The 108,743-nt window shown below is 37.7% G+C and overlaps 3 protein-coding genes across 4 annotated transcripts; 1 reads left to right on the forward strand and 2 right to left on the reverse strand.

Moving 5' to 3' along the window:
* Nucleotides 1-6,185: 6,185 nt before the first annotated feature.
* arl15b (ADP-ribosylation factor-like 15b) lies at nucleotides 6,186-57,710 on the reverse strand. 2 transcript variants are annotated; one of them, XM_067398197.1, is made up of 5 exons: nucleotides 57,329-57,710; nucleotides 36,340-36,484; nucleotides 36,011-36,070; nucleotides 26,046-26,254; nucleotides 6,186-7,811 (listed from the first exon to the last, which is right to left on the reverse strand). In XM_067398197.1, the coding sequence occupies exons 1-5, from the start codon at nucleotides 57,434-57,436 to the stop codon at nucleotides 7,659-7,661; spliced, it is 675 nt and encodes a 224-aa protein (XP_067254298.1). In that variant the 5' UTR covers nucleotides 57,437-57,710; the 3' UTR covers nucleotides 6,186-7,658. The 2 variants fall into 2 exon arrangements, with proteins under 2 accessions (XP_067254298.1, XP_067254299.1); XM_067398198.1 differs by lacking the exon at nucleotides 36,011-36,070.
* A 1,246-nt stretch (nucleotides 57,711-58,956) lies between these two features.
* On the forward strand, nucleotides 58,957-63,534 carry snx18b (sorting nexin 18b). Its single transcript, XM_067398196.1, has 2 exons — nucleotides 58,957-60,625; nucleotides 62,817-63,534. Exons 1-2 carry the CDS (start codon nucleotides 59,182-59,184, stop codon nucleotides 63,062-63,064), a joined length of 1,692 nt encoding a protein of 563 aa, XP_067254297.1. The 5' UTR covers nucleotides 58,957-59,181; the 3' UTR covers nucleotides 63,065-63,534.
* A 4,694-nt stretch (nucleotides 63,535-68,228) lies between these two features.
* On the reverse strand, nucleotides 68,229-82,794 carry LOC137027492 (chondroitin sulfate proteoglycan 4-like). Its single transcript, XM_067395657.1, has 10 exons — nucleotides 82,710-82,794; nucleotides 81,136-81,299; nucleotides 77,060-80,578; nucleotides 76,506-76,979; nucleotides 76,170-76,346; nucleotides 75,470-75,668; nucleotides 75,237-75,368; nucleotides 74,792-74,967; nucleotides 70,784-70,961; nucleotides 68,229-70,685 (listed from the first exon to the last, which is right to left on the reverse strand). The coding sequence occupies exons 1-10, from the start codon at nucleotides 82,792-82,794 to the stop codon at nucleotides 68,608-68,610; spliced, it is 7,182 nt and encodes a 2,393-aa protein (XP_067251758.1). The 3' UTR covers nucleotides 68,229-68,607.
* Nucleotides 82,795-108,743: the final 25,949 nt, after the last annotated feature.

Raw genomic sequence — 108,743 nt, forward strand, 5'->3', positions numbered from 1 at the left:
AACTGAAATATCACATGGTCCTAAGTATTCAGACCCTTTGCTCAGTATTTAGTAGAAGCACCCTTTTGATCTAATACAGCCATGAGTCTTTTTGGGAAAGATGCAACAAGTTTTTCACACCTGGATTTGGGGATCCTCTGCCATTCCTCCTTGCAGATCCTCTCCAGTTCTGTCAGGTTGGATGGTAAACATTGGTGGACAGCCATTTTTAGGTCTCTCCAGAGATGCTCAGTTGGGTTTAAGTCAGGGCTCTGGCTGGGCCATTCAAGAACAGTCACGGAGTTGTTGTGAAGCCACTCTTCATTATTTTATCTGTGTGCTTAGGGTCTTTGTCTTGTTGGAAGGTAAATCTTCGGCCCAGTCTGAGGTCCTGAGCACTCTGGAGAAGGTTTTCGTCCAGGATATCCCTGTACTTTGCCGCATTCATCTTTCCCTCGATTGCAACCAGTCGTCCTGTCCCTGCAGCTGAAAAGAAAAAAAACACAGTATGATGCTGCCACCACCATGCTTCACTGTTGGGACTGTATTGGACAGGTGATGAGCAGTGCCTGGTTTTCTCCACACATACCGCTTAGAATTAAGGCCAAAAAGTTCTATCTTGGTCTCATCAGACCAGAGAATCTTATTTCTCACCATCTTGGAGTCCTTCAGGTGTTTTTTTACCAGACTCCATGCGGGCTTTCATGTGTCTTGCACTGAGGAGAGTCTTCTGTTGGGCCACTCTGCCATAAAGCCCCGACTGGTGGAGGGCTGCAGTGATGGTTGACTTTCTACAACTTTCTCCCATCTCCCAACTGCATCTCTGGAGCTCAGCCAGAGTGATCTTTGGGTTCTTCTTTACCTCTCTCACCAAGGCTCTTCTCCCCCGATAGCTCAGTTTGGCCGGATGGCCAGCTCTATAAGGGTTCTGGTCGTCCCAAACGTCTTCCATTTAAGGAGTATGGAGGTCACTGTGCTCTTAGGAACCTTAAGTGCAGCAGAAATTTTTTTGTAACCTTGGCCAGATCTGTGCCTTGCCACAATTCTGTCTCTGAGCACTTCAGGCAGTTCCTTTGACCTCATGATTCTCATTTGCTCTGACATGCACTGTGAGCTGTAAGGTCTTATATAGACAGGTGTGTGGCTTTCCTAATCAAGTCCAATCAGTATAATCAAACACATAATATGCAATATAACAAAGAGTGGAAAAGTTAAGGGGGTCTGAATACTTTCCGTATCCCTTTCAAAACCCTTGCAGATGAATGAAGGTGCAGGTGGGGTCCAGTGCAGTTGTTTTGAATCCCATTGACTTTCCTTGACATGAATGTGAGTAAATGGGCAAAAACAATTGAAATATTCCTCAGAATATCTTCTTTTGTGATCCGCAGAAGAAATTAAGTCTTACAGGTTTGAACTATTCTTTTAAGAGCTGCAAAACTCAAAATAACTTAAAACTCTGAAACTCTCCCATTGCACAGGTGTGATAGAGAGTGAGAGACATTTTAAGAAGATTACTGTAAGGATGTCAGACAGACTGACACTGGGGAAAAGGAAGAAAATATTGAAAGTTTGTCTTGCAGACAGCTTTGTGAAGTTCTTCAGACATGGTTAAAGTTTAAAGATTAATCCCAAGTGTTCATCTGTCTGCATACTAATATTCGTCTGGGATAACGTAAGCGAGCAACTTCAGGTTATGTTAGATAATGTCTCTTCTCCAGACACAATACCATTACCAAAAGATGAAAGTTCTTTCTTTAACAACTTCATTTACATTTCATTCTGTCAAAACAGGTTTTCGTCAAACAGATCTGAAAATTAGAGGAATAATTTTCTGTCTGCCCCCAAAGAGCAAAGTCACAGACAATTTTAATGTTGTATTTAGAGATTATTAACTGAGTTACTTTCAGAAGAACTGAGTGTCTGTGCTGCTTTGTACTGAATTTGTCCTCTGGTCAAGGGGAAATGAGACAAAGGTAAAACATTTTCTCTAAAAAAGGTTTTATTTCAGAGTGTGTGCTGTCAGCTGAAACTAGAAGAAAGTTTCTTTGACATGCAGTCATACACTAAAAATATCCTGTTAAATTTATGGCAAAAAAACAAAACAAAACAAAAACCTGGCAGCTGTGGTTGCCAGAAAAACACTGTAAAAAATACAGAGACAATGTTTCCTATTTAACAGGATGCCTGTATAACTTATAACCGTATATTTCATTAAGTGATATAATATTAATATATCTACCAAAAGTCAGACCCTTTTTTTTTTCACAGGGTCATACATGCAAAGACAAAACACCATCAGGTTAACACATGTGACACTAAAAAATTATTCATATTTCCTTAAACCAGACAATATTTTAATATATCTAGCAAAACAATTTTTAAAACTTTGTAACAATATTCATATAAATAATGGGTACATTAGCACTTTCTGCACTTGGAGGCAAAGTTGAGCCACAGCATACAATTCATTTTACTTAATATTTGGCATACATTTTAGAACAAAAAAACCCACTAATTTTCCTCATTTACATCTCTCAAATACAGTCAGGTGTACAGTGGGGATCGAAAGTTTGGGAACCCCTTTCAGAATCTGTGAAAATGTGAAAATTTTTAACAAAACAAGAGAGATCATACAAAATGAATGTTATTTTTTGTTTAATACTGTCCTGAGTAAGATATTTTACATACAATATGTTTACATATAGTCCACAAGACAAAACAATAGCTGAATTTATTAAAATAACCCCGTTCAAAAGTTTGGGAACCCTTGGATCTCAGTACTGTGTGGTTACCTGATGATCCATGACTGTTTTTATGTTTTGTGATGGTTGTTCATGAGTCTCTTGTTTGTCCTGAGCAGTTAAACTGAGCTCTGTTCTTCAGAAAAATCCTCCAGCTCCTGCAGATTCATCAGCTTTCAATCATTTTTGCATATTTGAACCCTTTCCAGCAGTGACTGAATGATTTTGAGATTCATCTTTTCACACTGAGGACAATTGAGGGACTCAAACTCAACTATTAAAAAAGGTTCAAACATTCACTGATGCTCCAGAAGGAAACACGATGCATTAAGAGCCGAGGGGTGAAAACTTTTTGAATTTGAAGATCAAGGTAAATTGTACTTAATTTTTCTTCTGGGAAACATGCAAGTATCTTCTGTTGTTTCCGATGGGCAGTACTAAATGGAAAAAAAAAAAAAGATATTTCAACAAAATAAGAAAATCTTCATCCTGTTCAAAAGTTTTCACCCCGCAGATCTTATTGCATCGTGTTTCCTTCTGGAGCATCAGTGAATGTTTGAACCTTTTTTAATAGTTGAAAAGTATGAAAAGATGAATCTCAAAATCATTCAGTCACTGCTGGAAAGGGTTCAAATATGCAAAAGGTGCTTGAAAGCTGATGAATCTGCAGGAGCTGGAGGAATTTTCTGAAGAACAGAGCTCAGTTTAACTGTTCAGGACAAACAAGAGACTCATGAACAACCATCACAAAACATAAAAACAGTCGTGGATCATCAGGTAACCACACAGTATTGAGAATCAATGGTTCACATACTTATGAATGGGGTTATTTTAATAAATTCAGCTATTGATTTGTCTTGTGAACTAAATGCAAACATCTTTTATGTAAAATATCTTACTCAGGACAGTACTAAACAAAAAATAACATGCATTTTGTATGATCTCTCTTGTTTTGTAAAAGATTTTCATATTTTCACAGATTCTGAAAGGGGTTCCCAAACTTTCGATCCCCACTGTACATGATGATACAATGTATGTATATTCTGTATAATATATATATATATATATATATTATATATATATATATGTATACATAATTTGATAGATGGAGGTTCCATCTTACCCCACTCTGAAAAAAACAAAAACAAAAAAACTTTCACTTAAATTGTAAGTTGGCCGATTTTGTATTGCTTCAATATCGGTAGTATACGTAAAGGAACATTTACTCTTTCTCCTTGTTACCTGGGCCGAGAAATTCAAATTTTTTCTCACAAAATTTTGCACAAAGGTTTTTGCGTCAGACTTTTGACCAAGCACCAGGGCTTTCAAGAAAACTACACTGTACTTCCGTGTTTTTCAATATCCCTGCACACAGACAGTTGGATCGACAGAGGGTTATTAATAACAGTATTGTAAGAGTAGGTTTATCACTGAAAATTGTATCATACTTTGTCTACTCTTTAAACAGCATTATTGTAAAAATACTATGGCAAAAGCTTTCTTACCTATACGTGATGACATTTTGCTTCGGGATTGGGTGGAACTGACAGAACAGTGGTTTACTTACAATAGTTTCCCCTCCTTTTGGGTTGAAAGACTGCATTTGTTGTCATCCCATTTGAAATGTTGACTACAAACAGAGTTTTTTCAGATTTTCAATCCCGGTGTTTTCTCAAAATTACAATTCTTTGCAGCCGTATACACTGGATCCTTTACTGGAAGCTGAAAATAACTCACTCCCACTAAATGTTTACTCTTTAGGCCAGGACACACCAAGCTGACAGCCAGCCTGGGCCGTTTTTAAGCATCAGTTGGCTCTATTCTGATGCCGTCAGGGTTTTTTGGGCCAATTCAGCATGTTGAATCAGTGTGGGTGATAGAGAGAGATCTCGGAGTGGCTGTTCAGCTAAGGCCTGCGACACTTGATTTTCAAATCTTAACTGATTTTAAAACTGTGGGAGACCACAGACATAAGGGCAGTTTCAAGTGCAAATCGAGAATAAAAGGGAAAGTGATCAAAGCGAGCAAAGTCGTCAAGATGGTACAGAAGGCTGTATTTTCATAATAATGTGAGCCAAATGGAATGAAGAAAGTTATCAGCATGATTGATATTCAAAATGGTAAGCAAGTGCTGCTTTGTTTACAGTTTGTATATCTGCAGTCCTAGTTTCGGTTTCACTTTTTTAATGATGAAAATGAAAATAGACTATTGACACCTGCTGATAAAGACTGATATTTAATTACATACATTCACAGAACACACATGCTAGTTGACAGTCACCTGTAGTCCTTTTGGTGTGTTCAAGCACAGCTTTTTTTGGCCAAAACATAACTGATGAGGTGACAAGACAGTCAGTTTTCATCACCGCTAGTTCTTTGACATCAACTTGGTGCGTCACAGGCTTTTGAATTCTTGTACCCAGGAACAATACAAGCCGACACCATTAGTGCTAAAAGTTTGCTAAGAAGTGTTTCCTACTCAAGCAAGGCAGTATTTGACTCTGGCCTTAGAAAGCTACATGCCCAGTGGGTGTTGAAGTTTTCCTACCTATTAGGCAAAAGGCAAGACATTTGTCCTTGTTCTCTATTTTCTCGAAGCACCAATTTCAAAAAGTTTTGCCTTTCTACCTCATAGGCAGCCAGGAATTATTGAAAGCACATTTTGCAACCGGTGAATTACCCATGTAAAGAAATTTTGTGATGTTTTTTTTTTTCCCCATCTCTGTTTTGTTTATACAACCCCATCATCTATAAAATGTGTCATCTGTAAATTAAGCTCTAGATCTTGTTTTGAGTCTGGTTTATGGAAATCCCAACAAGCCAATGAAATGAAACTGCCTAACAGTTTGTGGGTTATGAGGACAGCTGGAAATCACTGTAGATGACTAATCCATAGACAGGGAAACACTATGACTAATCACTTTTGTGCAGATGAGCCACAGAGATGCCGGCGTTCCTTGCGCCTTAGTCAGAAGAGAGCTCAAAGCCATCCAGATGACCAAAGCAAGAGAAAATATCAAAGAAGAACAGCTATACTTACTGTCAAATGGGTCAATGACATACAGTGACTTTAATTCACCTCTTATGATGAGCATGTTTTTAATTTCTGAATTAAAATTAATCATTTTTAGGGGCAAAAATATCAGGATGGCTCTTGATATCATGAAGCAAAAAGCCCCATTAAAAGATTGAAATTCTTGAAAACAAAACCTTATTAGTTTGCCACAATCTCTATTATTATTTCTTTGGAAAAAGGCAGTGAAGCGTTTTTGTTAAAATATTATAAATATTTTGCAAACTTTTGTTTGCCAAACACACACACCATAAGACAGGAAATTATATTATATAGTGAGAACCCCTGAAGACCCCAATTACAGTCTGTCAAGGTTAATAAGTCTAGATAATGTTCTCATCTCGTTATTCATGAGACAAAAAAGTGAGACACGGTTCCATCCTACAAGTAAATGACTAAAGACAACACATTTGTCCTTCTTCTGCCTTTATTTTCCATGTTACTCAGTGGAAATTATGCATAAATACACATAAACACAGTCAAACATGTGAATGACTTGATGCCACCTTGGTAAACTGCTAAAAGTCCACCTACTTTGGACTTTGTTTTCCTTCCAGTACAAAGACAGGCACATGTCCTCTCCAGAGACTAATCTGTAACAAATGTACAAATATTTGAATTACAAAAAGGCAGCTGAATTGGTTCTGAGGGTATAAAATTGTAGTAGATATAAATAAAACACAAGATGATGCCCGAGTTTGGTGATGAATATGCATTCAAGGTGTTTTTCAAAGTATAGTTGCTTTCGGAAGTGTGGCTGATGTGGCACGTGAACAGTTTGGTTGCTCTTGCATTCGATTCCTCCTTTGTTCGTGTGTCTGGAAACTCATCTAAATGGAAGGACTTTGAGACTAGAGGAGGTGTGCTTATGCAAAGAGAGTGTTTTACATTCAGGGCCAACAGAAATACAAAAAAATTCAAAAACAAATAACGTGATATCCAAACAAGCACATGGTCAATACATCATGCATACAAAATTGAAGGCTCTGTCATGGTTCACCTAGAGGGGCTTGTTGTAGTTTTAGTGTCTATGGTGAAAAGACAAAGTCAAACCTGTTGTTATATTTTTCAGTAGGGCTTGGTCAACCATTACCATCCAAGATAAAGAGAAAGATGAGCAAAATCCTGGATATGTTCAGCTTTGAAATAATACAAGACCAAGTTATAAAAACATCTTTGTGTCCTCAGTTAAATCAAAAATGTGCGTTTATAGGTCACTCTAAAGATCCAGTCGAATGCGGCTCCATGCTGTTTATATGACAAGAGAAGATTTTATTATTTTTTTACGACTCAGGAATCACTCATAATTCCACTTTTCACTTCACAGCCACAAATATTTAAGACAGCATATTTGAATTACATCGAAAGACTGTCATTTGTGAGAACACATTGAAACGTTAACACTCACATTAAGGCTTTTAAGTACAAACTAGGATCTCTCACTCTCTCTCAAACACGCATTCACGCAATCACTCAAGAAAAGAAACCACGGACTACATGACGTCCAGTTGCCCTACGTGACCAAGCATAAATCATCTATTTAGTAGCAATGTGCAACTAGTATTAAAAAGAACTGATATAACCATTTTACTGACAATGGTAATCGTGTGTTCTGGGTTAATACGTGTGGTTTGAGAGAAGGTATCAAACTTCAGGGCTGAAGTACCTTCTTTTTCTGCAGATATGCATCCTTACGTGAGGATTTACCAAAGTCCATTTTTCCATGGCTCAATAAGTTTCACCACAGTAACAGAGTTAAAGTAACAACGTAGTTTACACAACAGCCATGGCGACCTGGGATGTGCTGGCCTGTGGTGAGTTGGCGATCGGTAGTGTCTGAGGGATGCTGGGATGTCGTCCCTGGGTCATATCCTGCCTGTATCCTGATCCTTCTCCTCCAGCAGATGAATGAGCTGACCAAAGCTCTCCTTTACCACATCCATGTTGTCCACCGTGCTTCCCTCCAGAATCCAGCTCTTGCCTCGTGCCAGAGGTTCCAGTTCAAAGTATTTCTTTATCTGTGTGTGAAATAAAGAGATAGAGAAAGAACCGAGGCTCAATTAGTGTAAACTTCTTACACTATCCACCTTAGTTTTAATGTAAGAGCAGCATGGCCATATGTAACTTGAATGTGCGAGGCTTCCGGTGTCATTTGCTTCCAGTTATTTTAGCTGTACAGTCTGTTTTGCTTCTTGATGTTGGAAACTCGTACTTGCTATCATACTATTTTAATTAATTGTGGAATGTAGAGCAAATAGCTTCACTATTTATTGCACTGTGTTATTCTTTAAGTTATTTCCCTATAGCATGTAATGAATTGGAAATCTCACACATTCACAGGAAATAGCTTACTTCCGCATTGCAAAAACGGTCGATGAACTGGGAGTAAAAGTGTTTTTAATTCAGTTTAATAAAAAAAAAAAAAAAAAAAAAGGTGTTCTGATGTATGTGGATGGAAACACTTTCTTCAGCTCATAATCACTGGTCCCGTTCACTGCCATTATAAAGCTTGGATGCGTCAGGATATTTATTAACATTTCTCTGATTATGTTCATCAGAAAGAAGTCATATACACCTAGGATGGCTTGAGGGTGAGTAAAGCTTGGGGTAATTTTCATTTGAAAGAAAATCTTTTAACTGATGTGCAAAATTGAATGCGAATAAAGCAGTGTTTCACATTTACATTTTACATTTATGCATTTGGCAGACGCTTTTATCCAAAGCGACTTACATTGCATTATGCTATACATTTGTATCTGAGTATGTGCAATCCCTGGGATCGAACCCATGACCTTGGCATTGCTAGTGCCATGCTCTAACCACTGAGCTACAGGAAAGCTAGTGGTTTCCACTTCTTGGGTAATTGGTGCAAAATATCTGTAATAAAAATGCAAGTTGCTGCAATCGGGGAAGCCACTATATGGCTCTATTTTCCTCTCAGAGCACGCAGATGAAATGCATTAAACACTGTCATGTTATCTTGCATTCGAATACCTGGTGTTTGGTCGTTTGAGACAGTTCTAGGAGGCTCAGGCATTTCAGAATGATCGAATCAGCATTTTAGATGCTGTGCGATGAAATTGGATAACTGGTTATTCCAGTTATCCAACTGCAACGGTGTCAGAAAGTATCTGTTGAGGCAAAGTTTTTTTTTTTTTTTTTGCGCATCGGGATTTATTCGGTAAACATATTTTCATCTTAGTTTATGCGCATGACTTCTTATAGAATAAAAAAATAATGTGTGCCCTTAATTGAGCACATATGTTTTTTATACACATTTTTAGAATATGCACAATTTTGTTTCCATCCAACGTTTTTGTATGCAATAACCCAAAATTTGCATAAAAATAGGTGGATGGCCAGCTGCATAAACTTCAACAAGTTATCCAAGTCATCTAATTTAAGAGTGGCCATAACTTTTTTTTTTTTTTAGTTAAGTTACCTAAACAGGTAGATTGGTCTAATTTCAATCAGAAAAGTAAGACTGAACTGGGATAATTGTTATGTCTACGCAGTTCATGGTAATTGTTAATTGATTTTAAGGACATTTTTGTTTGTTTGTTGAATAAACCATTTTTGTGATGTCCAATATAACATCTTTTATCTTTAACCACTGCTGTAATTGACCTTATTTCATTTATGCCTCATTTGCATGTCTGCAAAGCATCATCGTACATGCTAACAAATGCTAGGTGGATTTTAGTTAGCATGACTAGTTAACGACATTGCTAGGATGAGTTTTACCTGGGTAATTAGTTTTACCTGGGTAACTGATATACTAGCACTGTACTACAAATCAATCGTGAGATCAGATTGTAGATCAAAACAAGATTTTTCAACAAACTGGCTGGGTTTATTATTTAGGAACAAGTTTCCCCTACTGACCAATAAGAACGCAGGATGAATTGTATCTGTAAATATTCATCTATAAATGAGTTCCAAAATAAAACAACAAGATCTTTATTCTACTGAAGTTAGAAAGTATGCAGTATCGGCCAAGAAATTCCAATGTATTAGCCAGGGGAATATGAGGACAAACTTGTAGTACTAGCGCCAGTCCTTTTCAACGGGGCAAAAATGGGAGTGGAGACAGGAATGTGATCAGTGTTCACTATGGTAGATAATGTGGAGGAAAACTTTAAGTAACAGGAGAGAAATATTATATTTTTTATCACCCTATATGATAAGCAAACATGATGAGCACTTGACTTCACAGTACTTGAGTGATCACAGCATATATGTGATAAAGCATGTTTCTTCTGATTATAAGCAGCTCTGTGTTTTCAGAATTTCCAAGGCAACAATAGAAAGCAACAAACAGAAAAATTAAACAAGAGCTATTTCCAAGCTTGAAGCCCTTCAGGAAAGATCATCTCATTGTAAATTAAAACAGCCAGGTGCCATGTACAGTGGTCTCAAAAGGTATTTTTATATACAAAACTATACTTAAAAAATTACAAACAAAGTAGCAAACATATTCTGCATTTCTATCAGAGTAACCAGAGGTGTTGTGCACTTTAACATGTGAATATCTAAGTACTCATAATACTGAAAAGCAATTTTGCTTTTCTAAATAAATACCACATTGTATATTTTTGTTATATCTTGCAAAGAAATTCATAAATGTGGCTTAAATTTGGGCTCACTGTATGCTTTACTATATATTCATCAGTAAGAACTTAAGGGATAACAACACTGGACGCCACTTATGGACATATCACTGAGACAAATTAGCAAAATTTCTTTTCATTTTGGTTCGACAGAAAAAAAGAATGTCAAAAAGGTTTCAAATGTCATGAGGTTGAATAAACGATGACAGAAAATTTCAATTTTAGGTTGAACCCTTTAAAGATCTGCAGGAAACCTTTGCTTGAACAACAACAGCACCTAAACATCCAAAAATGTCCCTGTCAAAGTGATTTTCTCCCCTCCAGCTCCAAATTTATGCTTCCACCCAAATCGTTGACCTCTGACCTTGGGGGACTTAAAGAAGCCCAGAATAAATACAGAGTAAGCCACTAGCACAGGTGTGAAAAGTGAAAGCCGAGAGATCTCATTTCAAATGCTGCACTCACATTATTCCTGACACAAAAGAATCACACTTTTTTTTTTACTCTTGTTTTGGCGGTGTTTCTGGAAGCCAGCCTGTCTCGTCACCTGATTGGCTCAGTCCCAAACCTCCATGCTGTGGAGAGAGACCACCCCACTGGGAGCACTTCTTCAAGCCTGGCCTCTGATTTCACATTTAAACTCACTCACAGCACTGAAATATATGGCATCAGTGTCACATCTAGGCAAACACTGAGCTTAACTGACAGCCAAAGGGAACGAGCCAAAAAAGCCGTTGGAATTTTTTACTTCCCTTTGAGAGTGCAATGAAAGGAAAAAAATAAATTAAATAATCAAACAAAACATCCTTTGAGCCAAAGCTTTCCTATTATGCCAAGAATGTTGATTAAGATTTCCCTGTCTGGGACTTCATTGCTACAAAATTACCCAATCCTGCTGCTTCGAAGAGCAAGAACAAACTTGGAACGCAAAGCCATATTTGTCTATTGTTTCACAGTGAAACATATCCACACTTAAAGCAAGTGTAACATTTGCAAAAAAACAGGAGGTTTTAGGGCGAACTGCCAGTGACGTTCATGAAAAGTACTTCAAAAAGATGATACAGACTGATACAGAGTGCTGGTATGTCTGATGGCAGCTGATGCAGCAGAATATGTATTATCTCTACCCTGAACAATTGCTAAAAAGACAACACAGAAGACATGGGTCAGAACGGTCAACTTTTTTCGCAGTGCTTTGTACTTTGTTAACATCTATATGGAAATTTCTGAAAAAGTATTTTTAATTTTAATCCTGTCCACAATAAACAGCATCCATGCAACAACACAAAAATACTTTAAATGCTGTTACACAACCATGCCAGGCCAGTAGTTGGCGATATTGTGCTATAAAGATTTTATGTAAAAAAAAACACTGAAGAATGTTTTAGGAATGTAATCAAAGCCATTCGAAGGCAAGCCTGCAACCGTAGCTGAAAAAAAGCATAACGCATGCTAATGCTGCTGAACGCAGGGAAAGAGACCAGAGGCCTTTTTTTTCTTTTTTTTTTAATTGAAGTCAATGGAGAGGCTTCACTACGCTTAATGAGCTGCTTTTGAGAGGAAATAGCTTATCATTGAATTTGAATTGACATCCCATCGGCTAATCTTTAACATGTTTGCTCTTAAACATTTCTTTTGGATTCATCTATTTTTAGAGTTCACACTGAAAACAATGTTTTATGAGAGAAGTCACAGACAATTGTGCGACAGGTAGAATTCAGTTTACAGCACTTCTCATTCATTTCACAGTGTATGGCTGTCGCACAACTCTAAACGAAATTCAATGACATCAAGGCTGTATGTGATGTGATTGGTTATCAAGGCACACATGATCCAAGTTAGCCATTATGCTTTTTCCAATGGTAGAGCCACGGACCCGCGTATCTCGCAATAATAAAACCATCCTTGGCGCAATAATTAACGGATGCATACTCCTCCATATAGTGGTATAATAATTTAACAATTGTAGACTGACTTGTAAACGTTATCTATAACAAATGACCACATAAATACAAACCAGTGTTCCACTATTGCTGTCAAAATTCCTTCCTGTCAAATTCCAGCACATTTTTATAAACAACTGTTGCCATGTGCAACTGGTGCTCATGATTTATTCCAAAATCTGTTTCAACTGTTCATGCACATTAAGGACAGCATTTTGAAAAGTGTTTTCAAAAACCTGTTTTCAGAGATTTTAAAGCATTGTTTACATGTAATGGTAGGCCAAAACGCAGTGAAATGTTTTAAAAATCGGACATTTGTTTAAAAGCAGCTGATGATCAGAGCCAATTATGTCCTGTCAATCAAAATTTGTTGACAAATACAAACTCATGTGGTGAAGAAAATATCCACAGTGGCTAAGGTGAAAATTAAATTGTGATTTGCAGGATGATCAAAAAACAAAATAGTCAAATTCTGAATAAATTATAGAGACAGCACATAGCAATAAAATCATTTCTTTTTGAAGTTGCCAATTAAATTATACTTGTTTTAAAAAATGTGTCAGTAAAAATAAAAAGCAGTATTGGTAGATGTTGTTCTAAGGAATCAGATATCGGTCTCAGCACACAAATATGATTACACAAATTTTAGCATGTATCCCTACTGAGAAACCTTGAGCAAGCCTAAGATGAATCTAACCTTAGGCCATGTGCAAGGCTCACATGGCGCCAACTAAATCTGCACGTTCTCCAAGCCCGATTGGCTTTTACACCTGGTTTACTGCAGATCTTTTTCTTTATGACATGTTTGGATATAAAGTCTTTCCGGTGTTAGTGGGATAAACCCTTACTGGAGACAAGCCGTGACTAAATCACTTTGTCAGAGACCTGACTACCGATGCCCCTGCACAAAGTCAGAAGCTCATAGGTTCCAGGTCAGGGGCCGTGAACAAGCCTCTTGGCCTATGCGCTTTCATAGTGTGTTTGCCTGGTCATAGAGCAGATTTACAGTAACTCAATTTGCGTAAAGCTTGACGGTTCACATCTGGACTTGCAACACGATAAAAAGAAGCTGGGATTGAGCTAATTAACTGCAGCATTGCAGGACCGCAAGGTCTCTCATTGGTGCAACTACCAACCGCCAATCAGTTGTCCTCTTGCCCTGTACGTTTGTGTGGACTGACTTTCACTTGAGGAACTCACCCACAAAGAAAGAACATACACCCACAGATGCACCCCCTCAGGCACTGACAGGTGACCTGCTGGCTAGCCCATATCAACAAAGCCACTCAAACTATGATCAACAAATCCATCTGATATCCATCAGACTCTGAACTTTGAACACTTAATCACACACATACAGACCCACCTGCAGATCTGCTCCCCAAAAAGGGAGAAATTCCCCAATGAAAGTGCTAATTTCTTCAGCATACTGCAAACATTACCATTGGGAAAGTCATTTCAAGGATCATATCAGAATGAGTTTCTAAAGATAGGAATGTGTAAGCATTGTGATATTCATCAGTTTCGAAGAGAAAAACATGAAAAGCTTTTCAGGCCAAAGATGGAGCTGAAGCAAACGATGGAGAGTACACCTCCTCCCCCAATAGTTGAGACTCTGTCCAGTTGTTTTGCAGAGCTCTAGTTTCTGTTATTCATGTGTTAAATCAGGCTCATTCCACAGCAAACCACAGCAGTTCCATGGGCCCCCTCTATTCACATGCTGGAGGCTGCACTCCCTTTCTAAAGAGATTTCCTCATATTAATAAATGGAACAGTATTTCATGCAGGGCAACGAAGGCCCTGTCGCTGGGGATTCCTCAGTGAAGAAACATTCCTGACAAAGTAGCTCAGAACAAGAGCTTCAGCCAAAATCGTGTTCAAGTTTCAAAACAAAAAGTGCTGGCCAAGCAATACGGGTATACATGTGCATGTATTAGAGGTGTATACATGTGCGTTATGTATTGCTCAATCTCTCTTGACAGAAACGTCTTTGCAAATCTAGAACATGAGCAAAGAGAAAAAGCTGCAATAGACAGATAGTTTACGCTGTCAAATGTGGTACAGAACAAAATGTATCGCGATCACTGGATCTCTCCATACACCTGAGATGAAAAAGACCATCTGCTCCGATGCCATGACCCCCCCAAACAAGCATAACTTCCCGTTGTCATGACTAGTGTTGGTCGGCTCTTATGTAAGCATGTGTTTGAGTTACGGTGATGACTGAAGTGAAGTTTGGCTCCAGAACATTGGGAACATATTAAAAGGAGCTGAACCTGCCCCACTGGATATCTTCAACAACACTTTACCTAAACTTAATTCCAACTGGGAGCCCCAGGCCATATCAGCAGTGATTCATAGACAAAAATCCAAACCTTGAGACTACCCCAGCTATTTCCTTTTCCTTTGCACTTGTTCACACCCATCTAGGGTAACACACTCAAAAGCAAATGTTAGGCAAGGCTTGCTGTTCAGACTCACAGGACTGCAAATCAAATTGGTTAAAAATACCTTATTGTAACAGTTGCTCATGGGAGAAGTAATTCAATTAGAATGGATGTTGCGGCCTATGGTCTGCAAAAGTAGAAATAAAGCAAAGATGATGAGCAATCTAGTGCCCCTTTTTACATAATGCTGGTTCCTGGACAGGTGCCTATTCTTGAATCACTGCAGATCAGAAAAAACTGGTTCTGCACTGGCCCTGGATCAAGAAGACTACTACATCAGGGAAATGGGTGCATGAAAATGTTTAGTCACCAGGTTAACCTTAAGTTCTCTGAACAACAACAGTTTGGCAAGAACAAGAACTTCAGTTCATGGAGCTCTCCTAACAAGCTGATGATATGAATCAGATGTGTTAAATAAGGTTGACATGCAAAATGTGCAAAGTGTTGAATCCCTAGTACCAGAATTGAAAACTCCACTCTGAGTTTAAAGAGAAATCAACGAATAAAAAAAGACTAATGAGGAGATATGCCAAAAAATGCTGAATGCAATTTCAAACAAATGATAAACCTTTAGTCAGACATCAGCTTTTTGTGCACAAATCACTGGAAATGCGGACGGCTTGCAATAAGACTCCCAGATCGCACCGAACAACAACCAGCACCATCATAGAGGAAGATCGGTATGCGTTGACCACAGGGCACTGGGTTCTGGTCTGTGGTGTGTAGTGCTACTGTTGCTAGAATTTAAAACGTGTCACACAAACCCTGGAGCTCTTTCGTCAATTCTTGGGTCTGACCTATTGCAGAAAATGTCTTGCTTGTACAGTCTGTTCTATACAGACGGTGGGCATCAACTGCCAGACTGTAAGTGACGCATCTGCTCAGAGTGCAGCGGAAACAACACTAATTACCATCATGAAACCATAAAAGATATTCTAGTACATGATGTTCCCCTTTAATATGCTTTGTACGCCATGCACAATAAATTATATATCATGATTACAATGAAAACATATTCTTTGGTTTGCGTGCTGTAATCTCGATACAGCACACTGTCAAAAACGCACAATTGGACTGCAAGAATTTGGATACGTCAACTGCATCGTCTATCCAGGATCCATGACCATATGGTCCGCAAGCAGACGGCTGCTGGTTGTTCAGACACTGGGCACTGCCACCAGACAGAAGTACTCCATGTGGCAGCACCAATGACCTCTCTCAACAGAATGCCCTGAGTCAGGCTGCTAGCCGAGCCACACAATAACGTCTGGCCAGCATGTTTCTTTCGAGGCCAGACAGAATACAGAGTCCATCAAGCCAGACAGATCTACCACAGTTCAGCCTCCTTCAGGCACACAAGATAGCCTTTGTCTTCATGTCTCAAACACATCTTTCAGGACGAGGAAAAATTCCTCCCCCCAAAAAAACATTCAATTGATGGCGCCTGATGTCAATGAGGACTTCTCTAAGATTTTCCTCGCCCCTTTTCTCCCATGTATTTTAGGGATTCACAACAAACTACTCAGGACCACTTACATAAAGTGCCATAAGGTATGCTGTACATCCTATTGCTCAATGTTGGTCAACATGTTGAGATTCAATTCTATTGTGTAGCTAAATGAATTTAGCGAGAAAGCAATGTCCAGGAATGAAAGTACCCTTCAGCAAGCATGGTCTGAATATCGAAAAAGTTTGAGAGGGTCAGTGAGGACATGAAGAGGGCTGATAAGCCAAAGACCAAATACATTTGCTTTCCAGCTCTCTCTGTATGGAAAGCAATGTAAAACGGTACCTGCATGCATTAGTGGAAAGGGTTCAAAGAAATCCGTCATCTGAAACGGGTCCAGTTCTGGAGCTTGGGGATCTGTGTATCTCCCACTCATGTTGGTTCTGTGTGCATCCATCTCTATCAGTCATAACTTTATTAGAGCCAGATGTTACGGGTGCCCTGTCTACTTCCAGAGCAGTGGTAATTTTATTATTACTCTAAATCACAACCCAGTGAGATCAGCCACAAGAGAAGGGGAGGGGGTGTGGGTCATGCAGGGGAAAACCGGGCAATTCTTTTAAAGGTAAGACATTGACCCCTTCCAATACCGCATGGGGGGAGCATGGGGGGAGCTGCTTCCAAAAGAGCAGATGGGGAGACGGGGGCAGTAAATTACACCGGTGACTGTGACTCTGCTGGGTAGAGTTTCAACTGCCAAGCCCTTAGATTTGAGGACCATAGAGCTCCAGGGGTACCATATCAAAGATACAAGAGTCTTTCTCGTAAGCATGAGGAAGGGATTTAAAAAGTACACACACACACCTGTAATGGTCAACACTAGAATGGTGGTTTGAAACAAAAATCAAATGCATAATCTAAGAATTGTAAGACTGGTTTAGAAAAGCATCTTCATTTTATCTAAGTCTGTTATTTTGGTGGTAGAAGACAATATGGACAGGTTATGCGTCATTCCCTGATTCTCCAAAACCATGAGAAAATCTATGCAAAGATCTGCATCGTGACCTTAACATTTTTGCTCATGAATATTAATTACATGGCATGCTGTCTGCCTTAGGCAAACAGTCGCTAGTCATATGAGGATTACTGTCTCTGCATTTAGTCAGTCCACAGCCAATGTAAAAAAAACTAAGGCTTACAGTCGTCATTTTACACTGTTGGCTACATATTGTTTTCCTTTGCACTGTGGCCAAGCAAAACAGAACTCTTTAAGTCTTTGATTATCTCCCAAAATGTGGAGTGAAGGGATTCTTTCCCTGCTCAAAGTATAAAGAAAAGCTTGTTGAGTTTTTCTTGGTAATATTAATAAACTATCATTAATAAATATAGGAACACAGTGAAGTGTTTGATTTTATATACATTTTTTGTTTACATTTGCACGATTTTGGTACTGTGCTGGATTGCCACTTCATGTCCAATATCAAACTGTGTCCTGAAGCGAAACCAGTGAAGAGCCTCTGGTCTAAATCATGGGGTTCATTAGGCACCAGCTTCTTTGCATGATCAAAATGAGAGAAAGAGAGAGAGAGAGAGAGAGAGAGAGAGAGAGAGAGAGAGAGAGAGAGAGAGAGAGAGAGAGAGTGAGAGAAGGAGCAAAAATGGACAGCACTGATCTTTCCCACAGCAAGTAACATGAGAGACTAAGGAAGGGGTGTAAAGCCAGACAGACACCCAGACAGTGGAGTGAGTGTGTGCGTGTGGTATGAGGGAGAATGGTGTTTCTCCTGCTGATCCGACACTGGCCTTGGCACCCAGCACTGAAAACCATGCCAATGTCGGCTGAGCAAATTCCGAGCCCCCGAGGAAAACAACAAACGGGTCTGTTGTTCGGACCCAGATTGCTGTGTGACCACGAAGGACACAGATTCCAGTTTTGTACTGACTGAACTGAGCCGGTCTCTCACATCACTTCTTGGATCTAGTCTTGTGTTAACGTACTAACTGAATGGTACTAAATGCCTAACTGGCTTTTCTCTTCTAGATCTTCATCAATTTTATGTTGTCACAACTTTTCCCTGTCCATTTGGCTCTGGACTGTCAACAGTCCAATGATGATATGATGACAGATTTCCATATCTGCAAGTAAAGAAATTCCCCATTCCATTTTAAATCTCAATCATCAAAATACGCTTTGAATGGCTACATTTGTCCCCTTAAGCAGCCTTAAAAAAAAGCCTCTGGTCAACTTGGCACAATTTTGCACACAAGAAGGAGAGAATTATACATTATTTTTCATGTGGTTGTTGAGATAGTTGTGCACTGGTTTATTTAATTTCAATACAATAGGTCCCCACTGCCACATTTTCAATCAGTTGTATTATTCTCACACATCTCAACAGGTCCTAAATTTACTTTTTTTTGTCCCATCTTCACAAAGCACAGTGGAAAACAGTCATAAATCTAGTAGTCAACACAAATGGGTTCTCTTGAAATTCTCATTTTTCAGACATACAAATCACAAACCTTTCCTCCTGCACCATATTTAGTATTGTAATAAATTTAGTACTAAATTTTTACTCTTGACCAATCCCAAACCAAACACAGTGGGCAAAACTGAGTCTCAAGCTAAGTGCTTGTAACCAGTAGAAGTAGGCTTTGCTGTTTCACCCTTTTCACTTGAAACAGGTGTCGCAGCAGAAGGGGCCTCTGCCTGAGAAAATAATGGGGGCTTGAAGCAAAAATGTCACCATAATTATTAAAAATGTCCCCAAAATCCAAGATATGGTGCAAAAAATGTCTCTGTATAAGTTCTTGTTTTTAATATTTATAATCAATACCACACAAGCAAGAGTGTTGTTTTCCTGAATATGAGCATGTTTGCAAATGTCATTTTGATTTTATACAGCAGTTCAACAAACAATAAGTTAATATTAGGTGACTTACATTTTAGACACAATATTGTAAATTTTTGCTCTATTTTGCCAAACAAAAATAGTTCCAAACAGTAGAACCATTGCGTACCTCTAAGCAACACTGTGTCAATTTTGTTACTGAATGAATTCACGTTTTGAACGAATCTGTCTAGAATGACACGTTGACTCACTCTTACTTGCTTTGTCCCTGAATGAATCAGCCATTTTGAGCAAATCGTTTGACTGAATGATTCAATTTACTCTCAATTCAACTCACTATAAGCTACATCCGAAATCGCATACTGTATGAGTAGGTACTACTTTTAAATTTGAATTTACTTTGCGAGTATTAAAAAAAGTAAGCTCTATATTATATATAATATATATATATATATATAGCATGAATATGGGTAATATGAATGAAATTCAGAAGTACATGTTACTGTATTGTGACTTACGCTTCACTTCCTGGCCTCATGGGACAGGAAAGTGCCCATCGAATGCGCACTTGAGAATCTCTGCGATAGTAGTAGGTCATCAGACATACTACTCTTTTGCTGTATGTTTTTTTTTTACATAATATATAGTAGGGAAGTATTTGATTTTGGACGCAGAGAATGATTTGCCGCAACCTACTAGGGGTTGAACGACCTCCAATTTTTAAAAAGTCAACTGTTATATGATTAAGTCGAGTGGACATCGACTAATCGCTGATGACGTCACAAGAGATGGGAATGATTTGCAACACAGAAAAAAAGCACACTGAAAATAACAGCTGTATGTGTGCGCATTACAATGATCAGCGCATTAGTTTAGAACAGTGGTCACCAACCTTTTTAAACCCAAGATCACTGACCTCGACCTTTATGAAAGACAAGATCTAACTATTGAAGAACTGATAAAAAAATACTCAATACAATCTGGGCTGTCTTTTTCTATGGCCAATTCAGATTCTGATTTCAGATTTTTACAAGCAAATTGGGAGATTCCGACACTGGTTGCAGATATTTTTATTTTTATTATAAACAAAAATATCTAGCTATTTTTAAATAGAGGTAGGCTAACCACTGCATTTTAATCTCGATCCAAACAAAGATGCTACACACGTTGTATGAGCAGTTGTTTTTGATTTGAATTAGATTTAATTTCAAGGTTTAAAGCAAAAAACAGAACGGTCTGACTTTATTTTTGTGAAATGCTACACACAAAAAAAAGCATGAAACAAAAACCGTCTGAATGTGACGCAAATTCACTCTCTGACAGCAGGTGGCGCTTATGGAAGAGTGGTGATAAAGCGTTTCCTTGGTTATTGCTGTAAACAAAGCAGCACTGCACTTATAAATAGCTACTTTATTCAGAGGTAAGAGGAAAATAAAAATGCCACTGCCATCAAAACTTTATAAAAATAAATATGCAGTACAGACACTGGAGAAATGGAATGTATTTTTGTACTCATATTTCTGTTATTTTCAGGAGCTACTGTAACAGTGAGAAAGATCGAACAGTCGATCGCGATCGACGGGTTGGCGACCACTGGTTTAGAATGTCCATTAAATAATCTGTACAATACGGTTTAAAATGTGCATACACCTGATCAATATTGAGTATCTAGATGGTATAAACAAACATAACTTGTGGAGCGCACTCGGAGTATGCATTTATATTGTAATTTTAACCGATGGAGAGTAAAAGTAGACTCAAAGATTTTGTATCCTGTGCCCCCCTCTATAGGACATCATTAGTATTACAGCCAATGTAAATCTATGGGAGTTTTTGGAGTTTTGATCGTAATTTATAAGAAAACCGGTTAGTCCAATCAGTTAGAAAAAATATAGAACATTAAGTCAGAACAGTATGAAGGTCTTCTGCAAGGTGGCCATGTTGTTTAGTGTCAAAATCACATGATCAGTGAGTCAGCGACTAATCGACGTCAAGCTTAAAACGTCATGGCAGAGCATTAAAGTGGACGAATAGTCTGTGCCACCCCTGCCACCTACTGGCAATTATCATTTCATAGCTGAGGGGCTGAGAGAGTTGCGAAGATTGAATTCTGTTTTTGTTTTCGTGATTGTGATTTTCGTGAAATATAAGATAGCATTGTTAAATGTAACAGAGGTAATAAAGTAATTGCAGGCGCATTGCCTACAATGTTTTGTCTGTCTTTTTTTTCTCATTGTCTGATTCTTTGAAACAGGCCTCTGAATTGCACAGGCGCAACAATATATGTTTGTTTTGTGATGTGTAAAAATATTTTCAAATTTAACTAGTCATTGGGTTGTCTAAATGATTGGTCAACTAGTTGGCCTTGTGCAATGTGGCTAAAATGACTAAAGCTAAACATTATTTAAATCAAGATAAACTGGTCAATATTCCGTATTCATGTTAGGAAGAAAGTGTAAATTGGCATTGTGTCAGTTGTAGGATGCAGTGTAAGGTTTTTGAACTGCAAGAGTTTTACACTTTCTTCGTACGTTGAATACTGAATGAAGCTAGATATTTTACTTCATAACTTGTTAAATATGGATTTTTTTTTTTTTCCACAAACGCATTGCTTCGCTTCAGAAGGCCTTTATTAACCCCCGGAGGCATGTGGAGTACATGTTTATGATGGATGGTTGTGGATTTAAGCACTTTCTTCAGCTCATACTCGTGAACCCTGTTCACTGCAATTATAAAGCTCGGATGCAACAGGATAAAATATCTCCGATTGTGTTCATCAGAAAGAAGAAAGTCGTATACACCTAGGATGGTTTGAGGGTGAGTAAATCTTGGGGTAATTTTCATTTGAAAGTGAACTAATCCTTTAACTAAATGGTTGTAGTATGATTAGTTAATCATTCTGCTCAATCCAAATCAATGAATAAAATAAAATAAAAAACAAGTCTGTGCTGCTTTTGTACTGATGATTCACTTATGAGTTCATATTTCTTCATGCTGAAGAACAGATGGTCACATCACTGCACATGTGCTGAACGTGTGTCCTTCTTTTTAACTTAATCTCATAACAATAACCTACTGTAAATCAAAGTATTTATGTGCAAGTGTCAACAGAAAGAATACAATACAAGCAAGCAAAAATCCTAATGAAGAACAAGACAAAGCTGTCTAATGTCCTGTCACCAGTCTCCTCATGCAAAGAAACATGATTGTGCTTGATATATAGGATTCAGAAGAAGACAATCAGATGATATAACCAGTCATGGGACAACCTACAAAAATTAGTCACACTAGATCTCCTCAATCTGTCCTTGCTTGACTGGTTTTGAAGCTGGGGTTCAGGGACTCCAAGGGGGTTGCAAGACAAATTTGAGATAAAACAAATGCAAAATGATTCTTACCAGCAAGAAATACAAAAACAAACATGCATATAGTTGCGAAATATATTTCTTCATACTTCTTTCCTTGCAACATTTTAACATTTTACTTGTTGTAAATGGAGATGTTATTGTATTTTTCTAGAACTGATAGTTTTGAAATTACATTAATCATTAAAAGAGCTGAACAAATATTATTAATTTAATCTAAAAAAAAAAACTTTCCATTTAAATAGTTTTCCAGATAACAATTTAATAATTTATTTAGGCTTTATTAAAAGAGAAAATAAAACAAATCATCATTTTTGCAAACAACGCGCTGTCTTTATAAATAGCATGACATTTTAAACAAAGTTTAAAATGAGTCTACATACATGAAAATATACAGCTGCCTGCATATTTTAGGAAGGGGGTCCCTCACAAGGGGATCCTAATATTTGGGGGTCCCTGGCAATAAAATATGTGAAAGCTCTTGACATAGGTGGATTACTTGGTTTACTGGAATAAAACGCATTATGAAATGGTCATCCAGGGCAAGACAGACGATCCATCACAGTTCACACCCTGAAATATAAAACAAAACAGGTTGATGCTGGCTCACAGGCCACTTCCATGCAAACCAGAATGCAAGGCAGACCACCATTTGAAACATTTAGCAATTTATATCTGGCAAAAATGAAAAACTATCTGAAATATCTCCACAGACTTGCGTGTGCAGATGATGTAGTATAGAGGGAGGATTGTATTTCAAGACATTTAACAGCAAGACTGCTTTGCAGTGCAGAGTAAATTTCTTTTAGTCTTATGGACTACATATCTGGCAAACATTGTCCCAAGTACACATACACTGCTCGTTTACGCAAATATCTAATCAGCCAATAACATGGTAGCAACTCAATGCATTTAGGCATGTAGGCACATTCAAAGACAATCTACTTAGCATCAAAATACTGAGACCAGCCTGTCTGACACCAACAAACATGCCACATTTGAAGTCACTTAAATCTTTAAGTGACTTCAAATGTGGCATGTTTGTTAGTTTCAGACGGGCTGGTCTGAGTATTTCAGAAACTGCTGATCTACTGGGATTTTCACACACAACCATCTCTAGAGTTTACAGAGAATAGTCCAAAAATGAGAAAATATCCAGTAAGCAAAAGTTCTGTGGGTGAAAATGCCTAGTTGATGCCAGAGGTCAGAGGAGAATGGCCAGACACTATTCGAACAATAAAAACAGTTTTGTGGTTCTTTAATGTGTCGTGACAGATCGCTGTAGCGCCTCAGCTCAAGCGGCTCATGAATCTCTTCCTACTAGTTAATTTATAGCATCAAATAAACATGAATGAACACGAGAAAGAATGTTGTTTCAAACTCGGAAAGACGTCAGTACACACCATTTTTCAAGTTCAAGTCCACCGAGGTTAATCTTCTAACTCCTGACTGCTTTGTCGCACAAAATGGCGGATCTGGCGTTATGATTGGTTAGATCGTTTGTCAATCAAACTCCCGGCGAAGGGTCAATTAACATTAAAAAAGGGATTGGAAAATCAGCTTGATATAATTTGCCACATATCATGTAATTTAATTTAACAGCTTTGGTTTTAAAAAGCTGGCAGGAACTTTATCCCTTATAATGACCAAAAAATATTTGACCAGCTCCTTTTCTGTTTTCTGCACTCTGGATCTTTTCTTCTTTCAGAAAATGCCCATAGGAGGTCCAAGAGATCTGATCCAGTTTGAAATCGATTGAGAGCAATTAAATGGAAAACAAGCTGGTCAGGTCCGATCTTGTGTAACCCAAGTTGCATCTCCAGCAAGGAGAGCGAGTGTCGCTGCCAACTGAAAAGCCCCGTTTTGACACACATCAGTGAACAGGGATGTGTTATTCTCCAAAGGCAGATATTTACTGCTCACTCAGGACCACTTCTCAGCCAGTTAATTAGCGCTCTGTGCATTGGGCGATACCCTGCAGCCCGCGGACCGATTTCTCCACTCGGAGCAGATGTGCGCACATGCACACTCACACACGAACACACAAACCAACACGCATGGTATCAGCCAAATAACACACAGACACCAAATCATTCAGGGAAAGACGCACAGGCTGAGTAACTCAATCCTCCAAACATAAAAGTGACAAGGGGACCATTAAAATAGAAATGTGACAGCAGAGACATGCCACACATTCCAACTGTTTGCTATTACTAACAGCGGTCAGCAATTCATCTTAATTTTGATGCCACTTGCTTTTGAAACAATGTTTGACAGAATCTCAAATAGAGCAATCGGTAAAATGAATACACTCTTATGAGATGGGACAACAGCTGTAGTGTTTCCCCACACCACCAGTATTTTGGGCTCCCAACAATACAAAGACTTATTGTCAGGAAAGCCTGAGAAAGTGGGTAAGCTGGGTGCTGCAGATCTGTGGGAGAATGTCTTGTGGCCTGTCAGTGTTTGCAAACAACAAGCGAATCCTGCGAGAATAAACTGCAGCAGAGCAATGACACCTCCCTAAATGGAGCAACGCCTAATGCGATTATCATTTAAAATGTACAATAAATATCTCCAAAGTCATATAAAGTTTTTGTATCTCATCAAATGTATAAAGTTGTATAAAGCTGTGTGATTGGGAGTTTTGCACGAGGGTGAAAAGTTCCTTGCGCAGATTTTGCAAATTGGCAATGTGAATTTGCTTGGTTTGAAAGTGACTTTCATTTGAGCTGCGCTTCAAACATCGCTACATAACTGACAATAAACAACGGATCTTTTTTGTCTGTGAAAATTTCTCTAATGTGCCCACACCTTACAGATTATTAAAAAGAATGGGAAGAATTGTAATACTCAATGTGCCGTCTATGTTTCTACCTTAACAGTTTTTATAGAGAAAAATCAGTTTTGTGTGATTTTGAGCTGAAAAACAAAACAAACAAACAAAAAAAAACACAGTTTATTATACTATTATTTAGGGAGTAACAATATATCGCAATACAAAAATGCAACAATATCGTATCATGTATAGTGACAATATGTGTTGTGCATAGTTCACCAAAAATGAAAATTACAGAGAAAAAATTCAAGTTTACAGAGTTTTAGTGTTAATACTTCCTATAATGTTGAATATAATGCATAATAATGCAATGGGGGAATATTTGTGGGTCCTGATAATGCCAAATATCTTATGTTACCATCTAAATGTGGCCTACTTTATTTTAAATATATCTAGTCAGTGACAGAGTGCAAACATATTCTTCTAAAATAAATCTCCTTTTACCTAATGTCCTGGAGTATAGCAATAATATTGTTCATTTTTAGGAGAACTATCCCTTTAAACTAACCCTCTTGTACGGAGTGTATGACCAGTTTATTAAGATAGAAGTTATAAAGCAAATATTAAGTTTGCTCTTATACACAGCGAACGGCAGGCTTGTCGTAGTGGCAATGGCCAGTATGATGATGGGAAGTATTAGGCGAGTATTAAGCGAGTGTAAAGTTACGGCTTGTACAGAGCGGACGGCAGGTTTGTTCTGGCGGTTAGCCAGGGTGAGGAAGGGAAGTGTTAAGCTGGTATCGGGTTACCTCTTGTACAGAGCGGGCAGCAGGTTTGTCCTGGTGGTTGGCCAGAATGAGGAAGGGAAGCGTGCAGAGCTGCGGATGCTGCAGGGCCGAGTGGAGCTCCGTACGCGCCACCTCCAGATCCTCCTCCGACGAAGCACTGTCCAAAACAAACACCACCCCCTGAGAGCCCTGGTAGTACCGGCTCCAGTACTTTTTAATTGAATCCGCTCCTGCAACACAAAACATAAATTCACACTGTCAGGATCGCAGAAAGGAAGTCATAACATTTAATACACACATTTACCCCTTCACAGAAAAAAGGTGGTTTTCCTGTCAGACATAAATCAGATGGTGCCCACGGTGCAAACAACGCAATGCTTTAAAAAAGAAGAGAGAAGTTCAGGAAAACTTTTTGGCAGCCGAGCGGGAAATGGACTACAGCGTGTTTCGACACAGTATCAGTTCGAACATTGCTGGAATGCATTTGGTGAGGACCCTAACCTCCTTTCAAAAATCATTGCGGATATTGCATTATGTATTTTTATGACTTCAAAAACGCATGCCAACTCGCACTCTCACTCGGGGAGGCCTGTGGGAAAAGCCGTGTCCAAATGAAGAGCGCTCAACGCAACAGTGTTTCTTTAAAGTCGACCCTGAGAGCATATTAAAATGGTTTCTTCTGATGGCCAGTCTACAGCACAGTTCAAATGGGCCCACTTTTACAGTGAACATATGGTTTCTCTTGTGCACAGCAATTTGGGGGTACAAAAATGTGGCCACCAAGACACACAAGCGCAGCATGGCTTTGGTTAAAGTGAGTCACTGCGGGGCCTGTACCCTAACCATGAAAAAACAGAGACCAGTTAGTCTATACCTCTTGTCCTTGTGAGTTTTCTGATTGGAATGCGCCAGTATTAATTACTAGCATGCCTCGTGTGCATCATCTCCAGCCCTGAAAAGTAGCTTTATTTCTCAGTTTTCATCTTAAAGTATGAAATAATAAACAGAATGCTATTTGAAAAGGTGGTGTCTTAAATCAATGCCAGACAGTAATCGACAGCTTTATTCAAAGCTCTTGAAGTTCGGCCAAGACGTATAAGCTGTTTGCTTGACACTAAGCAGCTGCGCAATCCTTTTCTTCCCCCCCTCGCTAAACACACTGGACGCGAGTTTAACGGTTCCACTTCCAAACTTCTGAGCCTTTGTCACACCACAAATTGAGCTCTTAGTCATGCCTCGCCAAATTATCAGCACTAAAACTGTTCTAGAGGTCTCGGTTCATGTTTGGAAACAGACTCCACCTATCAGATTGAGTTTCAGAGCTCGACTCCCCGATATCATCGCTGTGTATGATGTACAATGTAATACTTCCAGTTCTCATTAGGTATTATCCACTGTGGTATTCAGCAACAGCTTTCCAACCGCTGACATGCAAGCCTGACAGCAATAGCAAACACACTTTGCGATAGCTGTCCAAAGAAATAATAATGTTTTCTGCAGATGTTTAGATAATTTGTGACTCACAATAAATATTTGGGATCCTCACAGACAGGCCATGTCCGAGGCTGACTCATCTAATTAAGAAGCGTTTGATCTGCTGTTGCCATTTTAGCAAGCACTATTAAATATTAATGCACAATTACTTAACATATACAGCCTGATATTTCTTTCCTATATGGCCTGGTTTTTCCCAAACACAACATCCCATCAGTCACAACTGTGCATCAACATTGTCTTTGTGGTATAATTTTACTCAAAGTCTCCATCTACTGGCTGAGAAAATAAAATCAAAACACTGGGAGGTCTTGTGGAATCTTGGGCTTTGAAAAGCAGCGGTTTACTTTCATTTCAAATGCATAAACATGTGCATTAAGACGAGAACAATGTGACGGAACAAAACAGCATTTATCAGTTACGGCCCGGTGCATTACAATCTCATGTGATAATGCAACTAAAGCACATTTTCGCAGAAATCATTACATCATGGCTGGGGTCCAGAGAAACAAAGAGAGAGAGCCTGCTAAGTGCTTTCAGATGGCCGCTGCAAGATGGTAAATGTGAGCATGTGGGGCTCCCTTCTTTGGTGCGCCTGTCAGCCTGGCAGATCGCACAGGGTGTCATCGTGACACTGATGGGAAATGTGCACAGACAGAGCGGTACTTTGAACGTCTCCTGGCTTCCTGAGATCACTCATGCAGACCCAAAACACGGGCCAGACAGGCAGACCAACCAATAACATGAGAAAACGGTAAACCGTCTCGATGGCCACGGCGGAAACGACGGGAGAGCCGGCGTGTCAAGCAGGCACACAACCTCCATCAATAAAGTGTGACATGAGCCTTCCGCGTCAGGTTCAAGGTTAATGTCCCAGCCGTAACCCTACACTGCTGTTTTTGGGGAAAAAGAGGTCGCGCTCTGCAGGCCCCTGACACTGAGCTGAACCCGTTGGAGGTCTGGAAGAAAGGTTTCCAAAATGCTTAAAAAGAAAATAGGACATAGTTATACCGGTTTTCAAAGAGATTTCAGAGGTTCATCAATTTAAAGATGACTTTCCAAATGTGGTCTGTTTCTCACCAAAAAAATCTCCTATAATAATTCACTTTTAAAGGATTAGTTCACTCAAAAATCATTTACTTTCTTCACAAAAGGAAGAATGTGCCAGTCGCGCTCTTCCATGCAGTTAAAACAAATTGGGGACTGAAGCCTTCATGCTCCAATACAGATGCAATAGCACCAGAAAAAAAATCATGAATGTGGTTAACACGTGCACTCAAGTTTTTTGTAAGGAACAGACATTTAAAGCTGCAAAGAAATGAAAGCAGCGACGGATCTTTCCTTCCATATTGTGGTGTACATCTCAGAAAAAAATGTTGGATTGGGTTCATCCATTGAACTCAAAAATGAATGCGCACTAGCAGTCAACTGTGGAGGGGCGGGTTTAAGTGGACTAAATGATTGGAAAGTCCTGCATATGTCATAACAGAGAAGTCTTTCATTTTCACCGAAGATCGTGTCCTGACATTTTGATTAACCATTACGAGGTCAAAAAAAGAAAAAAAGAAACATGCATAGATTAATCATTCACAATAAGATCTACGACATACATTCACAAAGTAGATACAGTGAACTTACTTGTCATGTAGACTTTAATCTTGATATCCACCCTGGCTTTTTTTCAATTGCATTAAAAAAATACAACTATTACATTCCTCAAAAATCCTTTTGTGTTTTTGACGGAACTATGTACAAGTTCGGCATGAGTATGTGAATGAGTATGTGATGTCAGCATTTTCATTTTTGGGTGAACTGTTCCTTTTAAAAGGTGACATTTTCTTTTTTCTAACTCTACAGGCTTCAATACACATGGCTCAGGTGAAAACGCCTCCCTTTAAGAATCTCAGTTCCAGCATTTATGTATCCCGCTTTTTTCTCCTCACCTATCCATCCCTCCCTGTCCCCAGGGATCCGTGCATCCTCAACACCCTCTTATTCTTATCATCACTCATTTTAAAGACAGATTCAAAGCTGCAGCCCATCACTCATACGAAAAAGGAAACGCGGGCCAAGATGGCTCTGGGTTCAGTGAGCGAGTGACATCTGAAACATTTCCTTTGCGTGCTGCATCCAAGCACTGGTGCTTCCTGGGGTTCAATTTACCTTGAAGAGAAAACTATTAGTCATCAAAGAAATTAGTTTGTATCCTTTCTGGTTGGTTCCTCATGTAACATCTGTGTCAAATAACATTCATATTCCTCATACTGTGTCAGATGATGTTTTGCCAAAGATTACTTTTCAAAAGATCATATGTGAAATAATGATTTCAAATGTTGTTAAAGATGTTTCTGTAGATATTATTCACTATGGGTCAATGACATAATGCTCAATTTGTTTATCTGAATCTATTAATTTATTCATACTTACAATGACTTGAATGTACTTCTTACACTATCATTCAGATATTTAGGGCCAGTAAGACTTTTTCAGCAAGGACACATTAAGGTGACAAAGATATTTATAATGTTATAAAAGATTTCTGTTTTAAATAAAATTTCTGTACTTTTGAACATTTTATTAATCAAATAAGAAATTGAACCTGAATTCATTCAAAGAATCCTGAAAAAAAATGTATCAGGGTTTCCACAAAAAATTTAAGCAGCAATTGTTTTCAACATTGATAATAATAAGAAAGATGTTGGCCCCACTTTATATTAAATGGCCTTAACTACTATGTACTTCCATCAAAAAATAAGTACAATGTACTTATTGGGTTCATACTGAATTGCAAAACACATTTGCAGCTATTGAGGTGGGGTACGGGTGAGGTTAGGGAAATCTTTGGTGGTATAGGTTTAAGGGTAGAGGTAAGGGTTAAGGGATGGGTCAACAGTGTAATTACAAATGTAATTACAGAAATTAATTACAGATGTAATTACATGCAGGTGTTTTTAAAATATAAGTACAATGTAAAAACATGTACACAATAAATGCATTGTATCAAATGATTAATTTAAATGTAAGTACATAGTAGTTAAGGCCACTTAATATAAAGCGGGTCCGAAATGTTTCTTAAAGGTGCCATCGAATTGAAAATTGAATTTACCTCAGCATAGTTGAATAACAAGAGTTCAGTAAATGGAAATGGCATACAGTGAGTCTCAAGCTCCATTGTTTCCTCCTTCTTATATAAATCTCATTTGTTTAAAAGACCTCCGAAGAACAGGCGAATCTCAACATAACACCGACTGTTACGTAACAGTCGGAATCATTAATATGTATGACCCCAATATTTGCATATGCCAGCTCATGTTCAAGGCATTAGACAAGGGCAGCCAGTATTAACATCTGGATCAGTGCACAGCTGAATCATCAAACTAGGTAAGCAAGCAAGAACAATAGCTAAAAATGGCAGATGGAGCAATAATAACTGACATGATCCATGATTACATGATATTTTTAGTGATATTTGTAAATTGTCTTTCTAAATGTTTCGTTAGCATGTTGCTAATGTACTGTTAAATGTGGTTAAAGTTACCATAGTTTCTTACTGTATTCACGGAGACAAGAGCCATCGCTATTTTCATTTTTAAACACTTGGAGTCTGTATAATGTATAAACACAACTTCATTCTTTATAAATCTCTCCAACAGTGTTTAATGTTAGCTTTAGCCACGGAGCACAGCCTCAAACTCATTCAGAATCAAATGTAAACATCCAAATAAATACTATACTTACGCGATTAGACATGCTGCATGATGAACACTTTGTAAAGATCCATTTTGGAGAGCGCAAGCAATTAAAGGTGCCGCAGCATGAATCGGCACATTTCTAATTATGCCTCAAAATAGGCAGTTAAAAAAATTAATTACATTACATTACATTACATTACATACATTAAATAAAATCTATGGGGTATTTTGAGCTGCAACTTCACAGACACATTCAGGGGACACCTTAGACTTATATTACATCTTGTAAAAAAATGTTCGATGGCACCTTTAAATGCATCAAATTGGCATATTAGAATCATTTCAGGATCATGTGACACTGAAGACTGGAGTAATGATGCTGAAAATTCAGCTTTGTCATAACATGAATAAATAGCATTTTCAATCACAAACCGATCAGTTAAACTGCAGTAATTTTACTGTATTTTTCATCAAATAAATGCAGCCTTGGCGAGCATAACACGGTGTCTACATTGGAGCAGAGTGACGTGGCGCAACAAAAGACCATAGTACCTATTATAAACACTGATAACACGATGCAACACAACAAATCCCCATCATGTCCCATTCTATATCGGACATAATCCACACACCTGCACTATTTCTGGCATGAAGGGCAAACAGAATCGCAATGGTCGCTTTGACGCGTCCACAGCCACAAGCTGTTGCGGTGCAGTGCAATGCGTCTGGTGTATGCATGGTGTGAGAGATTTCTTAAAAATCCTACTGATACCAAACTTTTCAACAGTTAATGATGACTGCTTCACTGCTTATTTAACTTTTGTCCACCAACTTATTTCAAACATCTATGACAAAAACATAAAACAGGAAATTATATCATAGAGAGGAGCCCTGCAGACCCTCATGTCTGTGTGTCAAATCAACAAGTCTCTTAAGGCCCCGATACTCCTGGCAAAGTTCTTTTATATTTTTCGCTATAGGATAAAAAGAAGTTTGATATACATGAGCAGCGGTATACTGTTAGCAAACATCCGATGCTGTCCACACTGCTAAGAGCGACATTAAGAAGAATATGTAAATATATATGCTGCCTGCTTTCCTTTTAATAACAAAATAAACAACAAATTCATAATGACACAAAATGACAGTGGTGAATAATACGTTTGCATGAGCTCTGCAATTCGACACTCCACTCACGTGATGTTTATTTATATACCATATAAATGCTGTGCCGAAACGCTGCATGTTGCCTCAGGTCATGATTGTGATGAAGTTTGGTCTGAATACAATAAAGCATTGTGGAGATACAGCCTTGTGTCTATTTTCACAATGTGTTGCGTAAAATTTGTTTCTAACACCGAAAACGGTTTGAGAAATCGACTTGAATTCTATAACTTTTTGTCGGCATGGTCTGAAGATGATCTGGTTCAATTTTCGTGAAAATCGGAGCAACGGCCTAGGAGGGGTTCGAAAAAGTTGTTTTTTCAGAAAATTAAAAATGGCAGAAATATTTTCATGACAGAAAATATCATAATAGGGGCAATCGAATTGTCTCGAGCCAAGGAATCACAGGAAAAAAGACTTGTTTCTAGCCCTTACGAGGCTTCAAAAGTTATAGCATAAACATGAGTGAAATTTTGAACAGGTGGTGGTTTATTACTGCTGGGCGGTATACCGGTTCATACCGAATACCGGTATTTATTCTTGTTATTATATTAATTTTGATAATACCGCAATATGTTACCGGTATGTGACACTTAACCAACGTTCGGAACGCGACGCAGCGTCACTGTTTGAGAGGGTCTCGTTTCACTGTTGCACTGTAGTGAGAGCACAGGAGCACAGCCGAGATCGCATCACAGCCTATGTTAAGTCCGAAATCACCCCCTAAAGCCTCATTCACTTATATTGCTTAACGTTACTTGAAAGAGTGAATGAAAACGAATGAATGAAAACGAGTGAGTGAATTCGGACAGCCGTTGTGTGTACATCAATAACGTCCACTATGGTTTCGGACACCACTACAAATGGCTAGGGGCGATTTCGGATTCAGCCCTTGATTACAGCGGAAAATTCAAACTGCACGCGGCGCGCGAGATAGCAATAGGGTCTGGGGTTTTCTGCGCGGAGCGCACAACGTTCTCCACGTGGATCATATATTATAGACCGGAGCGAGCGTTTTTAATTTTTTTATGGACCTATTTCATATACTCTAGTGCTCTAAACATGAACCAGCAGCTTGTATGCGCACATATTTCATCACGTCTTCAAATAAAATGTAACGTTATGCAAAGGACACTGAACTGTACGTCTGATCACGAACGCGATGACACGATGGGTTATTCTGCTACACAGAAGACGATGTAAGTTAATAAATAGACTGACAATTCAAAGAAGAATGGGCAAAAATTTAACTGCTTTATTCTTTCTGTGTTAAACTTACGTGTGTCATTTGTTCAGAGACTGTAGTGCTCTTAAATGTAGATCCTTAGACAGTTTAAATGTTCTTCCGCGTTTCTCCCTCGTTTTGGCAGTTTGTTGTTATAGGGTTAGATTTTTAAAATGCATAAGGTGCATTTTCAACTCTTTTTTTTTTTTTTTCTATCTCCATGGTCATATTTTAATATTCATGTGTCTGTAATGAGTGTGTTGCAGGCCTGTGTTTTAATGGTTGTTGTCTCCCCACAGCATCATTTTGTGGGGCTTTGTAAACCTGTATTAACTATAGTGTGGATTTTTTCTACAACATTTACTCATGACAGTAAAACAAGGCAATCTAGTCAATCTACTGCAGTATTTCCTCTCTCAATCAGTAGAAAATGTGGTTAACGCCCGGTCATGCATAGGGTAAAAAAGTACCGTCATATACCGTGAAACATATATACATTTGAAAAATACAGTGATATCAATTTTTGGTCATACCGCCCAGCACTACTACAAATTTGCTATGGTGACAGATCAGACTGTCCTCTGTATGCCAGACTTCATAACTTAGCCGCAAGCGGTTCTATGGGCGACCATACACTTCCGGTGCGGAAACGGAAGAATAAGAATGCCAATGGTTACAATAGGTGCCTAGTGCATAAGCACCTTCGGTGCTTGGCCACTAATAACAACTTTTTCTACTATAAAGCAGCTCTCCAGTGCAGGGCTCCAGACTGCACCTAAAATGGCCGCATTTGTGACTAAAAATGCGAGTGATATTTTTGCTGAGGTCTCCATTGACGACCATACAAATTCACACGTTATGACTGTAAAATCTGCATGTTATCTGCGTGTTCTGTGACCAGTAGCCTATCATATAATTTGTTGTGTTGACATAATTAAATGAGATGCTGCGTTTGAAAGTTTCACTGAGTTAGAGCGCTAAAATATGAATGGGTAGGGAAAAATATCACACACCAAACAGACGCCAAAGAACTAGCGCTGATAAAAGCCGACTGTGTTGTCGCCTGCGTCGGTGCAAAACAGCTGCATTTGAACACACCGTTCTGCTCCTACGACAATTGCCTATTTCTTCATATAAATGCGTCTATATTCGTCATTTAAAAGGAGAAACCGGCTCTACAGACTGCAGATACACAGTTAATCTCGCAACAGAGCTTCAGAACAGCTCGCAATCAATGATTAGCGCACATTTGTCAACCGATTGCTTCTAAACTAATGCTGATCAATCATGACAAATTTTACTTTATATTATTTATATTATTATAAATGGCTGTAACAATGTCATTTTTTATCTTCCTCATCTAAACCTGAATGAGCAGCAAAAGTAAAGCACAGACATTTCAATAAAAGAGTTCCACTGTATTTCGGCCTGTTCATTAATCAACAAAGTCAAGTAGTATGTATATCAATTTCCCCTGTTTGTTATTTGGTAACACAAACCAAATTTAATATATTTTTAAATTTATTTGCATATATTTATATTTATTTACATTTGATTGAAAATAAACTGTTGTAGTTTCAGGAATGAAAGTCTAAGAACAATATTTGACATATTATTCAATATAAAGATTTTACTAGCATCAGGGTTATTATAGTTAACTAAAATCATTAAAAACATTTTTTTCATTGCTTGAAATAAATGTTAATACTGAAATAATTTATACAAAACTAAACAGACATGTTTAAAAACAACAAAAAATAAAATTAAAAACAAAAAAACGTAAAAAATGAAAGCAGAAAATATAAAATTCTAATCTAATTCAAAAAACTATAATAGTATTAAGTGAAAATAGTGACATTCATTTCCCAGAAAAATCAGAAGATGAAAATGCTGAAACTGTAAAGGGGAGATTTATAAACACAACAGGATGACTAAAAGTAAGTGATTTAAAAATGTAAGTTCATTGTTATTTGCCGCCTGTAGGAGCCAATGGCTGCTTAATGAATTTTTTATTTTTTTTTTGTCTGGAGCCCTGCAGTGTGTTCATGTTTTTACTCGCAGATGTCCAGCCTCGAGAGACTAAACAGAAGAAATGAACCAGAGAAGATTTCCATGTCAAAGAAGGTGGAGCCTTGGAGCCACACCTACCTATTACATAACAACCACGGACCAATGGCTGTTCAAAGGTGTTTACCAGCCACAGCAGAATATTACTGAAAGTTCAATATTCAAAACCATGTGGAACAGCATAAATAAAAAGATACATTTTCTAAAAACTTGGCATCTGTGATTTAAACAAGTTTTTTTCCTTCTCTATATCGTGGACACTCTTATTTGTCATTGGCCCATATATTAATAGTGATTTAAAAAAAATAAAAGTAGTATTCTCATGAACAACAGAGAGCATTTACCTCCGAGTTCCTTGACATTTAAAATGGCATTCTGGAACGGGACAGCTTTAATGCTAAAACCTGTAAATAAAAGTTGAACAAGATTAACAACCGAAGCAATGAGGATTTCACAAAAACACCTCCATTACTGATTACGCTACACTGATTACGCATTACTAATTATGCTACACTGACCGAGATTTAATCAAGTACTCTTTAAAAGACAATCACAAGGTAAAATCTGAATACAAGGGGGAGTGTTTTTAAAGTGTTTGGCAAAGAGGAAGTGAAAAGATCTGTGTTTGTGTTTGCAGGACGTGGCTGGTATTGCTCTATGATGGTGGGCTGACCTGTGGTGGGGACGATGTTGTCTGTTGCCTCACTGCAAAGTCTGGAAAGCAGGCTGGTCTTCCCAGAACCCGTCAGACCGATGCAAACCACGTCATATTCTGGTCTGGGAGGGGGAGGTCCTTTACAGCAGAACGTCCTGAAACACTGAATCCGGGACAAAGACAGCAAGAAAGGGGAAAGGGGGAGGAAGGAAAGTTAGAAAGGTTACAACAATTTAGATAAAACTTCCCACTCATGTTTGTGTTTATGCAATATTGGCAACTTGCGATACTCCAAGAGAAATGCTGTGGGTGTATGCGTGTGTCACTCTAGAAACAGAAACACATCTCAAAGCCATCTGACATCTGTTGACACCATCTGGTTGAGAAAAAGTTACTGCAAAAGAAAAAAACAAGTCTACCGCACAGTGCCTCCATTGAAATCATATGGGCCGAAAGGCACCACAGCATTCTGGGATAAGCAAGCACCCCAATATATTTCCGTCAAAAAAAAAAGTCCTGTTCTCTGTAAGCTGCTGTCAAAGCCCTTTGGTTGACGTCATGACAGTGAGTGATAAAGAAAATAAAAAATTGGCCAATAAATTTCAACAGAGCAGAGTAGAACTAACCGCCAAAACACACACATAAAGAAGAAAGCCCATAATACTGCTTAAAACCGATCACATAACTTCACAGATCAAACGCTTCCTACTATATAGTCTACGCAAGGAAGATCAAAGCATGTTTGACATGCACATTGCACAAGGAGGAGGCATTGTGTTGTGTTGCGATGGTATGGGTAATATGGCCCCTTTAGAGAAAAACAAAGCAATCTACAGTATACAATACAGTGTTTTGCATTTTTCTCTTCCTGTCTGCCTCTTTTTTGAGTTACAAAGTACATTTCACATCTGAAGGTTTTTATCTGGTTGGCAGCATGTAGCTGTATCTCTAAAAAGAGACTCAAAACCTCTGTTGCAAAACTCTTCTACTGCCTACACAGCATCCTGGCCCAGACGGACCCTCAAAAATGGACTGATTTGGAGCGCTCCACATAGGCCGCAACTCTGTGCGCCACACGGCAAGACTTGATTTCAAGGGAGTTTGACGTTAGCATGTTGCTAAGCTAACAAAGTGATAGTCTTATAAGCATCGAAATAGCATTTCTGGCAATGCTTTTTCATATTAAATATTTCAAACAACATTTCTCAGTTTTTTTTTTTCACTTAGCTTGTTGCAGTGCTTTCAGGGATTGCCTGAATGGAACAGCTTTTTCATCACAAGTGTGTTAATGCTGTCTTCACATGCTACAGGAAATTGGATTATTCCCACTTCTGAAGTCGTGATTACGAGCATATCGCATTCAAGTTTCGACATTTCGACAAGTTTCGTTCATGCGCAATTCTAGGAAACTGTATTTATGATAATTCACAGAGCACTTGAAGGCAGCATTAAAGGTGCAACATGCTATATTTTTGCAGTAAAATATCCAAAAACCACTAGGCCAGTGTTATATATTTTGTCCACTTGAGTACTTACAATACTCAAGTGTTCACTTGAGTACTTACTCAAATGTTTCCAACTATTTGTAAATCGTGAGAAAATTGTAATTTTAAGCAAGGCTCCGGGACGTGTGAGGAGTTGCCAGTCAATGGCGTCATACCTGCGTTAACCCTCGGGCTGCCTCGGTTTCCGGGTTTATTTTATAGAAACCATGGAAACACCAAAGACGCTTTAATATAATACACGTTTTAATAGACAAGGGGAACAACTGTTTTGATATATTTATAGACAGAAAACAAATTGTTGTTATATAGCTCAACACGTTTAGTCTTACTGTTTAAATCTAATTTTCTTGATTTTTTGTGGGTACCATGCTTTACCATGCCTCAGAGAAAAACATTGTCAATTAGCTAACATAGCATAATCAGATGCAGCTTTATTTTTAGTAACAGTAATACAGAATTTTCACCATCATACAGTATGTTTTAAAAATTAATTGCATGCCGATTATCAACACAAACCATCCAACATTTAATATGATATTCTAAAATCGATCCATCTTACTGCAGTGTGTCTCAAACAAGTGTCTCACAGCAGCTGCCGAGCGATAACATAATTTTCAACACACTCAAATGTATCTAATATGATAAACAGAACTGCGTTACCTCATACTCATGACCGGAAAAGCAGAAACGGCGCCGGCGATTGTGTCATTATAAAAGTTCCGCTGCTTGTGAGGCGTGTGTTGTGCAATCGCTCCAGTGGCCTTGTTCAGCTCCCACAACACTCGGTCCTGCTCGGCTTCATACTACAATAACATTAATAATCGCATCCATGAACATGATTTCTTCCCGAGTCATATCCCTATTCTTTTGCACCGCCCGTTGAGGTGGAGACCACATCCCAAGATTCCGCGCTCAAACTTGGCGTCATCAAACTACGCCTTTGTTTTGAATAAGCCTCTAGCGGACAGAATTCTTACATACTGCACCTTTAATGGCTGTCTAGGTAGGTACACAACTAGGTTTTTTAAAGGGTCCCTTTGACTATTAGTTTTTAGAAAATATTTTTCAAGCATCCAATACTCTAGGGGGCAATACTTATTTTGAAATGCTTTTATCAGAAAGCTGCTAAAGAGTTCAACAAGTGCCCACTTTTTAAGTCGATTTTGTTCCAGAATTATTTTTCCCATAAGGATTTGGTGAATCAACATTACAAACTTTGATTTGAAGCATAAAAATGTTTTTGAACGCTTTTTCAAAATGTGAGAAATAGCAAGAAACAAAACTGAAGAAAGCAAGAAACAATCCCATGAAGCACTGTGAAAGAAAATTGAACTAAAAATGGAGAAATATAAAACATAAAGACGGTTGTTTATATATATATATATATATATATATATATATATTTGTTTATTTATTATTATTTTTTTTTTGCATTATGAATTGCACTCTGACAGATTATAGGACACAATGTGAAATTAAGCCTGCAAGACATGTTTTAGATGCTACTGACATCAAAAGTTCTGGCTTAGAGGTAAATGAGCCTGAGAAATCTCTTAATGAGAGATTGAGAAGCGCCATTGGAACAGGGATTCCTTCATCACATAGGCTGGGAATATCTGTGCTAAATGCATTAAGTTGTCATGCAACACTCAGTCATGCTGAGCACAGATCACTTAAAAGAGGGTAGACTGTGACAAATACAGTGAGAAATCACAACAGCTTATGCATTAGTTCATTCATACATATAGCCTGAGCATGTGACTGTGAGGGGGTGTGGTAGGTTTTCACTCTAAACTGAATACAGACTGAATTTGGGTGTATTGTTAGTAAATACTGCCCTCTAGTGAACAGACTGGGCTTTACATCAATCGAGGAGGAGGCATTGTGGTGTATGCTGTGATGGTATGGGTAATATGGCCCCTTTAGAGAAAAACAAAGCTTTCTACAGTATATTGTATATACAATATAGTGTATTGCATTTTTCTCTTCCTGTCTGCCTCTTTTTTTGGGATACAAAGTACATCTGAAGGTAAAGATCTAAAGGTAAATTAATACATTTATCTGGTTGGCAGCATGTAATGTAGCTTTATCTCTAAAAAGAGACTCAAAACCTCTGCTGCAAAACCCTTCTACTGCCTACACAGCATCCTGGCCCAGACGGACCCTCAAAAGTGACTAATTTGGAGCGTTCAAAAGCCAATGACTATCCAAACGTAGTCAAGGCTTTGCTTTCTTCTAACATTATGTGGTGAAAAAGCATCTGTCTCCACTGATGGTAACTGAAAACAATTATGAATAAACGTTTTTGCAAGCAAATCCAAATATTATAAATGTACCAGGGTAGTGCACATTATTCTAAAGAACAAAAATGTTTTTCAGTACTATGAACGTACTGTACTGATGATGGCTGATGTCACCCAACTTGTTTTCACAACTTCTCCTCTAACCACCTGATGTATAGAGACCACTGTTCACAATTCATTCAATTCCCAGGTGGTAAAATCAAGTCTCGCCCTACATTGTTTTTTCCAATGAATATCCTGCTACATTCGGAAATACTTCTCTGTTGACAAAAACCAAGGCCAAGCATTAGGAAAAATAATATTACTAGATTTTTTGCATGTTCTGAAGGAAAGGTGAGTCTTATTGACCTATTCAAAACTCTTCACCATGATCCATAATGTTTTGCACATTGCTTTCTTTCAATGGCTAATAAATGACAATGTAAATTTAATATGGTAATTTAATGTGTTTAAAGAAAAACAAATTCTAGATATTCTTACTTTTTACTTCAAGTAATATTTCATTTAAATATGCTGCTCACTTCAAGCAAAATTAACTAGACAATGTCAAGTTCCAAAAAAGACACAAAAAAGCACAATAAATATAAATGTAGTGTAGTCCATGTCCTATGCTCTTTTATGAGTCTTCTGAAGCCATTGCTTTAGGTAAACTATATATTTAATATTACCCATTATTTGTCACCCGAGTACAACAACTACTGACCCACTTTCTCTCAGAGAGAGGCAAAACCAAAATATATCCTGCAGGGTTCCATGAAAACATATCCTCAAAACTGATATGCTTGTTGGAACAGGAAGCTCCTCAGTGAGTAAATGCTAGAAGCACTTCAACATCCACAAGATGGCAGCACAAACAATGTTCCTGGCTAGTTCAAATCTTCTAATGATGTATCAAAATATTAAAATGATTTAGTCAAGGGATTTAGAGCAAAAAGAACCTTTTTATGATTATACACATGTAGAAGTGCTCTATCACCAGACTTTCATCTTAGTAAGGAGAAAGAGTAATACACTTTTATGTAAAACAGGTTGGACCTGTAATTGATGATTTAAGTTTCTAAACAAAGCCAGTAGGTCATACATTGTTGTTTTGAAGTCTTTCATGTTCCATAACAGTGGAAAGCGTCTCCGATTCATGTACAAGCTTGTCAGCATGCATGAGGATGACAGCACGGGTGCTTTAATTATTATTTATGAACCAATTAATAGATCTGAAAAATGGCCAATGGCATGTGAGTATCAAGTGGACTATCAGAAGCATATAAACACAGCCACTTTACCCAGTTAATCATGCATAGAGCAAATTACACAACAACAGCAATGGCCTAATCTTTACACACAGGTGACTGTAGGCTTCAACAACAGTACGAAGTAGGGATGTCAATTTTCGATTGATTAATCGTTAAACTTATCCTCTTAAACCTGAAACAGGGGGCGCTTCTACGTTCAGGGATGCAAACAGGTAAGGGGAAAAAAAGGGAGAACATTGCGTGGGGTGGAGACATGCTTAAAGGAACACTCCACTTTTTTTGAAAATAGGCTCATTTTCCAACTCCCCTAGAGTTAAACAGTTGAGTTTTACCGTTTTCGAATCCATTCAGCCTCTCTCCGGTTCTGGCGGTACCACTTTTAGCATAGCTTAGCATAGTTCATTGAATCTGATTAGACCGTTAGCATTGCGCTTAAAAATGACCAAAGAGTTTTGATATTTTTCCTATTTAAAACTTGACTCTTCTGTAGTTAAATCGTGCACTAAGACCGGCGGAAAATGAAAAGTTGCGATTTTCTAGGCTGATATGGCTAGGAACTATATTCATTCCAGCGTAATAATCAAGGAACTTTGCTGCCGTATCATGGCTGCAGCAGTGCAATGATATTACGCAGCGTCTCTCACAAACGTCTCCATGGTTGCAAGGCACGTTCCCTGTGCAAGCAGAGGCTCACGGGCGCTGCGTAATATCATTGCAAAACTCAACTGTTTAACTCTAGGGGAGTTGGAAAATTAGCCTATTTTCAAAAAAAGTGGAGTGTTCCTTTAATTTTTTTAAAAGATATTTGCTTTACATGCTCATTTGTAGTTACTTTAAGGAATATTTTCATTTAATTTTTATTACCTTATATGTCCAAAACTGTAATTTTTCACGAAAAAAATTAACTCGTTGCAACATTTGACCAAAATCAACATTTGGTCAAATTCTCATGTTATAAAAGATGAATTGCTATGCAGGATATTTAAGACAATATTGGCTGATTAGACGGCAATACTGAGCTAAACTGCAAAACTGTTCACACATCTCTGACCTCAAATACATGAAATATTACCCTTTATAGACATAGTTTTTAAAGTAAAGAGTAAAGGAAACACTATACAGTGCTTATTGAATTGACCAGTTCTTACAGTGCTTATAGACCAAACTATATCAAGTATTTGTACAAAAAAGCGAAAATGACGCACATGTAAACAGTAAACACATTATGCAATAATGCTACGTTTGGTTTGTAACATCGCAAAACTTTAGTAAACCATAGTAGATCGCATATCTTTATTTAGAGCTGTTGGTCTCAAACTAGCCCAAAATACAACATAAAACAATAGAGTACATCAGGGATGACGCGTTTTTGTAGGCAAAACCCGGAAGCAAGTTAGCATTTTAGGACTTCCGGTTCCATCGCTCCGCAGTCAATGTCATATAGCCTACTGTTAGCTTTTTATATCTGATGACTTTATTTAGGCTTCAAAATCTATAAATGTTAACTTGTAAAGATTATCTTGATAGACAAAACGTGTAAGTGTTTTTTGCGATTTTCCAAAAGTCTACGGGAAGGCTTTCAATCGAGGGAACCTGTGCACTGCTAACTTCTGGGTTGGCCTACAAAAACACGTCATCCCTGAGGTACTCTATACGTAGATCACGGAGTTACATGATATGCTGCTTGGCTAAAGCTATCGGTCTTCTGTGATCTGATCACTTTGCAATCATGACGCAGTGTTTTCCAACGTCGTTTGAAAGTTCAACCAATGGAAACTGGATCTCGGGTATGGTGGGTGGGTATAGTGGGTAGGGACGATGTGTACTAGAAAACAATCGGACACTGTTTTACAGCTGGAACGCGCATACCACGTGCCACAGAATAGGAGCGCAGCTGAAACAGAGCTGGAAGATAATCACTCATCCACCAGGATCTTATTATTTGTTTATGTATTTTTATTGTGTCATATACACAAGTAGTTCTTATGTTCAGAAAAATCACTTGTTTGGAGGGTTTTTTGGATAATTATGTTTCGAAATTAACAGCTTGCATAGCTAATCCACTTAGAATACATAAGGCGTGCTCGCTTAATTTTTCTTTGCATGTCTGCTGCACGTGTTTTGCCCATGAGCTGCAAACACCTCCAAACTATGCGCTCGAATGGCGACCTTGCTTAAACGAACATCGACAAGTTTTATGTCGATAAACTATTATCTTCAATTAATCGATCGTCGATTAATCGTTAGCATCTCTAGTACATAGGCCTAAATCCGGAAGCCAAAATGCAGACTAATTCTGGAGGCCCTGCCACAATGGGCTGAGGGTGGTTTCCACAAGGCCCCAGAGGATTTTCATCTATAGGGAAATGGCCACCAATGCCACATATGCCTATCATACTACACACTGCTGTTATGATGGTGCTTCCAGGTAAATACAGGCTGGGCACACTGCCAGTTGGAAAGGGCCAACAACAGGAAACAGGAAGGGACCAAACTGTGATTGATGCCACAATCGGACGACTGGGGGGGAAGAGGTAGTCCCATGCCTGAAATGCACCAGAGACATGCTGGCGCACAATAAAAACAAATGGCACCTGTTTGTTCTAGGATAAAGGTAAAGGAAATTGGAAAAATCATATCACAGATGTAAGGTCTTAAAGACACAAAGCAACTTTTTACAGTTACATTTAATAATTTAGCAGACGCTTTTATCCAAAGCGTTTTATCAAAATATTTTCAGCTATTATAGATTTAAAATCTACATGAAACAGAAGTTGCAATAGTCTTTCCTTCCCTATTGTCACATATAACTGAGTGAAATGGATTCTGGAACAGTGAAAAAAAATGTAGGCCAGAACTTGACTTTGATCATGAGGAACTGACTGGATGATTGGATGGTTTATGTTTGCTGTGATCTCATGTGAGTGACAGGTTGTACCAAGTTTGTTTATTATTATTATTATTATTATTAATTGAAGTAAGAAATAAAAGCTGTTGCTCAACAGTAAACTGAGAACTTTCAGAACTATCTCTAACATCACTGTAGTGGAGTGCTGAGTCAACAGAGCACATGGGGATTTGCACAGTATTCTGTAGCAGGGTCACTGAATGTCAAATCAACCAAATTTTGGAAATTTCCCCAGCTCAAATTTTTGATTTTTATATTTTTTTCTGAAGAAAGACAAACATAAATGGTGATGAAAGCTAAATTATTACATGTCATGGATGTATATTTACTGAGTAATCCACTATTATGTAGAGGGGGATCAAAATGACCATTTTCACTTGAGATTTGGAGCTAATTTACAGAGGGTAAAAATGATTTCAGAAGGATGGCAGCATCATTATTTTATTTTTACGCAGAGATTGGGAGGTCTATTAGTTAAATCTGTTGATTTTAGCAATCTTTGTTGCCAACAGTGAAAGTTCAAAAATGGGAAAAACAAACATTTTTAACAAACATTTATTTTGGTATCTTCATTTTAAAGGCCCTATATGGTTCAAACCCAGAGATAAGGAGATCTTAATGCACACATTTTCAGTGGCCAAAAGCAAATGTTGGTCACTTTGCATACAACTGATACTTTTTTTCTTTTAAAAGAGGAATATCTGAACAAATTATCTCACTTTTTTCTATCAACACAATTGGTATAGAATATACTTGAGTGCCATAAATATGTTTTTTCTAAAGTTTGTGGGTCTGTCACTCAAAAAGTATTAAAGATATCGGTAATACTTTATTTTAAGGTTACACGCAACTACATGTACACTACAGTTCAAAAGTTTGGGGTCAATAAGATTTTTTAATGTTTTAAAAGAAGTATCTTCTGCTCACCAAGCCTGCATTTATTTGATTAAAAATACAAACAAAAACAGTAATATTGTGAAATATTATTCCAATTTAAAACAGCTGTTTTCTATGTCAATATACAGTAAAGTGTAATTTATTCCTGTGATCAAAGCTGAATTTTCAGCATCATTACTCCTGTCTTCAGTGTCACATGATCCTTCAGAAATCAATCAATGATGATTTGATGCTCAAGAAACATTTATGATTATCGATAGTAAATAACAAGAGTTCAGTACATGGAAATGACATAGTGAGTCCCAAACTCCATTGTTTCCTCCTTATATAAATCTCATTTGTTTAAAAGACCTCCGAAGAACAGGCGAATCTCAACATAACACTGACTGTTACTTAACAGTCGGGGTGTACGCCCCCAATAATTGCATATGCCAGCCCATGTTCCCAACATTATGAAAGGCATTAGACAAGGGCAGAACGTGTCTGTGCAGAGCTGAATCATCAGACTAGGTAAGCAAGCAAGAACAATAGCAAAAAATGGCAGATGTAGCAATAATAACTGACATGATCCATGATTACATGATATATTTAGTGATATTTGTAAATTGTCTTTCTAAATGTTTCGTTAGCATGTTGCTAATGTACTGTTAAATGAGGTTAAAGTTACCATCATTTCTTACTGTATTCACGGAGACAAGAGTCATCGCTATTTTCATTTTTAAACACTTTCAGTCTGTATAATGCATAAACACAACTTCATTCTTTATAAATCTCTCCAACAGTGTAGCATTAGCTGTTAGCCACGGAGCACAGCCTCAAACTCATTCAGAATCAAATGTAAACAATATAACAGTTTGCAATACTCACATAATCCGACGCATGCATGACGAACACTTTGTAAAGATCCATCTGAGGGTTATATTAGCTGTGTAAACTTTGTTTATGCACTGTTCAAGGCAAGCGCGAGCTCTGTGGGCGAAAGGGGAATTAAAGGGGCCGCACAGCATAAATCGGCTCATATATAATGATGCCCCAAAATAGGCAGTTAAAAAAATTAACTGAAAAAAAAATCTATGGGGTATTTTGAGCTGAAACTTCACAGACATATTCAGGGGACACCTTAGACTTATATTACATCTAGTAAAAAAACATTCAATGGCACCTTTAAACTGATCAAAAGTTACAGTAAAGACAATTATAATGTTAGAAAATATTCTATTTTAAATAAATGCTGTTCTTTTGAACTTTCTATTCATCAAAGAATTTTGAAAAAAAATTGTACACTGTTTTCAACATTGATAATAATGATGAATGTTCTTGAGCATCAAATCAGCATATTAGAATGATTTCTGAAGGATCATGTGACACTGAAGACTGAAGTAATGATGCTGAAAATTCAGCTTTGATCACAGGAATAAATTACACTTTGCTGTATACTGACATAGAAAACAGCTGTTTTAAATTGGAATAATATTTCACAATATTACTGTTTTTGTTTGTATTTTTAATCAAATAAATGCAGGCTTGGTGAGCAGAAGATACTTCTTTTAAAACATTAAAAAATCTTACTGACCCCAAACTTTTGAACGGTAGTGTACTTATAGTAATAACAGTAAATAATGCATAATTACAAGTAAAAGTACAAAAGTAAAAGTACCAAACCCTAACCATATCTCTAATAAGTACATGTAGGTAATTAATATTACTCAGTACTTATTTGAGTAAGTACATTGTAACTACAACACCTTAAAATAAAGTGTAACCAAGATATCTCAATATGATTTTATATGCTTGTGATTAACAAACTTTTCTTTTGAAATCTTCATTTTCAATGCTCTATATGATTCAATCCAATAGATTCCAAAAGAAAAGTTTCACAGGAACAAGAATCTACAATTATATTAAGATATCTTTAACACTGAGTTACAGACATGTAAACTTAAGAAAAAAAATTTTGGCACATAGAGAGGGAATTGTTGTATGAAATTGTTTTCATAGAGGGAAACAAGATACATTTCTAGTTTCACTATTATTTGTTCTTTAGGGTTTTGACCATTGAAAATTTGAACATGGAGTCATACTGGGATGCCCATATGCAATTGAAACACATATGGCCTAAAAATGAAGATTACAATACAAAAGTTTAAGAATGAGAATCTTGAAGGATATAAGACATCTTAAATACTTTTAGAGTTAGGCATGCAAACTTTGGGAAAATAATATTTATGGCACTCAGACAGGTATCTTTTATGCAATCTGTGTTGATAGAAAAAAAACCTAGAAACATTTCTTGTTTCAACATTATTTGTTGTTCCGATATCCCTCTTTAAAAGAGAAAAATATCAAATATGCTTTATTGGACTTGTACCACATTTGGTTGACGACTACTGAAAATGTATACCATTTATTCATAGAGCTTCATTAAGATCTCTATATTTCTCGACACTATGTAGGGCCTTTAAAATTAAGATAACAAAAGAAAAGTTAAGAACCAGAATCTAAAAGGATATTAAGATATCTTTAATACTTTTTTGATTAAACTTGGGGCAAAAAAAAAAAAAAAAAAAACATGGTGCTTTTTCCCATTTTTGAATTTTCACTATTGGCATATAATGCAAACTTTGCTAAAGTCAATGGATTTAACTAATAAACCTACCAATCTCTGTGTAATAAAATGACGCTGCCATCCTTCTGAAGTCATTTTTACTCCCTGTAATTTACCTCCAAATCTCAAATGAAAATTGTAATTTTGACACCCTTTACAAAATAGTTGATTACTCAGTAAATAGGCTATACATCCATGACATTTTATTATTTGGTTTTCTTCTTCTTTCACCAGAAAAAAATTATCAAAATTTTTAGCAGGGGACCTCTGGTTTTGAGTTGACATTGAGTTGAAATGATCCTGCAGGATAAAAGAAAGGGGCTCAACAATGCCCAGCTAAGCTATAGCTCCTCCCGCTGCTCTTGCAATAATGGTATTGGGCTTTAAATCTCCATCGTGACCCCTCCTTCAGCATTTAAACATGTTGAATAACAAGCTCTAATAAAATTCAAATATCCTAATATCAGATAGAGCACTTCAGATAACAATGCTATTCCAAGTGGTTAGGAACAATCAAACAATCACATCATCAACAAGGTCACGCTGTGCCCTAAATAACCGGTATATGGGGATTTTATTTAGTCTTTCTCAACAGCAAGTGACTAGCTGTCTTGAGTTATGGTGCCAGAATCTGGAACGGCCGGGGAAAGCCTACAAACCCAGTGCACTGGGATCTCATACAGGAAGTATGTCTTTTTGTTTTCCTATTCCGTACTGATTTACACCCAGTTCCCACCTTTGATGGGTTGTATTTTGAGTGGTATCCTGTTTGGTCTGACAAGGATTCCAATTCCCAGCAGCTCCTAGATCCCACTAGTAATACTGGACTGTGGGATATTTCCCCGCTCTAGAGGAACTCTGCGACCTAGCTGCCACATCCTGACTTATCAAAGCACGGAAGTGAAGCATGCAGAATACATCGTTAGCGTCTCCATTCCAACACCAGCCAGTCTCCAATGTGGGCCGCCGTCTGCCAGAGATGTCGTCCACCCTCCTACTGTAACACTCTTGCACCTAAGTGCACTCGGTAACAATGTAACTACTCTAGTACTGAAAAATACAGAACATATTGCTGGATGATTTCTTACACTATTCTCTGCAAGGATAAGTCATGATGGTTGAATAGTCATTCAACATCTGACTAGTTGATTCACTAGTAGATGTTTTAGTTTCGTTAGCATGATGTTAAGACGAACGCAAGAAGATGTCTTATTTTAAACAGTTCCTAATTTTGTTTTCGATGTCTTATTTTCATTTTTTCATAATTGCAACATGGCAACTTTTCACACATTGGCTGAAACGGTTCAATAAAGGTCTCCCTAAATCTCTCCTTTCCGAGAGCCTGATCTGCTCTGATTGATCAGATGGCCCAGACTGTTGTGATTGTTCTACCTCTTACAGTGTCGTAAACTACATGTCCATTACCATATTTGAATCTCCTGAAGTCCAGAGACTTCCTCAGCACTTCTATACAGTGATACAAACAGTAACGCAAAGTGGATTTGTTTTTGCAGAGCAGAAAACGGCGTGTTTTCAACATATCAACAACACGACATGTTGAGGGTCAAAGTAGTTGTTCGTAGACAGCCAATGAAGACAACTAAAGTGCATTATTCACATTTGTTACAAACATATGTAGGTTTATGCAGGTAGTAAGACTGGAATCAAAATAGATCATGAATCAGACTCGAGAATTTGTGGTTGTTGTCTTGTTGGACTCAAAATCTTGTGGTCCAAGACCATATTTATATTCTCAGTCTTGTCAGAATTAAAGACCAAGGCCATAACCATATTTTCATGGCCTTGGTCTGGTCGACATCAAGGACCAAAATTATAACCATATTTTCATGGTCTTGGACTTGATAGCATATGGACTCGGTCATGACTCTGGCTCGACCCTCTTCTGGTCTCGGTCTTGACTCTGACTTGAATGAGCTGGTCTTGACTATATCACTGTGGGCTTTTCACACTGCGCATAACCCCAAGTTATTGTCGCTCTAAACCGCTTTTAACCCCGGGTAAATGAGCTTTTCACACTTGTAATTTAGATGCCGGGGTAAGCACCACTTTTAACTCGGAGTTAAGAAACCCTGCTCTGGAGCAGGCTTTTGTGGGGTTAACTCCGTATTGCTTTGCCAAACTTTTAGAGTGTGAAACAATGCGGTGTTAGATTGTTACAACTAGATGCTTAGCAACCGACAACCAGTCATGTGCCTTATATTCATGCACTTTGGGCAGTCACAGAAACACAGCGCGATGTACAAACAGTTGTTTCTGCGTATTATAGGAAAAATGTCAAACGGAATGGAAAACGTGACAACCGGAGTGAAGAAGAGACTGTCATTCTGACCTTTATAGTTCGAAAAGTTCACTCAGAAAAAAAACTTGACATTACAGTCAGCAATCCCTAATATGAGGACGCGCAGTGCTAGAGCCTTTATGTAAACAGGTCATGTGCTGCATTTGTCCAGTCAGGACTTTATCCCAGGGTTTAGGAATGTGCAGTGTGAAACAGTAGCTTATGAATACCCAGGATTAACTGTTAACCCCAGGTATAGTATGAGCAGTGTGAAACGTGAATAAAGATAAACCAGGATTTAGTTTACCAGGGGTTTAGAATGACCCGGGGTTAACTATTTCAAGTGTGAAAAGCCCTTGTGTGTATTAGTCTATGTATATATTAGTCTATTGTATGTCATACCAGTATTTTCTAAGACATTAAAACAACCCTGTCTGCAACACAGCAATCTGTGTCACTTTTGATCACATTTCAAAAGTGAAAATCACATTTCTGGCTTGTTCTGGTGTTTGCATGCTTGATGTTTGAAAAACTGACCTGCTTAACCATGTCTGCTTATTTTTGGTTTGCATGCATGCTTTCGGAAATATAAACCACTTTAACCTAGCCTATGAACTAAGGTCATTTAGTGTGCAAAAGTGACACTGAAAACACCACCTAACTGGTTTCACAAAGTAAACCACAGATAAACAAAGAGAAATCTAGCCTAAGGCTGGGTTCTCTACAAGGCTGCTTAAATTCACTATCTTAGCAACATCAACTCCAACTTGCTAATTACCAGCAATTTGTCATTTTTCTCCCTGGAGAAACCTGGGGCAAGTGTCTTGCTAAAGGGCACATTGACGATAGTGTGTCGTTTGAACCTACAGGATCTTATCTTTTCCATCCTAGATCATAAAGAACTAGACAACACAAAATGGCTTACGAATGCTAAAAAATTTGTATCTTTAATGTTTTGATGCAACTAACCTGGGCTGAGTTCTCAAAGCCAACTATGGTTGCAAGTTCCGTCGTTACAAACACAGTTCAAAGGAACTTGCGACCATAGTTGGCTAACCATGCTTTTGGGAAATGCACCCCTGGTTATCCCCCTCAAAGGAGATTATTTTATTAATCAGGGATCTTGTAAGAAACACTGCGATTCAAAAAACATACCCTTACCTACTGGATGTTGCATAAAGACAGCCAATCAAACTGAAAGTGTTGATTTTAGCCAGAACTGGCCATTTTTATGTGCAATAAGCATCAGATGAAAGGACTGTGGGTGGTCTGTTGCCGTGCCTTCTGCGGGTAAAACAGAAGAACAGGTGCATAGCCTTTGGGCTTCTCAGATTTGACAGAATGCTCTACTTTTCAAGCAGTGAGGTTTGTCATGGCCTTTAAATCAAAAAGGACTTGAGCCTGTTGAATAAACATGAGAGTCACTGTGACTAGTGACCTAAGAGCATCCATTAAAAGATCAGTCTGATAAACCGACAATTTAACGCACCATTAGCACAGAAACTAGATCACACAGGGCACAAATAACCCACATTACATAAGCTTAAAGACCTCTTTTAGGAGTTTTGTGGCTTTTAGTCCATGTCTCTGTGCTTTGAGACTAGCTTGTGTACAAAATTCAATGCAATTAGCAGATACGTTAAAAAGTCTTTATATTTTGGGAAAACAGACCGAAAATACTGATGACACATCTTGGACTCATGGGCATATCCATATATTTTTGTCAAAACAAAAGCCTGGTTATTTAACAAAAAAAGTTGAGCTTTTTGAGCGTTTCAATAGGAAATGCTGTATATTTACACACAAAAGAATACTGCGATTACCAAACCATTTCATGCAGTGTTTAATAGATCTGGGAGAAGATCACCCAACCAGAATCTAAAATTTTCATCTATTTGATTACATTAATAAGATCATTACCATAAAGCTAAACATGCAGCCACATAATCATTTAAAATTGAGAACATAAAATAATTAAAATAAGAAAATTAAAACAGAGAACATAAACAAGTCCTGACTAAGGAGAGAGATGTTCTTCATGTTGATTTTATCAGTGGGTGATTTGGGGTCAGATCTTTGCAGGTCACCTCCTGACAAAACATGAAAGACAAAAACTGTCACTATTTAGTAAATTTATTTTTAAAAAATCTACTGGAAACACAACGCACTACAGCTTTCTCCAGACTATAGATTTCTGTAAACTACCCAAGGATGTAGAGCAGAGATTGAGCTCCAGACTCCTATCAGCTACAGAGACTCCAATGAGGGAGAACCTCCTTCAGTGGGAAGAGCCCAGAGGAACTGAACGCTAAGGGAAGGACCCTAGATATGTAACATGATAGAGAGAGCATGCCATGAAGTTTCCAAACACTGCTAGGAAATCCAAAGACACATAGAGAAGAGGAAACTTGTGCCCCAGTGCCCAAACGACATATTAAGCCACAAGTCAGAACAGACAGATAATCGATCAGGGCGAGTCCACCCGAGAGCATAAGCCACCTCAAGAGCTTCTGTGTCAAACCTCTCAATTTTATCCAAGCTGTGATAGTTTGAAAACACAACAGGGAGAAGGCTGCTCTAATTTTGGAGTGCCTGAGAGTTTTGGAAACCTAATACACTGAAGCTAATTATAAAGCAATTAGGAAGAGCAGAAATTGGACTCTCTGGTGATAAACTTTTAGAGGTAAATTGTACCATAGAAGCACTGGTGCTGCAAATGAGTGAGATGCATGTGCTCGGATGGTCTCCTATGGTTTTAAGCAATCAAGAGATGGATACAGAGATGATTGTTTAATAGCATCAGTGCATAATCCAGTCCAAAAGCACAGGGCAACAAGTTCAAGTGTAAGGTTAAATAAAAAAAAAAGGAAACATGCTTCCAATCTTCTTTTTTTTTTTCCCCCAAGAGAAATTTGACTTTAAAAACATTTAATCTCTGCTAAAAAATACCAGTTAACAACCATTTTAAGGACATTAGCACACAGGAACTCATCCAAAACACAACAGTGACCAGGTTTGCTGCTCTGTTTTATCACTTTTAAAGGATTCAATCACAGGACATCAAACGTAATTGCAATGGCCAATAAAGTGTCTTTATAAAAGAAAATCATTGGATCTTTACCTCGAGTCACTGACTTCCTCATTGCATTGCCTGACTTGCTCTCTCGCTTGAACAGACAGCCGAGCTCACAACTACTGCTGTTGCTTTTGGCAGTTAAATGCAAACCAAGGCTTTAATGCTCACCAGGGTGAAAGTTAAACAAACAATTTAAACACAATGTTCCAGGACACATATTTTTCCATGAGCCAATATGATTTTTCACATGAAAAATACAGCAGTCAACAAGGAAACATAAAAACATAATAACTATAACTTTTTAGCTTAATAGCTTTAACATTTTCCATAAGAAGAGGGAATAGTTGTTGGTTCAGTCATAAAATGCAATAGCACAGCACTAACCATTAACATAAAGTCCATTTGCCATTGATCCAGTTTCACTTACAATATCTATGTCCATGAGATACGACAATACAAGTCCATTAGTATAACCAGAAACTGCATTACTCTTTAGGATACTAAAGACACTTTATTTCAAATACTCTTTGAGGGGAGGGTGGTACGATGGGGGGTAGAAATGGGCCTGGCAGAGATTAGAGCTGAGATTAGAAATTACAGACTATTTTAAATAAAATATACATGACTGTTCAAAAGTTTGTGGTTAGTAATATTTTAATTATTAATATTTCATTTATAAGTCTCTTATGCTCACCATGGCTGAATTTATTAGTAAAAACAGTAAAATTGTTAAAATTTTTATATATTTTAAAATTTGTATATATTTTAATATTTTTTAAAATGCATTTATTCATTATCTTATATGCTGATTTGGTGCTTAAAATAAGAACATTTCTTATTATTATCAATGTTGAAAACATTTTTTTTTTTTTTTTTTGTGAAAACCGTGATACATTTTTTTCAGGATTTTTTGATGAATAGAAAGTTTTTATTATGGATCCTTGCTAAATTATATAATTTTTTTTAAATCTTACTGACAACAAACTTTTGAATGGTAGTATATATCAAAAATATAAAGCATCAGATGATGGTAAAGGTAATCTAAATGTAAAAATGAGCATGCAATAAATGAAGAAGAAAAAAAAACTCTAATAAGGCCTATTTTCAGGACTGTGTTACATTATTTTACATATGATATGAGAGCAATGAAAAACATGTAAAATAAAATTGTGCTTAACTGCCCAGAAATTAGTAACCTGCTCCCTGCTCATGCCTGACTTCAGTTCTTCAGTTAACCATTACATAAAGCTTCCAGTTTGGCTGTAAATTAGCTTGGTTGCCCGTAAAATGAATAACATTAATTAAATGAATGCAGCAGCTGATATATGCGATTGCGATCTGGCTTTATTTAATAAGAGAGCCACCAAAACGGCTGATGGACAAATGCTAAAATGCATTGAGATTCCACGCACAAATTAACCATACAGAGTGAGGGAACAAAACAGAACACAATAGGATCATTGTTGCACCCCTTCGTTTCAAAATAAGCAGACCACAGACCAAATGAGGCCAGATCCATAATTAAACTGAGCTAAGATTCTGCACTGAATGCACAGTGTCCTTTAATAATGGAAAACCATGGGGATACCAAAAAGAATGAACTGAAACCTGAACAGTTAAAACAAACACTAAAACCATTGGTCCCGGACAGTGAGCACATAAAAAGCGTGAAGGAAACGCGCTGCTCTGGAAAAAAACATACCAGAAACGTAGATACAATGATGTGGTTTCCATGCCAACTACAAAGGCAAAGGTTTAAGCTCCGCCCATTTTGGGGAGAGGGAAGCCAACTATGCAAGCCATGAAATCCCAGGAGCTGACATTGATAAAGCTTTCACTGAGCTCGCTAAAACCTTTTTCTATGCCCCCTGTTGTTGAAAAGGGCATAAAATCTGTTTACAGTTGTGTACAACCTGTTAACGATGAAGATATGCTTGTATTGGTGTGCACATGTGGTTTGTTGTGGTCCAACCCACTTTCCACATTCTAGTGAAATAAAAATAGGTCATATCCAAGAAGTACAAGTTCAGGGGCCCTTCTATTTTATGATCTATCAAACATGAACCTAATGAGAAAAGGGGTCTGACAACATCCTCTCGTCCTTACTGACCCAAAGTCAAAGGTGAGATTAGTCAGGACAAAAATACATAATCAACTATGTTCCTAATCTACACCCTGCCAGCCCTTTCAGTCCCTTTTCAGCACTGTTTCTTGAGGAAATGGTTCTATTCTGAGAATCGTGACCGGAACATCCCAAAGGAAACACCCCTGTGACCTCAATGCATATGTCCAAGTCCATGTCCAAGTATCAAAGCACCGAATGTGCGAGAAATTTGCTGGCACCGGAATTAAATTCTGTCACGCTGTGGAGCGGCACCAACATGACAATACAGTATATTCATTAAACTGTCATTATCAGACATTTGATATTGTAAACTAATTATGTAACACGAAAGGTGCAAAAAAAGGACTTTGAAAGAGTTCACTCTGAGGCCAAATAAGCTGATAATAAACAATGTTATATAAAAAAAAGATTAGATGTGATCTGTGACCACACATCATCCGAGGTACATTCATTAATGGAGTTCAGTTGTGATAATCACAAGACATGTGACTAGAGTTGTCAAAAGGACTGACTTTGGTACCAAGTCAGTACTGAAATTTAAAAAAATGTGACGCTTTGAGCGGATTCGTAAACACCTCTGATTGGTTATTGTGTTTCACGTGCTCATCAGATATGTCTGTGATTGGCTACAATGATCAACGCTTCAAAAACAATTAGTAAAGAGTCATCAATGACGCTCTTCACTAAGCGCTTGCACAGATAACGTTACACACGGGAGAGTTTGAAAGCAGGCGTCTATCGGGGACCAGAGTTCCTGCTCCCGCTTTCTAATTCAAACACTTCCGTGTGCTTTCAAACACTCCCATGTGTGCGTTGATCATTGTAGCCAATCATAGACATATCAGATGAATGCGTGAAAACAACAGCCAATCAGAGGTGTTTACGAATCCGCTCAACAGCGCTCAAAGCGTCACATTTTTAAAACTTCAGTACCGACTTTTGACAACTCTACATTTGACTGTTGGTGTCATTATGAAATGAAAATAAATCTCAAATGTACTGAACTGAATAGACAGTAAAAGATTATAAAAATAAAAATATAAAAGATTGTAAGAATAATTTTAAATGGTGTAAACATGTTTTGTTAAACTGAAGTTTGCTAAAAATGAATGAAAAATTACCAGAACACAATTAAATAGGCATTAAACGGAAGTTGCAATAGTCTTTTCTTCTCTATTGTGACGTACGTCAGAGTGAAACGACTTCTTGAGCAAGAATAAATGTAATGTGAGGCTTGATTGTGTCCATGAGGAATTGATAGGATTATTAGATGGTTGTGGTTTGCTATTGGAGGATTTCATGTGAGTGACAGGAAGTCCCGCCCTCGCGCCAGTAAACACGTCATCAGAGAAGGGATGTCCAAGAGGGAGGAGGGGAAATTAATTTGATTACAAGAGCACATTAATTTTTAAAAAATTCTATGCGTGGATAAATCAGTTATAATAAATACTGCAATATTCCATTAAAAAAACAACAATTGTCCAATTTGATTTTACGGTGGCATAGTTCATCCATATTTATGTCATCATTTACTCACCCACATGTGAGTTTTCTTTAATACATGCACAAGTCTTGTTACCTGATTTGTGATCAGTGCAGCCAATAAAATTAGATTTGTAGACTAAATAAATGATCATATCTTGCAGCAAACGTCACATCTAAAGTGAAAACTGTATACTTCTCTAACTACATAAATGTTTAAATTTTTTCCCTGAAGAAACAGAACAAAAAGAGCTATAAAGCTAGCAGACATGACCAAAATTTGTTGATATAACAGGAAAGCTCAGTGCTCAGAACTGCTATCCTTTCTGGATGCCCTCTATTGGCTTAGGTTTGTTTGTAAGCAAAATAAACAAGAAACTGTAAGTGACTTCACCCACATACTGAGTATATATCTGTAATAGTTCAAAACAGAACAGAACAACTGTTCAGGAACAAAACCGATGAAGGCTGATAATTTGTGGAAGCAGCGATGAAAACAAAACACCTGAACCTACAGGCTCTGGCCATCTTCAAAAAGAATTAAAAGAATACTCTACCAGGTAATCCATGTAATTCCCCGATAGCTTCTTGCTGTTGTCTACGGAAAATAGAAGTCCTGAGTTAGGGCGACTATGAAATGAAACGCTGGTGTTAATTGAATGCATCCAAAAGTCGATTTTTTGACGGCTTTGGAATCCCCGCCTCTCAGATATGAAAAATAATATATTAATAAAGCGGCTAGCAGCGTTAGCTGTGCACTCCTCTTCCTCTGTAAGTCCCACGCACGGTTATAAGAATAAAAGAAGTCCTGACGAGGAAAAAAAAAAGATTCACGCTTTTAATATATTCAAAAACATTCCTATATATATTTTTAAGTCGTAATAATTCAGACCCAGACGTGATACAGCGAGTGCAATACAGTTTAATGGTGTGGGCGGAGAGAGGCGCTGTTTGTTGTGCGCTCGCGAGCCACAAGCATCACGACTTCGACGTGACGTCATTGTCACGCTGCGTGTTACGTTCATTCATCCAACGGGGATTGAATTTCTTTCTGTTTCTTACGTCTTTTGAGTGTTTAAACCGATATCTATATAATCGACTGCCCTTACGACGCTCTTTCACGTTATGAAGGAGTTTGTTTAATATTAATGGCGAAGAATGCTAGTTTCGCGAACGTCTAAACGATCACGTGATAAGGAGATTGCATCTGTAAGGCTACAGGTTCTTATACATCACGTGACAAGGAATTTACGGTGCCAGATATTTGTTTGATAGTGACCTCTGCTGGTTAAAGTAACACACTATTCTTCAAGGAGAGTGACAGCATAACCGTGTTGTGTGTAATCTGAGATCATGCGTCCATAGAGAATGCTAGCTTCTTTCCAAATGCATAACCTTTTGTGTTTTTCTACTTATAATGTTATATTAACATTGGCCTATTGCATCATGTTTCATGTGTACAAAGTTTTGAAACAAATAATACTCATTTGGGTGAACAGGCCATAGCACAGTGCAGTAATATGACAGTGGCACAATGCATTGTGAACCTCTCTTCCTGGTATAAACAGCCTTTAGTATGTTCTGTAAAAGTGCCCCAGGTGAAAAAATACTATAGTAAATTGCAGTATACTGTATATATGATAGTATTTACAACACTTTGTTAATGAATGCTACATCGTACTGTAGTATTAACTATAGTGAACTGACAAACTGTGATAAATACTGTAGTATACTTTAGTTTTTACTACAGTAAACTGTAGTCTACATACACTGTAGTATAATATACCCTATAGTTGTAGAAAACTTAGTACAGTATTGGGTAAAGTAATTTGTTTATATTAATAAAGTTGTTATATTTTCACAGTAGCTATAGAATTACCACAAAAAAAGTACTTGTGTCAAAAACACTATAGTATTTACTATAAATGACTATAGTATTTTTTCATCCATTTCATCTCTGCAGAAATTCACATACATGTTTGACAAGTAGAAGCCTTTAGAAGTATTTTTCATGTACTTTTCATAGGTAGTGTGTCTATTCAAGATTAGACCTCGTTGGCTGTATTAAATGTGTCTGATAGCTGGACACGGTGACTTGTGTACGGGGGTATTGGGGTTTATTCTTTGCCCCAGGCTGATTATTCTGATTGGCTCCACCCTCGATTATTCTGCCCTGGACCGCAGAGCGCATTCAGCGAAGAGAGGCAGGCGTTCACAAAACCCACTTTTTCAATACCCTCTGAGAGGAGTTTTAAACTGTTTTCACGGAATAATGTTTTTAAAAGTTTTCGACGTGTTTTGGTAGAAAGCAGAGACCGTAAATTCCCGAAGAGGTTGGTTTAACGGAACGGCGCGGAGAGTGTATTGTAACTTTGGAAACGGAGTTTACCAAAAGCGTTTCCACACAACTATGGCGCTCAGAGCGAGAGCTTTATACGACTTTATCTCTGAAAATCCCGGCGAGATATCTGTGACAGAGAATGAACTCCTAACATTGTGTAGTGAAGAGGTTGTCGATGGTTGGTTGGAGGGCACGAACAGCAGAGGTGAGACAGGACTCTTCCCCGCATCATACGTGGAGATCTTGAAGACTGACACATCACTACATGATAACGGGACATCCGCTAGTCAGGACTATTACTACCAAAGTCCTCAGAGGAGGGACACCTCAAACGAGTCGACACCCACTCATTCCGCTGTTTACCAGGGACATCTTCAGCAACAGCGACACAGTTTTCAGACGAGCCAAGGAAGCGACGAGGATTGGGACGATGACTGGGATGACAGTGTCACCTCGGAGGAACACGGAGGAACACCTGAAAAACGCGGGAATACTCAAACGGGATATACCAGCACAAGCACTTCTGCTTCTCGACGTGGTAGTGGGCAACAGTCCAAAAGCACAGGAACAGTTGGAAAAAATCTCAATAGGTTTTCAACCTTTGTAAAGTCAGGCGGAGAGGCTTTCGTTTTGGGTGAAGCTTCAGGTTTGGTCAGAGATGGAGACAAAATATTTGTGGTTATGGGTCAGTATGGTCCAGAATGGCAAGATAACCCATATCCATTCACTTGCATTATCGATGACCCTACAAAACAGACCAAATTCAAAGGCATGAAGAGCTATATGTCCTATGGACTCACACCTAGTCATACTCAAAGCCAGGTGAATAGAAGATACAAGCACTTTGACTGGCTTTATGCTCGACTTGTGGAAAAGTTCCCTGTCATTTCGGTCCCTCACTTGCCAGAAAAACAAGCCACAGGTCGATTTGAAGAGGATTTTATTTCTAAGAGGAGGAAAGGTTTAATATGGTGGATGAATCACATGACGAGTCATCCTATTTTATCCAAGTGTGATGTTTTCCAGCATTTCCTCACCTGCAGCAGCAACGATGAAAAAGCCTGGAAGCAAGGCAAGCGAAAAGCAGAGAAGGACGACTTGGTCGGCGCTAACTTCTTCCTCACTATCTGTCCTCCAGCTTTACCGCTTGACTTACAAGAGGTGGAAAGCAACATAGATGGTTTCAAAACGTTCACCAAAAAAATGGACGAAAACCTCATACAGGTCAACGTCACTATTAATGAATTTGCCAGAAAGCAGATCACTGGTTTTAAAAAGGAATATCAGAGAGTTGGACAGGCTTTCAGACTTCTAAGTCAGGCCTTTGAATTTGACCAGCAAGTATACTCAACTCCATTAAACAAGGCCATGGCACACACTGGAGAAGTCTATGAGACCATTGGGGATTACTTTGCAGAGCAGCCTCGTCAGGATTTGGAGCCAATTTCCGATCTTTTAGCGATCTACCAGGGACACCTTGCAAACTTTCCAGACATTATCCATGTTCAGAAAGGTTTGGAATTTTTCTCATGTGTTTGCTCAAATACCACTTGTCAGAATGGCATGCCATTAAAAAAATGTGGATATAGGTCAGTAGGTCATTCGTTTATGCACATGCCATCAGCTTTAAGACACTATCTATCCAGTGTCAGGTTATTATTTGAATGGAAACTTAAGGGGATAGTTCACCCAAAAATGAAAATTCTGTCATCATTTACTCACTCTCAAGTTGTTCCAAACCTGTATACATTTCTTTATTCTGCTGAACATAAAGGAAGATATTTTGAAGAATATGGTAAACTGAACAGTTTTGTGGCACTATTGAATTCCATAGTAAGTTTTTTTTCCTACAGAGGTGCCCCAAAGCAGCCTGGTTACAAACTTTCTTTAAAATATCTTCCTTTGTGTTCAGCAGAACAAAGAAACTCATACAGGTTTGGAACAACTTGAGGGTGAGTAAATGATGACAGAATTTTCATTTTTGGGTGAACTATCCCTTTTAATCAGTATGGTAAATCGCTATTTGATGAAACTAAAAAAAGCATCTTATTTATACTTAAATGGATGGATGGTGTTTGAGTGAAGGCAAGCTGCTCATGTAAAATGGTGCGCTTTTTAAGTTTATTAACTTTTTATACCTAATAGCAAATGGCACATAGCAACAGGCTCTCGGCAGTATTTCAAATGACATGTCCTGATTTTTTCTCTCTCTCTGGTGCAAGAGAGAGAGCATATGGGGCCTGCTAGTTCTTGCAGCTTGAGATGTGTGTTGGTATGGTTTTGTAATTCTCACATCCCTTTAGTGGGGGAAGTGTATACCTCTTACTGATCTATTTTGTCTGTTGTGAAATGAAATCGACTTGTGTCATTCTTTTCTGTAGTATCATATGTCTGGGTTTTTATGACGTAAATTGTTGTTGTGGTTTTGTATGAGAAATTGCTTGTCTTCATAAAACAACTGATACTGGGAAAGCTTTTGTGTTGAAGGCTCTAATCCTAAGCTTAGGGCCCCAGCACAGGGTAGCGCTGAATGCTTACACCACAGTGACTCACAGTTTAACTCACAGATGTAGTTATTCTGATTCCTTGGATGTAATTACACATCCCCCTAACTAAACTTTTGATGTAATATATGTGATTGTATAAGTAAAGTCAATGTGAAACGATGTTCACAACTTATTCTACTTCCGTGATCAGACACTTCAGAGTAAAACTATGGAAGCTTGTTTCCGCCACTGAATAAAAAATAAAAAGGGTAATTGCACCTTTTTATCTCACAATTCTGACTTTTTTCTCACAATTGCATGATATAATGCCACAATTGTGAGTAAAGTCAAAATTACATGATATAAAGTTGCAGTTGTGCAATTCTGACTTTTCCTCAGAATTGTGAGCTAATGTCTAGCAATTCTGACTATATAACTCACAATTTTGACTATATCATGCAATTCTGAGAAAAAAAGTCAGAATTGTGAGATGTAAACTATCAATTGTGATTTATAATAACAATTGTGAGATATAAACTTGCAATTATGAGAAAAAGTCAGAGTTGTATCTCGCAATTCTAACTTTATAACACAATTCTGATTTATAACTCGCAATTGCGACTTTATTTCACACAATTGTGAGAAAAAAAGTCTGAATTGTGAGATAAAAAGCCACAATTATCTTCTTTTTGTAATTCTGTGGCGGAAACAAGCTTCCATATGAAACAAGGAAAAAAAACGTATGTCAGGATTTTATCCATCTGGAATTGATTGGATTATGAAAAATATGGGTTACATACCAAAATGGAGCCAGGTTAGAGGGGAGGGGGGATAAAAAGTACAAGGTATTCATGAAGTCAGCGGAAAAAGGGAAATTGTTTTGAAGAAAAAGTTACTATATTTTGATACAAGATTCCAATGACAAACATTTGTAATACTAATGCACTGATGAACCGTTTGCAATAAGACCAGGAACCTGAATTTAAGAAAAGTAAAGAGTTCATTTCAAGATGACAGTGCACAGGGAATGTTGACATATTCTAAAGAGAGCTGTAAGCCTTAAATCAAAAGCCATGACTGGTCTGATCTTGAATTTTAATATGTTCAAAATTGAAAACTCTCAGAGTGCATGTGTTTTTGCAGATGTGATTGCGTGTTATTGACTTTTAACTGAACCATTGCTTTCCTTGTTCTTTTCCGTCCTCTGTCTTTCTTCAGGAGCCCTCACCAAGGCCAAGGAGAGCCAGAAACACGGAGAGGAAAAAGATGGCACTGCAGGTGGAGGCATCAATGACCGCTGCAACATCATCTCCTGCGCTACGCTAGCTGAGATCCAGCACTTTCATCGCATACGTGTACGTGATTTCAAGGCACAGATGCAACATTTCTTAAAGCAGCAGATCATCTTCTTTCAGAAAATCACAGGCAAGTTGGAGGAAGCCCTGGACATGTATGATCAGGCTTAGGAAATCAAATGGCCAGAACTGAAATGAAACAAATAAGCATCCTTTTTATTATAGATTCATGAAAAATATAGTTACTGTCTTGTAAGAGTGTTTGGGGTGGCTTGAGTTACAAACAAAAATAATGATGAAAACGTGTGCCAGAAATTGACAATGGTCCTTAAAATGTAGACTTCATTATTGAGTAAAATCATATAATCTGATTATACATAACGGTCGAAATTGGTTTCAGTTGTCCTGAAACCCTCGCAACAAAACCACAATTTTAAGTTTACATTTTAATCGGCTTAGTCAAAATAAACCACATAGATTACTAACTTGTAATTGTGTGCCTGTACTGATATGCTGTCTGTACTGGTATGGACTCATTCCATGGACTATGACCTGTGGTGATGCTAAATAAGAGTAGATTTGAAGGCATTTGTGTCTTTTGTACAGTCTTCTGATTCTGCTGAATTCCATTACAGATATAAAGATGCATTATACATTTGAATGTCTTAGTGTGTTGGTCTGTCAATTATGGTTGTTTATGATCCTTCACAGTCTGTGCAAGTTTTACTCTCACTTTGTTATTAACCTTTATCTAATCTGATCTAAGGGAGAGGCCTGTGTCTGTTTTACATTAAGAGCTTGCAAGAGAAAGACGAGACACAGTTTCTCAGCCCTGGAGGAGAAGTGCAAAGGAACAATGACCTAGAAAACATGGGCTGAAACCCTCTTTATCTAAAGGACATTCCAGACAAAACAGAGAGGATCACTCACTGTACTAGTTTACCAGCACTTTTTCTCCCATGTTACAACAGGATTTTAGTTAGTTTAAATACAGTAAATGAGAGCTTAGTGGACATATAAGATCTCTGAGCTCAAGACTGTTTACCAGTTATATGAGCAAGAAAAATTGAAGTGAAACTTTAAAAATAGAGCTGATCTCAAACTCTGGACCACTGGTGGTCCGTGAAAGATTCCCAGTGGTTATTGCATGGTTTAAAATACAACAACAAAAAAAACAGTCCTTAATAAAAAATATATTGGCCAAAAAGCACCAACACTGAATTAATCAACCAATTAATCATCAGTTAATAACAGTTAATTGTGTAATAAAACAATTAACTTGTGCAAACAAATTTTATTACAAATTGTTTCTGTTTTCTCACTTCGATAATATAACATAAGTGATAAGCGTCAATATAAATAGATGTTCATTCCAAATTCTTAGCTTGCGAATGGTTGGCTTATGTAGATTCAGTATCAGTAGCAGTCTTAGTTCATTTCAGAGAAGAACAAAATCAAACTGTCTAAAGACAGGATTGGTTAAAAAGATGACCAAGAAGACCCCAATATACGATTTGGATTATTATGTATTCCACAATTTTTGTTTTACTTATTAGGTGGTCCTTCCCCTAAATGGGTTAAGAACCACTTAGTAATAATGAAAGAAAAGTGGCAAAATAAACAACCATCAAGAAAGATTAGCATGTTCAGGCCTCAGAGCTCCAATCAAATGACCTCTTGAAGGAGATTGAACCACCATTAGTTTCTGTGCTTACTAGGAGGAAAAACCAGAGCTGTCCGGAGCAGTCAATCTCTCACTGCATTTGAATTATTTATAAGAGCTAAAGTTAGGCTTCTCTTTCCACACACTGCCTGCTTCTCTGTTCACATACTCGGGTCCTTAATCATGAAGAATTCATTTCCACACCCGATCACTAACAACCCCACATATACTGTGCATAAAACAACACAAAGGAGAAAAGGAAGGACTACACTGCTCAATTCTGTTTTTATGAATGTTTCTATAAAGAAATTGACATATGTGATGCATTGCTACACTAATATATGACTCATAAATATTCCATTGTTACAGTTCAAAACTCTCCAACTGATTATAGAAAAAGCAATGATTTTATTAGAATATATACAATGAGAACAATCATTTTTACATTAGTGTAACTAACTCAGAGATACTCTCGCTTTCTCTCAGTCACACAGACATAAATACACACATAAACATTCATAAACCTGAAGCCCATAGAAAGTTCTAGGCATTACAAAACATCAAAGATGGTCATCTTTCATTTAAAAAAAAAAAAGCATATATATATATATATATATATATATATATATATATATATATATATATATATATATATATATATATATATATATATATATATATATATATATATATATATATATATATGTACAGTGCCCTTCACAATTATTGGCACCCTTAGTAATTATGAGCAAAGGTGGCTGTGAAAATAAATCTGCATTGTTCATCCTTTTGATCTTTCATTCAAAAGAGTAACTATTCCACTTCTTACAATAGCATCACTTTCCTTTTGTATAGCCTGCTAATTTTATCTTGCTTATTAGTAATGTAATATTTGTGGTGCAATATTACTGAGGGTGGATCTGTTTTTGTGGTCAGCTAAGTATTCTAAATTTAGACACTTCTTTAAAATGTACCTTTGAATAGTTTCATTTCTCTCTTCAGTTTTTTATGCAATTCTGACTGTACAGCAATTATACATAAGGCATTAAGGTACAGCATAATACTATAGTTCTATAGTTTTTTTTTTTTTTTTTTTTTTTGAAAACTATTTAGAGGAAATGTGGGGAAAAAAATAATTGGTTATTGTAGAAGTAGTAGTCATCCTATATCTTGCACTTTATAATAATTAAAGAATTGCTAAGTATACAGTAATAAAGTACTTACAAATCATTTGAAGTATAAGCGCGAGACATCACTTCCGCTGTCAGAGCGCGATCAGACCTCACTAACCGAGTGCTGAACCCAGTTGGACATAGTGGTGTTTTAGAGGTAAAAAATGATATAAATACTGTTCGGTTTCTCACACAAACTGATCGTTTCGTGTCTTAGGACATCAATGTGCCGTCATGAGCCGCAGGGTTTAATTTGGCTTTGTCTGTGCATGTTTTATTTACTCTTATAAAAGAAGTTCCCATTGACACGCATTATACAACTGACAAACTGCAACGGTTCGAGTTAAAAATCATCATTTGTGTTCTACTGAAGAAACAAAGTCATCTACATCTTGGATGCCCTGGGGGTAAGCAAATAAACATCATATTTTCATTTTTTGGTGAACTATCCCTTTAAGTAGACAAGTTACCTGTCAGTATTTAATGATGATGTAAAAAGTGTTGTTTCTCCTCTAAAATGTGGCAAAGGATCTAAATTTATAACTTTCGATTTATACTGCAGTCACTGAACTGAATTAACCATGTTCATCTGTTCTACCTGTAGCTTGAAAAATGTGCAAATACCCATAGCTTGTCACTGGGTAGTACCCTCAAAGGTGCACTTTGTCTCTTATGTACCCCTAAAGGATGCATATTAGTACCTCAAGGTGCTAATTAGGGATGCTTATTTCGGTTAAATTTCTCGACCGACAACCGACGCTCGTTATCCGATTATTAACCGTCGTTAACTGATAAGATTATAATATTGTATAGCCTATATGATGATAATATGACATATATAGGCTATGACATTAAATAAAAAATACAATTGACGAGTGTCTGTGTCTTCCACGGGTTTATTTTAACATGCAAACAGCAGCATAGAACAGATAAACAACAGAACCTGGATTCACATTATCAAATTGTCACGCACCTGCAGCGTTTCTGACAACAGAAAAAAATAATTTAAATAAAAGGCATAAAATAAATAGGCCTACACTAAATATTTTTCACTTAATTGTTTAACAAATTAAAAAGACAAAACAAAAACACGGTGAATCCATTGAAGCTTTGAACAACAGGTATTTTAGACATTTTTTTTTCCGTCAAATAAAAATAGCAGGCCTAACGTTACCTCAAGGATTGTTATTATGACCACGGACGGTGCACGTGTGCATACCGAACGCGTCTTTCCGCGCTCATGAGCAAAGGAGTTTCTTTGAAAGGCTCGCGCACGAGACTGAGCGGAATGCGGGAAATGAAGTATACCATGGCCCTAATTGTAATGGACTGGAGCTCACGGTTCCCATCGAGAGAAATGGGAACGCGGGGGCACCGCGATGCGACCGCAAAAGGCACTTTCACTTTCGTGATCAAAGTGTATGCCACTGATAAGCTTTGTAAATGCAGTAGTACAGTAGCTATACACATACCAATTAAACGCGCAGGTCTCCTCTCGTGCGTCCTCCCCACTGTGTCGCCGGTCGAGGCAATAATTTTCGTTTCGCTTTTATATATCTCTTTTATAGATGCCATCAATGCTTTTAACTCAAAACAGTCCATAAACTACAAATCCTTCAGTCAAGCCAGCTCGCGCGTCAATCTGAGAGATCAGCCTCTTACCTTAAAGTGTCAAATTTTTCGGTTTGTGAATGGACGGTTTTGCTTGATTGACAAACGCTAACGTTCGGCCACGATTTATATACCATCGACCTGTCCTAAAACGTTAGCACACATCGATTGCTTGGAGATCGCGTGTTTCTCTGTTCGAGAGCGCGCGTTTCCTCTTCTTCACATCTGCGACAAAACAGTTGATTATTTATGAACGAAAGCTCACAGAAACGTGAAAATGGTTTCATTTGAATAAAAGAAATATCCTAAGCTAAAAGATGATATATTGTGACTGATTGAAGCAGCCCTTATCAAAAGTGCGGGGGTCGAATTCTGTCTTTTCAAAACTGCGGGGGTCCTGATCACCCTGTCCCCCGCGCAAACGGCGCGCCTGACCCTTTCTATCGAAATGGTCAGTATTCTTTTTCGCTCGCTTCATTTTGCTGGTTGCTTAGCGAAATATGTCTGGCACGTGTGAAACGCCCCGCGAGTTTTATATATATATATATTATATATATATATATATATAATATATATATATATTAGGCCTATATATAAAATATAGAGGTATATATAGCATATTTTTCTTTAACCATGCAGCAAACAGCAAAAAAAAAAAAACAAACAAACAAAAAAACATTTAACTGATAGTATTAATCGGTTAAAATTCTTACTTTCGGTTAACGGTTAAACGGTCAATGTGAGCATCCCTAGTGCTAATAGTGTTAGAGAAGGTACAAAATTGTGAGGGTATTGTACAGAAGTGCAAAGCGGGTACCACCCCAGTGACAAGCTAAAGGTACAATTTTTCCTCTTTTTTTCTGGCAGTGTATAATGGTAAATATAACTGCAAAATATTCTGACCTTGTAATAACAAAGATTTGGTGCCCATCTGTGTTTTTTAAGTAACAAAACATCAAAACTACAAAAAGATCTAAGCTGTGGCAGGACAAAAATTGGACTAACATCAAAAATGAACATGTTAAAATGAGTTCTTTGGCGAATTTTCCCTTGACACTAAGCCAAGAGACCTTCAGTCTACAAGGTTAAAATCCAAATGGTGACAATAGTATGAGTAGATATTTAAGTTTCTCATTTTATGGTATGAAACTTGCAAACATACTTTCCTCTGCCAGTAATGCTAAGAGTTGGCTCTGATGATGGTCATGCACAATGATAGTTCACAAAATCTGTTCAAGCAACATCTGGAAGTGATAAAAAGAGTTGAGTCAAACCCAGTACTGGTTTTGTTTAAGGGGTGTTGCTTGTGAACACTGCTGGGCAGAATCGGGGTCAAGTGGACTCCATGTGCAAAGGAGAAATGGAGACACAGCTGGCACCAATGCTGCATCATGCACTTCCCCTAAAACAGGGCTGCCAGGACAGCTTGGAGTGAGTGGGGTTACTATGACCGAAGGAACAGCAAGACTTCTCTCAGGCTGACCCAGATATGGGCCTCTGGCTAAAATATCTTCACTAGGGTTCACAGTCAGATCCTGTATCATTGCCGGGTGGGCCCGCTTTTCCCTGCGGTGCCTGAAGACAAGAATGAGAACCATAAGAATGACAATCAGCAGGAGACAGGCGAGAAGTGGCAGGATGATGAGCAGGGGATCAGATGCAGGTCTTGGTAAAGACTCCATCCTCACTAAAGTATTTTTTGGGGAGGGGTCCATCTTGCCCATCGTGGTACGGGGCACATGAGGAACCGTTGATCTGCTTCGTGTGTGGTTCCCCCAGCGGTTTCGGGGTTTCAGCTTTGAAGCAGTCCTGTGTGGTCTTGTTGTTGGATCTAAGTGAGATGGAGGGTACATGGGTGACATAGCATTTGTTGTTCTGTTGTAAGTCGGCAACTTGGTCGGATCTAAAAGCATATGCTTCCCTGTAATGGGGTCAAAAGGTAATACTAAATACACAAATTCTCCCATGGCAGGCTGAACATTGGCTGCCTTCAAAAGGAAAACAAATGAGTCATTAAGTGGATGGACTCCTGTGACATTGTACCTGGACGCTGTTGCGTTTCGATAAATGGTTTGGAAATAGATGTTTTCCTCTATGGCAACTCTACCCTGTTCCACATCCCTGAACGTGAAGGACTCCACCGAGTGAGAGGCTCCTCCAAGGTCAAATGTGACTTTGACTAGCTTGCCATGTTTCGGCGGCTCAAGAATTTCAAAGATAGGATCACTAGCACTAAGGGAGGCCAATTCTGTTGCATCAAGGACATCCTTTCTTAGCTTCACTGGGATGCCATCTGGGATCCTGACATGCTCTCCAAGGTGGATCAGTGGCCTGACTGTGATGTTTACTACCTGGTTGGTCAGGTTACTCTCAGATGTGAAGACTGTGAACTCAAAGCTGTCTTGAGAGGAAGACAGGTCAGTCATGTTATAAAATAATCTGCCAGTGTGCAGGTCCTCTTGGTCAAAGTGTGTGACCGACTTTTCCATAACCATGACACTCCCATGCCTTGGTGGGCCTGTAACTAAATACTTAATGAATGCATCTTTCTCATTGGTCACTGCAGCCAGATGTTCGAATGTCAGAGTCACTGTGGTCTGACCTTGCAACAGAGTCAGTCCAGTGTTGTTGACCACACTGATGGTGATATTCTCTACCTCTATGCTAAAGAGCTTGTAGAGTGGTCTGTGGAATCCATCAGTTATACTGAAGTAGATGACCCCTGATGAAGGTTCCCCGTTTTGTACAAAGTGCACCCTTCCATGATTTACATCAGCCTGGGTGAAAGTGATAACAGACTTATTGAGTTGACCCTCCAAAGCAAGGAAGCCATTTTTGGGCTTGCTGATTACTGTATAATAAAGCTCCTCAGGTGGAGTGTCTTGGTCCTCCACATAAAGGTTCTCAGGGTCCAAAGTCACAGTGTCCCCTTTGACCACTTTGAGTCTAGGGGATCCCGTCTTGAGTACAGGAGGCCGGTCATTAACAGGAGTCACAGTAATATTAAATATTTCTGATACTATATAGTCTGCATTCTGGGGTCGTTGAGCAAGCTTTCCTTTGGGGTTTAGCCACACGTCAAATGTGAAGTTATCATGAGTGGTCTCAGAGTCATCATGTACATAAATAATTCCATGCTTATGGAGGTTGAATTGGGAGAACTTTATTCTTTCATGTGTCAGGTTCTTTTCACCTACAACAATTGTACCGTAGAGGGGTGGAGTTGTGATTTCGTACCAGACTTCATAGAAATGATGTTCCGCTTCATCTAATTTTCCCAAAAGGTTGGAGGCATCCAATTTTGATTTATCTATGAGAACACTACTACCCTCAGCGACAACAGCCCCTGAATAATGAATATGAAGTAGTTAGTGTAAAGATAATATATTAATTGTGTTCAATTTGTTTTTCAAATAAACATCATGAGAAGTCAGAAAGCATTACCAGTATTTGTACAGAGTGCACTCCTATGCTCTGGGCCAATATTTTCATAAGAGATGTGGATATTAAAGATGTAAGCTTGGAGGGATGCTGGGGGGCATGACGCATTGAAGGTGAAGGAATCTGTAGCACTCCAGGCAACAGGTTTAGTCTGTGCATACAGCACAGCACGTTCTTTCACCTAAAATATTAGAGGTTATTAAGCTTATTTTTAAGTTAGAATGATCACAGAAATGCTATTTAATATCACAATTCACATATTTGTTATCACATATTTGCATTTTTTTCTTCTTAAGTAGGTTAATATTTACATTTTGAATATTTAGATAAGCTAATTATGTTGAAGAGCTTGAAGTGTTTTAGAATTTTTTTTTTATTTTATTTTTTTATTTCCCTAATATGGTTGGCTTAGCTAACATGCAAGAGAGTGAAACTAAATTCTAAATTTGTTACAGCCCACACAAAAATAAATAAAAAAATAAATGTGTGGAAGCAGATATAGGCTGATGGTGATGTCATGACAGTGACATGAGGCAGTCATGTGTAGACTTGCTTAAGTTGTTTGCCCATGTTTCAAACTTGCAATACCACGATACATTACCAAATTACAACTTTATATGCTGTTACATACATATACACACATATATATATATATATATATATATATGTTGCATGAAATTTTATTTTTGACAAAAGCATTCTTAAAACCATACATATCTTCAAATATATGCAGGATGACATCTGCAGTAGAGCATTTGCTGCTCCCTGAAATGTCAAACCTATGGAAGTAAATTAATGCCAAATGTTTTTGAAATAAAAAGCTTGTTGAATTGCACTAATTGAAAAAAATAATATGCATTACATTAACTGTGCTTGCATTTTTATGGGCTGAAATTCAACATGGTTGTACATTTAAGATGTGAATATTTCAATTCAAAACATTTCACACACATTTTCATTATTAAAAATTCAATCATTTATATTCACCTTTCAGATTTCACTTCCAAAATATTAATTCTGTTTAAATATACAACCTATAATATTCGACTGGCAGTTTTTGGTCCATTTTATTTTGCTTTACAAATTTGCTTCTACAAATTAACTTCCACAAATTCAGTGGTTCAAATTCGGCAGAAAATTCAACATTTCATATCCGAGAACTGCAGGAAATGCAGTAGAGTGCCGATGCATGATCTCCATCTGCTGTTAGTTGGCTTCAGCAGCAGGTGCTGCTAGCGGCTGTTTACGAAGACCAAAGCAACCTTTAGAAACAAGTTACAGAAATAGAGCAAGCTCTAAGTGAATGTGTGATGATTATCAGGGACAGTATAAATGCAGAAAAGCTGATAAAGACACAAAAGCTGCATTTATATTTAATTCAGTGTCTTTACAGTTACTTTCCTTGTGTAGGCTACTTAAGTAGCTTTCTCTCCAGTGAACAAGATTATAACGTTATTCCCCAATGCTGATGTACAGATTAAACGTTAAATCTGAGGAGACATATATTACTCTCTGTTGTTTAGTTTACTGAACTTTATATCGTGCCGCTGTGTTGTAATACTAGGGTTTTCCCCCTGCCATCAGGACATATGAAACACTTAACATAGCTTAATGGACTAGTACAGTAATATAAAGCCCCGTTTCCACCGCAGGAACTTTACCCAGGAACTAGGGACTTTGGGCTGGTACTCAGTGTGTTTCCACCCCAGGAACCAGGAACTAAAAAAAGTTCCGGGTAAAATTTCCCCCTCAGAAAAGTCCCAGATGGCGAGGTGGTACTTTTTCAAAGTTCAGGAACTTTCAGGGGTGGGACTAGGCGCTGAACATGCTGATTGGTCGGATTCACGCTGCATTTGATTGGTCGACTCCACGCAGCAGTAAGTCGGTTATGCAAGCTTGGGATTGTGCACACTGGAAAACAATGCAGAGAGAAGTTGAAAAAACTAAAGCAAGATTACAAGAAAATAAAGGATCACAACAATAGAAGTGGTTCCGATTGGCGTACTAACAAGTTTGACCGCCTGGATGCGTTGCTAGGACACAGACCGTCCTTTTCTGGTTCAGCGGTGACAAAAGACTCCGCTACTGCATTGTTGGAAGAGATGCCGGAATCCGATGAATAGTGGGTTGAAGGTAAATAAATGTATGTATATATGAAGAGTTCAGATGCAAAAGCCTCTAAGTGCCTTCTGAAATTTTCTTCTAAAATGAGCATTTTTATCAAGCTTGTATTTTTAGGTTCAGTAATTTCACTTTAGTGGCAATTAATAGTACCTTTTCATTGCCATTAAAGTGAAATAACTGAACATAAACATACAAGCTTGATAAAAATGCAAATTTTAGGAGAAAATTTCAGATGGCACTTAGAGGCTTTTGCATCTGAACTCTTCATATCACATCTAAATGATATAGTCTTAAAGTCGTTGTAGTAAAAAAAAAAAAAATCTAACTTTTTTACACCACGTTTTTCCAGACGAAACGAGTTGACAGGAAGAAACAGCCGCGCACAGTACTACGTCACGGACAAATTAGCCTAATCTTCACGGTACTTTAGACCGCGTGGAAACGCAGAAGGCAACAGGTCTGGGGGGGACAAAAAGTTCCTGGGAGAAAAGTTCCTGGTACAATTGTTCCGGGTAATTTTGGTGGAAACGTGGCTTAAAAGACCAAACTCGCACCTTATTGGTAATGTAGGTAATCCATGTGTGTGTGTGAGAGAGAGAGAGAGTAGGGCACATCACTGTTCGACCTGACACCTAGATGAACACTTTACAGTTGGTTTTGTGACTGTAAATCATTCTCTTTAAATGCTATTAAAGGTAGAAACGTGAAAACCAATGTCGTAACTTTAGAGATGGTCCCTAAATTTGCGAATATCAAACGTTCAACATCAAACCAACTTTATGCCAGTATATGCTTGCTTGGAGCCTATATAGTATAACTTACTTTACTGCGAGTTTGGTGTTTTATATCACTGTACTAGTCCATTAAGCTATGTTAAGTGTTTTATATGTCCTGATGGCAGGGGAATCCTATGACAGATGAGGAAAACCCTAGTATTACCACACAGCACCGCCATATAAAGTTCAGGAAACTTAACAACAGAGAGAAATATATGTCTCCTCAGATTTAACGTTTGATCTGTACATCAGCATCAGACAATAACATTATAATCTCATTCACTGGAGAGAAAGCTGCTTATTTAGCCTACACAGGGAAAGTAACCGTAAAGACACTGAATTAAACATAAATGCAGCTTTTGTGTCTTTATCAGCTTTTCTGCATTTATACTGGCCCAGATAATCATCATACATTCACTTACCGTTTGCTCTATTTCTACAAATCCGTTTTTATGAATGAATGATGACTTACTTGCCGCAGCTCTGGTCTTCGTAAACAGCTGCTACCGGCACCTGCTGGTGAGGAAGACTAACAGCAGATGGAGATCATGCATCGGCACTCTACTGCTTTTCCTGCAGTTCCCGGATGTGAAATGTTGATTTTCCTGCCGAATTTGAACCACTGAATTTGTGGAAGCGAATTTGTAAAGCGAAATAAAATGGACCGAAAATCACCAGTCGGATATTATAGGTTGTATATTTAAAAATAACTAAATAAATACTTTGGAAGTAAAATATGAAAGGTGAAAATAAATTATTGAATTTTTAATGTGTGAAATGTTAAAATATTCACAGCTTAAATATACAACCATGTTGAATTTCAGCCTATAAAAATGCAAGCCTTAAAAATACAATGCATCAAAATGCAAGCACAGTTAATGTAATGCATTTTTTTTCAATTAGTGCAATTCAACAAGCTTTTTATTTCAAAAACATTTGCCATTAATTTACTTCCATAAAAACCTTGGCAGAATACACTTGCTGAAAATGCTTTTGTCTTGGCGATGCACCTAACCTGCACCAATTCCTCTCTGGAACTGAAAAACACTTCCACACATATTTCTTAAAAGAAAGCATTTTAAATAAACTCAGAAGCAGAGTTAATAAATACCATGTTTTGGGTGAAGGAGGAGATTTCTTGTGTGGAATTTTCTGCTTGTTTCCACATTATGCTGCCAAATTTTGGAGGCGAAGTCACGGTGTAGGTGATGGTGCGATTCCCATAAATATCATCATAGTCATTTGTGATTATCAGCAGCTCATCTTCAGAAATTATCTTTGAAGAACCTGTGGAAAGGATACAAAGAATAAATCCTTTCTGCACCATTACTTTTTCAATAAATAGGCTAGTCTGAGCTTCACTTCCTACAACCCAGTCCAGCTGCTGCAGTCTGCTACAGCATATTGTCCTTTGGCTACACTATCTCTTCATATGAAAGGCACCCTTATTAACCTCTTCATACTAAAAAGTGTAATCACAATTTGCAGTAGTATGAGTTCGAGTTACATTAAAGAAATGCTGAAAATGGTTTCTTTAAAGCACAATAAAATCGAACCTGGGAAAACTTTGAGTTCTTGATTTTTCTCTAAGCTGATGACCAGAGATTGGGCCATGACACTGAAGATTTTCCTTGGAGCAAAGTTCACTCCATCGTTGACTTGAAAGTGAAATCCTCCTGACAAGGCACCTGTCGAAACATTAAAACCACAAACCTACTGAGAGATCAAGCAAAATGGCTTATCAAATCTTATGGGCAGTTCTGAAAGGCACTTTAATATGTAAACTAACCACTATGTACAAACACCAACTGGCCATGATTGATATGCTCTTGGGTGAAGTTCAGAACAGGCCTGGAGGGAGCACTCTTTAGGGCTAGATGCCCATTACTTGGTGGAGTGATGATAAACTCTAGGCTCTCAGGAGGAGAATCTGGATCCTCAGCACTGAGGTTTTCAGTGGTTATCTCTGTCACAGAACCTTCCCACACCTAATAAAAGAAATATGATGTCAGTTTTGGTCATGTTTTGTCAAGTAAGGTTTAACATTTTTCAGTAGAAACAATATTTATTTATTTCATAGCAGAAACCATTTCCGAATGTGATTACTGAGCCTCCTGCTGGTGAAAGTGGGCATCTGAAGACTAATCCTCCTCACAGTTTATGCTGGTTTAACCAATGTTCTTTAAAATAATCGTTCCGTAATGGAAATGGGAAAAGATGTGCCAGATTTCCTAGACTAATATTAGTCAAATTTTAGTACAAGTGCACAAATTGGTTGGGAAGGAGATGAAATCACCCAGGCTGCAGTCATGCTTTACTTTGTGTATATGTGCATTTTATTTTTGTTTTATATAATTTAATTAAACCATTTAAGTAAACTAAGTAAAGTTCACAAATACTGTCACATATATGAGAAAGGGTTAGTGAGTGCAATACAGTTATCTTTATAGTATAGAATACAAATTAGTTTCAGGGGGGAAAAAACTCACCTTGAGGATCCTGTTGACAGTCACAACTGGAGCTTCATCATTTATGGGAGTTATATTGACATAAATCACAAAAGGCAAGCTTTGCTTCCGGATATCTGTATCATTGGCCACCACTGTAAAATTATCAGCCATGGTCTCACTTCCGTCATGAACATAGAATATGAACCCCTGTTCAGCCTGTGGCAAAAAAATATACAATGCTGTTCTTTAATGACATTTATAATAAAGATTAGTACACATACAACATTTTTAAATTTGAAAAATATATTTCCTAAAACAGTGCTTAAGTGCAGAGAGGAACAAATTAAACAAGTGAAGAGAATGAAAACAACTCACTTGAGCCCTTGTGAAAGAAGGAATAGGAACACCAGGGATCCTTGAGTGTTCAATCCGGCCATGATGAGGCCCATCAGTTACAAGATAGAAGATTTGGAGTCCATGAAAGTGTTGGTTGACAACTTTGATGATATCCTGAGTGAGAGCTTTAGAAGAACCCTCTATCAGGGTCATATTGGACACCTCTAGTGGGATGTGCAAGGGGATAATGTCCACAACGACTACAAGATCATGGATTGTTAGAACGCCATTAGTTACGTCAAGTGAGAAAGAGTCATTAACATATCCATGCTCTGTTTGAACATACTGAATATGACCTTTATTGATATTTTCCTGTGAAAAGCTTTGGATGGGATTCTCCTGACTGCCACGGTAATAATCATCTTCTACCATAGATATCCGCAGAAAACCATGAGCGGGTGCCACCTTCACAGTATACACAATCTCATAAGGTTTGTTATCCTCGTGAATAACCTGAAACAGACCACATGAGCATATGAAATACATTTCATAACCAAGTTATCTGAACATGAGTTTAATAAAGAAAACCTAACCTGGAGAACTTCCTTGTTGATTTTGACAGGTTTTACTTCCTCCACCAAGATTGGGTTATTGTGAATGACACTTGGGGGCTGCTGATGACTCTCAAGGTACACCCTAACTGCCACACTCACATCCAGATGCAGGCCTTTCACTTTACTGGTGAAGTTAAAAAAGTCCTCTAGTGTTTCGCTGTCATCATGATGATACATTATATGACCCATCTTCAAGTCATGTTGTGTGAAAGTATTTGCCTTAATACCATTGCATTGAAGAGTCCCATGGCTTGGTGGTAGAAAAACCTCAAAGACCACTTCTTCATCATGCCTGACATCCATATTAGTGGAGATACTGAAATTAGCAACTCTTAAAATGGCCGCTTGGCCTTTCTGGACCAGAATACCTGTGTTGTTGGCCACCTTAACATATGGATCCTGGGCCGACACTTCAAGTAGCGTTGATGTATAGTGCTTGCCATCTGATATGAAGAGGACAAAGCGGCCAAAACTCACCCCTTTGTGAATGAACAGCACTCTCTTCTCTTCCAAGTCCTTCTGATGGAATTGATAAAGCTTGTGTGTGGTGTCATTTACCAGGACTAGCTCACCCATGGGGATCTTTCGTCTGGTATAAAGCAGATCTTTGTCATCAAAGTCTGTGTCAGCATCATGGTAGCATAAGTCTTCCAGTGTAAGTAACCGCTGGCTATCACGCACCACATGGAAAACTTTATCCACAACACGGACGGGTTTCTCGTCATTAACAAGACGGATGGAAATATTAAATATGGCCTTCATGCCTGAGGTTTTATTTTTCAGAGAGCCAAAAGAGGCTAGGAATGTAAATGCATCATGTGTGGTTTCACTATCATCATGGACATACAAGATGCGTTCCTCCAAAATGTCCTGATTGGTGAACTCTATTATGCTGTCATTGCTGGAAGTGGAATTAGAGAGGTTTATTTTCTTCAATATCCCAAATTTAGGGCCGCTGATTACAGTGTAGTGTACTACTCTGGAGCTGGGTGTCTCTGAGAAAAGCATTGTCTTAGTAATGACCTTGCTCTCCCCTTCCAAGAGAGAAAGTCCATGATTTCTTAAAATTATATGATGAATATCTGCTTTAATACTGATTCTGAACTCATGAATCCCTGACATGGCAAATTTTGAGAATACTTGAAAGTGAAACATGTCCCTTGTATCATCCTTTGGCCTTTCTAAGAGCTCATATTGCAATTTGTGCTTAGTAATGTAATCTTGGCTAAAGGTAGAGTTCTTTTTTAAAATCTTATTATCGAGAAGAAGATGTCCTCTCCTTGGTAATGTCAACAAACGAATGTAAAGGTCATTTTCCAAAAGTCTTGCACCCTTGGTGACAACATGGAATTCTTGAGGTGTCAATGTGACTTTCTGTTCGCCATCTATCTCTACCTTATTTCTAGTGATTCTGTAACGTATCCAGCGTACTCTAATCAAAAACAACAACTCATCTGTAATGACTGAGCCAACTGTGACTTTGCATTTTAAACTGTCAGTGACATTACTTTGCTGCGTACCATGGAAAGTGCTGAGATATCGAAGACGCTCCTTTTCCAGAAGTTTCTGTGTAAATGTGCCTGTTTGCTTCCACTGCCCACTTGAATGCAGCCTTTGCAGCTCACCATAGATTGGTGGCACTGTGACGTCATAGCGAATGTCCACTGATTGTTTAGGGACATTCACTTGTACAGCAAGATGTTTGTTACTAATAAAGGTTGCTTCACCTTGGGTTACCTCTACTCCAGTGTTGTTGGCAATCTTGTATTCTAGGGGAACAGCGATGATCCTGAATACCACAGTGTTGCTTACCTTGTCCCCATCACTCACCCTAATAGCCATTCTGGAGTTCTTGATACCTTTGTGGACATAATTCACTTTACCCTGCTCTAGATCGCTTAGGGAAAATGAGGTCACTGCTCGGCCTGGGTGTTCTTCTATTTCTAGAAAACCTGAGTCAGCATTCAGGTTCCCAAGCACTGTGAACATCAGGTCTGTGGAGTTAGTGTCAGGGTCGATGACTCTGAGGACATCTGTGCTCAGACGACGTCTTGAGTGCTCCAGCAGAATGAAGTTACTGCCCTCAGGGAGGCTAAGTTCAGGAGCATCATTGACAGGTGTGATACTGATGTTGAATCTGTGTAGACGGTTCCCTCTGAGATAGCTAGGCACTTCTTTTTTGCTGCTGGTGAAGATGGAAAACATGAAAAAATCATGTAGGTCCTCAGATCCTCCATGGACATACATGACCCTTTGAAGCCAGAGATCCAGCATACTGAAGGTGTTCTCACCCAGATCAGGGTCAATATCCAGTCGGAGTTGCCCATGGACCGGCTGCTCTTCAATGCGAAACATAATCTGCGAATGTCGGATCCCAAGCTTACGGAACTCTAGGTTAATCTTTATGTGTTTAGACTCAAGTGGTGCTCGTCCTCCTTCAAGAACCTCCAAATCCTTAAGTAAAAGGACATTTTTCTTGTCCAGTTCAGGTAGGACATCAGTCAAATTTTCATAATCTATAGTAATAATTGATGGACTTGTGGTACTGGGTCCAAGCTGTTTGTCTGGTTCACAACCAACAGAAATATCCTTGGTGACCAATGCTTTTGGAAGGCCCATCCTTTGGTAATTAACTCTGATATTTCGAAGACAGCCTTTAAACGACCCTCCTCCTATCCGCTTGCCTACCATAGATAGCAAACCATTCTTGCGGACTTCTGTGTAAGTGCCAATATCCACCCCACCTAGGTACAGAGGTCCAGTAAACTGTAGGGCACTGGCATTTATCCCAAAGCTAGAATTGTGCATCTCCAAACCCAAAGTAAACTGAAGATTCAAAGAAGATAAATACAGCCGCAAAATGTGCCATGCCCCATCATTGATGACCATCAAGGAACGCAATACTGTCTTAGTTGCACCTATTTTAAGGATAGAAACCAGGTGACCCTTTTGGATCTCCAGGGCAATATAGTCACTTTGGCCTGCAGAGCTGTATAAAAGGATCCCCTCCGAATTTACTGTATTCAGTTCACATTCAAATACGCCCTCTTGGGGTACATCCCATGCTGGCAGCGACATGTATGCTTTGGAGCTGAAAAAACTTATGGAATTGTTGACAGTGGCTGAAAACTGTGGGCTGCAACCAAGTGACACTTCATGAATCATTTTGTATCCAGAGTAAGGCCTAAGGGAGGATAAAAGGTTATGCTCATTGAACAGAACCTCATCCACGCATCCCCGAAAGCCTGAAGATGTTTTATTTGCTGCGAGGTAGGGTTTTTCCAGATCCCCAACACCACCAACAAAAAGTCCATCGTGGATTTCCAGTTCAAGGTCAGGTCCTGGCATCTTAACAGTTGCTATAGAGTTTTTGTCCACAGTCAGAGTGATGTTGTCATGGTCATGTTGAAGTTCTACTGTATGCCAGGTCAGATCATTTAAGGGGATACCCTTCTCAGAACGAACAGTCCGTTCCCCAGATCCAAGCTCAATCCGCACCTGACAGGGATGGACAGAAGATCTTAACATTGATGTAGGAAATCATCTTTAAAAAGCTAATTATTACATTAACTGCAGGTAACAGAGTCACCATGTTAGTTTTCCTCAGCATGAAAAGACTTGTCAGCACAGCATGCAAGTGGAAGCAAACAGACTTTTTCTGTCTGGAAGCAACAAGAAATCACTTGCCTTTTGTTTTTGCCCATGGGCAAAACCATATCTGTTAAGCAGTACTAATTTGCAAGATTCCATCGTAGTTTAGCTGATTCATTTAAAATAATCGCAATGTTTCACTATGTAATCTCAGTCTCTTACAGCAATTAAAAACCGCAATGATCTCTTAGCATTCTAACGATAAAACGTTCTTTCTGTTTTGCACATGAATCTACATTAGTTAAACTCTATTCTAGCGAATGCATATGAGTAGCGTAAGGATATTAATAAGCAATTAAGTGTTACAAAAAACATCAAATTACATGGTTACAAATTGGATATACAGTGTTGTATATGAAGACCTCTTTTCAGTGACATGAATTTGATGCATTTTAATTACTCACCTGTACTCTGCCAGAATGCAGCCCCACCCAGAGGAAGTCACTCTCTCCAGCTGCCAAGAAAAGCAGGCCACTGGCTCCAGAGGTTCGAAACCGTACATGGAAAGATGTCTGACTAGACAACTCAACTGTTTTCAAATGCACAAAACCATCTCCATAGAAAGAAGCTGCAAAGTAATTTGAACTTGCATCAATAAACATATACATAAACATTACATGTTTTTCACATTTTGCATTTTACAACAATAAGGGCAAAGGACACATTCCTTAAAACAAAATGTCACAGGGTAAGATGTTCCGAAAACAGAAGTCCAAATAGCTTATAACTTTCAGTGTGAAACATGTCTTGCTTTTTGAGGGATAAAACATAAATTATCACACAATTTCTTCCCCCTAATTCCATCCACTTTTGTCTGTCCTCATATGTACGGGAATTATTCCTATATACTGTATGTATCTGAGTTAGATGCTGCTTTTGTCCCCCCAAAAATTAAGAGTTGTATCGGCTTCAACAGCTCTGTGACAGCTGCTGCTCTATGCCTAAAGCAGTTTTGACTAAGTGCTGTTGTGTCTGCAGCCTTCTAATGCGTTATCAGAATTCAATTAATGCCTTTTAATGTGCTGAATGCCTTTTAAGAGCACAATAGTACAGCTTAATTTCTAGAGCACTGTGTCAGAGAAGTCAATAGGGATTGGAACAGTGGCTAAGGATATGCTTTTCAAAATGCTAACCATACTAAGTTAGTAGGGGCGGGAAATTATACGTAATTATTAGATTTTTCCACCTGTGTGGAACAGATTGCAAAAGTATGTCCAAGTTACTGTATAAACTAGTCCTGAAACACAGTAGCAGCAAACAATAAACACCTATTTTAGAAAAAAAAAAAAAAAAAAAGAGTCTGTGGCATCCACACATTTTTTGCTTTAACATTTTCTTACAGAAACTGGGATGAAAAAAAACATCACAGAAAAGCTGTGCTTGTTACATTACTATGAAATATTTTTAACCAAATGAAATATTTGTAATTTGTCTAGAGAAGAAATACACCAATAAAAGAATTTAAGAAGCCATGAATATATATCATATTTTTAAAGGCTTAAACATTCTTATCGTTCTATTAACGTTAAGATGTTTTTAAAATGCATTTCATTGCAGATTACTATCTCTATTTGGCTTTGGACTGGGAGAGGTCGCTTCCATTCATGCTGCAGGAAAACAAAATGAATTTGGACAGATCGGATTAAATCTAATCCCATTTCAGACATGTGCAGAAGTGTCTTTGTACAGTGAGGTATTAATTACTGCTTACATGTCACTACATCTAACATGCCAGAGGAATATTTACATTTTTCTGTAGTTTTCATAAATACAAATCGTTCCATCTGAACGGAATTAAGTCAAATTGAAATTGTACTCAAATAAAACTACAAATTACTGAAAACCACAACAAAATCATTTTCGACAAAAGTGTTGTTTTAGAGATTAATGACCCATATTATATTATATTATATTATATTATATTATATTATATTATATTATATTATATTATACATTTCATGGGTTTGCTGACACTCACCTCCGAAAGCTTGTCCACCAGTCAAAGAGAGCAGTACAAAAACGCTCCACAAAAACTTCTGCTCTAAGGCAATGTGAATCCACATGTTTCATAGCACTTCGATGTTCAAATGTAATGTCTTATTAATTTAATATTGCCCAAAGTACGTCCATTGTGCGACCTTAAATCATGGTTAACTTTAAATCACTACCTGCAAGTCTGTCCACTAAACAACGTCAGGGGCGTGTGACGTGTTACCCCTCCCTTTATGTATTTTCATATAGTGGTCTACTCGTGACACAATTACGAGAGAAAGGTCTCAAAAATTGACCAGACTGCTAATACAAATTATTCATTATGTAATGAAACGTAGTGAAATCTTAAAACTACAAAATCTGTTCTGGCTCGTTTTGTCATTTGATCGGTTAATTTAGGATAGTGAAACATTATAATCATGTTAAAGCCGATTTTCGAGAGTCACATGTTTTGTCATTCGGTTTTTAGTATGTTTTACATATTTATATTGTTCTTTTATAATTAAAGCATACATTTATAGGCTAAACATTAGCATTTATAATCATACCTTTATAAATCATACCTACAAGAATATGAATCTTATTAGCATATTTACATTTATAAGATTATTACAAAATAGGCATCAATTCAATACTTGCGTTTATTGGTGTGTTTGATATTAGTTTGGTCATCATAGAAGTCAAAGTCGTCGAATTATTTTGACAATGACCACTAGAGGGAGCAATCACACAACAGTATCAAAATATCCCTTAAAGGGTTATATCACCCAAAAATGAAAATAATGTCATTAATTACTCACCCTCATGTCGTTCTACAGCCGTAAGATCTTCGTTCATCTTCAGAACACAAATTAAGATATTGTTGATGAAATCTGATGGCTCAGTGAGGCCTCCATAGACACATAGGCTACCATTAAAACTCTCAAGGTCCATAAAGGTACTAAAACATATTTGAAACAGTTCATGTGAGTTCAGTGGTTCAATATTAATATTATAAAGCGACAAGAATATAGGCTTTTCAACAATATTGGCCGATTTTAAAACACTGCTTCGGAGCTTTACGAATCAAATCAGTGAATCGGAGCGCCAAAGTCACGTGATTTCAGCAGTTTAGCCGTTTGATATGAGATCCGAACCACTGATTCGAAACAAAAGATTCATGAAGCTCAGAAGCTTCATGAAGCAGTGTTTTGAAATCGACCCATATTGTTTAAAAGTAGTTATTTTGGTTGTTTGGTGCACAAAAAGTATTCTTGTCACTTTATAATAGGCTATTAACCCTCTACAGCACAGCGTTGCCCTCAGGCAATGGAAAGTTTTCTTTAGCCCTATGTTTAGTCATTTTTTCTTTAAATGATTACAACCAATTAGAAAGGTCGAGAAAGTTTCAAAGAACAGTTCAGTAAGGTGTGGGAGTTATCAAGCACCATTTATAGGTGGGACATCCTGCTCTGAAACATGCTCACAGGAGCACATAGTGTGGGAAGAAGGCAAGATTATTTGCATTAGTAATATTATTTAAAATGACATGAACTGTACATAAAAAAATATGTATGTGTGTATGAAAGTGTAGAGAAGACATTTGTCAGGTTTTATGATTTTTTTTATTTTGTATGTTCAGAAATTCAGTCATAATGTGTTATAAGAAGGGAAGATGCAGGGTTTCTGGGTGTGCAGGAACACCCAAAGTGATGTGCAAAAATTGTAACATACACCTCTATTTCACAGCAAAGAAGTGCTTTTTGAAGTTTCGAACGGAGTGAAATCTTATCACATGAAGTACATTATATGACAACACACTACAAGATACAGACCTATGCATGTATCAAATTCAATCAATGTCTTTCAAGTGATTTTCCCTTTGTATTTAATGATTTCTTGACATTTTTTTAAAAAAAATTGTGATTTTGATGATAATTTTCTCTATGATTCTGTACCATTGTTGTAAAACGTTGCCCTGAGGCAATGAAAAAATATTTTGGGGTGCAGGGTCAAAAAAATATATATCAGTAAAATGTTCCCAAATTAGCCAAAAAATGATATAGAATTTTTTTTTTTTTTCATGTGACATCAACATGTGTGCAATAGGGTTAAGATAGAACCGCTGAACTCACATGAACGGTTTCAGATAATTTTTATTAGGCTACCTTTATGGACCTTGAGAGTTTGAATGGCTTTGCTCTCAATAGAGGCCTCACTGAGCCATAGGATTTCATCAACAATATCTTAATTTGTGTTCCGAAGATGAACGAAGGTCTTACAGGTGTAGAACGACATGAGGGTGAGTAATCAATGATTATCCCCTATTACTGTTTACCTTTTAAACACAGATCAGGTTATAGATATATTAGAAACTCTCCCTCACAGGATTGTGCTATTTTTTTTTTCCTCAGGCCTGTTTTATGTTCAGACCAGTGTTGTAAAACGTTTTTATTTGTATTCGTCTTTGCTCCTGGAATTGACTTTTACCAATACATTTTATTTTCCTTTTAACCATACAAAACTATACTTACAGTGTGTATTTCTATTTATACTTCTATTGAAAATGAATAGTCAATCTGAAGATCTGTTGTATTAAATACATAGGATAAAAAGTGTTCTACTCCTTTAGAATAATTCCACAGTATATGAATATCATATCACTCAGTAGCTTGATATATGAAAGTACCAAACTACAACAGTTTTGTGTAAGGCAACATAGACAATGAACACAGATTGAGTAGCTGTAGCACTAGCAGGCAATAAACCCATAATGAACCCAGCCATATGCGGATATGCCAAGAAAAGCAAATGTTAGATAACGCATTAAAAAAGGATGAATTTATGAAAGGAGCATTTTTCTCCCACATTTTAACTATCTGGGGGCATATTTTCTCCTAGTCACTGGTTAATTTCTGACTCAAATCCAACTGCTGCCTTACACTTCTAATAACCAATAATGACTCTCTATTTTCTCTGTTCCCCTCTGTCTTTTAATATGACTGGGTTTAGCCTTGTTCTTTAACATGAAAAAACATAAAAGTTCTGTTTTTTTTTTTTTCTGTTCCACTACTGAATCATCTTAACACTCTTATAAATAGCATACAGGGAAACATGTTTGTTATTGCCAAAGCTTTAAAAACCTGTTGTTTTTGAGTGCCAGTGACGTGGCCGGGATCCAAATGAAGGGGAAGAGAACATAGCTTGGTCAGCACTGGGGCAGTTTGGAGAAACTGTTGACTGATTCACTTAATTTTGAATGTCCGTAATTGTTCAAAACGAACACAAGCCAGGCCTGTATCCTGTGATATAGAGCAGTGTGTTCTGGGCCATGTGTTTACTGCCATTAATTTGGCTGTGGTAGGTGGAGAATGGCTGCTAAGTCAGGAAAAAACATATGGATCATTTGGCTTAATGTAAATAATGTGTCCAGTGAAACATTCTCAACAACACAAGTTTTACAATTAATAAACTGTATGATTAGTTAAAGGGGTCATGACATGAGAAAACAAATTTGCCTTGATCTTTTGACTTATAACAAAGACTTTAGAAGAACACAAGATGCATCACTCGTATCGTTCTGAATGGGAGAAAGTGAAATGCGCAATATGGCGGAATAAGTCCCGCCTTTAAAATAAGAGCCAATCGCTGACTGGTAAAGTCTTCGCGTCACTGCAGCGGCCGTTAGAAGCACTGGTTTCTATAGAAACATTCAGACGCGTGCCTCCGAAGAGACGCGCATTTAGGTCTGCGCATGCGCATTAGCTTGATCCAGCCTGAAAAATTGTTTTTTTTTTTTGTCATGATTCGAGCATTTGGGGAAAAAAAATTATGAGGCAGTTGTTGTCAGATTTCATTGGTGATTTCAAATATGAAATTTAATCCAAAGCTTGGCAAACAGCTTTGGAGAATTTGATGTTTCCCCATTCAAAGAGATAGGAGCTGCACTTTGATGCCCGAGAGGCGTTTCAAAGATGGCCGCCGAGTGAAATGACTTGTCTTAAAGGTGCCCTAGAACTTTTTTTAAAAAGATGTAATATAAGTCTAAGGTGTTCCCTTGAATGTGTCTGTGAAGTTTCAGCTCAAAATACCCCATAGATTTTTTTTTTATTCATTTTTTTAACTGCCTATTTTGGGGCATCATTATAAATGAGCCGATTCAGGGCTACTGGCCCTTTAATTCTTGTGCTCCATGCCCACGGAGTTCGCGCTTGCCTTGAACAGTACATAAACAAAGTTCACACAGCTAATATAACCCTCAAATGGATCTTTACAAAGTGTTCGCCATGCATGCGTCAGATTATGTGAGTATTGTATACTGTTATATTGTTTACATTGATTCTGAATGAATTTGATAGTATGCTCCGTGGCTAACAGCTAATGCTACACTGTTGGAGAGATTTATAAAGAATGAAGTTGTGTTTATGAATTATACAGACTGCAAGTGTCTAAAAATGAAAATAGCGACGGCTCTCGTCTCCGTGAATACAGTAAGAAACGATGGTAACTTTAACAACATTTAACAGTACATTAGCAACAAGCTAACTAAACATTTAGAAAGACAATTTACAAATATCACTAAAAATATCATGATATCATGGATCATGTCAGTTATTATTGCTCCATCTGCCATTTTTCGCTATTGTTCTTGCTTGCTTACCTAGTCTGATGATTCAGCTGTGCAGATCCAAATGTTACTGCCTGCCCTTGTCTAATGCCTTTCATAATGTTGGGAACATGGGCTGGCATATGCAAATATTGGGGGCGTACATATTAATGATCCCGACTGTTACGTAACAGTCAGTGTTATGTTGAGATTCGCCTGTTCTTCGGAGGTCTTTTAAACAAATGAGATTTATATAAGGAGGAGGAAACAACGGAGTTTGAGACTCACTATATCATTTCCATGTACTAAACTCTTGTTATTTAACTATGCCAAGCTAAATTAAATTTTTTATTCGAGGGCACATTTAAAGAGACTTTGCTTATAATTTGTTCCATTAAAACATTCCGCAAGTTTCATAGCTTAAAACGTCAATTATAAACAAATCATTTATTTAAACATACTCCAAAAATGGCTTGTTTTGATACTGAGGGATCTGTGACATCATATGGGCAAATACACGTGCATATGACTGCCTCCAGAGCAAGACATCAACGAATAGTTATACATCATCACACCATAGGCCCCGCCCACTGGCGTTCAATTGCTTAACAGCTGACACTTGCCTACACTGAATGTGTCACGCCATAATCAAATGAAGCCATTATAATCACTGACGCTGTCTACACTACAGTATGCAGATGCATGTTCAGTTTTAGACGTACTCCACGCACTTGAGTCTGTTGACAACAGAACAAATGGAAGAGTGAAAGTGTTCACTTTGAAGCGTCCAGTTTAAAGAGCTCCTTGTGTCTCTGTACAGACTTCAGAAGGATCCCAGCATCGGAAATGGATGGTTCGTTTTAATTGTGTCCCGGATCGATTGTGTGCAATAGCGAGTGGGCGTTGATACTGTTTCCTATGCAATGACATTAGCCAATCATAACAGTGGCCGTTTACTGACAAGCCTTAAAGGAGCCATCCCTTAAAGGAACACTCCACTTTTTTTGAAAATAGGCTCATTTTCCAACTCCCCTAGAGTTAAACAGTTGAGTTTTACCGTTTTCGAATCCATTCAGCCGATCTCCGGTTCTGGCGGTACCACTTTTAGCATAGCTTAGCATAGTTAATTGAATCTGATTAGACCGTTAGCATCGCGCTTAAAAATTACCAAAGAGTTTTGATATCTTTCCTATTTAAAACTTGACTCTTCTGTAGTTAAATCGTGTACTAAGACCGACGGAAAATAAAAAGTTGCGATTTTCTAAGCTGATATGGCTAGGAACTATACTCTCATTCCGGCGTAATAATCAAGGAACTTTGCTGCCGTTCCATGGCTGCAGCAGTGCAATGATATTACGCAGCGCCCGTGAGCCCCTGCTTGCACAGGGAACGTGCCTTGCAACCATGGAGACGTTTGTGAGAGACGCTGCGTAATATCATTGCGCCTGCTGCAGCCATGGTACGGCAGCAAAGTTCCTTGATTATTACGCTGGAATGAGAGTATAGTTCCTAGCCATATCAGCCTAGAAAATCGCAAATTTTCATTTTCTGTCGGTCTTAGTACACGATTTAACTACAGAAGAGTCAAGTTTTAAATAGGAAAAATATATATATATATATATATTTTTTTTTTTTAAGCGCGATGCTAACGGTCTAATCAGATTCAATGAACTATGCTAAGCTATGCTAAAAGTGGTACCGCCAGAACCGGAGATCGGCTGAACGGATTCGAAAACGGTAAAACTCAACTGTTTAACTCTAGGGGAGTTGGAAAATGAGCCTATTTTCAAAAATAGTGGATTGTTCCTTTAAAGGGGTGGTTGATGATTTTGCTTTTTTAACTTTAGTTAGTGTGTAATGTTGCTTTTTGAGCACAAACAACATCTGCAAAGTTACAACACTCAAAGTTACGGAGCCCCGCATGTCACCCATAGGAGAAAAAAAAACAATCCGTGCCGACGGTTTTGCAATCCGTTCCCTCAGTTTATAAACCGTACCCACGAATTCTTAAACTGTTCCCTCGGTTTAATAAATCGTGCCCACGGATTAATAAACCGTACCCACGAATTAGAACATAGTATAGGCCTACTTTACTACAGTAAACTGCAGTGTATATTGTAGAAAACTTAGTTCAATATTGGGTAAAGTAATTGTTTATATTACTATAGTTGTTATATTATCACAGCAATTCAGGTACTTCACTATATATGGTTAAAAAACACTATTTACTATAAATTACTATAGAATTTTTTTCACCTGGGCCAGGTACGTGTTAACGAATCTTATTGTTTTATTGTGTATTATTCATCAAATTATATTAACTGCAGTGATTCTCTATAGCAACGGGTAGCGGAATACAATGATTTAATAAGAATTATGTGCTTCAAAATCTTGTGTTTATTTGTGATAATCTTAGCACTTTATTATTATTGCCCAATAAACCTGGCATTGTGTATTATGACTGACTTTTAATTTCTTTGTTCCTCTTTTCTTCTAAATGCATGTAGCCTAAATGTAACAATAGGCTAATAATAATAACAACAACAACTATTATTATTATTTATTGTATTTATTATTTAAATGTATTTTTATTCATTATTTTTATTCATTCATTATTTTTTATTATTTATGACTATAAATGAGTGCACTTAAGACAGTATGTTTATCATAAAATAATTAATGAATACTTTATTTAAAAAAAAAAAAACTTTTTACAGTTTTAGAAATGTTTGTGTACTATTCAGTCTTAACATGAAGACTTGTTTTGGTGGTTTTATTATACTAAGCCTTTTACCCAAAATGGACTTTAAAAGATAAAAATAACGGAAATTCTCAAATGAATTCTGAATGGAAGTTAAGGAAATTCTCCATTTTGTAAAATAAAGTAAAATAAAGTTTATTGCATCCCGCACCTAAATAGGTGGCCTGGTTGAATCTGCCGGCAAAGATTGGAGGCGGGGCCACAAATCCGGCAGTTTTTACAAAACCGTGGGAACGGATTGTGAAAGCGTGCGCACGGATTATGAATTTGTGGGAACGGATTTAAAAACCGAGGGTACGGTTTTGCGAAATCTGAGCGCACGGATTGGAAATTCGTGGGTACGGTTTATTAATCCGTGGGCACGATTTATAAACTGAGGGAACGGATTGCAAAACCGTCGGCACGGATTGTTTTTTTTTTCTCCTATGGGTGACGTGCGGGGCTCCGTGCAAAGTTCAAAGCAAAGGGAGATATTTTCTTTTAAAGAATTCTCTGTTTACGGACTACAACTGGTAGGGACTACAACGAGCTTCTTCTCAGGTTAGTGACATTGGTAACCCTAACATTTACATAACCCTGCCTGAGAAGGCGAGTCCATGTTGGGCTGCTTTAGAGAAGAGGAAGAGTTGTAGTAGAGTGTTGTTACCATGCTGTCATTTTATGCCGGACTGCTTCACAAACGAGTGTCAATTCAACGCTGGACTTGCACAAAAGATTAACATGACGGCACATGCTATTCGATGTGTTGAATCAACTCCACAGCAACTACATAAATGTATCCACTAACCATTCAGAAACGTCCAGGTGCATTCTATCCACAAGTTTCCTACGCCCCATGAGGCCTTGTGTCAAACGTGGGAGCGTCTTCCGGTTCGAAGTAAACAAGCTGGACGTCACACTCATTCATTCAACAGTTGACAGTCATTCAAGATTTAACGATCCAAACTTGCGAACGTTTGTTTTTTACTTAAAGATTTAAGATTCCAGCATCAATATTTTAACAATATTGATTTAAGATTCCAGCATCAATATTTTAACAATATTTGAACAGTGAGTTTACAATAAAAATGTTACAGTAATAGTGATGTATTAATTTATGTCAGGAGTGCACATCAATCATGCTAAATCTAACTGATATTTATATTGACATAAAAAGAAAACACAGACCTATTCAGTTAGGCCTGCTTCCATTTATTTGCGATCACAAGAATGAAAAAAACAATTCCACTAAGGCTTTTAAATCCAAAGGCTATTTAGAAATATATTGATAACATACCCTATGTTTACGTCACTTTTCTGAGCATTTCTATTTATTTTCCTCTAAATTATGCGATGCTTGCTATCCGAGGATGTTTGCCCGATCTCTCCGTCTATCTATCCTGATCCTTTCAGCCAGAGCAACAGAGGGAGCTCATGAGAAGACAACAGGAGTTATGAGTCATACGATTTAACCGGAGTGTCTGAATCTGTGAAAGATATGCATTTGTCAGGAATCAACAGGCACAGGGAAGAGACAGATAAAACATTAAACCAAATAAATACACGATTATAATCACATTGTCTTTGCTCCTCAAGCAGTCTCTGATATTTTCCATAAACGTGTGTATTTATTATCGCAATGGTTAACATAAGTAAGTTAGCCTTTAGCATCGCATACAGTGGAAATGCGACTGGCTCTGGCACGCACGACACATTAGGAGTAAAATATAACATCATATGGCTTTGGTGCTCGCTTCAGTGACAGGTGAAGTACAGACAGCGGGTTGTTCATGTATTGCAGGGTCAGGATGCTCTAGTCATTGCAGCAGCACTTTTGTGGAAGGTTAGTAAAGTAAAGAGCAATTAAGGGCACGGAAACTGTTTATTGTATTGCGATATTATTAACTAATAATGTAGTAAACTGAGATGTTGTCCCTGAGCACCATAACGACATCTCTCAGAAAGATTTGCAACTTTACAAAGTAAACAATGATCCAAAAAACACTTAGCCTATTTGCTAATTAGCACACAAAATACCATTGGTATGCTGCTTCCGCCGCCTCACCGGAAGTTGTACCCACGTTCTCTTTTACAGTAGCGCCCTGCGGAAACAGGTGGATAAGTTGTATAAGTTCTCTCCATCAGTGTCCGACTCCAGTTTGAACAATGTAAGGGGCCGTTCACACAGAACATGTCTTTGCGTCTAAAAACGCGAGACGCGGCGCTCAGGAGTGGTTTTAAAAAAAGCGCAGCGTAGAACGCGAAGGTCTCCAGACGCGCTTTTAAAACGTGAGGCAATAACGGAAAAAATAGAAATAGGCAAACAGCAGAATTGACAGATACAAGTTTTGACATGGAAAAAAAGAAAACAAGATAATAATGAGCGCCCCCCCCCTCCGCTATGTTGCCGTCATATAAAACAGTTGTCATGCCAACTTGCTACTGTAAACAGAAGCTCGCAACGTTTGCCCCGCCTCCGAGTTCTTCTGATTGGTCCACTGTTTTGGAACTGACATTGATGAGCGGCGCTGCGTGTAAAAGTTGAAATTATTTTAACTTAACGCGGCGCTCATGTAAGAGGCGCTGCAGAAGACGCGAGACGCGAGCGTAACGGTCATGCACGTCCGTCAAGCGCGTGTTTACATAGAAAAACAATGGGAAAGTAGCGCATTGGAATAGAAAAACGCGTTCTGTGTGAACGGCCCCGGCTGAACACCGTTACTGACATTCGTCATTTTGGCTGTGTGAGATTCTCCAGCTTTGTTGTTGAGCAGCTGAAGGGAATGCTGTTAAAGCTCTGCTCTCTTCTGGAAAGTGGCCGGGAGTAGCAGCTCATTTGCATTTAAAGGGACACACAAAAACGGTGTGCTTTTGTTCACACCAAATAGGGGCAAATTTGACAAGCTATAATAAATTATCTGTGCATGGGGTATTTTGAAATGAGACTTCACAGACACATTCTGGGGTTAAAAGAGACTTACAGTATATTACATCTTGTAAAAGAGATATTATAAGTCCCCTTTAAACAGATAATTTCATACAGAGGGTCAGAATGAGGGTTGAAAATTATGTCATATATGTAATCATATATGTTTTTGTTTTTTTGTGCAAAAACCTTATCAACATTATAAGTGAACCTCATGGAACATATTAAAAGAACAATTAAGAAAACGTCATGACAACTTTAATGTAATAAAATCTAAATATTTACACTAAGTAACACTTAAGATTTAAGAGCATGGTTGTTTCAAACACATTATTGAGCCTGAAATGGTTGCATAACGAGAAGGAAGAGTACATGATATTAAGTAGTTCAGTGCACATTTTTCTTCCCAAAAAGCCTACTTTTTCAGCAATTACCAAATATGCAGTATCCCTGAGACTGCTCCAAAACCCACAAGTTTTGATTTGACAGATCAGTGTCGGCCCTCCAAACACTCCTAATTATTCCAATATGTAGCGGATGGAAAAAGTCAGCACTGGACCAAGTAACTGGGCTACATGCATACTTCATTCGTGGATCATGGTGTAGGCTGACACCAGATTGCATAACAATCCACTTTTTTTGAGCTCTGACTGCCATGAGACAGGCCGTATCCGGAGTGTACGTAGACAGCAGGACTCTGGAAAAGTCTGGGATTGTGCAATGGCAAAACAATTGAAACCAGACAGCAAATGCTCCTGCTAATACTGATATGTTCTCTTTGATGTACATTTAAAGAGGAAATTTAACCATTTGTGTTGTCACTTAACATTTGGTTGCCCTAAAGCTGTGGTGTACTTAAAATTAAACTTTAAAATTCCTTAATATTACCACAAACACTTAATATTTTTACATTGACTGGATTTTTTCTGCAACAACAGAAGTTTTACTTTTTTTTATGGTTTGCTATGCTGTGCTCAGATCCCATCATATTCTTATGACTAAAACTATCAGGCTTGTTGATTTGAGTATTTCTTGAATTTCAATGGTTTCATGCTCTTGGCATCCAATAATTCACAGAATAATATGTGTTGTGGTTGGCTATGTTTATACTTGTTGCAAGGGAAGCAGTATTAAAATCTGTTTTAAATTTTTTAAAATAAATGAATAATTTTATTCAGCAAGGATGCATACATTGTTCAAAACGTGACAGTAAATACTTGCAAAAGAAATCTATTTCAAATAAATGCTTTCTTCTGAACTTAACTGCCCCACCAAGAAAAAGGCATTTGAAAATGTTTTTGTTTGCATTTTTTATCTCATTATGTCAGTAGTTACCACACTCACTGTATTTTTTTTCAACACATCCCTTAATTTTTAAAATATCAGCCTCTACCAAATGGTTCACTTAAAGGTAAATAATGAAATTCATACACATATTATGAAAATCAGAAATATGAACTATAATACTAATTTATTTAAAGCATAATCAAAATAAAATAGTTTTATATATTGAATCTTGTTTATTTATTGAAGTATTTCATAAAATATTTCAGATTTTCATTTTAACACAGGAAATTACATGTTTTCTAATTAACACAAATAACTAAAAGTAACAAAACTAAAGACATTACATTCTTTCTGCATTCAAAAACAAAATAGCAAAATATAGTATTACAATGGCATTTTAGGCTTTTCTGATTCAGGAAACACGCCATCAAGTGTGGTAGTGCAACAGGATTTTTCTTTTCCTTTTTTTAGACATATGAACATTTCTCTTCTCGGACGGGGTGATAATCCGGATCCTCTATTGGGTCATCTACATCACTGAGATTAGCATCAGAATCTTGGGGGTTTTCTGGGACAAGGGCCTGAAGAGTGCACGTTCTTGTACCACAGAAACTGTTGACATCCATCTAGTAATTGTAAAAAAAAAAGCAACAACAAACAAATAAATAATCTCTTACCATTTTAGTAATGTTATTGCACCAGCATTTAAGAAGTAATTGCCTCTGATAATTATGATTTCCACACATTAATTCTATGAATTTATTATATTTACTTAAAAAAATATGCAAAAGTAGCAAAAAATACATATTTAAGAAATTATCTCAGCATATTCATGAAGAAATAACAATAGCTGTCATATTCATAGCTAAGAATGATCAGAAGTTTATATTTCTCAGCAAATAGTCCATTCTGACTGCAGATAACTTTAGCTTTCCTGTAGCTCAGTGGTTAGAGCATGGCACTAGCAATGCCAAGGTCATGGGTTCGATCCCAGGGATTGCACATACTCAGATACAAATGTGTAGTATAATGCAATGTAAGTCGCTTTGGATAAAAGCGTCTGCCAAATGCGTAAATGTAAATGTAGATATGTTTGATCTGAAAAGATTATCTTAGCTTTTCTGCATTTACCATAAAGTGACAAATCAACCGTTTGGTTAAGCATGTTTTTGAAAAATTATTAAAAACATACTAAAGTTTTTTCACCAAATAACATAATTTTGTAAAGTTAGGGCTCTTACAGTGTAATATCTCAAAAAAATGTGCTTACCTTGCAAAATTTCACCAAGAACAGTTCACATGGCAGGAGTGATTTCTTTGTTTCTGACATCCATGTTTGAGGAAGTGTTGTGACGAGTGCTGTTGATTGACACTCTGACATCTAGTGGATTTTTTTGGCATAACATACCTCAACCAGATGGTAGAGATGGCTCAATCAGCTTGAGTTAAAGGGTTAGTTCACCAAAAATATACTTACCCTCATGCCGTTCCACACCCGTAAGACCTTCGTTAATCTTCGGAACACAAATTAAGATATTTTAGTTGAAAAACAAAATAACGAATTATTTAGTGATGGTCAATTTCAAAACACTGCTTCATGAAGATTCGGAGCACAAATGAATCAGTGTATCGAATCATGATTCAGATCGCGTGTCAAACTGCCAACGGCTGAAATCACGTGACTTTGGCGCTCCGAACAGCAGATTCGATACACTGATTAATTTATGCTCCGGATCTTCCTGAAGCAGTGTTTTGAAATTGGCCATCACTTTATAAGTCGTTATTTTGTTTTTTTTTGGCACACCAAAAATATTCTCGTAACTTTATTGAATATTAAACCACTGTACTCACATGAACCAATTTAAATATGTTTTTAGTACATTAATGGATCTTGAGAGAGGAAGTGTCCATTGCTCCCTATGGAGGCCTCACGGAGCCATCGGATTTCAACTAAAATATCTTATTTACTTTGTGTTCCGAAGATTAACGAAGGTCTTACGGGTGTGGGACGGCATGAGGGTAAGTAATAAATGACAGAATTTTCATTTTTTTGGTGAACTAATCAAAGGATCCTGAAAAAAGTACCATGGTTTCCACAAAAAATATTAAGCAGCACAACTGCTGTCAACACTGATAATAATAAGAAATGTTTCTTAAGCATCAAATCAGCATATTAGAATGATTTCTGAAGGATCATGTGACACTGAAGACAAGTAATGATCCTGAAATTTCAGCTTTGACATCACAGGAATAAATTACATTTTAAAATATATTCAAATAGAAAACAGTTATTTTAAATTGTAATAATATGTAATAATATTTCATTAATATTTTCTGTTTTTACTGTATTTCTGATCAAATAAATGCAGCCTTTGTGAGCATGAGAGACTAAAACACTAAAAAATCATACTGACCCCAAACTTTGGAACGGTAGTGTATATTTTTGGTAAGTAAAATAATACATTTTAAGTATTTTAATGTTCAGTATGCTGGGTTTATGGTTAGAAAATGGCTTCATAGATGCCCCTGAAATGTATTTAGTATTGCAGACTTGCTGTCTGCAACCCACTCAGAACAGACCTGCGATCCATTTATGAGAAACACTGCCCTAAAGCAACTAGCAATGGTATGTGTATAAACAAACAAACATGTAAGCACAATCTGACTTATATTCTAGATTGCATTCAAATTCAATCATTATGGATCTGCATGTCTGCAAAACTGCAGATGAGGGCACTACACTATTAGACAGAGGCCTCAGAGCTCAGGGGAATTCCTCTGACATCTGATCTTCTGAATCTAGATGCTTGATGGAGGGGAGGGACAGCTGGTGGCCCTCAAACACTGCTGAGGATGAAGAACTGCATTGTGCATCCATGACACAGTGGTTGTAAGACATGCTTATACACATATACTGAAGAGGGAGAGGCACTTGTGAAAGAGGGTAACAGCAAAAAGCATTGAAGATCATAATTTTCAGAAGTTGACATATGTTATAAGCACAAACTTACATATTATGTTGATTCAACCAGGATAACAACATTAGCTGAGAAACTGGATATTTAGTGGTGTGGAATATCAAACAAATCCCCCATGAAATGGGCTGTTTTGTGTTTTTTTTTCATTTGTCGTCTGCGAGTAGAATGGATATGTCTGTGACTGAGAAGGGAAAAGCTGATCTCTCTGCAGATACTAAAGGGATCTGATGTAAAGAAGATTAATGAAAGCCCCCATACCCGCCCACAAGGTGAGTCTCCCCCCAGCAGAAGGTAGTGGAGGATTACAAGTTTTAATCCCAGGGGCAGAGGCAATTACACTGTTTAGACTGAAAGAACTGCACAAGATGGAGGCAATAACAGGTTTTAGATCCTGAGGCATATTCATGGTGCAGATGCACTATTATGATTTCTATTAAGTATTAAACTTCAGCTCATAATTTGCCTCAGCATGTAAAGTAGAAGTACTATTCAAAACTTTTACCATTTTTATATAAAAATTTAATAGTCTTCCATATCTAGATCCATATCTAGTATATTTTGGATATTTGGGGGGTAGGATCTTTTGAGGTGCATCCAAATTTGCGTACTTATGCACTATTCTATGCCGTTTTGATTCCAAAAAGAAAAAAATGCACTTTAAATACCCGGACGATGCACTTAATTAACCGAAAAAAACGAAGTGTGGATTGTTGGACACTTCACAACTCAACTGTTTGAGCTTTAATTACGTGTGGGGGTTAGACGCCGATGTTGAATGACAAAATAACCTTATAAAGTTAATACACTACACGGCTGAGTGTATAGTGCATAAGTACATAGTATATGAGTGCATGGTGCGTCATTTGGGACACAACTTTGTTCTGTACCTAACCTTAATAACACCAAAAACACCCTATAACTACCTAGCCACAGAATAACAACCACTAAGAACTTCCTAGCAACGAACCAGAACATCCTGTCAACAAGTAGCTACTTATTAAAGGATTAGTTCACTTTCAAATGAAAATTACCCCAAGCTTTACTTACCCTCAAGCCATCCTAGGTGTATATGATTTTCTTCTTTCTGATGAACACAGTCGGAGTTATATTAATAAATATCCTGATGCATCCGAGCTTTATAATGGCAGTGAACAGGGTTCACGAGTATGAGCTTAAGAAAGAGCTTCCATCCACATCCATCCATCATAAACGTGTACTCCACACGGCTCCGGGGGGTTAATAAAATAATATTCATATTTAAAGTTATGAAGTAAAATATCTGGCTTCTGCCAGACTGCCTTCCGTATTCAAGTTATGAAGAAAGTGTAAACTGGCATCGCATCAGTTACAATTTTTCCTAAGTTGAATAGGGAAGGCGTAGGACGTAGTGTAAAGGCCCCGATATACAAACCCGATTCCAAAAAAGTTGGGACACTGTACAAATTGTGAATAAAAAAGGAATGCAATCATTTACAAATCTCATAAACTTATATTTTATTCACAATAGAATATAGATAACATATCAAATTTTGAAAGTGAGACATTTTGAAATGTCATGCCAAATATTGGCTCATTTTGGATTTCATGAGAGCTACACATTACAAAAAAGTTGGGACAGGTTGGAAGCTGGAAAAGTTAAATGTACATATAAGGAACAGCTTGAGGACCAATTTGAAACTTATTAGGTCAACTGGCAACATGATAAAGAGCCTCTCAGAGTGGCAGTGTCTCTCAGAAGTCAAGATGGGCAACAAATGGTGGGGCAATATCAGAAAGAAGTTTCTCAGAGAAAAATTGCAAAGAGTTTGAAGTTATCATCATCTACAGTGCATAATATCATCCAAAGATTCAGAGAATCTGGAACAATCTCTGTGCGTAAGGGTCAAGGCCGGAAAACCATACTGGATGCCCGTGATCTTCAGGCCCTTAGACGGCACTGCATCACATACAGGAATGCTACTGTAATGGAAATCACAACATGGGCTCAGGAATACTTCCAGAAAACATTGTCGGTGAACACAATCCACCGTGCCATTTGCCGTTGCCGGCTAAAACTCTATAGGTCAAAAAGAAGCGCAGGCGTTTTCTCTGGGCCAAGGCTCATTTAAAATGGAGTGTGGCAAAGTGAAAAACTGTTTTGTGGTCAGACGAATCAAAATTGGAAGTTCTTTTTGGAAAACTGGGATGACATGTCATCTGGACTAAAGAGGACAAGGACAACCCAAGTTGTTATCAGCGCTCAGTTCAGAAGCCTGCATCTCTGATGGTTTGGGGTTGCATGAGTACGTGTGGCATGGGCAGCTTACACATCTGGAAAGGCACCATCAATGCTGAAAGGTATATCCAAGATTTAGAACAACATATGCTCCCATCCAGACGTCATCTCTTTCAGGGAAGACCTTGCATTTTCCAACATGACAATGCCAGACCACATACTGCATCAATTACAACATCATGGCTACGTAGAAGAAGGATCCGGGTACTGAAATGGCCAGCCTGCAGTCCAGATCTTTCACCCATAGAAAACATTTGGCGCATCATAAAGAGGAAGATGCGACAAAGAAGACCTATGACAGTTGAGCAACTAGAAGCCTGTATTAGACAAGAATGGGACAACATTCCTATTCCCAAACTTGAGCAACTTGTCTTCTCAGTCCCCAGATTTTTGCAGACTGTTATAAAAAGAAGAGGGGATGCCACACAGTGGTAAACATGGCCTTGTCCCAACTTTTTTGAGATGTGTTGATGCCATGAAATTTAAGATCAACTTATTTTTCCCTTAAAATTATAACTTTTTTCAGTTTAAACATTTGATATGTCCTCTATGTTGTATTCTGAATAAAATATTGAAATTTGAAACTTCCACATCATTGCATTCTGTTTTTATTCAGTTTGTACAGTGTCCCAACTTTTTTTGCATCGGGTTTGTACTTCAAACGGAGTTCTTTTTTGTTCTCTGTTTAGAAGTAAAATGAAGTTCGAAATATGTGAGGAGCGATATACTGTAATCGAACATCTGAGTCAGAGAAAAGTTCCACGAGAATGAAGGCGTAGCCTCAGCGCACACCTATTACGTTATCGTCACTGACCACTGACCAATGGTAGTTCGCAGCTGAAGCAAACTTTTCCTGAGAGTTTGCTTTGGCAAGCCGTTTCGAACTTCCAAAAAGAACACAAAACGAACTTCGTTTTGGCCTGATTTTGTTCAAAATGACGTCACATCAGTTCGTTCATCAATTTCGTTTGAAGTAGATCAGGGCCTTAAGCGCTTTTTTACACTTTCTTCGTTGAATATGTAAGGCGGTCTGGCAGAACCTAGATATTTAACTTGTTAAATATGGATTATTTTTTTACACAAACGCATCACTTCACTTCAGAAGGCCTTTATTATCCTCCCAGAGCCGTGTGGAATATGTTTATAATGGATGGATGTGGATGGAGACACTTTTTTCAGCTCATACTCGTGAACCCATGTTCACTTCCATTATAAAGCTCGAATTTGTCAGGATATTTATTAATATATCTCAGATTGTGTTCATCAGAAAGAAGAAAGTCATATACACCTAGGATGGCTTGAGGGTGAGTAAAACTAGGTAATTTTCATTTGAAAGTGAACTAATCCTTTAACCACCCATAACTCGAGCAATCCCTTAGTGAGGACCAAAAATACCCTACCAGCAGCATAACCACTCAAAACCCCAAATAACAACACTTTTTGCGTTTTTCTGAGCAATTTCATTCTTCTGGGTTGAAAAGCAAAGTCGAAGCAACGTCACAGAATCTGATCCAGCCCCAACAGCCAATCACACACTCCGGACGCACTACGTCAGATTTCATGACGTTGCTTAGACTTTGTTTTTCAATCCTGAAGAACGAAATTGCTCAGAAAAATGCAATAATAACAAATTTCTCCTTGTTGATTCACATTTCAAAAATGTGTTTTGGGGTTTTATGACCCTTTGAGGAACCCAAGAGGAAGCTTCACCTTTAACACAACTAACCATATAACTCAACTCATGAACCCTAAACAGAATAAATTGCTGAACCTAAGTAGCTGCAATATGCAACACCATATATTATAGAATACTAACAATTATAAATGATTTGCTGATATTATAAGCAGTTTAGCCAAGCTGAGAGGATGTGGAAGGATATTTAGTGAGCATAATCTCTGCTGTGCTGATTTTGGACTTGGACATAGACACACAGCAAAACAGTCAGTCTGTCTGGAACATTGAGCAAGAGATGATCCAAGCTCTTTATCTCATCAAATGTGTGTGTGTGAGTGAGTCTTTTGTCATCCAAAATCAGGTCATACACTGATTGATTCCCGGGGTCTTCCTAGATCGAGAACCAGGCAGACTTTAGTGAAGCAGAAAACAGAAAGGGAAGACAGGAAGGGAGTGTTTGACAACCATACGGGAACAAACGCCATATTGTGATAACCACCACCTGGAAACTGCACTTCCTGAAACATGTTCAACATCCTTTTTTTCTAGAAAATTTGCAATCAAATCTTTTTAACCGTAACTAGGATTATCTTGCATCAAGTTGACACTCTAGTTAGTGTTTGTGTTTTCTTTTTTCTGTGCTTCTTGTGAAGCCCTGTATGAGCGGCTGAGACAATAGAGGTCTGTCACAGCTGTGTTTACCACTTTGGCCCCATTTCCACCTCTCAAGGCGGGCTGCTTTTAACAAGCCTTTTCAAAAACATACAGAGCCCCTAACGCACACAGAGACGCTCACCAGGGTAAGCTAACACACCTTTATCAGCACAAACTTCTATTAATGAAGTAGTACATTGCCATAACAAAGCCATTAGCATTGCTTTATGTTGCATTACAGCAGTGAACAGTGCTGTGGCTGAATAAGCAAAAAGGAAATTTAGCTATTCTCTGCCATGTGAGGTCATCTGCTGGGTTTTTTTCTGTGTAATGTTGAGGCCATCTTAGGAGATTGTTTGTTTTTCTGGTGACTTGGCTGGCAGGAGCGCTCTACGGTAGACACGCTCTCACAGCTTCTGTGATTGTACTGCTGAGGCCCACATAAGGCTACCAGACTGTTTGTCTTGATGAGAGGACGAGATTTTAAAGTCTACTCAGAAAGCAAAGAGCTCAGATCTTGATAAACTACATATAAAATTATGTAAGTTTTATCCTTTTTTTTTTCAAATTTCCTAATTTCACAAAAATATGTTAAAGGATATTAGTTCACTTTCAAATGGAAATTAGCCTAAGGTTTACTCACCCTCAAGCCATCCTAGGTTTATATGACTTTCTTCTTTCTGATGAACATAACCGGAGAAATATTAATAAATATCCTGACACATCCGAGCTTTATAATGGCAGTGAACAGGGTTCACGAGTATGAGCTGAAGAAAGTGCTTCAATCCACATCCATCCATCATAAATATACTCCACACGGCTCAGGGGGGTTAAATAAAGTCCTACTGAAGAGAAGCGATGCGTTTGTGTAAAACAAAATCCGTATTTAACAAGTTATGAAGTAAAATATCTAGCTTCTGCTATACCACCTTCCCTATTCAACGTACGAAGAAAGTCTAAAGATTTTGCAGTTCAAAATGCTTATACGCTACATCCTGCGCCTTCCCTATTGACGCAACACCAGTTTACACTTTCTTCATAACTTGAATACAGAAAGCGGTCTTAGATAACTTAATTCATAACTTGATAAATAAGGATTATTATTTTTTTTTTTTTACACAAATGCATCGCTTCGCTTCAGAAGGCCTTTATTAACCCCACGGAGCCATGTGGAATATGTTTATGATGGATGGAGACACTTTCTTCAGCTCATACTCATTGATATCGCTTTCTGCCATTATAAAGCTCAGATGCATCAGGATATTTATTAATATATCTCAGATTGTGTTCATCAGAAAGAAGAAAGTCATTTACACCTGGCTTGAGGGTGAGTAAAGCTTGGGAAAAGTTTCATTTTAAAGTGAACAAATCCTTTAAGCTCAATCCTCAAAATAAACCCTGCTAAAATAAAATATCATATTTTATATATGTGTGTGTCTGTGTATGTTTTATTAAGGATAACATTCTTAAAAGTTTTTTGTCATTTAATTTTTTTCTCAATGGTGACTCTCATTGCTGTAGTAAAGTATTTTTACAGTATTTATCTGTACAGTAAAAGTTATTTTTTTTTATTTTAATCAATATAATTCAAAAGCAGTCAAGAGAAACTATAAGGATTTACAAATGCTTTACAATTTAAAGCTGAAGTGTGTAATTTCTGTACCTCACAAACACTGCCCGTTTGCTATAGGTCAACAGACAGATAGTCCCGCCCCAAACTCATGCTATTGGTTGAGCAGCAGGTTGGGCTGGTTCAGGATGCTTAAACAGAATAATGTTTTTGCCACAGGCACAGTGTTACACTTTTATTGGGAATCAATAAATGGTTAACTTATAATTCATAATATTGAACAGTTTCTGTACATTAAGCAATAATTATATTATAATATTTCAATTATTCAATATTTACATATTTAAAATAATTACTTTTTTGCATTAAAGTATAAAGTATTTAAAAAAAATACTTTTTTGTTTAGATTTTTTTTCATAATGGTAAAGAGAAATGAGGGGGGTGCTAATTCATAAAAAAAAGGTCAAGGTACGCACATCCAAAATATCTTGTCCAGGTGCAAGATAAAAAAAAATGCTTATTCCCCCATAGGTTATTTGTGGGGAATGTTTGTTTATGCTTTTTGGGCCACAATATGAGGCGACCACAATACACAAGGGAGCAATTTTATCACTAATTTGGAAGGTAAAATTAGCTATGATAAAGTACACAGATGACACTATACTGTAAACAAACAGCAATGGTGTCTTCTGTGACAGTTTATTGTGACTTGGTGTGACACGTTTTTACATGCTATGATGCAGGGGCACTGTACTGTTTTTTTACTTTTATCACTTTGGATTGGAAAGAGACGGAGAGAATGAGACAGAGAGAAAGAGAGCAAGCTGTGGGAATGAGATCCTGTCTGGTTGAGGTTGTTCTCCTTCAGTTTCCCTCTCTTCCTGAAAGTCCCTCCCTCTCCCCTGTTGTTTTTCCTGGCCAGCTGTACTTACTGTTCCCACTTTGTGTGTGTGTGTGTGTGTATGCATGTGAGTTTGAGGAGTTGCACCCTTATCCACTCCCTTTCCCTTGAGCTTGAACACACACTCACACACACGCTCATAATGAACAGATCTGTCTACATGGCTGCACAATGAGGCACTGTTGGAATGTTACTACACTCTAACTATGCACTCTTCAAAGTAAGTGGTAAACAAATTTGGATCATGAAGGAGATGGAGGAGGAGATTCTCAATGGCCATGAAATGTAAAGGACACAACCATGTTGCAGCACATCCTGTTTGTACCATTTTTTACCTTCCCCTCTAAAGACTCTTCCAAGCACCTGCAGCTCTGAATATAAATAATAAACACACGCCAAGTTCATTACAATATCCATTCATTTTAATCTATTAATATCTTAACATTTAATACATTAAAACTAATTATAAAATATTTATAAATTAGCCTATACTTTATAATTTTTTACACTATTTTCATCAGCAGGATTAAAAAAAAAGACCACGAAAAGATAAAAAATCTGTCATTAATTACACTCACTCATTTTATTTCAAATAAACAACATTCTTGTTTCAATGAAACACAATGGAGATATTAGGGATTGGTGTAATCGTCCAACCTGGCACAACATGCAAATGAGATTAGAAATAAATATATTTTCAGTCAATAATGACTTCAGTCTGTTCATCACACAAAGTTATTGCATGGTTTCAAAATACAACTTTTATGTTTTTTGTTTACCTTGACAGTACCCGGTCACTAATTATGAAAAAGAGCTGCATGAACATTCTTCAAAACATCTCCTTTTATGTTTCATGGAAAAAATTGTTATTTTACTGCCTTGTGAAGCCAACCCAATCTCATACATAGAGGTGGCTAATTTGTGCAAATTCGTATGACCTCACTTTTTTTTGCTAAATCGTAGGTATTTTACGAGTTGCCAAATTCGTACGAATGACCTACCCCTAACCCCGGCCTAAACCTACCTGTCACTGGGGTTTCGACAAATCGTTTGAATTTGAGGTTGTACGAATTTGCCACCTCGTAACATACATACGAATTGGTTGTGAGATAGCGTTGGTGAAGCCGTGGTTTACAAAAATTAAGGGCTGTTGTTAGGCACAATATCTAAATTCACTGTAAACCATGGCTTCACAGGGCTTATTGCTTTTATAAAACGATTAGTCCATAAAAACATTAATTTTAATATTTATGTAATGAGGTCACAGGTGTATGTTTGTAGAGTAATTTACAATGGATTCAAATGTGGCTCAACCAATCAGAATCGAGGACCGGAAATGTCCATTTTATAATTTCGGGTTTTAAGTGTTTTACAGGAATTGGTGCTATTAAAATATGTGTTCTTTATAAGCCATTAGTTTTGGGAATGTAAATAAATCAGGAATTTAGCTACAGAGTAGAAGGGATGGCTAGAAATGTTAAAATCATAAACAATTATCAGTTAGTAGACAAAGCAGATATAAAATGGATCAGTTCAGTTTTATCAACAGAGTGGCACTTGTTGTGAATAAAAGGTTTGGACTGATCACACACATTGTGATTAGTCATCATTAAAATTACCACAGGCCTCAAATCTTGTCTACAGTAGCCAATAATGATGCATTATTTATTATTTTTCTCGATAATTCACACATATGTACATTTACAGGAAACTCCTACTGAAAATGGGGGAGGGGCATTTTAGAATTGAGTTCATTGGAAAACTATTCAGTGGCCAGCACAGACATGAATAGTTCAAAGTTCACCTTCACGAGCGCGTGCATGTGAGATGAGGGTCATTAACACTTGCGGTGATAACGTCATCATGCACATGGGGACCGCTGAGAGAGCTACTGAACTATTCTGTCGCACACAGTGGGCACCGTGTTTGAAGGTCAGTGAACCAGGGGGCTGAATCACTTTCTTACTGGAAAGCAGTGAGTCACACTCCCACCCCCATTATTCAAGCGTATCCATTGTCGACCCAACAGATGTTATTGCACTCATCCTTAATGGCTTGCAGGTTTCATTTCCATTGTCAGATGGAATTTCCCCAAGTGAATGTTTAGCATTTTTTCATGTTCTGATTGTGTTTTGGTATAGTAGTACAAGCAGATGGCAACATATTCCTAAGCATTATTTATTTATATTTTATTTAACTCTATAAATTGCTCATACAGATGCTTGGACTGTATTGCTGTGAAAGTTATAGTAAGCTAAAGAATATCGCCAAAGAGAGTGCAGCAAAAATGCCTATTTAACAGGAAACTTAATATGCCGTTAAAAGGTCACATCATTTTTTTTGCAGAAAAAATAGCGAAGGAAACTTTCTTGTGAATTGTGTGTGCTGACGTGGATCCGGTTATGTAATCCCAGTCGATAAAGAACAACATCATCACAGCTAGCTTGGAGATATAAAAGACTGGAGTTCCCAAAGGGTTCTGCTCTGTTGGTTGAGTCTTTGTGGGTGTAAGCTGAAGCTGTGTGTTTACCATATGTGATAACACCGTCCTTCTGTAGCTGAAGCCCTGCAGGGGCCAGAAGGTTTCAGGGCTTCAGCGCCGTGGGTGGAATCTAACACAGGCTTCAGCTTGAAGCACTATTACTGAGCTCAAGTCAAACTCTCACCATTAGGTGCCTCTTAACGGTGTGGGCGAAGTACATCATTCAGTAAGGCCTCGCAGGGGTGAATTATTCTTACAGACACTTTGTTGAGTGGAGCTGGAGAGGTATGGGCTCGAAATGAAATCCACCTACTTATAAAATGAGACTTGCCTACCTCTGCATTGATGTAATTCAAGGTTTATATAACACAAAACTCCCACTTAGTCGACCACACCCACAGAAATAAAAAATATGCTGTTCTGGAAAGAGTGGGATGGCAGTGTTTACCATGGGAATACTGCACACAGCAACATTTGTCTAACCAATAATGTAAATTTTAGGGTGGAACTATCTTTTGACTGACCAGTGGCAGAACAGGAGAGGAAACCTGTTTGAAACCAATAGCTGCATTCAAATAGAGTGTTTAGCATTTTAGCACTGCCGCTTCCCTTGTCCTGAAGTCAATTCTTTTTTTAGGTGAAATGCCTGAAATAAGGTCTGTGGGAAAAGGTGGTTGCTAACAAGATAACAAGTGGCTAAAATGGACCACATAAGCTGTTGAGGACATTAAAGGTGCCCTAGAAACAGTTTTTACAAGATGTAATATAAGTCTATGGTGTCCCCTGAATGTGTCTGAAGTTTCAGCTCAAAATACCCCAAAGATTTTTTTTAATTAATTTTTTTAACTGCCTATTTTGGGGCATCATTAACTATGCACCGATTCAGGCTGCGGCCCCTTTAAATCGCGCACTCCCTGCTCCCCCCGAGCTCTCGACTATAAACACTGTTGGAGAGATTCTTAAAGAATGAAGATGTGTTTGTGCATTATACAGACTGCAAGTGTTTAAAAATGAAAATAACGACAGTCTTGTCTCCGTGAATACAGTAAGAAACAATGGTAACTTTAACCACATTTAACAGTACATTAGCAACATGCTAACGAAACATTTAGAAAGACAATTATCAGGTAATCATGGATCATGTCAGTTATTATCGCTCCATCTGCCATTTTTCGCTGTTGTTCTTGCTTGCTTACCTAGTCTGATGATTCAGCTGTGCACAGATCCAGACGTTAATACTGGCTGCCCTTGTCTAATGTCTTGAACATGAGCTGGCATATGCAAATATTGGGGGCGTACATATTAATGATCCCGAATGTTACGTAACAGTCGGTGTTATGTTGAGATTCGCCTGTTCTTCTGAGGTCTTTTAAACAAATGAGATTTACACAAGGAGGAAACAATGGAGTTTGAGACTCACTGTATGTCATTTCCATGTACTGAACTCTTGTTATTCAACTATGCCAACGTAAATTCAATTTTTGATTCTAGGGCACCTTTAAACATCAAGAAAAACCCATCTACTCATTAGTCTGCTTTCATAGCCTCACTGTGTTTACTCATGCTCTTGCTATTCCAACTTATACTTTCATAGAAAATGTGTTTTAGAGAAAGACTGAAAGAGGTGGAGCTTAGTGATGGTGACATTAAAGTCATGAGACTGTGGTGTAATTCGTTTATATGTGGTGTAATTCGTTTATAGCCTACATTTAGCTTTTTACTAGCAATTGTATTTAGGCTTCAACAGTTAATTTGTGAAGATTATCATGATGAACAAAACGCGCAAGAATCATAAACTTTTGTTGGTCACAAAGCTTATTTTTCATGCTAACTTTTGCCTACAAAAATGCTTCTTCCCCGCAGCACTCTATTCTCATAATTTCAAAATACACATATCAAATAAGGAATTAATATTATATAATTTAAGATATTATAAATACATTCTCA

Source organism: Chanodichthys erythropterus, chromosome 10 (assembly GCF_024489055.1).
Source record: "Chanodichthys erythropterus isolate Z2021 chromosome 10, ASM2448905v1, whole genome shotgun sequence".
NCBI lineage: Eukaryota > Metazoa > Chordata > Actinopteri > Cypriniformes > Xenocyprididae > Chanodichthys > Chanodichthys erythropterus.

What these genes read in the sequence shown, in the direction of transcription:
- snx18b (XM_067398196.1), top strand. Translation starts at nt 59,182, where the DNA reads ATGGCGCTCAGAGCGAGAGCTTTATACGACTTTATCTCTGAAAATCCC. An exon ending in CATTATCCATGTTCAGAAAG is followed by an intron (nt 60,626 to 62,816) that starts GTTTGGAATTTT and finishes GTCTTTCTTCAG; the next exon opens with GAGCCCTCACCAAGGCCAAG.
- arl15b (XM_067398197.1), bottom strand. Translation starts at nt 57,436, where the DNA reads ATGCATTCAATTAACACCAGCGTTTCATTTCATAGTCGCCCTAACTCA. An exon ending in CAACATCGTCCCCACCACAG is followed by an intron (nt 36,071 to 36,339) that starts GTCAGCCCACCA and finishes TTTTATTTACAG; the next exon opens with GTTTTAGCATTAAAGCTGTC. An exon ending in CTGCCCGCTCTGTACAAGAG is followed by an intron (nt 7,812 to 26,045) that starts GTAACCCGATAC and finishes TTTCACACACAG; the next exon opens with ATAAAGAAATACTTTGAACT.
- LOC137027492 (XM_067395657.1), bottom strand. Translation starts at nt 82,794, where the DNA reads ATGTGGATTCACATTGCCTTAGAGCAGAAGTTTTTGTGGAGCGTTTTT. An exon ending in TCAACAAGGAAGTTCTCCAG is followed by an intron (nt 76,980 to 77,059) that starts GTTAGGTTTTCT and finishes GGTCTGTTTCAG; the next exon opens with GTTATTCACGAGGATAACAA. An exon ending in GTTGGTGTTTGTACATAGTG is followed by an intron (nt 75,369 to 75,469) that starts GTTAGTTTACAT and finishes ATGTTTCGACAG; the next exon opens with GTGCCTTGTCAGGAGGATTT.